This window comes from Stenella coeruleoalba (genome assembly GCF_951394435.1).
Source record: "Stenella coeruleoalba genome assembly, chromosome: 11".
NCBI lineage: Eukaryota > Metazoa > Chordata > Mammalia > Artiodactyla > Delphinidae > Stenella > Stenella coeruleoalba.
Window position 1 is genome coordinate 10944797 of NC_137157.1, and position 133378 is coordinate 11078174.

General features: G+C 56.4%; 5 protein-coding genes across 9 annotated transcripts; 4 read left to right on the forward strand and 1 right to left on the reverse strand.

Moving 5' to 3' along the window:
* Positions 1 to 3472: 3472 nt before the first annotated feature.
* On the forward strand, positions 3473 to 3802 carry LOC307193935 (ras-related protein Rab-6B-like; the record flags this gene model as incomplete). Its single annotated transcript, XM_079936543.1, has 1 exon — positions 3473 to 3802. The coding sequence occupies one exon, from the start codon at positions 3473 to 3475 to the stop codon at positions 3800 to 3802; it is 330 nt and encodes a 109-aa protein (XP_079792669.1).
* A 4756-nt stretch (positions 3803 to 8558) lies between these two features.
* C1QTNF6 (C1q and TNF related 6) lies at positions 8559 to 15205 on the forward strand. The gene is made up of 3 exons (XM_079937026.1): positions 8559 to 8682; positions 11033 to 11291; positions 13760 to 15205. The coding sequence occupies exons 2-3, from the start codon at positions 11039 to 11041 to the stop codon at positions 14305 to 14307; spliced, it is 801 nt and encodes a 266-aa protein (XP_079793152.1). The 5' UTR covers positions 8559 to 8682; positions 11033 to 11038; the 3' UTR covers positions 14308 to 15205.
* A 23185-nt stretch (positions 15206 to 38390) lies between these two features.
* Positions 38391 to 56299, forward strand: IL2RB (interleukin 2 receptor subunit beta). Its single transcript, XM_079937027.1, has 10 exons — positions 38391 to 38643; positions 41775 to 41892; positions 42256 to 42447; positions 43338 to 43416; positions 46080 to 46185; positions 47650 to 47798; positions 49134 to 49299; positions 49872 to 49992; positions 51400 to 51484; positions 54410 to 56299. The coding sequence occupies exons 1-10, from the start codon at positions 38631 to 38633 to the stop codon at positions 55166 to 55168; spliced, it is 1788 nt and encodes a 595-aa protein (XP_079793153.1). The 5' UTR covers positions 38391 to 38630; the 3' UTR covers positions 55169 to 56299.
* Positions 56300 to 75878: 19579 nt separating this feature from the next.
* TMPRSS6 (transmembrane serine protease 6) lies at positions 75879 to 108019 on the forward strand (the record flags this gene model as incomplete). The annotated part of the gene is made up of 17 exons (XM_079937664.1): positions 75879 to 76074; positions 81147 to 81280; positions 82502 to 82569; positions 83132 to 83316; positions 83580 to 83621; positions 86585 to 86789; positions 89620 to 89756; positions 91091 to 91203; positions 91507 to 91616; positions 99888 to 100033; positions 100403 to 100501; positions 101462 to 101575; positions 102861 to 102977; positions 103307 to 103475; positions 104846 to 105117; positions 106796 to 106932; positions 107424 to 108019. The coding sequence occupies 17 exons, from the start codon at positions 75879 to 75881 to the stop codon at positions 107580 to 107582; spliced, it is 2403 nt and encodes an 800-aa protein (XP_079793790.1). The 3' UTR covers positions 107583 to 108019.
* Positions 108020 to 110368: 2349 nt separating this feature from the next.
* On the reverse strand, positions 110369 to 121526 carry KCTD17 (potassium channel tetramerization domain containing 17). 5 transcript variants are annotated; one of them, XM_079938157.1, is made up of 9 exons: positions 121334 to 121526; positions 120038 to 120146; positions 117629 to 117720; positions 116561 to 116656; positions 114694 to 114819; positions 113246 to 113336; positions 112985 to 113059; positions 112552 to 112642; positions 111463 to 111640 (listed from the first exon to the last, which is right to left on the reverse strand). In XM_079938157.1, exons 1-9 carry the CDS (start codon positions 121505 to 121507, stop codon positions 111571 to 111573), a joined length of 924 nt encoding a protein of 307 aa, XP_079794283.1. In that variant the 5' UTR covers positions 121508 to 121526; the 3' UTR covers positions 111463 to 111570. The 5 variants fall into 5 exon arrangements, with proteins under 5 accessions (XP_079794281.1, XP_079794283.1, XP_079794284.1 ...); XM_079938155.1 differs by lacking the exons at positions 112552 to 112642; positions 112985 to 113059 and having other exon boundaries at positions 110369 to 111640; XM_079938156.1 differs by lacking the exon at positions 111463 to 111640 and having other exon boundaries at positions 112628 to 113059.
* Positions 121527 to 133378: the final 11852 nt, after the last annotated feature.

Here is a 133378-nt window from a genome sequence, read left to right on the forward strand (position 1 = left end):
GTTCTACAAGGGTGGCTGGGAGGCCCCTTAGGGAAATTCTGACTCTAACTCTTGTCAATAAAGTCAGTGACACATGACAACTGGCCTGGGCCAATTCCTCTGGCGGGCGCTGTGTTTTTAGACGGGTGTGCCTGGGTGGGGGTGGGTACGGGCATCCGTCTCTATCGGGGTGCTCCTTCTCTCCTGTCTCTCAGCTCTGCGTGCCCAGGCCTCTTTGTGTATAGCCTCCCAGAATCCTGGTCCTCCAGGAGGGACGGAAGACGTCCCTGACAAGCCTCGGCCTGCACGCTTACAGATCTTGATCCAAAGGCAGTAGATATACTCTCTTCCTGTGTCCAAATATCAGATCTCATGCAAGAGAGCTGACTGGCTCTAACTGAGTCACAGGATGGCCCCTTGGGCCAATCACCAAAGACAAGGTGATAGAATGCCATGATTGGCCAGATGTGGGTCACGTGCCCGCCTTTCCCGCTAGAGAGAAGGTGGGACACTGTGATGGACAGTTTGGCCTGACCAGTGGGGTAGGAGTTGGGTCAGGGACTGACTATCCATGGCAGGGAGGGAAGAGCCAGGCAGCAACAATAATGGGATGGGGGAGGGGTGTGTAAACGGAGTGCAGGGCACGTAGTAGGTGCTCAGGGCGTCTCACCATATCCACGAGTGAATGTGTATTGGGGTGTAACACTGAGGGCCTGCTGTGTGTGTGGCAGGTGTGCACGGGGTGGGAGCAGAGGACCTGCTTGCAGCCCAGGTTGTGTAGGGAGTGGGCCTGGGCCAGGGTCCCCTCTCTGGATCCCACAGCCCTCCAGCTTCCCCATCTCACCATATGTCACTACCTGTGCAAGCTCTTGTGCGTGTGTGTGTGTGTGTGTGTGTGTGTGTGTGTGTGTGGTGTCCCAATAGCTTTGTCCCTCCAGGCAGGGACAATGCCTGATGCGTCTGTGTTCCCAGGGCCTGGCAGTGCTGTGGGCCCCTCATATGACTATTTGGAATAAATGACTGAATGGGGGAAATTCCATTTCTCAAGTCCAGGGGGGAATTTTCACACTGTGACTCTAGCCTCCTTTGTATCTGTGCAATGTGGTGACCCTTAATAAATGGGGGGGGGGGCATCAGGGGAATGGAAGGAGTTATATGGGGGTTTGGGGCTGGGATCTGTGGGTTATGGGAACTGCAGGGGCTGTGGGCTGAGGGCAGGCTCTGGGGCTGTGAGCTCGAGCCGGCAGGAAGGGGTGGCGATGACCCTCTCTGCCTGATTCCGTCTCTCCAGACATCCAAGTTGCTCAGACCCAAGACCTTACCTTGAACTTGTCTCTCGGAGGCTGTTGCCTGGCAACAGCCCATGGCCACCAGGCTCTGGACCAGGACTTCATATGTCAGCCTGAGCACCAGCAGAAAGGAGTCAGGAGCCTGTAGGCCCTGGGATAGGGGAGGCCAAGGCCCCAGGGCTTCAAGCCCTCCTCACCTCCAAGGGGTGGGGGAGACGGAGGCCACAGTCCCATGGAGAGGTGACAGTCCCATGGGGAGGTGACAGCCTGGGTGCCACAGGACTCCAGACACAGAAGAAAGCACTCTAAAGGCAGCAAGAACCCCAGGCTGTAATGTGAGGAGCTTTCCCTGCAGTTGTGCAAGGCCACGGTCCTGCCAAAACCTCAGGGTGCTCCCCTGTCACTGGCAGGCCCTGGTGAGACTCTTGGTGACTCTACTGGAAGGCCATGGGGCAAACACATCCCCCAAATGTCATGAGACCCAAAGTCAGGAGGCCTGGGACCTAGGCCCACTCTGCCACGAACCTACCACACAGCCTTGGCCTTTCACTGACCTCTCTGGGCAAAGTTCATTAAGTTAATAAAGACTTTTCTGAGCGCTCACTGTGTGCAAGGCCCTGACACCGGGCTGGGGAGACAGACACGGTTCCCGGGCCTTGTGGCGCTCACAAGCAGCTGCACAAGTAAATGGACCACCATCCAGTAGGGACGGCAGTGCCCTGTGCTCTGGGGGATCACAGCTGGGGGGAGGGGTCCGTGTTGGGGGCAGCACTGAGAGCAGAGGGTGAACCTGAGTGGGCCCGGCAGGGAGGCTGTATGTGCTAAGGCCCTGGGGTTGAAGGAAGGCAGTGAATGAAAGGAAGAAAAGCAGAGGTAAGGCCCAATTCAGGGACAGAAGCTGTGTGAGACAGGACCGCCTAGGAGGTTTAATTCCAGTTGTGCATTGAATTGGGTACCTCTCCTCCCTCAAATTCATATGAAGTTCTAACCTCTAGTACCTCCGGAGGTGACCTTATTTGGAAATAGGGTCCTCGCAGTTATAAGCAGCTAAGATGATGTCACCCTGGAGTCAGGTGGGGTCCTATTCCAATATGACTGGTGTTTTTAAGAAAAGGGAAGATTAGGACACAGACACGAGCATGGGGAAAATGCTGGAGTGATGTTTCCACAAGTTAATGCCAAAGGTTGCCTGCAAACCACCAGAAGCCGGGAGAGAGGCCTGGAAGAGGTCCTTCCTCACAGTCCTCAGAAGGAAGCAACCCTGTCGGACACCTTGATCTTGGACTTCTAGCCTGCAGAACTCTGAGAAAATACATTCCTGCTGTTTAAACCACTTAGTTTGGGGTACGTTGTTCTGGCAGCAAACTAATACAATTCCCACCCGCAAAACGGAGCCAACAGTCCCTCCTCCCCTGGGTCTCTGGAGGACCTTGGACTAATTCATTCATTCTTTCCTTCAACAAGTGTTTACGGAACAGCCGCCAGCGCAAAAAGCTGAAGGCAGAGAATTACAAGGCCTGGCTTCAGGGGTGAAGGAAGTGGTACTGAACATAAGAGATAAAGAGGGGGTTCTTAAGCCCCCAGAACCTGGAACTGTCTGGTTTTGAATCCCGGCTCACCCATTCACTAGCTGTTTGACCTAGAGCCAGTTAATTAACCTTCCTGTGCCTCCGTTTCCTCCTCTTTGAGAGGAAGATGAGAGTAGATGTCTCCTGTTAGGAAGATTAAATGAACAGAGATTTATAAACAGCTTAGAACAGTGCATCGTAGGTGCTATGTGTTAAATAAACACGAGAAGTGCTTTAGCAGAAGCAAGAATCCAGCCATGGGTTGGGGAGGACGTCTCCCCGGAAGGGTTATTGCCCAGCCAAGCATCAAGAGGGAACTGGAGTTTGTGCACCAGGAGGCGGCATGCGAGATGTTCAGGGTACTAAGAACAGCTCTGCTACCCATTTTACAGCTGAAGATAGTGAGGCCTGGGATGGTCATGTGATTTGCCCAGGGTCACAGCACCGGAGGCAGGACCGAGAACCACGTTTTCCTAGTCCCCAGTCCAGTGTCTGTAGCTTTTAGAAACTATGAAATTGAGGGCCAGGGAGTGATGCTGGGGGTGGAAAGAGCTCTGAGGCCAATGGTGCCAGCTCCTTGGCGGCCACCGGTGGTAACAGATGATGTCCTTGGGCAAGACTCAACATGGTCTGGGCATGAAGGGCAGCCCAGACCAGCAGATCGATGATGTCAGGACAGACGGGGGCAGTGACGTCATCATCCTGCTGGTGGGCAACAAGACCGACTTGGACGACAAGAGGCAGGCGACCCTCCGGGAGGGCGAGCGGCGTGCCAAAGAACTGAGCGCCACGTTCATCGAGACCGGTGCCAAGACCGGCTACAACGTGAAGCAGCTCTTCCGACGTGTGGCCTCGGCTCTGCCTGGAATGGAGAACGTCCAGGAGAAAAGCAGAGAAGGGATGATCGACACCGAGCTGGACCAACCCCAGGAGTCCCTGGCCAGCAGGGGCGGCTGCTCCCGCTAGTGCAGTCTGACCGCGGGCTTCCCCTGACACTACTCACTTGTTGCGAGCACCCTCTAGCGAGCCCTGCAGCCTCGGCATAGGCCTGCCTGGCAGGCTAAGGTGGTGTGTACCCAGGAGTGAATGTCAGTGACACACTCATGCACATACGTGTGCACGGAGAGCAAAGCCAGTCTTCGCTTTTTCACAGGCTCAAAGAAAGTGCCCGGGGCCACACTTGGCCTCCTCCAGGGTCCCAGACACCCCAGGTCCTGGCTCACACAGCCTAGGGACACAGCCTGTACACAGCCAGGATCTCCTGGCCTCTGGCCATCTTGTTAACAGGAAGGGAAAGTGAGGCCTGCGGGAGTACGGGGCCTCCCGGTCCCGCTCTCTGCGTTAATGACAGGAAATATTTGCACACAGGAACTGCCGGCCTTGCTGCACTTGGTCAGTGTGCCCGGAGCCTGCTTGGTTTCACCATCTGTAAGAGGAGGGGTTGTCTCTGTGCTTGGCGCGGGCCTTCAGCCCGCTCATCGGACAGGGTGGGTCCTTCCTCCTTGCTGACCATGATAAATGGCAGCGATTATGGGGAGAACAAAGCAAACACACAACGCCCATTGACATGGGTGGCGTGGCAGGTGAGCTCACGGCCGCACAATCCATTTCGAGCCTCACAGCCACCACTTCTTAGCTCTGCGTGCCTTTGGGCCAGCCTCAAAACCTCTTGGAGCCTCAGTTTTCTCATCCGTAAAATGGGCTCCGTAGCCCCATCTCACAGGACTGTCGCAGGACCGGGAGGCGGCGGGTTGGCTCCGGCCGACGCCAGCACTGTGCTCTGTGTCCGGCAGGGGGCGCCGCGTAACCTTCCCCTCTCCGCTTGGCGCCCTCAGCCGCTCCGGTCAGCCGGACTCGGCTCTATTCGGCACCAGTCGGATCCACTCGGTCAGACCCGGCGATAATCGGACGGACACGCTGGGCTCGGCCGGACTCGGCTCTGCTCGGCCAAGTTCGGCTTTGCTCGGTTCTGTTCGACTCCGCCGGGAGCTGGACACGCAAAGGCCCCTCCCCGGCGCCGCAGCGGCTCTTTCCTCTCGTCTCGCTGTCTGCTTCCCGGATAGAGGCGCGGTGGCCGGAGCAGAGCCGCTCCCTCCGTCCACAAGCCGGCGGGTTTCCCCGTGGCGGGGGTCTGGTCTGGCTGAGCCCTAGGTGGTGCCAAGAGTGGCTGCAGCTGGCGGCAGTCTTTTGCCAGGGTTTGAGCCCGAAGCGGGTGGGCATGGAGGGGCTTCCCCGGCTTGGGGGTGGGAGTCACTCCCCTTAATTCTGCGGGGAGGATGGCGCTGGCCTCCCGCGTGCCTTGGCGACCCCATCATCCGGCTCTGCCACTAGTCAGCCGTGGGGAGGGAGCCAGTTGCTTCACCTGTCTCCCTGAGCCTCAGTTTCCCACTCTGTAGCAACAGGGTCCTCGTCAGGGTCCAGGAGGACTGGGATGGGGCTGGCTCGTTCCTTCTCTGGGCCCCTTGGGGATTCTCTTTCCCCTTCTGTAAAATGGGATTAAACTCGCCCATCTCGGATTAACACCCGTAGGAACAGACATGGGTTGCTGAAAAGCCCAGGACGCAGAAACTGAGTCCGGAGAGCGAAGTTCACCCGGGATGACCCAGCTAGTCGAAGGAGGGATATGCAGAGCCAGGAAGCCGAGTGAGCGAGCTGCTTTGGAGAGCGAGGGTCCCATTGGACCCTCTGCCCACTTTGCAGGAAGTGGGGTTTGGAGGAAGAGGTGAGGGAGCGGGCGCCCCAGCCAGCCCCTAGCACGTCTTAGTGGGCCCTTCATCTTTCCCCTTCTCCCCTCCTTAGCTCTCTAAGAAGGGGACGGGTGGGGAGCATCGCAAACCCGTGGTGGAATGGGGTGGGTGCCAGGCGCATAGCCTCTCCCCACTAGGTGGCGCCCACGGTTTCCTTTGTTTAGTTTCTTTATTACCGTCCTAGATTAGATCATTAATCATTAGATTTGGCTAATGATTTAGATCATTAGCCAAACCCGACTTGCACAGCTGACTCCGGGAATCATGTTTTGGGTTCTGTCTCACTTTATGACAGGCACACATTTTATTTTTTAAAAATGCGTGAAGGGTTCTTGGTGCTTTGTAAGCACTGACTAAATGTCACTGTTTTTATATCTTCTCCCCAACCTTGGGCTGGAAGGTGGATGTGGCTAGGAGCTTGGTTCTGAGAGTTGGGGAGTGTGTGCCTCATCTGTGTGCATGAGGAGAATGGGCTCATGCCCTCACCGTGTTCAGGGTTTAACCCGGGAGAAGCAGTGCCTGGTGGCCGGTGTAGAGTACCCCACTGGTTATCCCACCAGGTTGCTCAGATGGTCTTGGCCTCCTCATGTTCCTCTGGCCTCGGGTCACCAAGGCTCAGAGGTAGGGAGACATGCCCAAGGACACGAAGCTAGAAGGAGGTGGAGCTGAGACGGAACCCAGTTTTGTCTGCCCCAGGGCTGGGGCTCTGTCTCCACACTGCCTGGCTGGCCGGCTGGGGAGATCCTCAGAGTGGCTGGGAGACCAAGGGCTGATGCACAAATGGGGTAATTTGCGACATGGTGAAAGAGAGAGGGAGGAACAATGTTAGAGTAGTGTATAATATTCCTGAGTCCTACTCTCTTGTCTGCCCTGCTCCCAGCCAGCTGCCTTGGACCAAGGGGGATTAGGGACCCTTCTCTGGGGCATTGACATTGGCTGGGAGTCAAAGGAGCTGGTCCTAGAACCTGATGAGAATCATGTGCTTTTCCAGACCTCACCTGTCGAGTGAGATGAGGCTCCTTCTCTGCAGAGGGGCTGTTGAGCGTGGCAGGGAGCACACAATGGGCCCTGGACCAAACAACTTCTGTGTCCCCACCCTGCTTCTCCACATCCCCCATCCGTCTTCCCTTCTCTTCGCTTTTTCCTCCGATGCTAGGCTTCCTAAGTCACATCTCTATGAGGCAGCCAGGAGCTGTGTCCTACCCCCGTGCTGCTGAGTCAGCCCTTTTCCCGCTGGAGGCAGCAGTGAGGCGAGGGTGGGGAGGGGGCTCCCTCGCCTCCCTCCCTCTGCAGCCCTGGCTCTGTGCCCTGGGAATGCTGCCTGGGGCAGGGCCACGTAGCGGGCACAGCCAGTGTGGACCTGACAGTTTTCCCAGTGTTCTTAGGCCTTCCATCTGCTTTCCTTTGGGGCCCCTTGAACCCCTAAGTAGGCCTGGGGTGAGGGTGGGGTACTCCAAGTGGGTTGGGAGTGGGAAGCAGCACAAAACTAGAAGCTGGGGGAGTCTGGCCCTCATCCCAACTTGGACTCCAGTCTGCTGTCCGACCTTGAGCCAAAGATTCCCTGCCCTCCCTGGTCACAGTGTCCCTGCTGGACAGATTCAGGAATTGGATTAGATCATCTCTAAGGGTCCTTCTAGGCCTGGATATTCTGCTGTGTGTTTATCCCCCAAAGTAATAAAAAAACAGAAGCTCAGAGATGGGAGATGGTCAGGGACACACAGCCAGGGCTGTTCTATCCTCCACACTTTGCCCAGCTGTGAGTGGGGCCTGGGGCTTAGTGCCCCAAGCCCCAGACTTCAGTAAGTCCCCCTAGGTCGCTGCGTTCCTGTGCCTCCTGAGAGCGACAATGTCACCACCTCTGTCTGCCCAGGGGGCAGGCCCTGAATTGCAACCTTTGCCCGCAGCCGTGCCCAGCTGTGCCATCGTGGGAGCTCCGGTAGGACGGGGAGCACTTCCATCCTGTAGGGTTGTGGTTCCTCTTCACTAAGTGTGTGACCCTGTGAAAGTCACATCAGCTCCCACCACTAGCTCCCTTTCCCAAGAAGAGTAAGAAAATGGATGTAAATACCCTTGGCTCCCAAAAACCCCTGCAAAGGTGAAGCCTGGCCCAGGCAGTAAGTACTCAACAAATGTAGCATGAGAGGGGGCTAGAGGGCGAGGGATGTTTGAGAGAATCTTTGCACAGGGGTCTCTGAGCCCAGGGAACCAGGACTGCAGCCTTTGCAAAGCCTCCTGCAGCCTAACCAGAAGGAAGCAGAGGCCCAGGGGCATTCTGTACAGGCTGCCCTCCTGTGACCTTCTTGGGGGTCATTTCCACGGGCGGATTGGCTGTAGAAGACCAGGAAGATGGATAATCATGGCAGCATTTCCAGGCAGAGGAGGAGGACTTTGGTGTCCATTGGAGGTGGGGCTGTTGACCCGGCTGCCACCCTTACCTGATACTCTTACCTGATCTCGGAGCTGGCACGGATGGGGCTGGGGACTGGAGTTCTACAGACAGCTAGGGTCTGAGAGGGGAAGGGATTGGCCAGTGGGTGCCAGTGCCAGGATTTGAACCTGAGGCTACTGGGCTGGTGCCCGTGCCCCCTCCGTGCCGCCTGCCTCAGTGACTCAGAGCTAACGAGCCCTTCAGCCTAGGCTGGAGCCCCGGCATGGCGCTTCCAGCACTGCCTTCCCTTCCTCAGCAACTTCTGGGGCTCCCTGCCCTTCCCCCTTCCCAGCCTCGAGTTCCCATCAGGGGCCTCAGACCCCTTCCTGCTGGAGCTTTACGGGGTCTCTGAATGAAACAAGACCCTCGAGGACCACCAGAGAGTTAAGACAAGGAAATCCTCAGCTCCCTTTATCTCCGGAGAACCCAGAGGCTGGAGGGGAGGGAGCAGGGAGCAGGGGAAGCGGGAAGCCAGCTCAGCCCGCCCCCTCCGCCCTCCCTCCCTCCCTCTGCTCTGCCTCCATCCCTTTCTCCCTCCCTCCTTGGCCAGCCCGCAGGGCCTGGGGTTCTGGGCCAGCAACAAGTTATAATTGCAAACATGGACCAAGGAACCAGAGGCGGCCCAGAGGCCCGGGGTCTGTGAGCTGCTGTTTGAGGCTGCAGGACACTGGGTGAGTGATGGGAGGTCCTGCAACTTCCTCCAGCAGGGCAGAGGGGGTTGGGGTCAGAGCCTGGAATTCCTCTCCTTTCTCCTCTCTTCCCGGACACATCTCACATCTCGGGGCCCTGCTCTCTCCTTCTGACCCCGGCCAGCCCCTCTAGGGTCTCCCTTCCCCACTCCCTCCTTTGACTGAGACTTTAGTCCCGGTGAAGGGCTGCCCTCCGATGCTCCTGTCTTGTGCCCACCCCTGCCTGGACAGGCACCAACTCAGCTCAGCAGGGCCTGGCCCTTCCCCCACTCCAAAGAGGCCCCAGCGCCCTCATGGAGGCAGCAGGGACCCCCAAATCACCCCCAATGGCGTGGTCCCTCACTCATTTGATCCCTGTGTGACACCTTCCTCCAGGGACAGTCAGTGACCATGGCTGTGGGTATTATTACTTTTGTTAAAGGCTGCTTTGCTTCCTGCTCCCTGCTTCCTGCATCCCCCCTCCCCACCCCCCAACCCCACCAGGTCACAGTTCTGTGTCACAGATTTTTTGACTCTCAGCTGGCTAGGCCAACAGAAATGTCCCCAAACAGTTTTAATCCTCTGGGAACAGTCCTGCTCTTGCTATCCCACGCAGGCCCCGGGGAGAGGTCGTGCTGGGCAGCAGAGAAAGGGACAATCATTTGATTACGAGTCTTTTACAAGTCAGGCAATTTCCCTACATTTAAATCCTCCCAAATAACCTGGGGAGGAAGGTGGTGTTGTCTCCTCCTTGTAAATGTCAAGGAGCAAGAAGCCCAGAGACGTTAAGCCACTAGCCCTAGGTCACACAGCTTGTAAACTATTCTGGGATCTCAAGTCTGACTCCAAAGCCTCATCTTTTCCCATGAGGTCACATCTATGGGAAGAAAAAGAGGGGATTTTGCTCTTCTCAAAACCACTGGGTTGTGTAATTTACAAATAAAAGGTAAGGGTCATAATCTCGGACAGAAGGGATGTTGATCTCTGAAGATTTGATGTGCCTTATTGAGCAGAACCAGGAAAGCAGAACGGGGGCCGGAGAGGTGGGGGAGGCTTGGGAATGGTCACCTTCAGGAGAGGGGTGATGGCCCTGGAGACTGCCTGCCCACCCCTCTCTTCTCCTGCTGCTACCCAGCCCCCAGGGAGCGGGGAGGGGGTTGTTGCGGGGGAGGGCTCCTGCCCCTTTAAAACCCAACTCCTACCTCAGTGTTCAGGTTAGGTTAGAATGGCATTTAAAAAAAATAATAATTTTAGTTTCTCTACACATATTAACCACAGAAAAATATTTTTAAATTGTACTAAATGTTAAAGGAGAACACAAAGGAAATAAACAAAGAACACCAGAAGTGTAAAAACCAGTCTGGTTTCAAAAGTGTTTCTGATCCTGTGATAACTCAGTGCCAGCCCCCAAAGACTGCCACCACCTCAAAGGCTCTTTGCTTGGCTTCCTGCCCACCCAGCCCCAGCTCGTCTCCAGTCACTGCTGTCCAGGCTGCTTTCTGCCCCTCTCCGTGAACTCTGGATCCCTTCTTGGCCAAGGCCAAAGACAGACTCTCACAAACCGTTGGGCTTCCCGGTTCCTTTTGAATTTTCCAGACCTCCTGGGTCCCGCCCCTTAGTTCCAATTTACCACCTTGGCAGCTGATTGGCAGGTCTACGATGATTGACACAACCACCTTCCAATGAATTTACTCTCTCCTTCTCCTTTCCCTGCAGGGCTTCTTCTGTGAGGTTGAGTTGGTAGGTTGTTGACTGCGCAAACATGCTGAGAGAGGAGGTGGGCTGAGACCAGCTACACACCCTCCGCGTGCATTTCTGCAGGGACTTCTTTTGTTTGTTTGTTTGTAATTTGTCCGTCCTGAGGGGCACCTTCTTCTACCTTTGCCCTCCAGTGACGGTGGAGTCTGGGGCAAGAAAACAAGCCAGAGGGAGGTTGGGAAAAGCATTTTATAGTCTCATTGGCTATGACACATGGGCAGCAGGGCATCTTCCTCACCCACCCCAGCAAAGGCCTCCCAGGACCCTCGTCTTCAGAGCGGGTCGTCCTTCGTGGGCCCATGTGTGCCAGAGATGCCCAGGGACTGGGTGCCAGGAGACTCAACCTCCAGGCCCCGCACTACCACAAGTGTCTTTGTGACCTTGAGAACCTGCTTTTGTGAACCTCTTTGTGACCTTGAGAACCTGTTTTCCCTGTGTAGGCCACTGTCTTCTCATCTGTTAAATGGGGGCACTAATGCCCCCTCCCCGAGTTATGTCAGGAGCGCACGTGCTGTGGGTGGTGGCGTCCACGCTGGGCATCAACAGAGTGTAGATGTCAAGGTAATATGTTTCTGTCCCTCCTTCCCTGCTCCAGGTCACCATGGGGATAGCTGCCCTGGGCCTCCTCTGGGCAGTGCTCGTGCCCCCTCTCTCTGTGTTTGGAATCCCCACCGAGGAGCCCACCTCTGGGGAAGCCGTGGCCTCTAGTTCCCCTGGGCTCTGTCGACGGTGCTGTGACTCTGAGGACCCCCTGGTCCTTGCTGATGCTGCACATACGTCCTTGGCCTCTCCGTCTGCCCTCCCGTACATGCTGCCTGAGGTCAGGCCCTACATTAACATCACCATCCTGAAGGGTGAGGACCCACACGTGGCTTGGGCTGGACTGGCCTGGTCGGGGACAGGGAGGGCATGGGGATCTCTTCCTGGGCTCAGGGAGGTGAGGTGGAAGGAGCAGAAGAAACCAGGACAGAAAACTGTCCCAGACCTTTTCTTTCATTCACACATTTATTAAGTACCTACTGCATACCAGGACCATTCTGAATTCTGGGATGGAGCGTGTACACATCAGACAGAGATGCCACCGCTGTGGAGCTTCTGTTCTAGTGGGGGAGGCAGACAGTGAGCAGTAAACATATCACCCAAGTCAATGAAATGGATGGTGATAAATGCTATGGAAGTGACGAGGTGGAGCAGGGTAAGGGGTGTCTGGAGTGCAGCTGTGGGGGGCAGTGTGCATATTAAATGGGGCTGGTCAGTGTAGGTCTCACTGAGAAGGTGGGGAGAAGCCACGTGGATTTCTGGGGAAGAGCATTCCAGGCAGCGTGCACAGCAGGTGCAAAGGCCCTGGGGCCAGAGCGGACCTCATGTGTTGAAGGAACAGGGGGCAAGGGGAGGAGCTAGGTTGGAGACAAAACAGATCAGACGTGGGCTCCTCCTCTGAGTGAGATGGGGAGTGGGGGAGGGTTTGAGCAGAGGAGGGACCTGGCCCAGCTTAGGTTTCAAATGGATCACTCTAATTTCTGTGGAGAATAGACAAGGGTAGAATCAGGGAGAGCCGTGGGGGCCACTAGGGCCGCCCAGGCGAGAGCTGGCTGCCTGTCCCCTAAAACCAAATCTCAAGGAAGCTACTTCTGCTGTTGGGGGCTGTGAATGGCTGGTCCTGGGGCCAGACCTTGACATCCTTAACCTCTGTCTTTGCTCACGACAACCCTGCAAGTTCGGTATGTTGTCATTCCTCCCACTTTGCAGATGGGGAAACAGAGCCTCCGAGAGGGGAGAAGCTTTCCTGGGGTCACACAGCTGTTAGGGGCAGAGCTAAGATTTGTCGCTGAGGACTCCAGAGGGTCAGCTGGCACCTGAGACCCTCGGGCCTTCAGATTTTGTGGTTGAGGACCCCTCTTGTCCTCTCCCTACTTGGCCCACCACTCACACATCACCGCTTCCCCAAGGCCAGCAGAGCCCTCTGTGTGAGGTTGACGAGGTGCTTGGATACTGACTGAACTCCCCCCTCACTATCCTCCTTAAAACCCCATGTCACCTCTCCTGGGACAGGCTAGCTGCCTGCTGGGCAGAAGGCATCTGGCTGGTGTCAGGAGTCCTGGGTCCCAGCCCCCGCTCTTCAGCTCCCTTGCTGTGTGGGGCAGGCTTGTCTCTCCCTCCCTGGGCTTACTGCCTCATTTGTAAAAAGGAGAAGGTAACCCCCTCTTATAATTACCCTTCACACCCTCCCTTGGGCCTGGGGCGAAGCAAGTGCTCTGCAAACTGCAAAGTGCAGGGCACGTGATGAGGTAGGCAGTTCACCAACGAGGCCAGTGAGGAAGACCTCCACAGAGCCATGGACTCCCTCCTCCCTGCTTCTCTCCAGGCTTCTCCTCCAAGGACCTGTGTCCTCTTTTCTGCCCCTTCTTCCCCTCTTCCCAGCAGCATTGCCATGGTCATAGGGGACCCCAGGACAACACAGGGCTGTCTAGTTCATTCAGAGGGATGTGGCTAAGGGTGTGATTGCAGGCTCTGTGACAAGCAGCAGAGAAATATTTGGAATCTGGTCCCTCAAGAAGTAGGTGGTAAAAATATAAAAAGTAGGCGGTCACCTGCTTTTCTTGCGTTCGAAGTCAGCCTGGAACAAGGGCTGGCCAGAGGCGTGCCTGCCTGGGAACCAGGGGAGATGCTGCCGGAGCCCAGGGCAGGGGGAGGTGGGCTGGGCAGTGCTGGGTGAATCGTCCTGCCTCGTATCTGCAGAGTTCACCCAGTGCTTTCCCAGAGGGCTCAGGAACATCCCAGTGAGGCAAGCATGATCCTCTTCAAGATACAGACAGAAAAATCCCAAGACACCAACATGAAGGCCCCAGGTCGTGCAGAGGGGCGGTAACGCCCACCAAGGGCCTCCTGGCTCTGACTCTGGACACTTCCTTCCGGGTGATCCCTTCTCTGGGGCAGAAATGCCACGCCCACATCCCCCTGAAGCCCCGCTGGGTGCAGTGACACCTGGGGTCCAGGCCCGGTCTGGCAGGGACCACAGTCAGACCCTCACTGCTGAGGAGGGAGCAGGCTGGCGTGGAGACAGACCACAGCTGGGGTCCTGCTCCCAAGCTGTACCACTGGGAGAGTCCCGTCACCTCTCTAAGAGTGGAGGTGGGCGTGGTGTCTCCTTTAGAGGGACCTCGGGGTGGCGATGCCTGGCATGCAGTAGGTGCTCTGTAGGTGCTGGCTCTCCTCCGACCTGCCGTCTCTGGGCAGGGGCGAGCCTTCTGCAAACGCTTAGGAGCCCCCTGGGTGCAGGCGTGGGTGCCTGCCCTGACTTTTCTCCTCTTTGTCTCCTCAGGTGACAAAGGGGACCGAGGCCTGCTGGGCTCGCCCGGGAAGCTGGGCAGGGAGGGCCCCCGGGGGGAGCGCGGCCCCCAGGGCATCAAGGGCGCCAAGGGGCAAGCAGGCAGCCCTGGCAGCCCGTGCCAGATGCGCTTCTCAGCCTTCTCGGTGGGCCGCAAGACGGCCCTGCACAGCAGCGAGGGTTTCCAGCCGCTGCTCTTCGACACGGTCTTCGTGAACCCGGACGGGCACTTCAACCTGGCTGCCGGCCACTTCGTCGCCCCCCTGCGCGGCCTCTACTTCTTCAGCCTCAACGTGCACAGCTGGAACTTCAAGGAGACCTACGTGCACGTCGTGCACAACGACGAGGCAGCCGTCATCCTGTACGCGCAGCCCAGCGACCGCAGCATCATGCAGAGCCAGAGTGTGATGCTGGCCCTGGCACCCGGCGACCGTGTTTGGGCGCGGCTCTTCAAGCGTGAGCGTGAGAACGCCGTCTACAGCGACGACATCGACACCTACATCACCTTCAGCGGCCACCTCATCAAGCCTGAGGACGATTAGTGCCTCCCATGGGGCAGCTCTGGCCTGGGGTGGCCACGGGCAGGTCTGTGCCCTGCGGGGCCTCAGTTTGCCTCTCTGTAAAGTTGGCCCTGGGACCTGGCATTCTGGGCAGCCTTCCTCCTCTTTCCTTCCCTCCATCACCCCTCCCAGTCTGTTCCTGCCTCTCTCCTCTCTTGGACATTTTCAGAAACCTCCTAACCTCAATCTTCTAGAACTTTCCCAACCTTTTAGACCAGCACTTTTCAAACTTGAATGTGCATCTGTATCACCCAGGGATTGTGTGAAAATGCTGGTTCTGATCCAGCAGGTGTGGTGTGGGCCCAGGATTTTGCATTTCTAGGACGTTCCTGGGTGATGCTGGTCTATGGACCCCACTTGAGTAACCAGGTCCTATAATTTTCACAACATTCTGGAATCTTCCAAACATTCTAGAATCTTCCCAACATCCTTAAATTCTCTCACCCTTCTAGGACACCCCCTCCTCTTGTCTCTTGCGCCTTCTTCCTTCTCTCTGAGCTCCTGTCTGTGCCCCTTGTGCAGCCGCAGTTCATTTATTCAGTCATCAAACACTCACTGAGCGCCTGCTCTGTGCCAGGCTCTGGGAAGGCTGAGGTGAACCAGGCACAGGCCCTGCTCTCGGTGAGCACCCAGTCCAGCCAGGGTGGGGAGACACAGATTCTGAAACTAGACCCAGAGAAACACATGGGTCTCTGATCACACAAGTCTGTGTTCTGGGCATTCAGGCACTGTGGCCCCCCATTACCCACCACTCCCCAAGGCTGGCAGGATAGGGTACCCCAGGTGGGGGGTATCCTCTGCCTGTTCCTTTCTTTTTTTCCCAATGCCCATCATTAAAGCAAACCCAGGGGGGCCTTGGTCAGGCGAAAGGTGCTGTGAGGAGAGGACCCAGGGGTTAGGGGGCATTTTGGGGTAAGGGGACCCAGACCCATAGCTCCCCACACGGCTGGGATGGAAGCCTGTGAGGACTCCTACCCCCCTCAGCACACTCCCTCCCTGCCCCGCTGCTGGGTGGCTGTCAGGGCCGTGCTCAGCCCACTTTGCCAAAGGTGCCCGGGCCTCAGTTCTCCCAGGCTCCCAGCCACTGTCAGACACTGTCGTCTGTCCCCAGGTGCTCTGACCTCCTTGGTGTCTCTCGCCAGCCCAGTGCCTCCGGCTCTCCAGGTGTTGAGGCCCCGGGTGGGCAGCTCCTGCCCAGCAGAGCCGCCTCTGGCCCACTGCTGCCTTTACAAATGCTGCCGGGCAACGAGCCAGGACAGAGGGCACCGGGCTTTGAACCCCTCAGCAGGTCTGGGGAACCAAAGTGAGCAACGTTCCAGGTCAATTGGGGGGACCCTCCTCTGAGCCATGATGCCAAGGGAGGCGCTGGGCGAGGCTGAGGCCAAGTGAGGGACATCAGGACTTCTGTCCCTTCCCCCTCTCCCAGGGTGGGACAGCCTGGGGGCCCCCAGCCTTCCCCTCCCGCAACCCCAGGTGGCCCGAATCTCTCCCGAGGGAGACGGCCTCCGCCCGTTGGTGCTTCTGTGGACTCCGGGGCAGAGGTGGCCCCGGTGGTGGTCTCTGGTGCTTACTCATAGCCAGGGGAGCCATGGCTGCATGGCTGGGGGATGGCAGCAGGGCCTGACCCGGTGCCGTGAAGGCTGGTCCTGTACAACCACCCCCAGCCCGACTTCACCCCTGCCCTGCTTGTCCAGCATGATTAAAAGTTGTGCGTCTTCTTGGCAATCCAGCCTGGCTCTTTCTGCTCGGTTTCCTTTGCCCACCTTGGGAGGGCAGCCCGTCCTGTTCTGCTGGGCCCAGGGTCAGGGTCCCAGAGGGACCAAGGCAGCCCAGGGCTCCATTCCACGTGCTCGCCACCCACAAAAGAACCAGCCGGCCTCGGTCACTCACTCAGCTGCTGTGCCTTGGAGGCAGTGGAACCAGCTCAGGGTCTACTGTGCCGTGCCCTGGCTGTGGCCCTGGGAAAGTCCTCACACCTCGGAGCCTCAGTCTCCTTGTCTGTAAAATGGGAATGGGGATCACCTACCTCATGGTGTGGCCATAAGGATTAGAAGAGAGGTTGCCTGGTGAGCACTGCATTCCTCCTTTTTTAAAAAAAAAATTAATTAATTTTTGGCTGCGTTGGGTCTTCGTTGCTGTGTGCCAGCTTTCTCTAGTTGTGGTGAGCGGGGGCTACTCTTCGTTGCGGTGCATGGGCTTCTCTTGTTGCGGAGCATGGGGTCTAGGCGCGTGGGCTTCAGTAGATGTGACACGCGGGCTCAGTAGTTGTGGCTCACGGGCTCTAGGGCGCAGGCTTAGTAGCTGTGGCGCACGGGCTTAGTCGCTCCGTGGCATGTGGGATCTTCCTGGATCAGGGCTCGAACCTGTGTCCCCTGCCTTGGCAGACAGGTTCTTAACCACGGCACCACCAGGGAGGTCCCTGCGTTCATCCTTTGAACCACAGCTACTGAGCACCTACTGTGTGCTGGGTATGCTGCTAGGCTTGGAGGCTGCAACTGCAGGCACAAGCCATCACCTCCCCATGGAGAGCACCCACGGAGTTTATGTTCTAGTGAGGCACCTGGACGTGTTGAACGAACCACAGATCCTACCTGGGGCTCCTGTCTCACGTTTGTGTGTAATATTTGCCAGCGAACAGCTGTATATGCTCTGGTGGGAAAATGCTCCACGTCCTACAACGGGCAGCCTTGGTGGGTTCTGACTTCCGAGCTAGCGCAGTAGCTACGCACACACCGAACGCAATCGGTGGCGACGCCTCTTACTGGCTTGATGGGGCATCTGCCCTGCCTGCGTGCCTGTGTTTGACGGCTCTCTGGGTACCACGTGGAAGAGGATGCTATAAAGACAAATCCACCACCACTGCCCCAGGACCCGCCCGAGCCTGCGGCCACCCTGGCGGGGGAGACGCAAGTCTTAGTTTCCTTGGAGCCCATCTGGCCCCCGAAGGAGGTTTCCCACCACACCTGAAGCCCTCGCAGCTCTCACGCAAGAGGCCCTGACAGGTCAGAGGCTACTCAGGGGAGCCATCCCGCCGCCCACTTTGGGCCCAGGATCTGCTGAAGTGTCATCGGCCTCCCCAGCACCCCTGCTCCGACACTGGTGGTAAAGGTCACCTCCAGCGCCAGGCAGGAGCCTTTGGTCATGGACAGCATGAGGACTTGATGTGCTGATTACTGAGGCAGAAGAGCTTTTGACGCTCCTTGCCAAGCACTTGCAGGAGGACTGAAGCTTGCCCTTTGCAAGCTGAGGCCAAAGGCCCCAGATATTTCCAGGCCACATTAGTTCAGGTCTCCAAAACTGGCAGCCCTCCGTTGTCTAGTTGGACCTGCTACAAACACTTCTCCATCCGTGCTTCAGAGGCGGCCCCTGGTCTGTCTGGGCCAGTCGTTCCCATGGGATCCCAGTTCCTGACTTGGAGGCGTATCGTCAGTGGGGGGGTCAGAGCCACTAGATCTTTGTTATGGAGACTCTCCCAACAGGTAAGTTCTTGGTGGAGGTCCTTCGGCAAGGGCCCTGGGAAACTGGAGGCCCCCCTCAGCCCGCTGCCAGGTCTGTGGGGACAACATCCCCCGGGGATCTGCAACGTGTGGTCCTGGTGACCCCAGCGAGCTAGCGAAATGCCCGTGTGGCCGCCTGCCCACCCCGGGGACCATCCCTTTCTTGTCCTGAGTGAGGACCGGCTGTAATGGTGTTGGTGTATTAGCAGTAGCTGGCATGTGGGTCCCTGAAGAGCGGAGAGCATTTGTGGGATGAATGACTTTTACTGAGCATAGGGAGAGAGAAGCAGCGGGAAGCAAGAACCAGGAATCCTGGGCCAGGGGATAAAATCCTGCGACTCTCCTGTTCCCTCCCCTCCGGCCAGCTCTGCAGGCCTGTCCCAGTAGCTACATGCTGCCACGTGTACATCTGGAGGAAGGGAAAAACACGGGCAGAAACTCCACGAATCAGAAACAGACGTCAAGAACATCATGGGTGGGGCCGAGCTGGGGAGAGCTGGGGCCAGCGGGTGGCCGCAGGAGCCAGAAAGGAAGGAGGGATTTCCACGACATGAGTCAGGAGGGCACAGAGCTAAGCCAGCGTGGCTGGGAGCAGCTGGTCTGCAAACCCAGGAAGACGGGAGGCTGGGTGGCCAGCAGCAAGCCTTGGGGCTGCAGCTCAGGGTCCGGATGAGGTGTGAGGTTGCCTGCAGGTGGTGGCGTGGACAGGAGGAAGTCGTAATTGGGGTGCAGGAACATGGAGGAAACCGGGGACCCTCTGCAGGGAAGCAGCAGTGTTGGTGGTGGTGGGGTCGCTGGTGGCTGACCTACATCTTGCTGACTGCTCTTCACCACTGCGGGGAATGAGTTGATGCCGCAAACTCAGATGTACGCAGAATAGAACTTGCTTTATTTCTCCATGACTAAGCTTAATTTCCATGCTGCTGAAGTTGAAGAAATGTGATTTTGGCCACCTGGGGTTCTTCTCGTACCACATTTCCTGGGGGGCTGCATCTGAGCGCCACATCCCGGCAGCGGGAGGGGTCACCTGGCAGTGCATGTCCAAAGGACATCTGCTGAGTGTGTCAATGTCCCCTCTGCTCCAGGCTCCCGGTTCCGCCTACATACCTGCTGAACTACGCCCATTCCTGCAGAGCCTCCTGGGTCCTCATTCCTCTTGGGACATCCGGATCCTCTCTGCACGCACGCTTATCTCACAAATTCTGTATCCCTCAGAGGGCCGTCTGAGCCCAGCCCTATCTGCCGGAATGCACTATCTGGCCATTTCTTCCCTGGGGTCTCAGCCACCTCCCCGGGGTTCTGCCTGGGAAGAGAGGAACGGCCCCTCTGAGTCTCAGATGCCCCAGACCTGCTGGGGGTCTTCCCTGGAGCCCTTGCCAGGCTCAGCTGGGAAGGAAGGGCCCGGATCCATGTTCACCAGGAACCCCAACACTGACACTCCTTTCCTCCCCTCTGCCTGCCTCCCCCCGGGGCATCTTGGGTGTTTGGGTAGAGGGGACCTTGTGTCTACTCAGAGCATCCTCTCCCAAAGCTCTTGGCTGGCAATGCAGCTCTTTCCTTCTTATTTTGAAACGCAAGTACCTGGACAAGACTCCTTTCCTCTCTCTGCTTTTTGTTACATATCCTTGCTGTGTTTTTTAGGATGATCTTGGGTGCAAGGAACACATATTGAACAAAGAGCTTCAAAAAAGGAAAACGAACCCTAAATGCCAGGGTGGGGCAGCTCCGGGGCTGGATAATTCAGCAGCTCAGCAAAAGCACTGAGGACCCTGATCTGTCCCACATTTCCCCTCGGCCCACTTAGCAACAACTTTGTTCTCAAGCCACTTCCCTCAGGGCCACAGGATGGCAGCCACAAGGTGGTGGCCACAAGATGGCTGTCCAGGCGTCACATCAGGCATCACGAGGGGGAGTGAAAGAAGAGCCAGAGATTCTTTCACCCAGCAGCCCCTGCTCGCTTTTCATTGGCCAGAACTGATCATACGACCACAACTAACCCAACCCCTGGGAAGGAGAACAGGACGATGGGAAGCAAGGTTTGCCTGTGAGCCCCAAGGGTCTAGGCTGAGCTCCCGAGTGAGGTCAGAAGTGTTGTGGCCGCGGGGAGAAGTGGTCACGAGCACCGCTGGTTCACTTCTCTTCAAACCTCTCCGGCCACGTCATCAGGTGCGGCTGTCTTCCTCAGCCGGGGTATCTCGGTTCTAGGAAGACTTCTCAGACTTGGGGGACAGCCTCGGTCCTGAGCGATCCCTGATCACAGTGCTTATCAGTTATTAGCCTTGCCCACTGGGCTCCGAGGTCTCGGGGCACGGGAGCTGTAGCAGCACCACATGTCATCACCTCCGCAAGCCCTCCCCAACCCTCCCCCAAAAGAGTTGATTTTAACTCCCTGAGTTTAACCGAGGCTGCGGGAGACAGATGCTGCCTGGGTTCAGATCTAACCGGATAAAGGAGAGCAGGTCACCTCCTGACCTCTCTGTGCCTCAGTTTCCTCACCTAGAAAATGGGGATGATAATAACAGCATCTACCCCAGGGAGCTGTCGTGAGGATTAAAGGGGTAAGTATATGAAAATCCTGGCGCAGAGTAGGCTCTTTACAGGTTTAAATATTATCTGAAGGTAGACATTTTATTCTACTCATTTTACAGAAGAAGAAACTGTATTTGGATACTTTCCTTCCTGTGTCGTATGTTCATTCATTCAACAGTTTGGGGTTCACTACCCATGATGGGCCCTGCTCTGTGCTGGGCAGAGGGGGCAAAGCAGTGAACAGAAGTCCACACGGTCCCTGCCCTCGTGGGGCTTACTGTCTAGTAGGGGAGATGAGTGTTATACAGATCGTCACACGAGGGCCTCACATTAGGGTAAGTGCTCTCAAGGTAATAATGGAAGAAGCTAATCTGGAAGTTTGGGGGGTTGGTCAGAGACGGCCTCTCTGAGGAAGAGGTGGTTCAGCTGAGCCCCAGAGGGTGAGACAGAACCGCAGGTGGAGGAACCCGCGTGGGCAAAGGCCTGGAGATAGGAAACTGCTCAGCACTTCCCAGGAACTGAAAGAAAGGCCGGGAGGCAGGAAGGAGCAGGTGTGCAGGACCTGGGATTTGGGATCTATCCGGTGGGCCGCATCTGAAGGAGATTCAGGTCATTGGGTCAGAGGTGGAAGCCGGATTCAAACCCATATCCTGAGCTATTATTTCTCGGAGGCTGCAACACCTCCCCAAGCTCTTTGGTCAGTCTCATGACAGGGCAGGACTCCCTGACAGGAGTCTGTGAGGAGCTCGTGCCCTGGCACCTCGCTACCCACAGCCAACGGCGTGCCGGAGCCCGACTGCACATCACAGCGTTAGCTTGAGATCGGCCGTGGTGGCAGTACCTACACCATAGAAATTGGCAAACGTTACAATTTTAATTTTTTCAAAAGAAGCCCTTCTTTAAAAATGCAGCCCCCCGGCTTCCCTGGTGGCGTAGTGGTTGAGAGTCCGCCTGCCGATGCAGGGGACGCGGGTTCTTCCCCCGGTCTGGGAAGATCCCACATGCCGCGGAGCGGCTGGGCCCGTGAGCCATGGCCGCTGAGCCTGCACGTCCGGAGCCTGTGCTCTGCAACGGGAGAGGCCACAACAGTGAGAGGCTCGCGTACTGCAAAAAATAAATAAAAATGCAGCCCCTGGTGGTTTGCCAGGCATGTACCTCCATCGCACTGACCATTCAAACTGGGCTGGGGTCCCTGGGCCTCTCACACAAGGTGAAGGGGTGGCCAGGCTTGGGTGGAGCAGGGCCCTGTGAGGGAGGTACTTTGGGTGTGGTCCCAGGCTCAGTTTCCTCTTTCCCTGGGACCCCTCACCACCCCTTTACCCCACCCAGGGCCATTCTGTCTACTCTACCCTGCCCCCTGGTGGCCAGGGTACTTGATAGCTGTAAGGGAGTCCCCAACCCCAGCAGAGCCACTGCTGGAGCTGACCACGGCACCCAGGCATGGTGGTACCAAGGTCCTGGGGCTGCCCTGATTTCTCCCTTCCCGAGATTTGGTTGGGGCTCAAGCTCCTTGCCTTCATTTCCAGTGTCACCTGTTTTCAATGTTAACTAACAGGGGTTGAATTCTAAAAGGACCTCAACTAATGTACCCCAGGTCCGCAGAAATGCAAACCACTTACCTGAGAGAGAGCGCTGAAGGACCATAGGTCATTTCAAGTCTGTCACCACTAATCAAGCGTCTCCAGGAGGCTCTAGGCGTCTAAAAACACCTGGGACAAGTCAGACCCTCTCGAGGGCTCCTAGTACGTGGGAAAGCCTAGACCTGCGGGCAAACTAGGGAAGTACAGTACACTGGGGACTATAAAAGAAGCTTGTATATGGTGCAAAGTTTGTATAAAGGTGGGTAGCTCAGAAGAGAGAGCAACCAACTCTGTCCATATATGTTTGGGTCTTGAAGGATGAGTAGGAGTTTGCTAGGAGGAAGGTGAAGAAGAAGGTTGCAGGTAGCGTTCCGTTTTGTTCAATCCAATCCACAAATCCCGCAAATAGTTTTTGAGGGCAAGTCCACCTCATCCCATGTGGAACTCCTAGGCTGGCACGGGTAAAGGTGTGGACTGGGGATCTATCAGTTGCTGTGCAAATTTAGGAGACACTCTCTATTTTTTATCCCTTCTCCAGTTCTGCCTGGCTCCGCCCTTCTTTCAGATTTTCACATCACCTTCTCGTGAGGTCTCCTCTACCCCCTCATTTAAACCTGTGCTCCCAATCTCATGTATCCTGCTCTTTCCTTTCCCCGGCGTTTGTCTTCTCCTAACTTCCTACGGAAGTTGCCTGTCTGTTGCATGTATGGTCCCTGGTCGCCCACCGCCGCTGCCTCTCCACCTCCCCACCCCCACCAGACTGTAAGCTCTACACTGTTATAGTCCATGAGCCTAGAAGAGAGCTTGCCACATAGTAGGTACTCAGTAAAAATTCGTTGACTGGATAAATACAAGTCCTAGGATTTGGGGAGGTTAAGGGTGTATGCGGGGAGGCCTTCCCTGCTTACCTCAGTCAAGCAAGGATCTGTTTTATTTTTCCACGGCATGTGTTTTATTTAAACTAGGCCTACTCTATGTCTTTTTACACTCATTATGACCACATTTTCTTTTTTTTGCATGTAATTTGTTTATTTCCTTAATAATATGTAGTGGACACTTTTCCATGTTAATAGTACAGATGCACATCCTCATTCAATGTATTATATTGTATATTCGTACCATATTTATAAAACCAATCTCTTAGTGATAGACATTTGAGACTCCTTACAAATTTTTGCCATCATAATTAAATGCTTCCATAGACATCTTTTTTTTTAAACATCTTTATTAGGGTATCATTGCTTTACAATGGTGTGTTAGTTTCTGCTTTATAACAAAGTGAATCAGTTATACATATGCGTATGTTCCCATATCTCTTCCCTTTTGCGTCTCCCTCCCTCCCACCCTCCCTATCCCACCCCTCCAGGCGGTCACAAAGCACCGAGATGACCACATTTTCTAAAGACAAAATTGCCTGTATAGTCTTAAAAATGGTTTATCCTGCCTTGTTACTTTATTTAGATCAAACCTTGAAAGGTTTAGAATCAAATCACATGAACTTACTCTTATCATTTGATACTAGGACTGTCCTGAAAATTCGACCTGACAGTCATTGTACTGACACGCTCCCTTAGTTGTAATTATGTGCATTTTGTCCTACTCCCTTACTAAGAGACACTTCCTTGAGTTAGACAGACTTCAGGTCCCGCACGTCCTGTAACTCCCCCAGTGCCCAGCACCGTGCTGCCAGTAGGTGCTCAGTAAATCCCCGTTAGGTTAATGAAGGGATGAATAGACACCTTCTCAACCCAATGCCAAGACCTTCCTTCTTCCATCCTTCCAACCTTCCCTCTATTCATCCCTCAGTCCCTCCCTCCACCCCTCCCTCCACCCCTCCCTCCACCCATCTATCCCTCCATCCATCCCTCCATCCACCCATCCTTTCAACAAATACAATTTGAGCACCTACCCTGAGCCACACATGGCTTTAGGTGCCAGAGAAGCCATGGGTCTCCATGGACTTGACCTGTGACCTTGAGGAGCCATAATCCAGCCAGGAGGACAGACCCCAAACAAATCCTTCACCGGTGCCCAACCGATTACAAATGAGAGCAAATGCCTGGCGGAGAAGGGCAGGTGCTGGGACTGAACAGGCCCGTGTCTGCTTTAGGCAGGGTGGGGCTGGCCCAGGAAGGCCGCAGCAGGAGCTCGGGGGAGTGTGGGCGAGGCAGGGGAGAGCGCTGAGCCCTCCAGGAGTTGACAGGCAGCCAGCGGCAGGGGCAGCGTGGCTGGGTCTTTCAGGGCAAGGAGGTGAGGTTGCGTCACAAGTGCAGTGGGAAGCCTTTGGGGGCTTTTAAGCAGGGACAGGACATTATCTGATTTTCATTCTAAGAGGACAGCAGCTGAGGCCAAAAGCATGGCAGTGGTACTTGGGAGGCAGAGGGATGGCCGGATGATCAGGACAAGGGAGACGGAGGGCCGAGGATGTGGGTAGGGCCGGGAAGTGCAGGACTGGGAGTCCTCGGCACTCAGGGGTGGTTAGGGTTGGAGGTGGAGGTGTTCGCCTTCCCCAGGGCTAAGGGAAGGAGATACAGGAGGAGCAGAGGGCCGGGGCCTGGGGCTGTCTCAGGAATCCATTTCTCGTATGTTCTGACTAGAGGAAGGTGAGGAACCACCTGGGTTAAGTTCCCTGCTCTGAATCTGAGGGTTAAGTGGGATGAAGGAATCTGGGAGGCTGGAGGCCAGGGTTTAAACCTGTGCCATGCTGTGTGACCTAAGGCTGATAGCTGTCTCTCTCTGGGCTCAGACTCATCATCTCTACAGGGAGAGGATAGACCTGAGAGTCTCCAAGACCCTTTGCAGGTCACTGCTCTTGGCTTTCCTTGGGCTTCCCTCATGCTGCCTTCCTGGAATCGAGGGGCCCTGCTTGCTTCCCCCTCTTATCCTGTGGGCACCTGGAGCCCCCAGGGAGGAAGCAGTCACTGTCTACTTTGGGCCATTCTCCTTGCCTTCACCCCACCTCCCTCCTGCAGAACAAGCCCGGTGTGGAGGCTGGGGAGAGGCACGCATCGCCCTCTGGTGGCAACTTCTGGGCCCACATGTTGCAGTGCCCTGCAGTGTTTTTAACTCAAGCGTTTTTTTGTTTTTGTTTTTTAAAAAATATTTATTTATTTGGTTGCATCCGGTCTTTGTTGTGGCAGTCCGGCTCCTTAGTTGTGGCTTTCTGGCTCCTTAGTTGCGGCCTGCGAACGCTTAGTTGCGGTATGCATGTGGGATCTAGTTCCCTGACTGGGGAAGGAACCTGGGCCCCCTGCATTGGGAGCACGGAGTCCTAACCATTGCGCCACCAGGGAAGTCCCAACTGAAGTGTCCTTAAGGCATTTATTAAGCGCCCTTTGTGTGCAGAGTACTGAGGCAGGCGTGGAGGAGGTGGGCAGTGAGGGGGAGGGGGACGGAATCCTGCGTGGGTGCTCAGAGCTCAACTCTAGAGTTGCCGACCTGCCCTCAGATCCTGATTACGAGGAAGTCCTGCGTGTCCTCATCTCTACGTGGGAGCCGTGGTAGAGGGGGCTCCTGTGGTTGCAATGGGTATTAAATGGCATCGTACGTGGAGCGCGTAACAGCCTCACTCCCGGCCCAGGACACGCAGGCTGTGTTCATGACACACGCATGCTCGGGGCCTTCAAGAGAGCCTGCCGTCAAGAGGGGTGCACTGCTGTGTGCGTGGACACGCTGGCCTCGGGGTTCCTCCGGTCAGGGTGGAGCTCAGCTGCCGAGGGGCCCCTTTCCAGTGCCGGCCAGTGCTCTGGTGGAGGGTCCCCCAAGCAGCTGCTGTAGGAACAGATCCCCCAGCTGTGCAGGTCCCCTGCAGATACACTCCTGATTAATGGCTGCATCTCCAAGGAGCCCGGACTTCAAGGGCCTAAAGGTGCGGGGGCCCGTCTGGTACAGCTGACGCCTTGGGTGTATGAGGCATCTCTCACTCCCCAGGTTGCGGCAGGGCCTGCTGGATCTGCATGGCTCAGGTGTGCTTCAAGGAGACCCACCTGTACACAGGTGTACTGGCTTGAAAAACTACATCTGTGTGCACACCAGAGATGGCCTGGCTTTTCCCCTGTGGGAAGGAATGATCTCCTCAACACAGGGGGAATTCAGGGGAGTCTGGGCAGTCTGGGTGAGATGCTGTGGAGGCGAGCTCGGCCTCAGATGACAGTTGGACTGGGGGATGCTTAAAACTCCGGGCAGGGAATTCTTGGTGGTCCAGTGGTTAGGATTCCAAGCTTCCAGTCCATGGGGTGCAGGTTCGATCCCTAGTTGTGGAACTAAGATCCCACATGCTGTGCGGTGCGGCCCAGCCCAAACAAACAAACAAAAACAAAAACAAGAAAAAGAAATATTTATTAAAAAAAAAATCTCCAGGCATCTGCTTCAGCCACAAGGGCCGCTTTACACCTGTGTCTACTGCCCCCTCTGCCCCTTTGCTCAGGCTGGTCTCTGACCCTTGTCCTGTGTTAGACACTTCAGCCTTCAAGGTCTGGCTCAAAGCTGCCTTCACCACGAGGCCTGCCCTGAAGAGGCAGCTGCACGGGGAGTGTCTGAACACCTCCAGTTAAAGTTATACTCACTGCATTTCTCACAAGCACCTGGGGATGCCGGTGCTGTCGGACCTCAAACAGCACTTGGCATATTCGGGAATTAATACCTTTAAACTAAGAACAGGGCCTGGAGCATAGCAAGGACTGGGGAAGTGTTGTCAGCACTGTTACCTGGTACCTCTCAGGGAAGGCTTCTAGAACTTTCTGCCCTTTTCCAGCTCACCTTCTTGGTGCTCTGCTCTCTGGAGTCTTGGTGATGCTGGAGCCCCTGCTGTCTGAGGTGGGTTGTTCTGAAACTTCTTGGTGGTCTCTGCTCTGGGCACTGAGAAGGGACAGGTGTTGGAGGGCAGGCAAAGGGTGGTTTCAGGACAGAGCTGAGAAGGAGACAGGAAGAGGGCCTGGCGGCAGGGCGGCTCAGCAGGCCCACTCACTCGAGTGTCCGGACTCGCCCCGGTGTGAACCTCACAGCCTAAACCGCATACCTTGCAGCTTCCCCTGCCCCCTCTGCTCCTGCCGCCCCCTGCTTCCTGCGAGAAGGGCACAGGTGGCTTCAGCCAGGGGCCAGCAGGACTTCTGGGCTGGAACCACAGACCTGAAGCCCTCAGCCACTTCCTCCTGAAGGAAGTGTCCCTTGGCCTCTTCCTAGCCCTGCTCCCCTGCTCCGGGCCCTGGTGCACTGGCCAGGCCTGGCTGGTCCTCGAGCCCTGGCTCAGGCAGGGGTAACGCTGGGGTTCCTAGGTGCTTCTGAAGAGGTGGAGATTGGGAGATGGGGGAGTGAAGAGGCCAGGGGCAGGTGGTGTAGAGAGAGAATCCTGTGTTGGGGGCCTGGACGGCCGAGCGTCTGACTCGTCTCTGCCTTTAAGAGCTGCCCCTCCCTGAGCACCCTCATCCCACAGTCTTTGTTTTCTACCTCCCAGGGGTGTTTCCAGGGGTCCCATGTGGCAACCTATGAAAAGTGGGTACACGAATCCCCTTCGTCAGTCAGGAGTGGGCGAGGGCTTACTGGCGGGTACAGTTGGCTGCTGCCCGAGTTCCAGTTTAGGTCATTTCCCGGACAGCAGCTCCAGGCCCCGAGGAATGAGCTAGTCACAGCGTTCCTCCGGCCTCGCCCCGAGAGGGGCTGACGCAGCCTGGGGCCCTTCATCCTCTGCTGCTTTCAGGTTGGCTCATGACTCCCTGGGGCCCATGAGATCAAGGTCACTGGTTTAAGCCACATGTAGGGGAGGAGGTAAACTTCCCTCCTTTCCACTCAGGAGGCAGCTCTGACCCTGCCTGGTTCTCTCCTAAATGGGGAGCTTCAGGGTGGGTGTGCAAGGCATCCTCATGCCAGGAGCCCCTCCTGAGGGCTGAGAAGCGTCTCTCCCACGCCCAGCCTCCCCCCACCCTGCCCACCCCTGCCAGGGAAGGAAGATGCCCAGTTCCGATTCCTCCAATCAGAGGATGCCTTTCCTGGAAGAACTTTCAGGATCATCTGATCTGATCCCATTCTTGTAGGGCTGGGAGGCTAGGAAGCTGGGTCCAGAGAGGGGAAGCCTGGAGCCTCTGGTTCTTGCTTGTTCAGCACCGTCTGGCCCCCTGTTTCTGGCAGCAGCACCCGTTTCTCTTAGGAGATTACCCTCCTGCATCAGGGAAGGCCTTGGTCAAGCTGTGAATCAAAGTACCCCATCCAGCCTCTCCAGACAAGGGGTGGGCAGTTGACCTCATCACAGCCAATGATGCTGTTGGAATTCTCGTGGAACGAGGCCAGGAAACAGCTGGATGTTGGTGCCTTGGAGACAGATTTGCTGCCAGGCCTCCGCAGCTGACCTGGAGTCTGCTCCCCGAGGGCTGGGTCTTCAGCTGCCTCCAGAGCCTGTGAACCACTCCTTCCAGATCCTTCTATTTCTGCTTCACCCAAGTTAGCCCCAGCCCGTTCCTGTGGTCTGTAGCCCCAGAATAGCGATTACTGCAGGGAAGGACATGCGACTCGGGAGCTGGGGGCGCTGCTGGGACGCAGGTCTCTAGACTCCCAGCCAGTGTTCGTGTCCCCTGGGAGGAGCCCCTGGCCTGGGAGAAGCGGCAGGACTGAAATGAAGTGGAATCGAAGAGAAGATAAGTGTGTTCTCAGCTCTGGCCCGGTGGTGTTGGGCGTGGGAGTTTGTGGTTTGACTGCCGGGCAGGATGGGAGGAGGCGCGTGGAGGTGGGAAGGGGTCAGCTGGTGCTCGAGGCTCCCTGCCGCCCTCACACGTGCCCAGCACCCCTGGCACGTGGTAGAAACTCTGTTCCGGGTGGGGATGAGGGGCGCAGGCCCCCCAGGGAAGGAGGATCTGGTAAACAGAGCGTGCACTGACCTGCTTCGGGTAAGCCAGGGTGGGTTTGTGCCTCCGGGCAGTGGGAGGACTCACAACGGGCCACGTCTAACTCACCCCGAAAGCGAAACCAGACACCCACCAAACACAGGCGCCTCTGCTAGTTCTGAAACCTCCGGCAGGCTGTCTCTTTATTAACCAGCACCCAAAGTGGAAACCAGTCAGCGAGAGAGATTCAAGGTTAGCCAGCCAGCTGGGGTTGCATGGGCCTTCCAGGCCTTGGAAGTCAGGCGTTCAGTCACCGAGCCAGCGAGGAAGACATCCAGCTGTGACCCCCTCTTTAGAATCACCTACCACTTGAGAACACGAGGCAGGCTTTTGTTTTAGACCCTCCTGTGTTGCTCCCGAGACCCAGTGCGCACGCCTGGCCATCGCGCCTGTGTTACAATGAAGACTCTATTCCAAGGGCCCCAGCAGAGAGAAACCCCGGACAGACACACTCTCTTGTACCCGCTTACTCTGTTCCCACCTCGCCGTCATCCAGGCTGGTCAGCCCTAGCTGAAGGCTGAGGTGGGGAGGGCTGGGGGGCTGGTAATTAAAGACGATGTCGAGTCTTAATCTGCTTGCTAAGTGACTGTTCCTCCCTGCCTGGCTAAAACATCTGTGTCAGTTGGGAATCTCAGGCGCAAACCGTAGAGCCCAAGCTGGCCACTTTCCCTAGAAAAGCATCCGATTCCGGACCTTCTGCAGCTCAGGGAGCTCTACAAACCAGGCTTGGAGGGGTGCAGCATCTGAGATGCGATGCTCTGATGTCACCCTCCCCAGCGTCCTGGAGTTCTCTGCCTCCTCACAGGTATCCCTGGCTCCCATCCCGAGGTCTGTAGTGGAGACTCCTGATTGGACGAGCCCAGTGACGTGCTCACCCTCCCGCTGCAAGAGAGGCTGGGAAAGTAAAGCTTGGGCTTGTTGCTTGGGACCCAGGGCTCCTAAACATGTAAACACCACAAATACAGGAAAGGTGTGCAAAGCTGCTGTGTGACCACGATGAAAAATAAATATCCGGCCGGCACCTGAGAAGAAACCTCCCCGACAGAGGGTCCTTGTCAGCCCCCAGCCTCAGCCCTCCCTCTGGAAGTCCCCTTCCTCACACGTCGTGGTCAGCAGTGTGTTCTCTGCGGCAGGCCTGGTGGTGGTGTTTTGCTGTGGGTTGAAGTTAGCATTAAATGACCACTATTTTAAGTGAGAGAATTTCATATTTAAAAAAAAAAATCACAATTTTCTGCTTTTTTTGAAAAATTGAGGATTTTCTGGCAGTATTGAGCCAACGTTCCCACCTGCCGTCTCCCCTATAGATGGAGCTCCCAGTTTGTCATGGTCTCCATCTAACGGCCTCGGGCTTCCGTTCCTGTCCGGCCCCCATGGCATCTGAGTTGCGGTCCCCCACCGAAACCCACGGTGAGGGAGGGACGAGGCTGCCTCCCTCACCCGAAAGTCCTTGAGGTTGGGCGGCCAGGAGAGTCAGATGTATGTTACTTGATTCTCCAAAAGCTCCACTTGGTCCCTGATGTCTATACAGTCCGGTAGGGGTGACCCTCGAGCGGGCCTGCGAACCTGGATGAGTAGAAACGATGTCAAAGGAAGCCTGTGTTAAGCTTGGTGGAGCCTCCGTGGGAGCACACAACAGGGGGGGCTTTGAGCTGCAGATGCAGGGGAATAAGGACAGGGCCTCCCCCTACCACCATGCTTCCCCACGTGCCACCCAAAGGGGCCCCTCTTCCACGAATCCTTGTTGCTGGCCCAGCACCTTCCGAGCCTTTGCACTTGCCTGGAACTCCCCTTCCTCGGGCTCAGTTTGACCCCTTTGTTCTGAAGGAGACCTGTGGTCTTTTCTGCATCCTCATGTTGGCCGTTTCAGGATACGCCAAAATATAGCTGCCTGTCTTCTCTCAGCCCCACCTCATTTAGATTCTTGAGGTGGCAATGAGACCGACGTGCCAGGATGCCGAGAGTCAGGTACCAGGGGAAGATTTCACAGTCTCTCTCTATGGTGCTGGGCCAGGCAGTACCCAGATCTAGCCCACCTTGCACCTGCCCACAGCCTGAAGCAGCATCTTCACTGCTCAGGGGAGTTCAAGGTCCCCATTCTCTGAGGGGGTGGGGGGGTCTAGGGTCCCTGGCCCTGGATCCAGGCTTGACCGGGGGCATCATTCCAGAGCTCGGGTGAATTTCTGACCCCATTTACTGCTCTCCTCCAAGCAGACACTGTGGGCAGTGCTGACAGCCGGGCACAATCTCTGTAACGGGACATTTAAATTTTTTCCGATTCCTTAATAAAAACATCAAGAAGAAAAAGCAAGCAAGCACAACCTCTAGGTAGAGAGGAACTTCTCACGGCACTTTGCAAACATCACACGTCCTCTTTCCTCGCTGCAACACCTAGATCGTCTTCTGAGAAAGATCACAGATCTTGGTGAAACCTGCTTAAGAATAAGAACAAGTGAAAAGATCTTTTTCTACCTGTTTCTCACGGGAAAGGGGGAAACCATTGCAGGTGCTGTCAGAGGGTCTTCGGCGCTTTCCTGACTGTCCCCGTAACAAGACTCTGGCCCGGCAGTCAGGAGATGGGGGCTGGGAGTCAGGGTGACTGTGGACAAAACGCTTCCCTCCCTGGGTGCTATCGGCACGGGGGCGTGGCTCCCGGGCCTGGTGACTCCAGATCTTTTCAGGTTCCTCAGGAGAGCTTGGAAGTAATCAGCGGTAGTAGGAAGCCTGGTGTTTGGGGAGCCCTGAGGGGAGCTCCAGCGCCCACCAAGGGCCCCACATACTTACATTTTAGTTTTGGTTCTGATTTTATTTATTTTCTGAAATAGGTATTATGTTCCTGTGAAACGAAGTTCAAAAGGGACAAAACGTTATTCAGGAAATTTCCTCCCCCTCCTCTGCTTCCTGGGTCTCCCAGCTTCCCTCCCGGAAGGAAAATGCTGCTACCGGACCCTAGGAACTCGTTCCAGAGCAACTCGGTGCACGTGCACGCCACAGACACGCTCACATACACAACACACGCTCACTTGCACACACATTCTCACAAACGCACAATAGGTGCACACCCACACTCCCCCTCACACCCGCAGACGCTCTCACGCACAGACAGGCTCACTTCTACACCCGTCAGGCACTCACACCTACTCACCCCCCCACTCACACGCACCCGTACGAATGCACACACACATGCCCATAGGCTTCCCTCACAAACATGCACCCACACCCTGGCACACGCCCTCTCACACTCACACACTCACTCACGGTTACCCCTGTCCTACACGAGCGCTGGCCCACTACACACTTTGAACTGAACTTGGCTTCTTCTCACCCGGCTGCACATCCTGGGGATGGTTCCACGTCAGGAACGGAGAGCTGTCCCTTCCTTTTTGTCACGGTGACCCTGTATTCCACCAGGAGGATGTCTCTAATTTCCTCACCAACAGTCCTCTGGGGCTGCAGGCTTGGGCCACCCCCAGGCTCGTTAGCGCGTGAATTCCTTCGCCCACTTTTCCCACGCGGCACCATCTCTCTGTAGGATGAGTCTGAGACGCAGCACTGCTGGGTCATGTGCTGGAGACGTCGGGAGATGTTGTCAGGCTGCCTCCCAGAGAGGAATGCCAGCAAGGCAAAGCACCCTTGTGACTGTTTTTTCCCGGCAAACCTTTTGAAACTTCAAATATTATTCCCCGGGTTGTTTCTAACTTGCTGTTTCTGGATCCTTTAGGCCCCTAGAGATTTAGAAACCTTGGTTCTTTTCCTTTTATACTTCCTCCTTTGCATCTTGACACCTCTGTATGTCAGGTCATTTTCTAGGCTCTGGGGCAATCTGGATGCATCAGACATGGTTCCTGTTCTCAGGGAGCTTCCAGTGTAGACACGTGAACAGAAGGTCGTGACATGAGTTGAGGTAACTGTCGTGTGCATCGAATCCGACCTGGCTGGGGTGGGGGATCCGGGAAGGGCTGGTTTTGAATCGGGGAGTTGAGATAGTCCAGAAGCGTGGGGTGGGAATGGGGTGACCCACTTTGTCCCAATTTTAGCACTGAGAGTCCCGTGTCCTGGAAACCGCTGCGGCAAAGCAGGACAGCTGGTTCCCTGGAGCCGTGTTGGTGAGGAACCAGAACGGGGAATGGCTTTCTATGTGAACGTCGTGGTTTGCATGAGACATGAGTTACTTGAGGCACTGGTGTTGGAGTGGCCAGTGAACCAGGCCACTCATGGAGGAACACGGATGAACACGGGTATTCAGGTCTGGAGTCTGGGAGGCCGGCAAGCAGGTGACGCTGGCAAAGCAGAGACAGCAAGGGCGATAGCTTGGCAGCGGGGGGTGAGAGACAGGAAGGAGCCGTGGAGGAGGGTCACATTCTGCCTCCGGGGACTGGTGGGTGGCGTGTCCCGGGGAAAAGAGATGGTCTGCGGGGGGGTGGCTGGGAGGAGAGCCCTGGGCGCAGTCAGCCAGCAACCTGCTCTTCCTCCTCCCGTCCTGCTCTGATCACTGCAGTTCTGACCTACCTTGTGCTTCCCATCTGATGTGAGGGGCACCCCACAGTGTGTGGGGTGGGAGGGACCAGGCTGAGGGCTGGATGCAAAATCATCCACGGCGTTGCCTCTTGACCAGGGACTAGGACCCGTATCTGGTTACCAGTGAAGCCTGGCTCTGTGGTGGTAGGAATTTCTCCAGCTGAGGACTCAGCCATCTGCTGACTTTTGGTCCCGCGAGGGCTGGGGCTCAGGGACTTGAGAGTGGAAGTGGGAGGGTCCACCAGATGCACAACTGTGCTGTCAGGGCTGAACGAGGCAGGGAGGGGGGCCGGCGCCGGGGTGGGTGACCCGGAGATACTGGAGGTCTTCACGATGGCAGAGGACAGTCACAGAAGAGAGAGCTAATGGTCCCTCCAAACCTGTTCTCCCCAGCCTGTGTACCCCCCAGGCACATTTCAAAGCCTCCTTTGCAGCTGGGTTTGTCATGTGACTCAGTTATAGCCAATGGGATGTAAGTTAGAAGTGTCCAGGGCAACTCTGGGGAAGGGTCCTAACAGGTAGAGGATGCCCTTCTTTGCTCCTTCCTCCATCTTCCAGCTGCAGGAATGCACATGTGATGGATGGAGCTTGAACCGCTCCCTTGGTCCACGAGGTAGGAGAAAGGTATTGAGGATGCCCCAGTAGCCAGACAATGAGCTCAGGATCCTGATGACAGCATAGAGCCCTTCCAGCAGCTGTGGATGGCCTGCCTCTGGACGGCTTTTATGTGAGAGAGAAACTCCTCTCTTACTTTAGGGCACTGTTATCCTCTTCAGTTCGCAGCTGGGCTCAATTCTAACTGGGACGCTGTTGGAGAGTGGGAGGGGTGACGGCAGCAAGGGAGATGAGGTGGTAGTTCGGGGGTCTGGGTTGGCACAAGTCAGAGTGATGACAGGGTCCCAGGGTGGGCCTGGGCCTGGGCTGAGATACGGAGTCGGACAGAGGGTCCCTGGGGAGAAGATTTTGCAGGAGTCCTGAAGTCTCCCAGGAGTTGGAGTGCAGAGGAGGGGGAGGGGGCTCTTGGTAGATGTCAGGGCTGAGGAGGGCGTGGGGTCTCGCAGCCTGGCTTGATCCCCCAAAAAATGGCAGCCCCGCGATGGGCAGGAGGAGATGTCATGGTCAGGAGGGGACACAGGAGCCAAAAGAGCCCGCATGCACTTGCCCCGTGGCTCCTGTGAAAGTGGGGTCTCTGGGCAGGGGTCGGGGCTAGTCCACAAAAGCTGAGCGTGCAGGAAGTTGGTTCACAATGGGACACAGAGGACACAGTGTGGAGGGTGCTGGACAGGCAGTTACAGGAACGAGGGGTTCATGTGCTCGGTGGTTTGGGTGCTGGGAGGGGAGGGGGCCTGCTGGAGGAGGCTGGGTCCAACCCCCGGAACTCTGGAGACAAAGGTCTGGGCAGGCCTGAGTGGGCTCTGTCGGTCCCCTGCCATCGGAGAAGTTTCTGGATTCCTCTTCAGGTCACCTCAGAAAGAATCTGATGTCCTCCATTCTAATCCTGGCTGGTCCTAATCCTGGCTCTGCCGCATTCTGGTTGGGTGACCCAGGAGCCTCAGTATCCTTGCCTGTAAAATGGGGAGGGAGACGCCAGCTCTGTAGAGAGCGGGGGAGGAGCTAGGTGGGTATCAGGGTGTACACAGCGGGTAGATCTGGGGAGCGGCAGTCATGCCAGAGCTGGAGGGAAGTTCAGAGATGAGCGCAGGGCCAGCTCGTTTGGGATTTCGAGGCCAAGATTAAGAGTCTGGATTTTATTCTAAACGCACTGGAAGCTACTGGAAGGTTGTAAAGGGAGCGGTGCGGTGAAATGAGCTGATTTGAGCTTGGGAAAGATTGGTCTCGCTGCTGAGCGGGGAACAGACTGGAGGGGTCAGCAGGGGAACCGGGAGGCCAGTAAGGGGGTCACCGTGGACCTGGCTGGGGGGACAGTGGAGGCTGGGACTGGGGTGGGGACTGAATAACGCCTTTGGTTGTCTCTTTCAGCTCGTTCCCCACCCAAGCCCTGGGGCCTCTCCCTGGCCTGCCCTTCCCAACCCCCTCACCTGGCTTTAACGTCCAGCTCAGGGACCTGTGGGCACTTTTCCTATTAGTCAGGGTAGAGCCCGCTACCTGCTGAAACAACAGCGTCCAGATCGCAGAGGTCCGATACAGTAAAAGTGTTTTTCTTGCTCATGTGACTGTCCGATGTGGGTTGCCTGGGGAGCAGGGGGTGAAGGTCTGTCCTTCAGGTGGCTCCGCCTGCCCCGTCCCGCAGGGCTTCACTCTCTCCAGTGGGTTCTTGCAGGATAGGGGGAAGGGAGGAGAGGGGGAGGGATGGAGGGATGGAGGGAGGAACACCGGAGAGGACCAAAATGAGGTTTTTTAGGCCTGAAAGTAAGCTAAATCACTTGCACCCACATCTCACTGGCCAGACTCTTGTCACACGGCCGCATCTAACTGCAGGGAGGCTGGCATATAGAGTCTAGCTGATGCCCAGGCTGGAGGGGCACAGCGGGGTCAGGGGATACATTCCCACACTGTCTGCATGCTGCAACCCACAACCCCATGCTCCACAGCTGTGAGGTTTCGGCGGGGGATGCAAAGCGCGTGCAATGTTGAACTTTTCCCGGCTCTCCGTAGCCCACCACCTGCCTCTCCACCTGAGGCATCCCAGCCTGGGTCCTTGGGCAAAAGCAGAGCCCCCGGGGCCTGAGTTAGAAGATTCTGAGTCTGGGGGCTGCCCCATTCATAGCTACACTTGCTGCACCCTGACACCCAGGGCACGGGGCTGCTTAAAGCCGCCTCCCCTGTTCCTACCCCAGCCTTCCTGCGTGCTGCTCATAGAAGCAGGGCTGGCGCCAGTCACCTCAGGCTCCTCCGTGCCTGGCTTGGCCACTGGGCATCCTGGGTGCTCAGTAAATGTTTACAGGATGAAGGAGAGAAGGACAGAGGGGCAGAGGGCTGGAGGATGAGGAGCCTTGGGCAGTACATGCAGGGCAGACCAAGGCCATCCCCATGGACAAAACTGTTACAAGCTGGGTGCATTTCTGCCTTCACCTGGGGGTGGGTTTTTCTTTTTATTTATTTACTTTTTTAATTTTTAAAATTAAAATTTTTTTTTTTTTTTTTTTGCGGTACGCGGGCCTCTCACTGTTGTGGCCTCTCCTGTTGCGGAGCACAGGCTCCGGACGCGCAGGCTCAGCGGCCATGGCTCACGGGCCCAGCCGCTCCGCGGCATGTGGGATCCTCCCCGACCGGGGCACGAACCCGTGTCCCCTGCATCGGCAGGCGGACTCTCAACCACTGCGCCACCAGGGAAGCCCTTTTTTTATTTTTTATTGAAGTATAGTTGATTGATCGCTTCTCGGCCTTTTGGCTAGGATCAAGGGAAGTCTAGCTGATTTACAATGCTGTGTTAATTTCTGCTGCGCAGCAGAGTGACTCAGTTATACACACATATACATTCTTTTCTATATTGTTTTCCATTACGGTTTATCCTGGGGTATTGGATATAGTTTCCTGTGCTCTACAGTAGGACTTTGTTGTTTATCCGTTCTGTATGTAATAGCTTTTGCAACTACTGACCCCAGACTCCCAGTCCAACCCCTCCCCCTCCCCTCCCCTTCCCCCTCCCCCTTCCCCCTCCCCCTCCCCTCCCCCTCCCCTCCCCCCTCCCCCTTGGCAACCACAAGTCTGTTCTCTACGTCTGTGGGTCTGTTTCTGTTTTGCAGATAGGTTCATCTGTACCATATTTTAGATTCCACATATAAGTGATATCACATGATATTTGTCTATTTGTCTTTCTTGGATTTTTTCTTTATATGCATTTTTTAAAGTTTTAACTGAAATCATGAATTTGGGGGTGGGAAATACATGCACGTGGTATAAAAGTGTCTATGGTGAAAAATGGCCTTCCTGCCCCCTCCTTACCTGGCTTTCCTCCCTGGGAGAACCAGCATTCCCCATTTCTTCAGGAGCTTCCAGAACTATTCTAGGCTTAATAAATCTCGGCTATTATTCTCATCTCTGTGGTGCTTCTGTTCATTACCCTCTCCTGCAGCCAGAAAGCCTTGCTCTAGGGGAGAGGAGAAGTGGACTTATTGCGAGCCTACTACGCGTGGTCACCAGGTGAGGTGCTTTACGCTCTCCTGCCGTTTGGTTCTCCTGACACGCCTGCAGGAACTGTTACCCCTCATTCTACAGGTGTGGACGTTGAAACACAGGGAAGCAGGTCACTCAGCTTCCAAGCAGCCTCGAATCGGGTCCTGCTTCCTGCTTGGAAGGGAGTCAGCCTGATTCTCTCCCCAAGGTCTTCAATGCTGTTTTCTCACTTCTCTGCAGACAGAAACTTCTGCAGAGCTGTTCTTTCTACTCTCCCTCCTGCTCTCCCCATTCCCTTTTCTGAGAGAGACAGCAGCTCACAGGAAAACCCCCAGAGGCAGAGTTTAAAATCAGGAGACAGCAGAGCTGCTTCTTCTGACACTGGGTGGAACTTCACGGGATCCCTGGGCCTGTGACACTGCACATAGATAGACATGCACCTTTCCAAAGAGGGGTCTGTCACTTTTCATCATTAAAAAAAAAAAAAAAAGCCCTGAACTGATCCCTCCTCCCCAAAAAGGAGGAAAAAGGGATTATAAACCATGACTTGAGAAGAAGAGGAAGGTTCTAGAAGGTTCAATAAGTAGCCATCAAATTGTTTGCAAAGCCTCCCAAAATAGTGGCCTCTGAATGCTAAACTGAGTAAGGGGCTTCCTGGAAGGCTGGGTGAAAAGGGAAGTCTCAGCAAGTTGGGGTGTCTTATCCCATGGCTGGGGTACACCTAAAGGGACATGTTTGTGTGAGGTCTGGGTGTTACTGTGTGTGACTGGATGAAGGTGTCAGAGGCTTGAGGTGGCCTGTGAGATGGGGTGGGAGGGAAAAGAAGGGGCCTTGCCCCAAGGGCTCCCGTATGCAGCAAGGCATCTATCTGAGAGTGAGAGACAGCCTGTGTGTGAGGCTGTACACTCACGCCTCCTGCTGCAATACGCACGGTGCCCCCCCGGACCCCCCCATTCCCTCACCGCCCCCAGCGGAGGAGGGAGATCTTTATCTGGCCCCTGGTGCTACAGGAGTTTCAGGCTTTCTAACCAGCCAGATCTCCCCCGCCTCCCCACCCCAGGCCTTGCCCCCTCCATCCTCTGCACAGGAAGTGGGCTGGCCTTGGGGTTTTAGTCTTTGGTGGCTGGCCCCATCAGCCGTCTACTACCTGGGCCGAGGGAGCCGGAGCTGGGCCCTGGGGAGATGGCTGCAGTCCCAGCAGTGGAGAGAAGCAGAGAGAGCACGCCGCAGCCCCATGTCCCAGCTAGGTAAAGTTCCACCTTGCCCTTACCCTGCCCCTGCCCAGTCCCCAGGTACCCGGGGCTCCCTCCTGGCCCCTGCCACCAGCCAGGGGGCTGGAGGTGAAGCTCACGGGGATGACTTTCAGCTCTGACTCAGATTCTCCAGAAGTTTCTGCCTGAACTCCCATCTGCCAGCCCTCACCCCCAACCTTATCTTAGAATCCCCCAGTGACGAGGCAGGCCCTGCTCTCATGGCTCAGGCTTGAGGAGAAGCTGGTCCCTGGTCCTAGGCTTTCCGTCCCTCCCAGCTCTCCCCATGGGAGGCCGGGGGCTACTTTGGGATGAGGGGCTTCCCCAGGCCCTGTGCTGGGCCCCCCAGCCCAGATGGGTGGGGAAAGAGGTGGGAGTCCTGGGAGGGGCAAGGCCAGCTGAGACTCAGATGTGCTGGGTGCCCAGAGGAGGTGTGGGATGTGGGTGGGAGAGGTGCGGCCTACACCGGGGAGGTGCCCCTGTGTAAAGGATACCTTAGGAGGCTGTGGGGCGAGGGGAAAAGAGAGGGACGCCTCTGAGACCTGGTTATGAAGTGAGTGTGCTGCGAGGTTTCTGGGAGCCCTGGGCTGGAGGCCGGACCCCTGGGTTCAAGTTCAGCTTTGTCCCTTACTTGGCGGTGTGACCGGTCAGGTCAGTAGGCTCTGCAGGTGCTTCTGGAGGGGATGGGACTCCACCTCTGGGGCTCCCTGCGGGTCAGGCTCTCCCTCCACTCCTGGGGCCGAGACCTCCCACCCTTAACTGTGTTTGGAGCACCTGAGAGGCAGAGCCATCCCCAAGGGTCCCCCTGCTTCCCCCACAGCCAGCATCCCACGCCCAGCTGGGGAGGCGCCCCCAGACTTAAACAGCAAGAGGGAGCCCTGTGGTGGGGGGTTTGGCCAGAGAGGATGAGGGGAGACGGGGTCCGTCAAGGTCAGAGGTCAGGTAGGACGTGTCTCCGGCTACCGAGCTTGTGCTTCGTGTCCTCGCCCAGCCACCCGGTACCCTACATCCCATGACGTCAGCCCTGGCAGAACCTCAGACGGCAACTGACTGAGTTCAAATCCCAGCTTTACCCCAAGAGGCTTAACGAGTACCTCAGTCTTCTCATCTGATAAAAGGAGTCATAATGGTACCTCCTCATGGGGTTGCTGTGAACTTTAAATGAGGTAATATCTGCGAAGTGCTAATGGCAGTGCCGGGCAGCGTGAGGGCTGAGCGCTAGTCATTATTACCACTATCATCATTATCACTGTCACCACCATATCATTACCATCACCATTACCACCATCATCACCATTGTTAATCTCTTCCTCGAACTTGACGTCAGATGACCTGGGTTTGAGTCCCATCTCTTGGGCAGCTCTGAGCATTAGTCTTGGTGTCTATCAAATAAGGATGACAACACACACTCTCAGGGCTGCGCTGGGGACCTAATGAGTCAGTAAGTCACGAAGGGCAGGGCACACGGGCGTGGGTGTGCGTGAGAATCCAGGACGGAAGGCACTGGGGACTCAGAGGTCCCACTTGCCCTCCCTGAGGCTGGGCCTCTTCCCTGCTCTGTGACCTTGAGCAGGTTCCTTAACCTACCTGAGACTCGGTTTCCTCCTCTGCAGGAGGGTCAGCCTTGGGGACTGCTAGAAGCCCTCCTCACCCTGCCCCCTGCATCCTCCTCGCGCTTTGCCCTCTTGGGGTTCACTGCTGCACCCTTTCGGCTACAGGTGGAGGGGAGCTCATTCTAGATGATGCTACTTCTGCCCAACTCGCTTCGGCTGGGGCTGTGGATTGGCCCTGGCCTTCCTGGGATCCTGCACACCTTTGCCTCCACCCTTCTCCTCTCACCCTGAGGCTCTGCGCCAGACCCTGTCCTGGTCCTGGCTGGCCCTGCTGGCGGGGGTCCGGCCCCAGGTGACACCCTCCAGGGGATCCCCAGGGCCCCTCCCCAGGGCCATGATCGATGAGTAAGGGGCACAGGGGTCTTGCTGGAGCCCCTTGCCTGGGCTCTGTGCCCTATGGGGTCCCAACCCTGCGCCCTTTGCTATAGGGGGTTGGAGGGTCCAAAGAAAGAGGCAACCAGGTCCGCTCCAGGAGTGTTGCCCTGTGGGGACAGTGGGACGGGCAAGGAGGTGCCCCCGGGTACTTCTCTGGGCTCCTTTCCACACACAGGCCAGATGCCCACTGGTCGGCCATGCCCCTGCCGGTCCCTGCCTCCCCAGGGTGTGGATGGATACTGTGGGCCTTACCTCTGGGGCCAGCGCCTGGGACACGGTCTGGGCAGGGCAGAACCATGTGAGGGAATGGACTTTGGGGCGGAGCGCGGGGATGGAGTCCCAGCTCTGCCTCTTCTGCGATGTGACCTTGGGCTGGTTAATGGCTTGGGGCCTTGGTCTCCTCATCTGTGTAAGGGGACAATGCATGCACCCAACCCCTGTTGCTGGGCAGATTAGATAAGCTGGTGTACGGGAAGCGCCTGGCACAGGGTGGGTGTCCAGTCCCTACCCGCCACCCCACTCCCTCCACGAGTATTGCTGTGAGGGATTGTTGTGAGGTAGTCAGCACACGTCTATTGGGCTCCAGGCAGTCTACCCTGGCTCAGATTCCACAGCTGCCTCTTATCTGCTGTGTGACCTTGGGTAATCTGCTTCACCTCTCTGTGCCTCAGGTTCTCATCTGAAAATGGGGATAATGAGTGTATCTCCAGTAGATGCTCTTATTGCCGCAGTTAAAGAGTTTAAAATAGAGCCCAGCATAGAGGAACCTGTTGACAAATAGTTTTGGTGTGGTTAAGGGAGCAGCCGGGTAGAGAGGAGGTGGGTTCTAATTCCAGCTCTGAGCTGGCCTCCCTATGTGGACTTAAGCAATCTTTCCTCTTTCTGGGCCTCAGTGTCCCCAACTTTTGAACAAGGGCTTGGGCCTGCTCTGAGAGTCCTTTCAGTGATGACAACATGGGTCCCAGAATCTCAAAAGGGAAGGAAAGAACGTGTGTGGGATAGAGGGACCCACAGAGACGAAGGCCCTGAGGCTGGCATGGTGGGGAGCAGAGGGGTGCGCCTTGAGAGGACAGGGCCCAGCCGGTCTCTTGGGCAGGGGAGGACGTGGCTCATGCTCTCTCCCCTGCTTCCTCCATCCAGGGCTCCCTTCCCCAGCTCCCACCCGTGGCTGTGATGGCGGCTCCTGCCCTGTCCTGGTGTCTGTGCCTCCTTGTCCTCTGGCCCCTGGCCATCCCTCGGGCATCTACATCGGTGAACGGTGAGGACCCTGGCATCTGGACCACTGTGCTTTCCCTCAGGGAGGAGGCCAAGGCCCTTCTAGAACTTCTTCCAGGACCCTTGCTTCTTGGCAGAAGCTCCATCCGCTGGGGCAGGAGGCGGGGGGGGAGGGGGGCAGTGGGACCAGAGACCAGGTGTCCGCCTTCTCCCTCAGCCCTCCACCTGCCCGCACCGCACCCATGTGCCCCTCCAAGCCGCAGGAAGACACCGTCTTCTTGTCCCTGCCCTGCCTCGACCTGTCTGGGGGTCACTGCAGGCTATGGGGCTCAGTTTTGTCCTCTCTCAGATGGATTCACGAACCCCTTCTCTGCCTGCCAGGATTGACTACTTCCTCACCTGGTAGGTACAGGAGTGGCGGGCGAACCCCAGAGGGCCATGGGCATCCTGCAGCCAGCCACGCACGCCTCATCTCACCAGCAGTTGCTTCCAAGCTCACGTGCTTCTACAACTCGAGAGCCAACATCTCCTGTGCCTGGAGCCGGGATGGGGGACTGCAGGTCACGACGTGCCGCATCCATGCCCAGCCGGATAAAAGGTGTGTGTGGGGTCGACAGACAAATGTGCGGAATGTCAGGGAGGTTGCCCAGGTCCACCAGGACCAGGACAGTGACTATCAGAATCTCTGCTAGTCACTGACGTCTAGACTGTTGAAATCCTAGCTCTCAGACCCCAAGAACTCTGCACTTTGAGAATCTTGGAATAATAGGACCCACAGACTCTTGGGGTCACAGGGGTCTGGAAGAACTTGGGGGTCGGATACTTAGACTCCTGGACCCTGAGTGGCAGTGGGGCGTGCAGTCCAGGCTGCAGTGGAGGGGCTGGGCGTGAGCCAGACAAGGTAGTCTGGGGACATTGGGCTGCTCACCTGCTACGCCGAGGCTGGACTCAGTGTTAGAGGCAAAGCGGGCAGAAGGGGGATCCCCGAACTTTTTGAGTAACCTGGGCTTTTGACAGATGCCTAGGGCAGCTGTGGGGACGGGGAACTGGGGAGTGGCTGGGGAAACTGGAGACTGGGAAGGAGGTGGTGAAGTGTCACCGTGATCCAAACACCCTGGTGGCAGCCAGCAGAGGTGGCTTTGGGGTTTGACCTTGGCTCCCAGGTGGACGGTGATTCCAAGGGGCTCTGAAGGCCCCATCAAGGGTCATCTTCACCCTGAACCCTATGGGGAGACTTTGGAGAGCTTTAGGCAGGGAAGGCCGTGTGTCCTGAACTGGTTTGTTTCTAGATCACTTTAGCCGCATTGAGGCCTGGCTGTGATGAAGAGGCAGGAAAAGATGCTCAAGAAGGGAGGTGGGCACGTGGGGGTTGGCATAGGGCCCGGGCACAGACCAGCAATGCTGCATGGGGACTCTCCCAAGGGCCAGCTCTGGTCGGGGTGGGGGGGTCCGTCTTTTTCTTCTAAGAGGGTTCTTTTGTCTTGAAAGGCAGTGGAACGAATCCTGTGAGCTGCTCCCAGTGAAGCCGGGATCCTGGGCATGTAACCTCATCCTGGGACCCCCAGATGTGAGTAGCCGTAGCTGAGGGGAGAGGCCGGGGGGCCGGTGGGTGCAGAGGGGCGTCCTTCCGGGGAAGAAGCCGGGGCCCAGCAAGCCCGGTGGCCAGGGGCTGCGGCAGAGCAGGCTTCTGGGGCTGAGGAGGCAGAAGGAGGGAGGTGCCATCCAAGGAGAACAGAGGCCTGACCTGGGGGTCGAGGGATCTGAGGTGCGTGAGGCATCGGCCGCTCTGCTTCTGCTCCTGCCGTGTCCCCCACGCTTTGTGGAGCCTGCGACACTCCTGTGTTCTTTACCAAGTGGGGAGAGCACCTACTAGTCATAATAACCTCCGTATCCGACGCCTCCCGAGGTCTGGGCAAGTACAGGGTGGGGTGGGGTTAGCAGTGTGGATCGCACAGCTGGACGGTCCGGGTTCCAGCCCTGGCTCCATCGCATACCAGCTGGGTGACGTTGAGCATCTTCTGAGTCCCCGTTACCCCTTCTGTAAAAGGGAATAATAACGATCCTTACCCGGTAGGGTTGTTCTGAGAATCAAGCGAAAGCCACCCAGGACAGAACGTGCCCTTGACCCGATTGCCAGGGGATCCTTACGACTGTGCGTGGGTGCCAGCACTGTCCCCTTCTTACCAATGAGGAAACTGAGGCTCAGGGAGGTGAGGTCCCTGCCCAAGTCCCATAGCCAGGGAGAGGCAGAGCTGGGATTGAACCCAGGTCTGTGAGACCCCCAGCCCGGGCCTTTCAACCTTGCACTAGGCTGCCTCTCAAAGAGCAGGAGGCTGTGTGCATCAAATTATTGTCTGGCAAACCCTTCTTGGCAGCGGTGGGCACCAGAGATGCCCAGACCACATTTTCCAACCCTCATCAGGTTCTACACATTCTCCAGGAGCAGGAGACTGTGGAGATGAGCTCACACGACACAGTGTAGCTGATAATGACAGAGCCCCTCGAACCAGATCGCTGTGCCCGTCCCCCGCAGCGCTGCAGGTGGTCTGGCTTCAGATCCCGGCCCCATCTAGCTGTGTGGCCTTAGGCAAGTCCCTCGGCCTCTCTGTGCTTCAGTCTCCTCACCTGTAGGATGAGAATAGTAATTGTGCCCGTCTCATTGGGTGCTGAGAGAATTAAATGAGATACTATACGTGAGGTGCTTGGTAGAGGGCCTGGCACAGGGTCAGTACTCAGCAGAATGCATTATTGGCATCTTTGCAACAACGACAATTACATTAATAATAATACAGTAAGTCCCCTACATACGAACCTTCAAGCTGCAAACTTTCAAAGGTGCGTGTGTGCGTTTGCATGTCCAATCGCGTAAGTTAGTTCACGCGTCTGGCGTACATTGTCACGTGAGTGCATCCTCTACAAGTGGTTGTGTTTTATGCACTTTACTGGACAGTACTGTATAGAGTACAGTCGTACAGTATCTTTCTTTCAAGCCCGAGATGCCTGGTGGAAGCAAGTGTGAAAGCAGTGGTATGCAGCCGATTGTGTTAGTTGGGTACCTAGGCTAACTTCGTGGACTTAACGAACAAATCGGACTTACGAACGTACTCTCGGAACGGAACGCGTTCATATGTAGGGGACTTACTGTAATAATGTGATGATACTATTATTATCTTGGAAAATCTGGCCCCCACAGCAGCTGGTAGACGGCTGGGGCGGGGTCCTCGGGGTGGAGACGAAGCGATTGTTCTCCGCTCCAGGAACTCTGATGATCAAGTTCAAGGTTTGCTCACAGTGGGCCCTGCGGCAGGTCAGAGGGGCTGTGCCCGGGGTCCTGGGCCTGAAAACACCACCCCGGACCCCGGAATGCAGATGCTAACAGAGCCTGCACCAGACCCTCCTCCTGCAGGGCTGCAGAGCTGCCCTCCGCACAGGGAGGAGGCCGCCGTAAGCTGTTCACTTGGCCAGGGCTACAGTCTCTGTGGGGCTCTGGACGCAGAGGCCTGAGTTTGCATCCAGGCTCCCCTGCTGACCGGTTGCGTGATTTGGGGCAAGGTCCTTAACCAGTCCCAGCCTCAGGTTTCTTACCTGCAATGTGTGGATGGACAGCTGTGAGCTTCAGCCAGAGAAGTGCCTAAGGTACCTGAACAGGGCCTGCCCACAGGAGATGCTCGGTTCCTGGCCATTTCCTTCCAGAAATGTGAAGGTGTGGGGCTGGAGAGAGATGGGGAGAGGAAGCTTTCACACTCAGAGCTATAATGCAAGGATAGGTCCGGGCCTGCACCTTCTTGGGGGCTCATCCTGCTTGCACACCTCTTGTGACGGAGAACTCCCTCCCTCCCAAGGCAGCTCACTTCACTTGTCAGGGATTGACAAATTACTATGGCCCATGGGCCAAAACCAGCCTGCTGCCTGTTTTTATAAATAAAATTTTATTGACACACAGCCAAGCACATTTGCTCTCATGTTTTTTCACGGCTGTTTTCACACGACAGCGGCAAAGTTGAATAGTTGTGACAGAGACCACATGACCTGCAAAGTCAAGAATATTAACTAACTGACCCTTTTCAGAAAGCTTGCTGAGCCCTGCCTTAGGCGGAGGGGCTCAGGGAGGGGGTCTTGTTTGTCGCAGTCGCGGTCTCCCCTCCTGTCTTCCCCCGTCCTCATCCCAGCAGCCTCCCCCTCCCCGCACCAGCTGCCGGCAGCTACATCCCTGGCCTCCTTCCCTTGCAGTCTCAGAAACTGACCATAGTTGACGTCATCAACTTGACCGTGATGTGCCGCGAAGGGGAGAGGTGGAGGAGGATGATGACCCAGAATTTCAAGCCCTTTGACAACAGTGAGAGAGGACTCCAGGGTGGGGCTGGGAGGGGGTTGGAGGGGTGGGCACCTCCCTCCTTGTCTCCCCCTCTGGGGTCACCCTGCTCCAGTCTCTCCCCATCAACTTCCATGCCCACATCTGACCAACCCACTGCTCGCTGAACTTGGCATGAAGTCCCGGGTTGCTACCCTGGTGTTCAAGGCCACTTGGCCTGGCTTCCCTCTCCAGCACGCCTCCTCTCGTGGCCTATATTCCTGCCACACCAAAGCCCAGCTCTCCAGATTCAACTTGCCCATCCATGCCTCTGAGTCCTTGCACGCGCCGGCCCCACTGCTTGGAAGGCTCTTCCCACCCGGAAAATTCCCACTCACCCTTCAAGGCTCAGTGAAGAGTCACCTCCTCCAGGAGTCCTTCCCAGACTCCCCCACCTCCTTCAGGGTGTTTATGTCCTGGGTCTTTGCTGCCTGATCATGGGTCTGTCTCCCTCACTGGGCTGTGAACTTCCCTGAGGGCAGAGCCTCTGCCATCCCTGTGTCTCCATTCTGAATAGTCAACATCAGGCTCGATCTGGGCAGTGCTCTGGGAAGGTTTGTTGAACGACTGAGTGCTCTGCCCCACCCCCAGCTTTCACCCCCCTCCCTTCCTGGACTTGGAGGTCATCTCTAGGGAAGAGACGGGGGCAGAGGGTGAGATCCAGGGTTCTACATGCAGCCCTGCCTTAATTGAGTGTAATCTGACTGGCAGATCATTTAACATGTCTGAGCCTCAGTTTCCTCATCTGTAAAGTGGGGATAACCAATTACCTGCTGCCAGTGGTTGCTGTAAGGAGTCTATAAGCCAAGACACAGAAACTACTTAGCACGTGCTCAGTAAACATTTGCTTATTATTATTTGTGTGGTTCTACAGAGCCTCAGAAGCATAAAAATTTAGAACAATTGAACTTCAGAATCATACAATCTTACAGTCATATAAGGTTGATGAGATAGAATTAAATAAAATAAATGAGATGATCCAGGTAAAACTCTCTGATCAATTCTGAGTGCAGAGAAAGGCTGCCTTGATTCATTCATTCAGCAGATATTTAATCAAGAGCCTACCATGTGCCAGGTAACGTTCCAGGAACCAAGGATACCCGAAAGAATCAAGTCGTTGCCATCAATGAGCTCAGAGTCTGGTGGGGGAGACAGAAAATGAATAAAGGACCAGGAGTAGATATTTAATACGTTGGGTGTTGATAAGTGCTAGGAAGAGAAATGAAACAGGTGAGGGGCACAGAGAGTGGTGGGTGGTTGGGGAAGGCTTCTCTGAATATGTGCTCTTTGAGCAGGGACCTGCCAGTCTCTGGGGAAAGGGAACGCAGGGAGGGAGAAGCAGCTTGTGCAAAGGTGGAGGTGGGAGCCCGGCACGGTTTCTCATCTCAGCATCAGCCTCCGGTGTCCCCCAAGCTTCTTCTCTCTCCTTTTTCCTCTTCCCGTCTCCAGTTCGTCTGATGTCCCCCCACTCCCTCCAAGTCGTCCACATAGAGACCCGCAGATGCAACATAACCTGGAATGTCTCCCAGTTCTCCCACTACATTCAAAGCAATGTGGAGTTTGAGGCCCGGACAAGGTCCCCGGGCCACAGCTGGGAGGTGAGTACCTAGCTCCATCCCGACCTGCCCTGATTCCTTCCTGTCCTCGTCACCCTGTCCATCCTTCATCTCAGCAAAGCCACAGGAGCCCCTAAGCAACCCCTGCCGCTCCTCTGTACTGCCTGCCCTGCTTCCCCCTCCCTCCGTGTGTCCCCTGACACCCCAGGGGTCCAGCTGGTGGTGGATTCCAGGCAAGACTTACAAAGCCAAGAGGCAGGCGACTGCCCTCTCTGGAGAGTTCAGAGGCCCTGAGCAGCCACCCTTCCCTCTTCAAATCCAGTGTGCTCCAAGTCCACGGGAGTTGGGACTTCCTGACGGTCCAGTGGTTAAGACTACGCCCTTCCCTTGTAGGGGGCGTGGGTTCGATCCCTGGTCAGGGAAATAAGGTCCCACATGCCAAGGGGTGCTGTCAAAAACAAACAAACAAACAAACAAAACAAGTCCACAGGGGCTGGTCGCTTACTCATTCATTTATCCATTCCTTTATTCGCTCACTCACTCACTCAACAAACATTCACTGAGTACCTACTACGTGCTAGATGCGGGGAGAGAGTGGAGGGCGGGCCTGATGAGCTGCCTGCTCTCAGGGAACTCACGTGGGGGATGGGGGCAGACAGCTGGTGCCCAGAAACAGGAGACTATGGGATGTCGATACGTACTATCATGAAAGTTAAACGTGATAACACAGTTGAGAAGGGCTGGGCCAGGCTACTTCAGACTCAGGTGACCAGGGAAGGTCTTTCTGAGATCTGGGGCTCAAGCAGGAGCTGACCTTTTGAGGATCTGGGGAGGGTCTTCCAAGCAGAAGAAAGAGCCACTGCAAAGGCAAGACATGGCCTGTGTGTCTAGGGCACCGGAAGAAAAGCAAAAAGGGTGATGCAGAGGTGGGAGAAGTGTTTGGGAAATCCCTCTTTCTGGTTGAGTGGAGAATAGACTATAGCAGAGCACGGGGTGGGGGGGGGGGAGGGGAAGCAGGGCGACCTTGTATGGTGCCCAGAGGTGGTGGGAGCTCAGACCTGGAGGAGAAAGGAGTGGAGAGAAGGCGGAAGGGTGCAGAAATAGTTTCCAGAGGTGGAACCAGGCTCTGGACGTGGAACCAGCTGATTGGCAGATGGCTTTGGGTGTGGGAGGTGTTTAGGATGACCCTGGAGTTTTGGGGCCCAGCAACTGCGTAGTCAGGCAGCCTTTCTGTAGGATGAGGGGACAGTGGAGGGCAGGTGGCTGGAGGGAAGAAAGGAAGGTGCTGCTCTGCTCGGCGTCTCGGCCAGCCCTGCCACAGGAGGTGAGGTGGGCGGTGGGGACCCCTCTGGTCTGACAGCCCTGTTTCTGCCCCAGGACACCCCGCTGCTGACCCTCAGGCAGAACCAGCAATGGATCTCCCTGGAGACGCTGGCTCCAGACACGCCGTATGAGCTCCAGGTGCGGGCCAGGCCCCAGCTAGGCAACCATGAGGCCTGGAGCCCCTGGAGCCAGCCTCTGGTCTTCAGGACGAGGCCTGCAGGTACTGAAGGGGAGCTGGGGTGGGCAAGCAGCTCCGGCGGGAGGCAGTGGCTGGTGCGGGAGGCTTGGGGTGTAGGTATACAGCCCTTTGGCCATCATTAGCTCACTTGATGTGACCCACAGGCTGGGCAACATGGGCGTGTTTTACAGATGGGCACAGGGGATCAGTGAGGGGGTGGGAATTGCCATTGGCCTCGTGAGTTAGTGGGGAGGCCGGTGAGGCTCCTTCCACTCTCTCCACCCTGAAACTTCAAACTCTTGGTTTCTGCCGAGGTCAGGGGTGGGCTGTTTTCACCTGTTAGCCTGTTTCCTCATCTGTAAAGTGGGTACCATGGTACCGAGGCAGGGATGCTGTGACGAATCCTGTCGGCCGTGATGCCCCGTGGTGGCTGGGCACACGGCAGCTCTGCTGGACCAGCTGGGACCCTGTAAAGGCCTTGGGTCAGAGGTCGGCCTGTCCCTCAGCACCAGGTCATGGGTGGGGGATGCTGGATTGAACCAGGGTGGGTGGGAGCATTTCTCTAACCCCTCCCCTTCTCCTCCTCCCGCCCCCCCCCCCCCCCCCCCCGGCAGCAACCAGGAAGAAGACCCTGCCCCTCCCTTCGATGGGCCACATCGTGTTGGGCCTCTGCTGCACTTTTGGTTTCGTCGTCTTGGTTTACTTGCTGACCAGCTTTCGGTACAACGGGCTGTGGTAAGAGTGCTCCCTTCCCTGTCTTTCATCCTCCTGTCTGACACGACCCCCTCCCCGCCAGGTCAGGCTCTGGGCTGAAAGCCCTGTTCTCACTCTCCAGTGCCCCCTCTGCCCTCCCAAGAGCCCCCCCCCCTGCCTAACACCTGGCCTTTCCACCAAAGATGGAAGCCCATGGAACCAGCCCGAGGGGAGTGGGGCAGGGAGAGCCCCATGGGAGCCCTGCCCAGAGCATCATGCCCAGGGCTTGAGTATGTGTGTGCGCACGTTCCAGCTGCCTGTGTGTTGGGGGCGGTCCTCATGCGTCTGGGCACTCATTGTTTATTCCTTTATTTACTGAGTCCTACCTCTGGACTGGGTACGGTGCTGAGTGCTGGGAACGCAAGGGCAACCACAGGCATGTCGTCCCATCTTCATGGACCCACAGTCCCATGGGGGAAGGCAGATACATCTTAATCATGCACGTTTATAACGACACACGTGATTAGGCTGGTGAAGGAAGGAAGGTACCATATGTACTGCAAGCAGACAACAGGGAAAGGAACCTCAGCTAAGGGGTGGCCGGGGGTTGGGGGGGTGCTTCCCTGAGGAAGTAATGATTCCACTGAAATCTGAAGGAGAAGTGAACCAGGCAGGGAAGGGTCGGGGAACACATCTCAGGAGGAGGAAATAACTTGTGCAAAGATCCTGGGTGGGAACAAGGCAGGAGCATTCCAGGAACTGAAAATGCAGGGAGGTGGGTGTGGCCAGAGACCAGAAAGGAGTTTGGGACCCGAGCCTGGACCTCTGGGTGGCAGCCAGGTTTTCTGGGGTCTTGAGGCTGTGGCATACAACTTGAGGCAGATGCACACAGATACTGGGGCACTCAGCTTGGCAAGCAGAGCATGGGCTGGAATTCAGCCTCCTTTCACCACTGCCCCCCCACCCCCCAAAAATCCCCAGGTGCCCTTGGGCAGTGCACAGCTTGAACCACCGTCCATGGCAGCCTTGACTAGGTGGCCCACCATCTAGCCTCTCTCCTACCTCCCTCCTCTTGGTTCCCTCTGCTCCAGTCTTCTTTGTCCCCTACCGCTCTGGCTTGCGTGGTCCCCCACCCTCACATCCTTCTCTTGCATGGCAACCTGCCCTCTGTCTCCACATTACAATGAATGGTAAACTTGTACACTTGCTTCACTGTCTGACTCCCCATTAGAATGTCAGTCCCTTAAGAGCAGGGACCTTCTCTGTTGGCTATTCTTGTGTCCCCAGTGCCCAGCACAATACCCTCCCTTACTGGGTACACGATCAATACTGACAAAATAAATGAACAGCTCTGCGCCCTGCCCTCAGAGCTGCGGGGGGCTGATGGCAGGACACTGCGATCCCCTTCCCTTCTCACCCTCCTTCCCTCCCTTCCTCTCCCCTGTCCAGGCTGAAGAAGGTTCTGAAGTGTCACATCCCAGACCCCTCGGAGTTCTTTTCCCAGCTGAGCTCCGAGCATGGCGGAGATTTCCAGGTAGGCGTCTGGAGGGGGAGGGCAGAGTAGGCAGGTGGCACGGGCTGGCCAGAGGGTGGGCGGGGGTGTGGAATGGGTGGGGACGAGGTGCAGGAACAGCGGGTTTTTGCCCTTTTTGGAAGAAGAAATGTAAAGTGAGCTGCCTCGCGTGTGGGCACGGGCCCCTCTCCCCAGTGTTCTCAGGCTGAATGGCAGCTCCCGTCTGAGCCAGACTGCCTGGGCTCTAACCCTGGCTCCACCACTTCCTGGCTGTGTGGCCTTGGGCCAGCTCTAGAACCTCTCGGTGTCTCAGTTTCCTCACCTGTAAACTGATGGGTGGTGGGGGGATAATGTTACTCTGTGTATGGTCCCAAGGACATTGCCTGGCACACAGCAAGTGCTCACGAAGCTCTAGCCAGAATGACTGGCACCAGGTTGTTGGTGGAGCAGGATTTGCCAGGTGCACGTTCTCTCCACCCCGCTCCCTGTGGGGCTAGTGCTTTCCCTGCTCTTGCAGAAACTCCCTGGCCAGGCTCCCTGACTTATCACAGACGTTAGCAAGGCCTCTAGGCATTTCTAGTTACAAAACACAGATTCATTTTAAAAGTGCACGCCCACATGTTAGAACACTCAGCGCCATTTAAAGTTTAGTCGTCTCCCCTCCCTCAGCCCACACATGCTTCAGGAAGGAAGTTTCAAGGGGGGAGGGGGATGTGGTGGGCTGCTTCTACTACGTCACCCCCACTCTAGGCTCCCTGGATTGGTGTTGGTGGAGGAGGGGTGAGGTGGGGGCGGAGAGAAGCCAGGAGGAAAGTTGAGGGGCTGGAAAGCCATGCTGGACCAGAGCTGTCAGGAGCCGGCTTTGGTGTTCTCCATCAGGGCTGATCATAGCCCCTTCTGGAATTCTTCGGAAAATTCCCATGACTGGGGGTAGCTTACCTACAGCACTCTTGATGTCGGGGAATGTATCTCCTTAAAATTCCTCCTAAATGTAGTGAGCTCCCCATCAACAGAGGTATTCAAGTCATCCGTCTGGAGGCAGGACTAGATGCATCCTCAGACCTCTTCTGCCTTGAAGTCCTTCTCATTCTATGGGCTTAGGACATTTTGTGGTGGGACTGGGGTCCTTTCTAGAGAGTTGCGAGCCACTCCATCTTCCCACGAGGCCATCCCCAGGTCTAGATGCCTGGCCCAGGCCTGCTGTGTGGAGGGGGTATCCCGAGGAGGCCCTGGGGATGCATGATGTGACTGGGGGCTGGCCAAGAGGGACCTCACCCCCTCCTTTGCATGTGGGTGACAGGCCAGCTGCTGTCTCTCTCTCTGCCCCAGAACCCCTGCCTCCACGACCGCAAGGCCCACTGCCCTGCCTGTGGGAGCCGGGAGTGCGTGTGCCAGCGTATGTGAAGGGGGATGAGTTTCTTCCTGTGCCCCCCGCCCACCTGCGCTTCAGGGCATTGTGGGTGGAGGCCTAGGCCCAGGAAGTGCCTGACCACACACACCTCTGAGGGCGGCCCAGCGAGGCCCAGCACACCAGTGCCGGCCCCAGGCCTGCCCGCTTCTTCTGGCCACTGCTCAGCGCTGCTGCCTGGCCCTGCCTCCGCGGCTTCTCCTAGCGTTGGAGCCACACCTGACCTGGCTCTTGCCCTTCCTCCCTAGCCTGCTATTCCTCTTTGCCATCCTTAGTTTGTCCTCGCTGTCCCTCTCTCTCGGCCTTTTCTCTGTAACGTGAACTCCTGGTTTGGGGGAGGGGGTAGATTTTGTTGAGTGGCTCAGCCCCGGGAACTCACTCCGGGGATGGAGAAGCAGGATGTTTCTCTTCTGGTCCATTAATTCATCTGCAGAACATCAACTGGGCCCCTAGGCCCTGTGCTGGGCACACGAGTGCAGGGGGCCTGGTCCCATCAGGCCTGGTCCCTGTGCTGGGGGGACCACAGTCCAGCTGCAGAGGGCTCCCAGGACAGAAGGCTGTTGGAGGTTCTCAAGTGCACCCTCTTGAGGCCCCATCACCCTGCCCTGAGGGGTGACCACTCCCCTACGCTTCTGCTGGGTAGTCTGCGTTTTATTCGTGCCAGGTGTTTCCACCTTCATTGTCTTCTTTGACATCTCTCTGCTGGCCCATAGTGAGGAAGTCAGGAAAGGGGCAGCTAAATGTTGTGGAATTGAGGCTCAGAGAGGTGCAGTGACCTGCCCAGGGTCACACAGCTAGAGAGTGCCAGCGCCAGGAAGCCGGGTCTCCCTGTTCCTTGCCAGGCCTCTGTGGACTCCAGAGCAACTGAGAAGTGCTCTGATGGGTGCTTTCCTCTCTCTGTGGATGGAGGGTGTGGGGGGTGGAGGGCTGCAGGGCACCAGGAGGGAGTGGTCAACTGGGGGACAATTAGCTCCCCACTGGAGATGGTTCCATGGCAGTGTGAGTGGGGAACCTGGGACCCAGCTCTTCCACCTGCTGGCTGTGTGATCAGGGCCAGGGCCAGGGCACAGGTCCTCTCTGGGCATCTGTATGGTGACCGTGATGTGCTTTCGGGACCCTTTCTGCCTCAGCAGTGCTTGGTTGGTTTACACACTCACACTGGTCCCCACCAGACACTCTGAGGATTCTACCCATTGCTGTGTTCCCGGGACCAAGAGCGGCACCAGGCTCACAGGAGCTGCTCGATAAACAGTTACACGTTGAACCAAGACATCCCCTGGGCATCTACAGAGAGCCAGGAAGGCCTGTGCTGGGGCTGGGAAACAGCCACACCCCCTGGGCTGATGCAGAGGGTTCCCCAAACCAGTGGGCAGGGTTTGTGTGTGTGTGTTTGTGTCTGGGAGGTGGGGGCTACAGTCAAGGAGGGCTTCCCGGAGGGGGCAGCCCTGAGCGGACTGCTGAAGGAGGATGAGATAGGGGATGTTGCCGAGTCTGGAAGAGGTGGCCACTCACCCTCCCTCTGCTCTTTCTCCTTGCAGAAGTGGCTCTCCTCGCCCTTCCCCTCATCCTCCTTCAGCCCCAGCGGCCCAGTGCCCGAGATCTCCCCACTGGAGGTGCTGGACAGGGACGCCAAGGCCACGCAGCTGCTCCTTCTGCAGCAGCAGGACAAGGGCTCGTCATCCTCAACCGAGACCAGCGGCCACTCGGTGACCAGCTGCTTCACCAACCAGGGCTACTTCTTCTTCCACCTCCCAGACGCGCTGGAGATCGAGGCCTGCCAGGTGTACTTCGCCTACGACCCCTTCATGGAGGAGCCCGATGAGGGTGGGCCCAGGGCGCCAGAGGGGGCTCTCCTCCCACCCCTGCCACCTCCGCCAGGGGAGGAAGACGCCTACTGCACCTTCCCCTCTGGGGACGACCTGCTGCTCTTCTCCCCCAGTCTCCTCGGTGGCCCAGGCCCCCCGAACACTGCCCTGGGGGGCACTGGGGCTGGTGAAGAGAGGCTGCCCCCCACCCCGCAGGAGGGAGTCCCTGGAGACTGGGCCCCCCAGCCCCTGGCGCCTCGCACCCAGGAAGCCCCTGACCTGGTGGATTTGCAGTCACCCCCGGAGCATGCGCTGGGAGAAGCAGGAGAGGAGGTGCCTGTCCCCAGCCCGAGGGAGGGGGCCGGCTTCCCCTGGGCCAGCTCTCCTGGGCAAGGCCAAGTCCGGGCCCCCACCTCCTGCCTGACCCTGAACACCGATGCCTACCTGTCCCTCCAAGAGCTCCAGGATCAGGACCCGGCTCACACAGTGTAGACAGACGGCCAGGGCTGGGAGGCAGGTGGCCTTCCGCTGTTGCACCAGGCCCAGCTGAGGACTCTCTGTCTGTGAGGCTTGTCTACTGCTGACACTCGGTGTCCGGCTGCCCCCGGTCATCTCTGGCCAGAGGGCCCTCACCCAGCCCTGCACACTCGGCTGTTCACTTCCACACCTCATTTGCTGCTCCCCGGTCCTACGGCCCAAGCCAAGAACTTCGGGGGGAGAGGCACTTTGACTCCACACTCCCGCATCAGTCGTGGAGTCCTGCGGGTTTTGCCTCTGAAGCGTCCCTCCTCTGCAGCCCGGCAGCTCCTCTTCAGGGAGAATTTGGGGTTCTCCACGGGCCTTCACCCTGCGCTCCTCACAGGGCTTCCTGCCCCAGTCACACCCCCCCGCACCCACCCACCGCAGGACAACCAGAATGCTCTTTCCAGAACACAAAGAGGGCTGTGCTGCTCCGGGTTTAAAACCCTGCCGTGGCCCCCACTGCCCTCAGCCCCACTTCTCGGCCCTCCCCTTGCCTCTCCAGCATCGTGTTGGGACATTCCCTTCTGGTAGCGTCCCAAGGGTCCTACTGAGCCACTTGGAGCTCCCCCATTCCCCCACACCTTTACACATGCGCTTCCCTGTGCCTGGGGTGCCCTCGCCTCCCTCATCTAGGTGACAAGCTCCCTTTATCCTTCAAGTGTCAGTTCTGCTTCCCTGGGAGGGAAACACCACCTCCTTCAATGTGCGCAAACTTTGAGATTCGGTGCCAGAGCGACAGGCTCTCAGGGTCACAGGGTGGCTGAAGAAAGTGGCCCTGTCACTTCCCATTTGGGATCTCTTGTGACCTTTGAATGCTTGGCTACAGCATCCTTAACGCTGTGGCCCAAGTATGGACACAAATGCCCCGGCAAAGTGGACAGCGGCTGGATCTTTCCACAATGGCTTCGCAGTAGCCTGCTGCTGGAAAGTAAACCCCTCCTAGTGGCAGGTCCTGATGCTGTCACAGGGAGCCCTCCCTTGGGCCCCTCCCGCTCCAGCCTCCACTGGTCTTTTCTGCAGCTCAGGGGCTGGCACACCGCCTCCAGATGGCAGCTCCCCTCACTACACTTGGCACAGCGCACTTGGCACTCCATCATATTCCCTGGGTGAACTGATGAACTATCTGGCAGCATCTTGCCTGGGCTCCCTGCGCCCAGCTGCCTTCGTGCAGGGGGTACCATCCACCTCACAGGAGCACCCCTGGCGCCTTGACATTTCTGAGGTCAAGACTTGGAGAGGCGGCAATCCAGGCCCATTAGATTCCAGCATGCCCGCTTCAGTGAGAGGCTCATCCCCTCACGTGGCAGTCGCCCCAGCCACACACAGCTAACCCCTTCCTTCTCGGTGCTCCCCACCACCCGTCCACTTCTCTCCCCTCTGTCCCTGGCACTGATCACACCTGTGATGCCTATCACAACCTCCCTTCTTGACTAGAGTTCTTCGGAAGGCAGGGTCCCCACCAGGTCCCAGCTAACCCCAAGGTGTGAAAACACAGTGCCCGCATTTATAGGCCATGCTTGCAGCTGATTGGGCACCTGACACAAGCCCACCCATAGGTTCATCAGCAGCCTATGAGATGACTTAGAACAGAAGCTGTGTCCAATCCGGGAGGCCGGGCCTGAACTGGCCAATCAGGTTTCTCTCAGTCTTGGGCATTTGAATACAGGGCAGGAGGGTGGCCCCAAGGAGCAGGTGCATGTGGAGAAGAGCCCCAAAAGGCTAGAGAGGAGTTAGCAGAGGGGCCTGGGCTCCTATTACTAATACTGCTGCTCCCCAGGGGGTTACTGCATTTCACTCAGGATTCCTGTTTCTTCTATGCCCAAAATAAACTCCCTTTTCCTGAGGTTGTCTGAGTCTTGGATCCTTACCATGGAATAGCTTAATTACCGGGCCATCGCACTTCCCACCTCCTGCCATATGGTGCTGTGTGTTCTGGGCCGTAAGTCTCCTCAGTCCTGAGGAGAGCATCAGACCCAAGCTCAGTGCCCACAGCTTTGCTGTGTGTCCTCAGGCAAACCAGGAAATCTCTCTGCAAATGAATTTCCACTTTGCAGAATTCTTTGGAGGGTTACATTTCTCAAGCTTTGGTCCTGTGTGTGTGTGTGTGTATATATATATATATATATATATATATATATATGATCTATGTGTACCATCTTTGTTATTGTTTACTTAATATTTTTCTTTCAATCAATTCACTTTTTGTTTAATTCTTTTATTTAAAGAAAAAATTTTATATTGGTTCTGTAAATGGGAAAACTGATATTCACTATAAATAAAAGGTAATGGTACAAAGTAAGTACAATAAAACAAAATGTTTCAATTTATTGCCTGCTGGGAATCTGCTTTATCTCTTAGTTTAAAGGGGAGATAAGCAAATGTTGGGAAGCTGATGAAGACATGCCAGAACCAGAGACTTCTTCCTTGAGAAAATGCAGAACGATTGTAAGGGAAATATCTTTTTCACTAAAAGGAGTCAGATTGATCTTATTCGGTGTCCAGGCACCATCTGATATGGTCTCATGGGAAAATATTGCTCTTGATTTTACATCTATTTAACTCAAGTATCCTTGACTCTGAAAACTTGGACCAGATCATGAACAGCAGTATCTGGCACTCATAAAGCTGCACTCATGGCAGACATTGCTAATCAATTGCAATGGTGCCTGGCAGACATTGCTAATCAATTGCAGTGGTGCCTGGCAGACATTGCTAACTGACCATACTCCTCCTTTCTCTGGAGCTTGGATGCAGCCTTAGATTCTGTAGGCAGGCTGGATTGATCACAGCTGGTACCTGGTGACATGTCTAGGCCAGATAATCCTTCAGGTTCCTTCCACAACAGAAACTATTGTTCCTGGGCTTCCCTGGTGGTGCAGTGGTTGAGAGTCCGCCTGCCAATGCAGGGGACACGGGTTCGAGCCCTGGTCTGGGAAGATTCCCACATGCCGCGGAGCAACTAGGCCTGTGAGCCACAACTACTGAGCCTGCGCGTCTGGAGCCTGTGCTCTGCAACAAGAGAGGCCGCGACAGTGAGAGGCCCGTGTACAGCGATGAAGAGTGGCCCCTGCTCGCCACAACTAGAGAAAGACCTCGCACAGAAACGAAGACCCAACACAGCCAAAATAAATAAATAAATAAGATAAGAAACTATTGTTCCTGACTCCGATTTTCTAGGCAGGGAAAATTGAGGCTGTTATGGTGGAGACTGGAAAGTTGAGAGGGCCCTATGAGCAAGTACACCCAGGGAACCCAGCTGTCCTTACTGTGTCTGATGGGAGACCTGAGCTGGTAGTGTGTGGCATAAGGGACCGCCTTACACCAAGTGCAGATGGACTGATGGGCTAGAAGCCACAGTGTGAATGTCCAGTGTGGATTAGAGTATAGGCCTTGGGAGATGGAGCAAGGAGGGAGCAGCTGGCAGGGGTGGAAGGAATGAAGGAGAGACAGGCTTGCCTGGGTCAGATTCCAGGAGAGAGGAGTGGCACCAGCTGGGGACCAGGCAGCCTAGGGCCTTGGAGAGCTGTCAGATGCAGAGCAGGAAGCAGGAGGCAGCCAGGGCAGATTGGGGTATAAAAGAAAAGGGAGGAGAAGTGGGAGGGCCTTCCAGCCCCTCAGGTCTCCAATTTCTTGAGCTGTATTTGTTCCTTCACTTCCTCAATCCCCCACTATCTCTGCTCTCCTCCTACCTCTCAATTCCCACTCTAAGCAACTTTCAATGTCTGCAGTTACCAGGCAAATTACGGTGAACCAGTTCATAGCTAGGATGAATAACTTACCACTGTCCTCCTAATTATTGGGGACAACGAGGACAATTTCAAAAATCATCAAGAAGCACATTTTAAAAGTGGGAAGAAGGCTAATATTTATGTTCCAGACACGGGGCCAGACACTTTTCAAGCAGCATTTCATCACCTGACAGGGACCTTGTGAGGCAGGTGTTATACTCCCCATTTTGCAGATTAGGAAACTGAGGCTCAGGGAAGTTAAGAAATGCAGCTGATTGTTGGCAGATCCAGGATTCAAGATATGGTCACATCTGGCCATGCCACACCCTTGCCTAAATCCCCAGGGAAACCCCCAGTGACTCCCTAAACCCTCAGGACCCTGGCCGAACTCCTTAATGTCATAGTCAATGCCGCGGGGACCTCGGGCAGGTCTCATCTGCTTTCATGCCTCAGTCGCTCCATCAGTGAATGGGGTAGTCAGACTGGGTGATTTCTAAGTGCTCTCCTAGCCCTGATAGTCTGTGGTTTCAGGTGCCACACGGAATGTGGCTTGTGGCTGGGTCTACATATATTTCACTTCAAGAGCGGGAGGCTGGGCCTGCGGGGGGTGGGCATGAGAGCAGGGACCGCAACTGACTCATTTGCTTTGGCACACGCTGGTCCCTGGGTTTGAAACAGTCCCGCCATCCAAACAATCCACTCCCGGACTCCTACACATCCCTCAAGACCTTCAAGCATCCCCACTTGTCGGAGGCCCTCTAATTCATTCCAATTAGGGTTAATTACTTCCTTCTACTGTCTCCTCCTGAGACCGCTCTTTTCGAACCATCTTTTGTGCTATGGGCCCGATCCTGTGCTAGATTCTGGGGATACAGGGGTGATGATAATGGTTCTGGAAGAAAATCAGCCAGAGTCCCATTAGCACAAGCTTTATTTGGGAATACCAGGCGTGAGGAGACTCTGAAGGAGCTTCTAACTTGGGGAAGGAAGACAAAATTTTGTGCAGGGCTGTAGTAAGGGGCAGCCAGAGTTCAGCTTGTATTGGAAATAACTGTTTGAGGATGGTTCTTGGAAGAGAGAGAAATTGTTCTTACAGATCAGCAGCCACCGTTTGGCAGTTTGGATTTTATCAACAGGCAGTGGGGGAGGGACAGCTATGGGGATGAGGACCTGTGAGGGCCACAGTAGAATGTTCTCCATCCTTCAGTGTCTCTTCAAGAGGGGCGTTTGAGCACTTAGCAGGCATCAGGCTCTGCTCTAAATGCATTGTATTATCAACTCACTTGATCCTTACAACAATGCCACAAGGGAGGGACTCTTCTTACCCATTTTACAGATGAGAAGACCAAGGCACAGAGTGGTTAATGACTTGCCCGAGGCCACACAGATGGAACACAGTGGAGCAAGGATTTGAACCCTGGCAGTCTTTAGCACTCACACGGGCAAGCTCTTCACTGCTGTAAAGTGTGGTCGTTCAAGGATCTCATACAATCTCTCAGAGACCTGGCAAGGCAGGAATGACCAAAATTCTGGGTTCTGCGTCACAGATCCGGACAGGCAGCCCTGAGAGGATGGCGCCCTCTACCAGGCCACACAGTAAGTGTGGGTGGAGGGATGACTAGAAACTTGGGGTCTCACCCCTACATCTTGCTGTCTCATGGCCACTGTCTTTGGGGGCAGGGAAGGGGGGGTTGGGTTGTTGATTAAACTTGAGCTCAGCACTAGCAGCCTGGAGTTGGCCCCTGAGACAGCCCCGGGACATCCCCTTGGCTGGCTCTGAGACATTTTCCACCACCGCAGGTATGACACACATCCCATCGCAGCGCCCGGGAGGGAGGGTGTCGGACAAAGCTGTGAGAAAGCAAGGCCGGAAGTGCTGAGTGGGGGGACTGTTGCTTGTGGGGATAAAAGGTACCCAGTCTACAATTCCAGGAAGTCAGGATGCAGAGGGGAGGGAGGAGCTGGCGGGAGATGCATCATCTTCCATTGCTCTGTGCACCTGGCTACACGCCAAGCCCTGGCCACAGAGAGGAGGCTGGGTGCTATCTGGTCTGCAAAGAGTCCCCAGCCCTGTGGGGGAGGGCATGACCACGGAGGACACAGATAAGTCAACTGACAGTCACAGCCTCCTGCTGTGGAAGGCGGTCAGTCAGAGCCTCTATTGAAAATGCCCGACCTGGGAAGGCTCTGGAGGCTCCTAACGCAGGCATGGAGGGTGGAACGTCGTATGGGGCTTTAGCAAGAGGGGCTCCACCGCATTCGGCTAGTTTCAGATACACACACAGTAGTAGTCTCTGCTTATCCGAGAGGAGCACAGTCCAGACCCCTAATGGATGCCTGCAACCGAGGGTAGTACTGAATCCCATACGTACTATGTTTTTCTCCTATACCTACATATCTAGGGTAGATTTTAATTTATAAATGAGGCACAGTAAGAGAATATCTGAACTGCCAGTGTCACTAGTCTTGAGTTTTGGGGCCATGACTAAGTAATATAAGGGCTACTTGACCACAGCTCTGAGATACCACGACAGGCCATCTGATAACCAAGGTGGCTATGAAGTGACTAACAGGCAGGATATGCTGGACAAAGGAATAATTCACAGCCTGGGTGGGGCAGAGCACAATTTGAAATTTAGGAATTGTTTATTTCTGGTATTTCATGTTTTCGGACTGAGGTTGACCGCAGGTAACTGAAACCTCAGATAAGGGGGGATTTCTGAAGTTGGCCGAGGTTGGCTCTTGGAAGAGGGAGGAATTGTTCTGAGATTCATTCATTCACTCACTGTGCGTTTACTGAGAGCTTATTATGTGCAGAGCATGGTGCCAGTTGCCAGGGATGCAGCAGTGGAAGAAACACCGTCCAGCCTGCCCTGAGGCCCCTGCAGCCCCTTTGGGACAACTGGGGTGGTGGTTAAAGCACTAACTCTAGACCTAGTGGCCTGGATTAAATCCTGTTTCTGCCACCTACCAGCTGTGACCTTGGACAAGTGCCTAAACTTCTCTGTGCCTCAGTTTTCTCATCTGTAAAAAGGGAGGAGTACCAGGACTGTTGTGAGGATTAAAGAAGTGAGTGGCTATAAAGTGCTTAGAAGAGACGAGCTGGCTTCAGGGCAGATGGGACACGGACAGGGCTGTGACCAGGGGAAACCCAAGGGCCGCAGGTGTGGAGGCAGCTGGCTTGCTGGGCGGCCTCTCAGATGTTCTCTGCTGCCTTGGTGATGCTGTTTGGGGCGGGGCTGAGCTGGATGCCACTGCAGTGTCTATCTCCCCCCAAGCACCTGCGTAGGTCTCAGGGGATAATGGTTTAAAGTGTGACCCTCCCTATGGGTACTCAAATGCCCAAGGGGATGAATCTCTGACAGGGGGATTCCAGGAAGTGTGAGAAAGGCGGAAAGAAAGCTACTGCGTCTTCCGCCTGCCTCTCAAATCCATTCGCGTGAGCTGCCACCAGTCTAGACCAGGGCCAAGGGCACTCAGGCTGTCCCACTTGTTCCAACTCTGAGCCACTTGTCCCCTTTGAGGCTCAGTCTCTTCGTCTGTAAATTGGGGTGAAAGGTGTGGGCGAGGGGAAGCTGTCTTACCTTGAAGCTTCCTTCTGGCTGAACCAGTCTGTTCTGTGGCCTCCGGAAGGATTGGGATGGGGTCCCCACTCACTCGGCTAAGATGACCCAGAAAATCTGCCATTGCAATTTTCCGCCCTGATCCCCACGTACATTTTAAATGCCTGGGGGAGTTACTAATTAGATAAACCTCATGTGACATGATTGGTAGCCCCCTCTGCAGCAGGCAACCCATGCCTCATTCATTCTGATAAACTCATTGAGCTCCTCCTGTGTGCACGGCATTGTTCAAAGTAGACATTTGGATTGGAGGGAGTTGGGATTGCTCGGGTCAGGGCTTGGTGTTGGTCAACCCCAGTGTTTGAGAGGGTGCCCCTGGCAAAGGGTCCAGTGACTCTTGTAAAAGTAGGTGCAGGAGAGCGCCCGATGCAGCAGTCAGAGCAACCAGCCAGGAGCTAAGTCAGCGAGTGAAGTCTGTTGCTTGTGATTTATGCAAATATGAAACTAACAATGAAACCCATTACCGCTAGGATCCCAACTCAGATGCTGACGCTGATGTGAGAAGGAGAGGGGGGCAGACAATAGCGACAGTATAGAAGATGATGCCAGCAAAGTGCAGCGAACACTTAGTAGGTACAGGCACTGTTCTAAGATTCCCACGTAAGTTATCTCTTTCAATTTTCACGCCACTTATGGTTATTGTCTCATTTTATGTATGAGGAAGCAGAGGCACAAGAAGGTCCAATAACTTGTAACTCAAGGTCATGTGTCTTATAGTAAGAGTCAGAGTCAGGACTTGAACCCAGGCTGCTGACCTCAGTACCTGTGTTTTTAACCCATACGGTGGAGACAGTTGAGAGTGGTGGGGTCTGTGTCATACTGAAATCGCTCAGGGCAGCCATCGCTGATGGCTGCCATGTTGGGAGGTCGACCAGATCTTCGAAACATTTAAGGGAAGCTGGAAATTCAGCTTTTTGTGTGTAGTGTCCTGATTTTTAAATATCGGTAACTAACTTTAAAAAAAAATTTGCAACACAAGCAGGCTAAGCAAAATGTGTCTGCGTAGGAGGAAGAAAGGAAAGCCATCCTCTGGGAGTCATTGCAAAAGGTCTCTTCCCCCTGACCTCGACTGGGCTGGGTGCCCCATCCTCCCGCCCCTGTGCTCTGAGCCGCTCTGTGAGCCTTTGCCGGCCCTGACCCTCAAAGTCCCATCCATCACGCATCCCAGCGCCTGCCACAGGATGTTCATTGAGTGAACGTGTGGACTGTGAAGGGGTGAGGGGAGGGAGGCAAGAAGAAAGGTAGGGAGGGAGGGGCAGTTACATAGAGGTTCCAAGAACTTGGACTTGCATAGAAATCAGAAACCAACGTGGATGGCTAAAGGGACAGAGCCCACAGGCATTAGGCCCTCACACAGCCCCACCAGCACGAACGGCTGCCCTGATGACACGGAGTGTCAGGAGAAGAGAGGCACCACCCAAGGCCGGAGCCAGTGCTGGGGCTGCCTCTGAAGGGCAGCAGGAAAGGGGCTCCTTGGAGAGCAAGGTCCGGACCCTCAAACTCAACTGCTTGTAGGGAGGAGCTCCGGCTGCAACAAAATTTGAGGCAAAAAAAAAAAAAAAATATATATATATATATATATATATATACACACACACACAGAAAAATATATACATAGAAATATATAGAGAATATATATATATAATATATATATATAATTGGAATTCTGTGTGCCTTGGAACTTTGTGTTAATTCTCCACCTAAGGACATGCATGTTCAGTAATGATACAGCCCTTCGACTTTATTTTTAAACATTTAGTTTTGGACAGAATGCAGGAAGGAGCACACGACTGGGAACCTGGTGATTTGGGCTCCAGCCCCACCCCTGCCGCAGCCTTGCCACATGACCTTGGGTAATTCCCCACAACCCCCTGCCTGGAACCCCTCCCGCAGGGACCCCACGGTGGAGGAGGCCAGGCTGAACGACACATGAAGAGTTTCCATTCTGGGTCCCCAGCGGCCTGGCTTGAGGCAGCGCCTCTCAAACCTCAAACCCCTGGTCAGAAGCCACCTCCCTGACTGCCCGCTGGGAAAGCAGCGAGAGGGCAGGCCAGGGGCCTGTGAGTTCTCCCCCAGCAGACAGAGGCCAGAGGCCAGGGCCCAGGAGGGCTGGGAGGGCCAGGAGGGGAGGGGTGGCAAGGAGGGAGGGACACACACCCAGAGGGGATGACGTCAGAGGGTTCTGAAGGCGGGGGGTCCTGGCTGTGTGACCAAGAGCAAATGACAATCGCTTTCTGAGCCCCACTTTCTCACCCGTAAAATGGGGTAAATGGGACCATTTTTCTTATTAGGGGACGAGGCCAGCCCTGTGTCTGGTTAGCAGTAGCATAAAGGCACAGAGTCTTAGCCTCTGTAAGGGTCCCGGAGGCCCTTAGGACCTTGACTCCTTCTGCAGGTGAGGGAACTCAGGCCACCGAGGCGGGGACTCCTGAGAGGTCTCCCATTTGGATCGATGGTAGCCCATCCTGATGGATTTTCCCTTCTCGAAGCACTAAGGAGCTGCCTCTGAAGGGCAGCTAAGTCTACCGAGGACCCTGTCCTCCGTCTGCTGCTGTGATGACAGAGTGTCTGCCGTGTGTCCCACTGTCTGCGTCCCCCGGGCTGGGCTGCATCCCTCAAGGGCAGACACTGAGACTTGCTTGGTTCCATGGCCTTGGGGTCCACACAGGCCGGCACCGCGTAGGTGGAAGGAGGAAGCGAGTGGACAGAAGTGACAGAGTGTCCCTGGAGGGACCTGCCAGGACGGCCTCTGAAGGCTTGGTGAAGGCAATGGGAAAGGTGGGTGCAGCTCATGGGGTTTCCTTTCCTCCCAGCCACACGGAGTCTCCAGAGGTCGCCCCTGTGTCTGTGTAGGAGAAGGGCGAGGAGGGTAGGAGCTCAGGTGTAGAGAGAGAATAGGCTTCGGAAGTGACTTGAGGACTCAGGTGACTCGGACCTTTGGAAGAGCAGCCCACAGCATTGTCACTAAGCAGCTGACTCCCACCCTCTCATCCTGTCTGTAACAGGCTGAACTGTGTCCCCCAAAAGATATGTGGGAACCCCAAGCCCCAGTAGCTCTGGATGTGACCTTATTTGGATATAAGCATCTTTGTGACTAGATGAGGTCACTAGCGTGTGCCCTGATCCCATATGACCGGTGTCCTTGCAGGAAGAGAAGAGACACTGAGAAAGACACACAGGGAGAAACCCATGCAGTAAAGGAGGCAGAGGTTGAAGTTACGTGGCCACAACCCAAAGCAACAGCAAGGAGGCCAGCAGCCACCACAGCTGGAAGAGGCAGGAAGGGTCCTCCCTTAGAGCCTCGGGAGAGAGCGTGCTCCTGCCAGCACCTCGATGGACTTGTAGCCTCCAGCACCGTGAGAGAATGAATTTCTGTTGTTTTCAGTTGGTGGTACCGTGTTAGGACAGTCCTAGGAAACAACTACTCCGCCTCGGGGCCTAGAAGAGCTTCGTTTTCCCAGACGCTGTCTAGACGGCGTCTGGCAGGGGCACCCCGAGCCCGCCCCTCACCCCTCACCGCAGCCCCAGGGCTGTGAGCCCTGTGCTTCCTCAGAGGGTGTCAGAGGAGTCTCAGCTGGCTGAGAACCTTCTCCAGGGCTGGACCAGAAGGGGAGCTCTCCCGCTGTCCCCCAGCCTGATCCCCCTGGAACAGTACCCTCACCCCTGTGCTGGATTGAACAGTGTCCCCAGAACCCACGTCCACTGGGAACCCGTGAACATGACCTTGTTTGGACACACGGTCTTTGCAGATGTAAGCCAGTGAAGATGCGGTCATCCTGCATTAGAGGGGGCCCTAAATCCTCTATGACTGGCGTCCATATCTGAAGAGGGAAATTTGGACCCAGAGACACAGACACACAGGAAAGCGGCCACATGACAATAAAGGCAGAGATTGGAAGGATGCTTTTCCAAACCAGGAAACGCCAAGGGTTGCTGGCAACAACCAGAAGCTAGGAAGAGGCAAGGGAGGATTCTTTCTTCCTTCGGAGAGAGAATGGACAGACATTTGATTTTGGCCTCCCCTCCTGAATGGTGAGAGAAGAGATTCCTTTTGTTTTAGACCACCCAGTTTATGGTCATTTGTTACGGCAGCCTAGGAAACCGATACACTTCCCATCAAAAAGACCAGCTCCACCCGCCCTGGGCGGTGCATCCTGGGGCAAGCCAACCTCTCCTCTCAGAACTTTGGTCTCTTCTTCTGCTGAGTGGAGACGCATAGTCCCACTCCCAAGCCTGCACCTGAGGCATCACTGTGAAGGGTCCAACTGGGGGCCCAGAGCTCAAAATACTGTGTTATCAATGCAGTAGACAGGAACTGTTATTTGTTCACTCAACAAATGTTTGTTTGTCCTGTGTGCTAGGCAGTGTTCTAGGCTGGGATCCAGCAGGGGACCAGACAGACAAACTCTTTGTCTTCACGGGCCTCACAGTCTAGGGGTGGAGAGAGCAGGGGGAGATCATTTCAGAGACACGCTGTGACACGAGCTGCATCTGGGCTGTTGGAGTTCTCTCTGCGGGGCTTTCCTGAGTTCAGACGAGGTCAGCTTCCCCAGCATCCTCCACCATGACTGAGCTCAAGACAGCGCTAAAAATTCAGATATTTGTCTCCTCAGCCTCTTTGGTGGCCAGCTGTGAGCACTTGGTGTGTTCACGCAGCACAGAGTTGCCGTGGTGTTTGCCCAGCTCCTTGTGTTAGTTTGCCTGGGCTGTGTAACAAAATACCCAAACCAGGCAGCTTTTTTGGCCTCGTGGCCTGCGGGATCTTAGTTCCCCAACCAGGTATCGAACCCATGCCCCCTGCAATGGAAGCACGGAATCCTAACCACTGGACCGCCAGGAAGTTCCCCAAACTGAGCAGCTTAAACACTGGCAATGTAAAGTCTCACGGTTCTGGAGATGAGAAGTCCAAGTTCAGGGCAGTTCGCAGGGTTGGTTCTTTCTGGGGGCTGTGAGGAAGAATCCACTCCACGGCTCTTCCCTACTTTCTGCTAGTTTGCTAGCGATCTTTGGCTCGCCTTGGCCAGTAGAAACATCATCCTGATCTCTGCCCTCATGTTCACGTGGAATTCTCTGTGTGTGTGTGTCTGTCTCCAAATTTCCCCTTTTCATAAGGGCATGAATCATATTGCATTAGGGACCCACCCTTCTCCAGTGTGACCTCATCTTAACTAATTACATCTGTGACAACCCTATTTGTAAATAAGGTCATATCCAGAGGTACTGGGGCTTCCATATATGAATTGGGGGGGGGGAGGTCAACACATCACAAGCATCTTCTCTGGACTACCAGGAAGGCAGGCAACGCCCATCCCTCTGGGAGGCACCCAGGGCTGAGGTCAGGGTAGTGGCTTGCCACCCCCTGGCCTCCCTCTTGGAGTGTCAACTCATCTTCAGAATGTCTTATGAAGGGGGATGCTAATGTCCAGCTGTCTTCTTTTCCAGCCGAGGACTTTTGCATAACGTCCAGCTCTGTTGAGCAGATGTCAGGCGTGTCTCATTCATGTCCCTGTCCCCAGTACCCAGCACAGCCTGACACTTTGTAAGTGCTTAATACATTTGCGTGATTAATAAACCAGGAGTCGTGAGTTCACATTTCACCAGGGCCTCCTCAGTTTCTGCAAATTGGGGCTAAAAATGGTATCGACAGAAGGATGGTTGTGAGAAGTAAATGATATAATGCAAGAAGTGCTGGGCACAGTGCCTGGCCCACAGTGAGCCCTCGTCACAGCATCAGCCAGGACCTGGAGGGTGAGGGAGGGTGTAGCTGCCCCTGACTCTACCCTAAACCTGGACTGAAAGAAAGGCAGCCAAGGTTTTTTAAGGGCCTCCCGCATGCCACGCACAGCGTCGGCCGTTCACACCCAGTTCCATCTTGATGCCTTCCACAGCCCAGCTTTATCATCCCCGTTCCACAGGTGACAAGACGGCAGCTTGGGGAGGTGATGTGTCTTGCCAGGTCACAGCAGGTAGAAGAACTGAGATTCGGGCCAGGTCCTCTGCTCTCCAGCCCCCAGCTGGACCCTTGTCGCCCGAGTGTGGTGCACATGCTTAAGCCTGTCTCTCTCCCTGTCCTGCTGGGTCAGCCTGCTGTGCCCCGTGGCCTCCAAGCCTCACCGGCCAGGCCTCCAGGTGGTTCCTCTGTCCCTGCAGACCAAGAGGACCCAGTGTTAGTGTGAAATGCAGATTCCCAGGGAGAAGAAAGGCCTTCATCCCCTGTTTGTGACCGTGTCCCGCTGCCTCAGGGACAAGAGTCTCCAGGCCATGTGGTTGCCCCATTGACAGAGGGCAGCCTGTCTCATTGGCAGTCTCCACCCACGGCTCTCTGAGCAACTGGGGAGTTGGCACCCTTGCCCCTGCTTTCAGACGCCTCCCTTAACCCTTTGCTGCCCCCCCACGGCAGCCCTCCCCCCCAGGCTGTGGCCAATCGATGGCTTGGCGGCAGGTAAGTACAGAGGACGTGATTGCACAAGACCTTCTGCTTTTCAAAGACTGTCCAGCTACCAGCCTGCCTGGGCCGGGGGCCTGGGTCGCTTTGGAGGGGGACAGAGGCAAGACTTGTGGGTGTCTCTACCTGCTCCCATCCTAAGCACCCGTCCCTTAGAACGTTTGCAGGGGGGCGGGGCCAGGGCCTGAGAGGAGGGGAGACTGGAGGGAGTAGGGAAAATTGTCCAGGGCGGGGGCAAGGCTGGGGTCCGTGATCTCAGGTCAGGGTTAGGCCCTGGGCAGGGCTGAGGGGTAGGAGAAGAGAGGGAAGGTGTTCCCCCCCAGAGTCTCTAAGGTGTTCCCCACCCAGCCCCTCAGTGTGCCCCCTGCCTGAGCCTGAGCCCAGCCATTCCCCTGCCTGGAGGTGGCCATCAGTCTGTACACACCCAGAAAACCCTGGTTCTCAACACGTGCTTTGGAGCACGGTCATGTCTAAACCCACCATCTCTGCTGCAGCTCCGTTCAATACCACACTTGTGATCCCAGTGTTCTGTTTTGGTCAAATGTGATATTTTTAAAAACTTTATTGAAGTATCCAATGTTCTTGTAGTCACATTAAAAAACGTAAAAATAAGCCGATGAAATGAATTTCAATAATATATTTTATTAACCCTATACAGCTAACGTGTTATCATTTCAACACGTGATCAACATAAAAAATGCTCCTTGAGCTTATATTACATGCTTTGCACTCAGTCTTCGAAACCTGGTATATATCTTGCCCGTGTGGCACGTCTCAGTTCAGACTGGCCGCATCCCAGGGGCTCAAGAGCTGCATGTGGCCAGAGGCCACCAAAATGGACAGCACAGCTCTCCAGAATCAGGTAGAAATTCAACTAATTTCCAGCTAAACAGAAAATAGCACGAACGCCACCCCAACTCCATTTTTCTCCCCTCCCGTCCCCAGAGCACAGGAGCCCAGCCTGCTTGTCTCTCTCAGAGCCACCGGCTCCTCTGGTCTCACCTGTCCAGGTAAGGAGACCCGCGTGAGCCCCTGCCCACCCTGCACGGGCCCCCGCACAGCCCCCAGTCTTTGGTCACCCCACCTCATGCTCTAGGGGACCAGGAGCTGTAACCAGGCAGGAATGTCACCAGGCAACAGGCCTCGGGGGAGAGCTCAGATCTCCTGCACCTGCCCGCCAGCCTCCAGGGTGCCCACGGGGCGGGGCGAGGCGGGGCGGGGCACTGCTTGCCTCCTGCCTCCGGCCTGTTGGCCTGTTTACGTGCTCAGTCACAGTGCTGTCCCCAGCCCAACAGGAGGCCCGTGGAGCCTGGGGCCACAGGCCACAGGGGACAAGGGCCAGACACCCCGGCCATGGCTGTGGGCCATTGATCCAGCCCAGGCTGGCTGGGTAGGGGGTGGGGAGACCTTGGTCTGGACAAACAGAGGCTCTGAGGTCTGCGTGCAGCAGGCCCGGCACCCACCTGCCACTCCCAAAGGTAAGCGGGGACCTCCAGGCCAGGGGACCAGGATCTATGAATGACCCGGTGACAGCGTCTACCCGGAGAGCCAGGCCTGGCTCCCTGGGGCTTAAGCCAACTGCCCTGCTCCGAGGCCTGGTCTGCTGGGCCTCACGGGCCAGAGAGTGACCCAGCGAGCAGAAGGCGAGGGGTCCACAGAGCTGGGGTCGGAGGCCAGGTGTATGGACAGGCTCGGGGCAGTGGAGGGGCTGCAGGTTCCGGGGGCTGGGACGCCTGGGGCTCAGCTGGAGCTGGTGGACTCTGGGGCAGGGACGGGGCAGGGGAGAGGCCTGGTCTGCCAGTCTGAGCACCCCACCCTGATTCTGGACTGGACAAGCTGCCCCCTTCGTACGCAGGTACCCCACCTGGGCTTTCCGGTATGGGAGACAGGCCCAGAGCCCCCCGACACTGCACTATACAGGGGGCAGGCTCAGAGTTGAATGTGGCCGTGTGTGCGTGTGTGTGTGTGTGTGCGTGTGCGTGTGTGTGTGTGTGCAAGCATGCATCTAGCAGTTTGTATGTCACAGATAGCTGCGCGTGTACTTCAGCGTGTTTTCATCTGTGTACATCTGTGTGTGAGTTTATGAGTTTGTGTATGGAAGGGACTTTCACCCATTCCCCCCACGCCTGGGGACTCAGAGTCAAAGCAGCTCATGGTAGGGCTTGACTCTAGGCCCGAATGGCCTCCCTGGTAGGTCCTAGATAAGAATCCCAGCCCTACCTCACTCTGCTCTGCCTTACCCTGGCTGAGTGACCTCGAGTACGTCCTTTTCTCTCTCTGTACCTCAGTTTCCCCAGCCATTAAGTAGAGACAGCAAGGCTGCTGGAGGTTGAAATGGAATTCAGCTGTGGCGACAGCCAGCACAGGCTGGCACGCGGGAGGAGGAACGGCTCTGCCCCCGTGAGCTCAGCCTCCTGTAGGCAGACCGAGGACCCGCCAATGGTCAGAAGGGCAGGAGGGGCTGAGGAGCGCGTGCCAGGCTGGGGTCCAGGTTCTTGGATCAGGCGAGAAGCCTCAGGCCCCTGTGGAAATTGGGGGTACACCCAGTCCCTCCCTCCAGGCACTCACCTTCAGGGGGACACGGGGGACAGAAAGAATACCCCCAAGATGAGCTGTGCATTGATGGGGGTGGCCCAGGATGCTTCAGAGGAGCAGCCAGAGGCACTCTGGGAGGGCTGCCAGGAGGAGGTGAGAGCTGAGCTGAGGTGTGAAGGGGCCAGGTCAGGAGGTGGGCAGCCCAGGCAGAAGGAAGAAAGCAGGTGGTAAGCAAGAACTTTCAGGGTTCAAGAAACAATCGTGTGATGCTCTTCACCCAGCGCAGGTTAAGAACCCTAGATCTGTTAAAGGTTTCTACCATCTTCATTTTTAGAATCGATTGCCGAGAAGTCCAATGTCGCTGGGGCGCAGCAAGGGAAGAGCGGGAAAGGGGAGAAGGAGGCAGAAGAAGTTGGCCAGGCCACACGTGCACCCAGCACCCTGGCCCAGCAGGAAGGAAGCGCTCTCTGCTCTCAGTGCAGGGCACGCAGGGCACACAGAGTAAAGCCCCTGCTCTGGTGCAGCTTCCAGCCTGGGAGGACACAGACCAAGGACCCGGAAGCATATCCTGCCACGTTAGTCTTGAAAAGAGCGATAAAGAAAAATGTAGCAGAGAGAGGGCAGTGGTCAGGGCAGGTCTCACTGAAGAGGTAACATTTGAGCAAAGACTTGAAGGAGGTAAAGGAGCAGGTCATGAGGCAAGACTGAAGGAAAAGCATTTCTGGCAGAGGGAACAGCAAGTGCCAAGGCCCTGAGGTGACCTGTACTCCATCTGTTGAAGGTCAGGAGCTGGGTGTGGCTACCGCAGAAGGAGGGAGAGGACAGAAAGGCGCACAAGCGCCATATCACGGAGTCCCTGGTGGGCTGTGACGAGGGCTTTGGGCTCTGTTCTGGGCGGGGCTTGTGAGCAGGGCGCGTGGTGAAGACCCCTCTGGTGGTCATGTGGGAATTGGCTAGTGAGGGTGGCCGGACCACTGGCTAGTGTAGGAGTCACGGCGACCTGGAGCCACTGAGGTGTCAAGAAGAGGTTGGGTTCTGGGGTTAGTTGGAAGGTAGAGGCACAGACTTTTCTGGTGACTAGATGCTCAAAACAATGGGGGAACCATTATATAATAAGAATAAAAGACAGGAGCTTGGGGTCATCTTCACAACTGTCAGTTGTCACAACTGTCCACTTCCTGCTGGGCTGTCAGCCCCAAGAGGATGGGAATGAGGTCTCTTATATTCACCAGTGTGACGCCCGTGCCCAGCACAGAGCCTGGCCCCAAGCAGATGCTCAATAAATATGGAGGGGTCTGGTGACGGAATCTAGGGCCCCAGAGACCAGCGCCGTCTTCCATGCCTTGCCCCTAAGGCAGTCAGATGTAGGAGAGAACACTGCACCGGGAGTCTGGAGCCCTGGGGGCTCTACTCACCCATTCTTTCTTTTTTATTTTTTCTAATTGTATTTTTTTCAATTTTAATTCAGCTTTTAAAGGTTGCTTTCTACTCATCCACCCTTTCCCGGAGGATTTGTTCAGGTGGCAGGCCCTGTGCTGGGTTCCATGGGGATCCAGAGGTGAATGAGACACAGGCCCGCCTTTTTTGTGGGGGAGAGAAACGAAGCCAAAAGCCAGTCAGATTGTTGATCTGACCAAGGGCTGCCTAGGGGAGGAGGTGGCTTACTCTCCAGGGCCCAGAGCCCATCGCTGGGCAGGTGGCCTTGGAGCTGGCCTTTAAGGGTCCCACCATCCTTTAGGCAGAGGGCGTGTCTGTACAAAGGAGCATCTTGTGGACCTGCAGGGTGACGTGCGTGACGGAAGGTAGGGCTCCAGGGACGAGGGCAGCAGCCTGGCCACGGAGGGTCTTGGGTGCCACGGTGAGGGGTTTGGAGGTGGCTGGGAACCTTGAGGGGATTCTGAGCAGGTGAATGGCTGGAGGTGGGCAGGGAGAGCTCTCTCCTGACAATGTGGAGGAGGGGCTGGAGGAGGAGCTGGGAGGCAGGAAAGCAGTTGGGAGGCTGCCCCAGGAGTCCAGGTGGGAGGCAATGGGAACCCCAGGTATATGGCCCCCCACACCAATTTGGGCTGTGTCTAATTTTGGGTTTTCTCAAAATGGGATCTTCTGTGATACTCAAAGTTCTCCCAGATGGATGTGAGAGCCATTTATGAGGGAGGCAAAATCCATGGGGTGAAAGCCTGGCTTGGGGAATGGGGAGAGGAAGGGTGAGGCGTACTGAGCATCCTACCTGGGGCTGCTCCCCTAAGGGCCTCCTCTAATGGACCTATGACCTTCTCTGAGCCTCAGTTTCCCCTCGTACCCTGTGAGGCAGTAGAGCAGAGTGGTCAAGGTGTTATTCTGGAGACAAACCGCTTGCGTTTGCAGCCTGGCTCTGCCGCTAACCAACTGTGGGATCTCGGCCAAGTTGCTCAATCTCTCTGTGCCTCAACTTTCTCATCTGTAAAATGGGGATAATGAGAGAACCTATCACCGCCCCCCCCCCCCAGGTCTGTGGAAGGCTTACGTGAGACAGTGCGTATAAAGCACGGGAAACAATTCAAATAAATGTCAGCTGTGATCACCTCTGTGCTCCCCGGGTCCCCAGTATCTCCTTGGTGATCCAGACTCGGAGTAAAATGGGGATGTGCCTCTCTGGCAGCGGGAGTGGACCTGGGGCTGAGAGAGGGCAGAAGCCGGCCCGTCACTGGGCTCTCCCGGCTCTAGCCACCCACTCAGCTCACGGGAGACAGCCAGTTTCACCAGGGGTGCCCTGGACACTCCGGGCAGTGGGCGGGGCTGGAGGGGCTGCCCCACCCAACGCAGGACCTTTCCCATCCGTGGCCCTGGCCCCGTGAAAGCCAGCAGGGCCTGATACAGATGTCCAGATGTCCTCTGGTTGGGGTGGGGGGGGAGTCCTATGCCCAGGTGAGAACCACCTGCGGTCACCTCCCTTCCTTGCATCCATGGGGACCACTCAGGAGACTCCTGTGGCTGGAGCCAGAGATCCTTGACTGAGAACCTTTGAGCATCACAAAAGATCCCTGTTTTCAGAATCCCTCTGTGTGAAAATCCAAGACCCAAAGCAAAGGACACCCTGCCCACCCACCCACGCATACCTGGGGACGTATTTTAAAGCCGCAGTGGCCTTTTGGGATGTGGTAAGAGGAGGCTCATTTCCTACTTGCTCTGCTGGTGGGTGGGCAAGTGAAGGACCTTCTCTGGACTGTGGGAAAACCTGCCAGAGAAGGCAAATAGCACTCAGAAGTTTGCCTGGGGGTCTAGAGACACAGCCACAGGTCTGGGGCACTGACCAGGGTGGCATTCAGGTATTATTTCATCTTGATTTGTTAATTAACAGCTCATTTACAGGAAGTAGCCCAGAGTAGTGGAAAGAGCAGAGAGTCAGACACCTGGGCTCGACCCCCACTTACCTGCTGTGTGATCTTTGGCGAGTGGCTTAGCCTCTCTGGGCTTCAGTTTTTCCATCTGCAAAATGGGCTGGTTGTCAATGCCAGACATTCAAATCACATTGGGAAAATGAGGCTAGGAAACCCCTGGACTGAGTTATTGCTAAAACATTCTGGGTCTTAGTTTCCTCATCTGTCCTATGGGTGCAGAACCTTGAAAGGCTTTTGGAGGTTAAGCAAGATAATATATGTAAAGTGTCTACACAGAGTGGGCTGAGGAAGAGCATGGGGACCATGGTCCCCACATCCTGGTGACCAGAGGATTAAATGGGGTGATCTCCGTAAAATGTCTTGCACAAACACTAAATGAATATTAGTTTTTGTCTCCTTCTCCTTCCTCTGCCCCTAAGAGACTTTGGGGCAGTGGGGAGAAAAGAGGGGTGGCGCTCCTTGGAAGGCAGTCCCTGGCTCGGCACAGAGCCGGCTCAGGGCTTCTGGGGGAGGGTGAAGTGAATGGATTGAATCAATGTTGTGGAAGCTTTGCTATTGAGAAACAGGAGGAAGGAAAAAACATCCCCCGAATGGGAGGGAAGCTGAGGGCCAGAGGAGCTGGTTTACAGAAACTTGTACTCCGTGTATGCGCCCCAGTTCCATCTGCGGGTACCTTGGGGGGTGGGGTTCAGGCAGTGAAACCTCCAACTCTCCTCTGACCGCAGATGCAAAGGTAGGGATTCTGGAGCCAGACCAGGTCCAGCTGGTCACCCGGGTGAGTTGCTCTGAGACGTGCTTCGCCCCTCTGTGAGCTGGCTCAGTGCTCACTTTCAATTACTGCTAGCTGGCGTTATTCTCCTCCTCCCCCAAAAGGCAGGGGTGCCGTCTTACTTCTGCGCAAGGTTGGTGTTCAGTAAAGACTCCCTTGCAAATGCCAGGCTTTTTCCAACCCTGGTCTGTTTCCTTGCCAGGATGTCCATGGCCGAGGCCCCCCAAGCGGCTGGCGGGCAGGGCGATGGAGGTGATGGAGAAGAGGCAGAGCCGGAGGGGATGTTTAAGGCCCCCGAGGACTCCAAGAGAAAAGTCCGCGACTACCTCCGCCTGGCTCCCCTCTGGCTGGCCCTGGTTGTGTTGGCTTCAGTGGGGGTCCTGCTCTGGTATCTCCTAGGTAACTGCGGGGCCCTTGGGAGAGGTACCTGGGGAGGACTTGGGGTGGTCGAGGGGGCACAGCAGGACAGATCAGGATTCCAGGCTCAGCAATGCCTAGAAACCACTGTGCAACCTTGGACATGCACTTCTCTCTGAGTCTCCGTTCCTGTCCCATGAGATGGGAGTGCAAGTTCCTTGCTGGGGCCTAGTGGCCACAGTTCCCAGCAGCTGCGGAAGGAGTGCTCTCCCAGTGCCCAGTTCTTGTAAAGTGACAAGCTGAAGGGGTGTAAACATTGCCTCCCCTTGCCTGCAGCCCTCCTGGGTTGCCCCTGGGGCTTGGAGCCACCAGGCTCAGCTGGAGGAGGCCCAGTGGTGCTGGTGGTGCCTGGCACCAATGAGTGCGTCTGCTCACTGGAGGCCGATCTGGGAGCTCTTCTAGGGTGGGGACCATAGCTCTATCATCTCGGGGTCTCCAGGGCCCAGCATGAGTGGGAACGAAGGGGAGGGGGGCACAGAACTCAGGTGTCCAGGGGGGTGTCCATGCACGTAGATGGCCTTATACCCCAGCATGGGCACATGTGGAATTCAACCCAGAGGGAATGTGGGTGCAGGTGGGGGGAGGGCAAGAATGCCCAGAGCAGGTAGCTCAGGCATCTCCCATGTCCTGAATTTTGGCCCCTCCCTCTCTGGTATCACAGCCCTCAGTCAGTCCCCTGGAACCCCAGGAGCAACTGGCCCATGCTCTGGGTCCATTCGTCCATCCTATTCATTCATTCAGTACTGAGGACCTCCTATATGCCAGCTCTGTGCCAGGCTGTAGAGATAGTTCTGTTCTCACCATAATGCTTGGCATGTGCTAGGACAGAGACAGCAGAGGGTGCCCCGGTGGAACCCTAGCAGGGACAGCCCACCTTGCCCAAGTGATCAGAGACCTCCCATTAAGCACTCTGCAAAAGTTAGATCATTTTCTTACTGACTGCATCTCCTGGTGGAATTTCGGGTCCACTGAAAGGAATGGGGACCCACTTTGGAGCAGCCACTGGGGAGCTCAGCCTCCGCCCAGCTCTAGAGGGGGGCGAGGTGGGGGGTATTCTGGAACCCCCGGGTTGAAGCTGTTAGGAAGCCTGTGTCTGATGAGGACCCACCTGCCGTGATGTCGGATGGATGTGATTCTGTTCAGAGCCGAGCAACGCAGGCTGGGAGTGGAAGCCGTGTGCATTTCACCGCCGGCAGGAAGCCGGCGCCCCAGATAACACGGGGCTGCCGAGGCCTCCTTAGGCTGCGGGATAATTAGTCTTAAGGGGAAACCATAGAGAGTCAGGCTGGAGGGCCAGGAACTCACCTGCCAATTGTCTTTCTTCTCAGAGTCTGATTTCTCCTGATTACACTCCTAGAGTGAATCACCCCGCTGGGGGTGGGTGCTCCGTGGGGCTGAGGACCCAGGGGGTGAGTGCCCCAAAGCCTCCACTGGGGGAAGCCAACCCCTTCCCCAGAGGGATGAGGACAGAGGAGGCACTTTCGGAGATATGTGAACGATTCCTCCCGCGCGGGGCCAGGCTGTGCTCTGGGTACCGGGCGCTGGACGAGGAGATGAGTCAGAGACACGCGGTGTCTGGTCTGGAAGGGGAGCTGTACGAGAGGCCTGTTGCACTGGAACAGGATAAGCCTGAAGGAGCGCACGACTGGTTAAGTGGCAGCCTGACCCAGAAAGTGGCCCAGGAGAGGAGAGGGTGGGGGCCGGCTTCCCAAGGCCGGTGGGCCCTGGGCTGGTCCGCTTGGAGCCCAGTAGCGGGGCCCTGCATGCCGCCCAGCTGTATTTCCCTGGTCTTCTCCTTCTCCTGCTCTCCTGGGCCACAGTTTTATGCTTTATTCTCAAACCTTCCTCACCCCCCACCCACTTTGCCCCCTGCTTCAATGAGAAAACGGAACCACTCCGAAGGGAAGCCCCATAGATGCCCTCCCAGGTGTACCCACGTGCTCCGTGCTCTGCCCATCCCCACGTGCGAACCAGCCCTGCCCCATCTAGTCAGCTGTCCTCCCGGCCCAGATCCCACTCCCTTTGTCCTCGTGGTGGCCAGGCTCCAGCCATGTCCCCTCTCTCCTGCGGTGGCATCGTCCATCACTGTACAGGGCTTCTCGTTGCTCCTGTACCGAATCCCTCTCGTGCCTGCACACGCACACACACACACACACACACACACTCACACACACAGCCATTTCTCTGCTCCCCTTTGCAGCAAATCCCTGTCGTTTGAAACCGCTTCGGCCTCCCGTTCCACGCCTCTTTCGGGCGCCCTTTCTGATCTGACTCCCTGCCCCTCACCCCCGAAACTCCACCAGTGCTTGTCAGGGTCGCCAGTCCTCACGCTGCAGAATCCGGCGGTCAGTCCTCGTTGCATTTGTTCCATTGGCAGCACGTGACCGGGCGCCTCCCTGCCTCCTCCTTGACACGTTATCCTTACTTGATTCCAGGGCGCCCACACTTTCTTTTCCCTCAGCTCATGGTGACTTCTCCTCCTCCTCCTCTCTGCTCCCCCGCCACCCCGACATTCCCTTATGCCCTGAAGATTCCCAAATTTTCATTTCCAGTCTGGGCCTCTCCCTTGAGCGCCACTGTATCACCGGGGCCTGCCCCTCCTCCAGGATGTCTAAGTGCATCTCAGACCCCACTGACAGTTAACTCCCTTGTGAATTGTCAGTCTACCTTCTGAGTATATTTTAAAGGGGCTTTCATATATATATATTTTTTTTTTGCGGTACGCGGGCCTCTCACTGTTGTGGCCTCTCCCGTCGCGGAGCACAGGCTCCGGACGCACAGGCTCAGCGGCCATGGCTCACGGGCCCAGCCACTCCGCGGCACGTGGGATCTTCCCGGACCAGGGCCCGAACCCGCATCCCCTGCATCGGCAGGCGGACTCCCAACCACTGCGCCACCAGGGAAGCCCCGGGGCTTTCATTTTTAATTGATGTTTACCAGTTGTTAATATAAAATGATATTGAACTATTGATATTCCATGTTTCAGAGGCAATGTGTGTTTATATATGAGATTTTTGGAAGTTCGAGATGTTGAGAAAATGGTATATAACTTTAGGGTATCATCAATAGTGACCTAAGAGGGCTTCCCTGGTGGCGCAGTGGTTGAGAGTCCGCCCGCCGATGCAGGGGACGCAGGTTCGTGCCCCGGTCCAGGAAGATCCCACGTGCTGCGGAGCGGCTGGGCCCGTGAGCCATGGCTGCTGAGCCTGTGCGTCCGGAGCCTGTTCTCCGCAACGGGAGAGGCCACAACAGTGAGAGGCCCGCGTACTGCAAAAAAAAAATAAATAAATAAAAATAAATAAATAAAAATAGTGACCTAAGAAAATCCTTTAAAATTGAAAAAAAAATGGAGAGAACATCCCAGGTGGTGGCCATTCCAACCTTCCCGTTGCTCCCCTAACTGCTCTCTTTCTTTTACTCCCCAGCCCCAATTTGCCACCAGCAAACCCGGTCCTCTCTAACCCCAAAGCATACCCTGACTCCAATCACTTCTCTCCCTCTTCGCTGCGCAGCCTGGTCCAGTCTCCCCTGGACCACTCTCATTTGACGGCTGCAGGAGCCTCCTGCAGTTCTTTCCGCTTCTGCCTTTGCCTCCTTAGAGCCTGTTCTCAACACAAAGGCAGAGGGATATTTTTACAAAGCAAATCAGATCATCTAACTTCTCTGCTTAGAGCCTCCCAGGGCTCCTGTCTCACTCAGAGCAAAAATCAAAGTCCTTCCAGGGTTGCAAGGCCCTACATGACCTCCCCCTCCCCCATGTCATCTCCTCCTGCTCTCCCCTAGCTCACTCCTTGCTGTTCCTCAAACATCCAGACAAGCTCCTGCCTCAGGGCCTTTGCACTTGCCAGTCTGCTGCCTGAAATGCTCGTCCCATAGATTAACATCCACATGGCTGATACCATCACCCTCTTCTCTGGCCTCCAAGTTGCAGCCCACACCAGCCCTTGATTTCCACGCCACTTACACCTCTAACGTGTTATGTCCTATGTTTGTTGTTTATTGTCTGTCTTTCTTGTTAGACTACAAGCTCTGAAGGACAGGTTTGTTTTTTCTTGATTATTTTGTTCATTGTTATACTGGTATATTCCCAAGTGCTCTAGGCCAGTCCCTAAACATAGCAGGTTCTCAATAAATATTTATTGAATGAATGAATAAATGACTGAATAGGGGTATAAACCCTGGGCTGTGAATCTATTGTCTTCACATCAGCCAAAACAATCTTTGCAAAACGGAAATCTGATGACGTCATCCCTGATTTTAAACCTTGCGTGGTTTCCCTTGCTCATTAGGGAAGACCAAAATCTTGCCCTGCTGATGTCTCAATCTCTTATTCTACCTCCCCCCATCTGACTGCTCCAGCCAAACAGGCTTTTGGCCCTGCTCCTCGCCATGATCCCTCTGTCGCAGGGCCTTTGCACGTGCTCTTCCTGCTGCCCTGAAGGTACTTCCCTCTTTCCCCTCTTCCCAGTTTACTCTCCACTCCTCCCATCTCAGATGGAGGGTCACCCTGGCCCAGGTTTTCTTTGTCATGTCCCCCCCTCAATAGCAACTTGTGCTTCTTCAAGACGCTGCTGGCATATGAATCCCACAGGTTGTACGGTTACTGGGGGAACATCTGCCTTACCCACCACTGTCAGCTCCACACAGGGAGACCCATCTGTCTTGGTTTATCAGTGTACCCCACATGGTAGGTGCCACCTGGACAACCCGCTGGACAACACAGAGGTGCTTAACCAAGAACTTGACCTGCTGGGCCCATGTGGGTTTCTCGGCATCTATGTCCTGGACCGATCACTGTGTCGGCTTCTGCCTGGGAGCCTCTGGGACACCATTCATCAGTTGGCCTCTCTCCTCCCTGGCGTTGTGGGACCAGTTTGTCACTACACACACTCTGAATGACAGTGACAAAGAGGATGATGATGGTGGTGGTGCCTTGGAGGCCCAAGATGCTGGAGGCTGAGTGGGGGTTCAGGGTGGCAGAAGAAGGTGTGGGGGACACAGGAGCCGTCCCCATCTGTTCCCTTGGTTAACTTTGCTGGTTTCTTCCTGGGTAGGGCACAAGGCAGAGATGACGGTCAGCCAGGTATACTCAGGCAGCCTCCGCGTGCTCAATCGCCACTTCTCCCAGGACCTTGCCCGCCGGGAGTCCAGTGCCTTCCGCAGTGAAACCACCAAAGCTCAGATGATGGTAGGAAGGATTGCGGGGATGGGAGGGAAGGACGGTGGGACAAGAAGGGAGAGGGGAGGGGCCTGATCACGTCAAGCCAGTGGGTTAGTCCATCCAGCACACTCACTGGGATCAGAGCCCTGTTCCAGGCACAATGGAAACGAGGTGGTGTAGGGTGGTGGGAAAGGTAGTGGGCTCTGGGGTCAAATGCACTTGGACTAAATCCTGATTGTGCCATTTAGTAGAAGCATGACCTTAGGAAATTAGGGCAGTGCAGGGATGCTGCCCGGACCCAGCCACACACCCTCTCTTGCCGGGCAATGGCTTACTTCACTGGGGATGGTCTCCCATGGCCAGCACCTGCCACTCTTAGGTCGCAGGACAGCACCCTGAAGGGCAGGCCGGAAGTGCTGAGGAGTTACGCCCAGCAGCAACCCTCAGACGTGAGGGATGGAGAAGGTGGATAAATACCCCGGCTCCCTTGGCCCTTGGTGGGAGCGGTTCTGAAGATGCCCCCGCAGCCTCTCAGAGGTCCCTGTCGGCTTGCACCTCAGTTGCCACAGCTCTGGCCGGCACCTTCACAGCCGTGAATGGCTGCCTCCCTGCCCATCTGTTTTCCCCACTGGTGTTCCTTGGAATCACCTCCAAATAAACCGCCTGCCTCAGGACCCGCTTCTGGGAGACCCGAACAAGGCTCTCTTTCCTTCCGTGTAAAGTGGAGTGATAACAACAGTGCCTGTCTGTAGGGTTGTCGTGGGGTTGAAATGAGAGAGGAGAGTGTGGACATTACCTCTACGCCGTTCAGGTGCTTTAAGAACCCACAGTCCTGCATTCCACCCTGCCGGTGGCACTGCCACTGAACACGTGCAGAGACCAGGCAGCTCAGCTCCCGTGGCTGGTGGCGGGGCTGAGGAGGGGACTTGGGAACCTAGTGGGGCTTCTCAGAGTCGAGGAGTGACTTCTGATGAGGGGGAGAGGCCACTGGCGGTCTGACTGAGGTCAGAGCTGGTAGACGTGGAGGTGTCAGGGGCAGTGCCCGGGTGTAGGGGGAGGGGTAAAAAGATGGAATGAGGTTTGTTTCCCGGCGTGGCCACCGCCCACCGTGTGACCACGGGCAAGCCTCTCTACCCCGTAGGCTCCTCGTCAAGCAGGGCTGCTGGGAGGGGCAAAGGGCATCCCAGGGCAGGAGGGGGTTTCCACAGAGGGTCACCAGGGGGCTCTGCTTTTTTCCCCTCCTTTTAGCTCAAGGAGCTCATTGCCAGCACCTGCCTGGGTACTTACTACAACTCTAGCTCCGTCTACTCCTTTGGGTGAGTCGCCCGGGCCCCACGACCGGCCCCTGCTAGAACTTTAGACTCAAAGAATGAAAGACACTGTAGGCTTCTGAGGCAATGGCTTCATGTTTTAAAATGGGGAAACTGAGGCACGGAGAGGAAACTTGGCTTCCTGCATGTGACCTCCCTTCACCCAGCTTGGCTTTCTCATCTGGAGAATGGGCACAATGGTGTGGTAGGGATTACCCTAGACAGTGGCCGTGGCGCCCTTAGCAACGGCCTGATGGGTATCAGGTGAGGACATGGAGGAGCGGTAGGCAGCTGTCCCATTCACTTATGACAGGGTCCGTGGCACACAACCTAACCTCTCGTGCCTCAGTTTTCTCATCTGTGAAATGGGGCTGTTGAGAGCCCCTTCCTCAGAGGTTGTTAGGAGACTTCCAAGTGATAGTGGAGAGCAGACCCTGACAAGTAGTAAGCGCTCAACGCGCATGAGCCGCAGTTGGTGTCCTCCCCCAGCTCCTATCAGGAGCAGGGTGCTGGGCGGGGCCCAAAGTCCAGGCTCCGCCCCCAGCCCCTCTCACTGCTGCCACATCAGGGAGGGACCGCTCACCTGCTTTTTCTGGTTCATCCTCCAAATCCCCGAGCACCGCCGGCCGATGCTGAGCCCCGAGGTGGTGCGGGCCCTGCTGGTGGAGGAGCTGCTGTCCACGGCCAACAGCTCGGCCCCTGCTCCCTACAGGGCCGAGTATGAGGTGGACCCCGAGGGCCTGGTGATCCTGGGTCAGTACTGGGGACCGGGAACGTGGGACGGTCTGGCAAGGCCTGGGAAGGCTGCTGCCAGGGCTGGGATGCTCTCGGGGATGGGCCCCCCACTGAGTGGCCAGGAGCCAGGACTGAGGGGCGGGGGCATGGGGGAGGGTGGGCAGTCAGGGTCAATGTCAGACAGGCTGGCTCTGATAGTCTCTTCTATTTTTATTTTGTATTTCATTTTATTTATTTATTTTTGTTCTCTGTTTATTTGTTTGTTCGTTTCCTTTTAACAGAAGCCAGTGTGAAAGACATAGTTGCACTGAATTCCACGCTGGGTACGCGACTTTGGTTTTTCCTCCCCACTTTCCTTTTGAGTTGGTGTTTTCCTTGGTTTGGTTGAGTGTCAGGGGTCCACATGGCTTATATGGGTGCAGGAGGCATGGTCTGGGGTTACCCAGGGGGCACCACGGTGGCCTCAGTGATGGGTCCTGAGCGAGACTGGGGGCTTGTGGGGGGAGGGGAGGAGGTGTTGTGCACATGTGAACACACGTGTGTGTGTGTGTGTGTGTGTCTTGTACAAAAGTATGTGTGTGTTGCGTGTGTGGGGGTGAGCGAGTAGCCGATTTATTTGCGCATCAATGTGACCCTACTTTTCGATCATGGAATTCCATTTGCCCACAGTCTACCATTTCCACTGATGGTAGAAAATAATCTTGCCAATTCGAGGTATATCAACACTTTGGCTTTAAAACTTGGTCTCTGGGAGATATTTCTGTCACATTCAAGGATACTCCCTCCAATTTTTCCTTCTCTTTCTCAGCCAGCCAGGCTAATCTGCCCTTTCCTCCCACCCCACCCCCATGCCCTATTGCTAGAGTCACCTTGCTTTTCTCCAAGGGGCTCCAGTCTTCCCACTGAACCCTGGGAAGCCAAGCACCAGCAGGGCCACCATGCTGCACAACGCCAGGGAACACTGCCCACGTTATGGTCTGTGTGACTGGAGACTCCTGCACTTGTGCAGTGTGTCACCTAGGCTACTGTACCCTGTGGCTCCGAGCATGAGTTCCAAAATTCCCAGATTCTTCCTAGACTACCTGGGGAGGCAGAGTTGACATCCTGGTTATACCTTTTCTGACCTTCCTCTGCTCCCATGTGGCTGGTCACATGCTTATTTCCTTGGTGAATGGAGGTGATGGAGTCAAAGGACAATTTTCAAATACTGAAAATCATGATTCTCATACAAAGATATGAGCACATATCAAAGATTTATTTAACTCACTGATGAAGGGACCAGTAGGATATTCCCTCCTTGTGTCCAAAGGAGAACACAAGAAACACATCTTGTGCTTATCTGTCATCTGTCTATCATCTAACACTGCATTGGTGCACATGTTGCTCTGACCCTTGGTCTGGAATGGGCCTTTCCATTGCCCTTGGCTGTGCCGGGTGTCCACGTGTCCCCAAGTTTCTGGCAGTTACTTTATCATGATCCTTATTTAGTTCAGTGCATGTCCAGAGCCCCTGCCCTCCTGGAGTGCAATGCCTAATGGAGCGAGGATGACAATTCAAGTCCTCTAAACGGGCTTTTGGGGCGGTTTGTCCATGCCAGGCCCCATGCCTGCTCTGAAGACACCAGCTGACCGTGTCCTCACCCCTGCCCTCGGAAGAGCTCTGAGCCCCATGAGGGAGACACACACATAAACGGAATCTCACATCACCTAGTGCCAGGGCTAGGACAGAGGTCCTGGAGGCAGTGCAGAAAGGGAATCGTTCTGCCCTGGGGACAGAGGTGGACCCTGGGGGCTGTGAGCCAAAGCAGAGGAAGGGATGTGCTTCTAGAGGGAGGAAGGAGTTGCTCCTGACCGGGGGGTCCTGGAAGGCTTCATGGAGGAGGGGGCAACAGACTCAGGATTGGGGGGTAGGTAGGAATCTGTCAGGTCCAGCGGGGAAGGGGCCAAGTGAGGAGAACACAGAAGGCAGTTTCATTTACTTTCGCCCAGGCTCCCCAGAGATGTTTCTGATTATCAACAGAGACCAGCACATCCCTCTCCACTTAATTTGCTTCACAAAAAAAGTAATTATTAAAATGGCAAAAGCAAAGCATCACCTTGGAGCAAGATTTAAAGAATATAAACGCCTAGGAACAGCCAGGCACCTTTCCCCAGGGGTCCTGACCCTTCCCCTTGCAGATGTCAGAGGTCTCTCCCTGGGGAGGTCGGCTCCCCAGCTGGAGTCAGGATGGCCAGGGGAGAGGGAGTTGAACAAGAGACAGCAGTATCAGAGCAAAGCCTGTCACTCACCTCCATTCCCTTCCTGGTCCTCAGAACCACACAGAGAAGGAGGTGGGACATGGGTTAGTACTTTGTCCATTTGACGGAACTCAGGGTGGCTGAGTGACTGGCCCAGAGTCACGCAGCTGATAAGAGGTGGTGCCGGGACGACCACGCAGCGTCTGGACTCCCCGCATACCAGGCTGCCTCCCACATCCAGGGCTTACTCCCGAATCCTTACTGCTTCCTGGCAGAGCAGCCATCCTCCCTGCTTCACAGGCTCACGATGACGTTTAAACGACATACTCATGGCAGCATACTAGCTTGAGCTCACTTCCTCTACCCGGGCTGCCTCCCAGCCCCACTGGAACACACTCCCTTCTCTCCACCTGAAATGAAGGCCCCAGCCCGCTCCCCTTATTGCTTGGTCATCCCACTGGTCTCCCGGCCTCCTCAGCTTTGCTCCCAGTAGCCACAGGAGTCTGTGATCCAAGCCCGACCGTGTCCCAGCCCTGCCTAACCTTCCACGGCTCCCATGGCCGCAGGAGGAAAAGGCTTCTCTCCTGGGCGTGATCTGGGTCCTGCCTCCCTCCTCCCACTTGCCCTCCTGACTCAAAGTCCCCTGTCCGCCCTGGCCTGCGGCCCTTTCCTCACTGTGACCTCCCAGGACTTCCCTGGGAGCCCTCACTTCTGAGCTGTTCCGCCCAGTGCCTGCTTCTCTCCCTGCTGTTCTCCTCGCTCCCGCCAAGTGACGGGACCTTTCTCTGGCGCTCGCCTGGCATGGAGAGCTCAGTGAGTGCTAAGGGAACGAATGAATGAACCAATGAATGAGTGCATGGTTGAGGAGGCTGGGGATGGAGCAGTAGGGAAACAGAAAGCTGGGATATAGCATATCTGGGCTGACCCCCATCCAGCTACTCTCCCCGCCCCACCCCTGCTTGGGTGAGGACCTGACAGGGCTGGGCCCACCGCGGGTCTCTCCTCCCAGCTAACAGGGCTCAGGGGGCCTGTCCCTCTCCCCACTCCAGGCTGCTACCGCTACAGCTACGTGGGCCAGGGCCAGGTCCTCCGGCTGAAGGGGCCCGACCCCCTGGCCTCCAGCTGCCTGTGGCACCTGCAGGGCCCCGAGGATCTCATGCTCAAACTCCGGCTTGAGTGGATGCTGGCTGACTGCCGGGACCGGCTGGCCATGTATGATGTGGCTGGGCCCCTCGAGAGGAGGCTGATCACCTCGTGAGTCCCTGGGAGGGCAGTGGGGGGAAGGTTGGGAAGCGGGTGACGGTGTGGGGTCAAAGCCACACCCAGTGTTCTGAGACAAGGGGCTGTGTGACCCCAGGCCCTGGTATTTGGTATCCGGGAGACAGTGAGGCCAGCCCAGAGGGAGATGGTGAGAGGAGACTGGAAAAGGCTATGTGCTGTGAGCAATCCCCTTCCCCTCCCCCAGCCTCAGTTTCCCCATTTGTAACTAAACAGGTGTACTAGATGACCCCTGAGGTCAGCTCTGGGAGGCGACGTGATCTTGTTAGAATGCTCCAGAGTCTGGCAGCCCCAGACTTCCAACCATACTCTACCGCTTTCTAGCAGTGTGCTCTAAGCCAAGTTACTTTGCCTCTCTGGGCCTCAGTTTCCTCACCTGTAAAATGGGTGCACAGCCATGCCTACCTTGCAGGGTTATTGCGAGAATTTAAATCAGACCTGCTGGGCCAGGCTCCTTACACACAGTAATGCTGTCCATTATTACTATACATTAAATGTATCCATTAAACATCCAGTAGCTACCCATTACTACTATCATTATATATAGTCGAGTTGGGGCTGAGTCACCAAGGGCATGGAATGCCAGGAGCTATCTGAACCTTAATACTTGCTAAGTGAGGAACTAACAGAAAGTTCTTGAGCAGAGGAGAAGGGCTTTAGGATATGACATGGAATGCAGAAGGCGGGCAGGTGGTGGGCTGTGGGGAGACCATGAAGGGGCTGGAAATGGCCTTGGCCTCCAGGAGCCTGATCACCCCCCCACTGGGTGGGAGAGGGGAGTAGGTCTGTAGGAGGTCAGGGGACACCCTGGGGCACCAGGCTGCTGCTTTCTCTGTCTTTCTCAGGCACCCAGCTTCCAGCTTTCGGGATGGGGGTGGGACCTGCATGTTCAAGATCAAGGGCAGTCCTGAAGGGCGAGCTGGGTGAAGGTTCTCCCCGGCCCCCTCCCCCGGGGCCTCTCTGACTCTCCAGGGTCTGAGGCTGTGCTCTCATCTGCAGCCCTTCCCCCGCCCCCCCACCGCCCTGCCACGTGCTGACCGCCATCTGGCGTGTGCGTGGGCTGGGTTCCTGGAGGGCCCTGGGGAGCCCAGAGAAGCCAGACACAGCTCATTTCCAGGAATGATGAGGGTGGGAACGCTTCAGCGCTTTCCCTGGGGCTTCTCCAAGTGCCCCCCGCAGCCTGCTGCTGCAGAGGGGACCTGACTGCCGGCTCAGCTCTGTCCCTACTCACTGTGGCACCAGGTGGCTCACTCCGTCTCAGACCCTTGGAGAAGGTGTAAAATGATGGGTCAGACAAGACTGGAGAGGTCCTCAGACTTGCACCCCAGACCATGAAGGGGGGACTTTGGTGGTAATGGGAAGACGTGGGGGCGGGGTTGGAGGGCGGGGGGAGCTGGTGGGGCCTCTACCAACTTTCACCTCGTTTTAGTTACAACAAGGGCTCAGCTGCTAAGTAAATAAAAGAAATCCCTAATATTAAAAGCAACTAATAAAGGCGACCTCAGGTCCCTCTTAATCCGTATATCTTACCTCCCACCTCCTGGAGGAGGGGAGCAGTGGAGCTGGGGAGGGCCTGGTACCGCAGGGTGGACCCCTCCCCCCGCCCCCCACAGTGAGATCAAGGCAGCGGTGGTCAAAGCAGGAGGACGAGGAAGTGGGGACCAGTGCCTGGGCAGGCGGAGGCCAGGGGAAATGCCCCTTCCCAGGACCCTGGGGCACCAGGACCCTCCTGGGGAAATTCCTGGGATTGCTCAGTCTTCCCTCCAGTGGCCAGGGTTGCCAGGGCTGCTGTGGGTGGTGTTTTTGAGGCTGTGCTTGGATTTCTCGCGCTTCCCTGGGTGCCTGCAGCCCCCCACGTGGCCACCCACTCCCATCGGTCAAGGCCAGAGCTCCAGGGCCGGCGCCGGCCAGGCAGTACCCCGCAGCTGGATGCTGGCGTGCCCCCTCCGGGGAAAGCAGGGTTATTAGCTTTCTGGGAATTGGTCCACCGATTAGCAAGGGCTCCAGAGAATTCTGTCGGAGGCAAGGGGAAGTTCGGCAGATGTTGGCAAAGAGTGAGGGATAGGGAAGCCGGAAGCACCCCACCTGAGATGGGCCGACCATGGGCATGGACACAGCAGGGGCGCCAGGCGCCGTCACAGGCAGTGCCTAGCGTGGGTCTGTCTCTGCTGTGGACCCAGGGTGGGGCCTTGGCACGTTCGTGAGCCTGGGTTTCCCCACCTGGAAACCAAGCGGTTGACCTTGACAATCTCTGAAAAGCCTTTTCAGGGCTGACATTCCTCTAGGAGTCTAGAATTCTAAGATACTGCTATTTCCTCTGTGCCTCCCCCATGGCAGGCTCTGGGTAGAATCCTGAGGTGCCCAAGGGATCACCAGACCACACACCTGTCTTCTCTCTATTCCAGCCCAGAACAGGGCCAGGGGTCAGGTGTGGCCAGCCAGCGTGTATAGTGCCAGTCTGGTCTGCCTACTGGGCACTCAGGGGTCACAGGGATTCTGAGGGTGTGGAGGGGTGCTATGGGCCTGGAATGAGCCCTCACAGTCGAATTGTAAGCTCCAGAAGTCTGGGTAACCTTTTGGCTTCTCTCCCCTGAGGAGCTGGCCTGACCCTTACAGGGCCTCCAGTCAGCCCCCTGGGCCAGAGACGGTCAGACACCTGCCTGAGGACACACAGCAGACTAGCCGAAGACCCAGATGTATAGGCTGCCAATCCCTCCTCCTCTGCTCCTCCCGGAAACCCGCTGCCCCCCCTGATGCCCGTCTCAGACCCTGCCTCCCCCGTCGCCACCTTTTTCTGTCCCACCAGGGTCTATGGCTGCAGTCGCCAGGAGCCCGTGGTGGAGGTCCTGGCATCGGGTGCCGTCATGGCGGTGGTCTGGAAGAAGGGCCTGCACAGCTACTATGACCCCTTCGTGCTCTCCGTGCAGCCCGTGGCCTTCCAGGGTGAGGGGTCAGGGGTCCCTAGGGGATGGGAGGGGCACAGTGGCAGAAGCCAGGGGTGCTCCTCGGGCTTGCCTTCACCTTCTTTGCTCTGGTTGGGGATGGGATGGGGGAGGGAAGGTTCTGGAAGCGCCTCTGCTCTCCAACCTCACCCCCACCCCTGGACCCCCTTTATCTCTCTCTATTCTCGCTCCATCTCCCCCACCTTCTCCCTCACCCCTTCCCCTGCCCCTCTCTCCCACCCTCCCTCATCTCCCCCTCATTCTCTCTCCTGCCCTCTTTCTGACTCTTTCTTTCCTGAGTTTACTGTCTGTCTGCCCTCCTCTCCCTGTCCTCCCCTTCCCCCTCTTCCCTCTGCACCCACCCTGGCTGAGCCTGGAGCGTGGGGTCCACCAGACAACCCTCTCACACCAAAGGCCAACCACACAGTCGTCCCTGGAGATGGCTCAGGGGAGGGCGATTCCCAGCATTCCTTGGGAAAGGGTCCCCCAGGCTGCCCCACTGAGACTTCCCCACTCTCCTCCTGCTTCCGGATTCCCCCTCCTCCACCCCCTTTCTCAGGAAGAGCACGTCCCACCCTTCACACCCGATGGCTGGCTGTCCTGGGCTGTCCTGGGCTCAGTGGAAGGGAGGGTTGCAAACAGGAACTACACAAAGAGCCTCTCCCCGCCTCTGCCGTCAGTCTGCCTCTTCCCACCGGCTTTCCCCTCCGTCCCCTGGTGTCCACCCCACTGGTCTCCTGCTGGTGGCCCAGGTCCACAGGTGACCCCTGGGAGTCCCTGGAGCTAAAGAGGTACCAGAGCTGCCCGTTCTCATGAGCGTCTCTGACATAGCTCTACGGGGAGGGAATGGGGGCTTTAGGGCCCCTGACTTCCATGGAAGGTGTTGTGCTAGCTGGGAACACACCTGCTGCCCATGCCTCGCCCTCTCACTGTGTGACGTCAGCCAAGTGGCTCCTCTTCCGCAAACCTCATCTTTGAAAAGGGGATCGATTCTCCCTCCCCAACCCCCGTAACTGTGAGGCTGGCGCAGCAGTGAGCACATTCAGTAAACCGTGAAGGGTTGCACAGCTGATGTCAGTAGCGAACATTTATTGAGCACTTACTACATACCACGTCTGTTTAATCCACTCAACTTCCCTATGAGGTATGTACTGTTATTGTCCCTGTTTCACAGATGAGGAAACTGAGGCCCAAGGTCACACATTCACACTCAGTCATCAGGCTGTACTGTTTAGTGGCAGTAGGGGGCATGGGTTTCAGCTGCCCCCCACCTGCTGGCAGGTGCAGCGGGGTGGGTCCAAGGCACCCTGTGTAACTTCTGTTCTCCGGGCCAAGCCTGTGAGGTGAATCTGACCCTGGAAGGCCGGCTGGAGCTGCAGGGTGTCCTCAGCACACCATACTTCCCCAGCTACTACTCACCCAGCACCCACTGCTCCTGGCACCTCACGGTGAGCCCACCTACCCTCTGCCCAGAGCACCCTATAGACCTCCGGGGATCCCAGCTGGGAGGGGAGCACTGTCCTGCCTCTGCTGAAGCACCCACAGGCTGAGCTCTGGGTACCAATCCTTCCAGGGCGGGTGGGATGGTTCTGTTGCCATGGCAACGCCTGTTTGCTGAGTGACTGACAGACCTCAGCCCCAGCTGGCACTCTGTGTTGGCAGGCCCCTTCCCCGCTTTGTTGTCCTGGGAGGTGGGACTACCGCCTGGCCGTAGCCCATGGGCCGCCTGGTGACTGGCTCCTCTGTCCCAGGTGCCCTCCCTGGACTACGGCTTGGCCCTCTGGTTTGATGCTTACACTCTGCGGAGGCAGAAATACGACATGCCATGCACCCAAGGCCAGTGGACCATCCAGAACCGGAGGTACCCGCCCGGAACCCCCTTCCTGTCCCTGCAGGTAACCCCCCTCGGGAGCCCAGGTCTGGGACCTCAGAGGGGCATCAGGCCTGTTGCCTCACCCTTGACCCAGTCCCTGTCCCGGCCCCCAGCCCGGGCCTCAGCCTCCCCTCCTGCCACCCAGAAGTCTCAGACACACATTTGTCATCAGCCGCCTTGGATGTTGGTCCTAGTTAGAGTGAAATGGTTTCATTTCCTTGGGTGCTGTCACCCCAAATCCTTAAGTGAGATGACGCAGAGCCACAGGACTCAGCAGTGCTAGGGTGCCTTTCCCTAAACCCGCCCAAGTGCAAATGCAGACACCTCTTGCTTATCCCGCTCCCTGCTGTTGGCCACATTCAAGCGGCTTCCCGGCTGTGAAGCTGCAGAGCCAGCGCCCATGCCGCTCTTGCTAACCCGACCGCTTCCCAGGGCCACCCTGAGTCACCCATGCCCCCTGTGGGGCGCCAGCCCTTGCTCTCTGTCCTGCCCTTTGCCCCCCGGTGACAAAGTTCCTGAGGAAGAATTGAGTCCCTTGGGGAGGTGGGCAGGACGCAGCGTGGCCAGGCCGTCCTCTGGTCGACGTGATGCAGTTTGATCAGTCGGATGAAGGCTGGGAAATGCCCACTGTGGCTGGCACCCTGTGGGCCACTGTTGGTCCTGACGGCTGCAAGGGAAGCAGGGAACGGAGGCAGTGCAGACGCGCTTTCCCTGGTCTGGGGAGTGAAGGAGAGAACTAGGGCATTCAAGGAGGGGGTATTTACAAGGGGAGGGGCTCTGTGTCTAAATGCTGTGCGGGAGCGTCCCTCAGAGGCAGAGAGGATGGGTCACGCACAGGGGATAATGGGGGCATGGAGGGAAAGCAGAAGGACACCCTCCCATGGTTCCATTTTTGCAGCGGGGGCAGAGGCTTGGGGAGAGAGAAGGGATCTCAAAGTAGCCTTGCAGATCTGGGGAGACCCCTCCCCACCTGCGGTACGGAGATACTGAAGAGAAGATTCTACATCTAGTAGCAGATTGGGCGTCTGCTCGCCTTCCAACCCTGAGGTCCTAGGGGTCTAATGGAGGCTGGGATTCTAATATGCAAGGTTCTTGATTTCAAAGATTTTGAGTATCCAAGATTCCAGCACACTAAAATTGGAAAGTTCTAGGACTCTGGAATTCTTGGATTCTGGGGTTGGTGTCCACGTTCACCAATGCTTGCATATATTTTTTATATATATATAAATTTATTTTTTATTTTTGGCTGCGTTGGGTCTTTGTTGCTGCACGCGGGCTTTTCTGTAGTTGCAGCGAGCGGGGGCTTCTCTTCGTTGTGGTGCGCAGGCGTCTCATTGGGTGGCTTCTCTTGTTGCGGAGCATGGACTCTAGGCGCGTGGACTTCAGTAGTTGTGGCACTCGGGCTCAGTAGTTGTGGCACATGGGCTTAGTTGCTCCGTGGCATGTGGGATCTTCCCGGAGCAGGGCTCGAACCCGTGTCCCCTGCCTTGGCAGGCGGATTCTTAACACTGCGCCACCAGGGAAGTCCAACGCTTGTATTTTGCTTATCGGTTGATCCTTTTGAAAAGCGTCAGCCAGACGAGAGGGGATGGGGATTGGTGATGCTCGTTCACTCGTCATCATCCTTTCCAGGGAGTTTGCAGTTTATCAGGGACCATGATTAAAAGGAAAAAGAAGACGTGCCGAGGGTGTGAGTTCAGGCCTGTGCTGTTTGGGGGTGATGTCAGGTGGTGTGACTCTGGCCCGGTGCTTTTTGGAGAGCAGAAGGCATCTTGTCCCACGGGTCCCAGCATGTGGGTGGCATTTCTGTGCCACCTCTGTGGTGCTCCCTCAGGGCCCCTCCCCACCTGCCTGGGGGCTTCCCAGACTGAGGATGGCTGGGCTCACCCCCCAGTGTCAGGAGCCCAGAGTGACCCCGAGAGTGGTCCTCGATTCACGGTTCTCCACATGATGATAACGTTTTTTCCCGCCACCCTCTCAACCCCATAGCTGAATCTGATATCTCGACGAGGGGCTAGGAAGGGGTGAGAAGGGGCCTGGGTCTGATACTCCCGCACTTAGCCCCCAGCGCCACGGCTATTCCATTAGCCGGGAGCCGGGCCCTGGCACCAGGCGCCCCATTCCACCTGCTTGGTGCTCAGCACAGGGCATCAGTTCATGGCCCGACAGCCTGTGATGTCAGAGGCATCATCGTTCCATTTCCCAGAGAAGGGAATCGAGGCTCAGTGGGATTAAGTAGTACCCAGATGGGTCCGCAGTCAGGGCCTCTCTCCCATGCCCACCACTAGCCATGAACAGCAGGTCACACGGTGGTCCACAACGTGCTCCCCCTGCAGGGCCTTCTTCCTGCCTCCCTGACGTAGCCAGGAGGGTCAGGCAAAGGTGTGGGCACTGGGGGCTGGGACTTCATGAGCTACCCTTGGGTTTCAAGTGTGGACCACAGATGGGGAGAGTCTTCATCAGAAGGAATGATAGTGCAATGGTGAAATTTCAGGCACTGTGACAGAGTCTATCGGGGTTGGAGGGGTCTCACCTTCCCCACTGTCTCAAAGCACCGTTGAGCTATAGAAAGTGGGCTGGGCTGACCATCGAGCCCTACCCTCACCCATTGTACAGGTGGGAAAACTGAGGTCTAGGGAGGACTAAAAACTTGGCTTCTTGTCCTTGTCTTTTTGCATTTTTGAAGTGGTGGCAAGGGACCAGGGTGCAGCTGGGTTGTGGGTGGGGTGGGGGGGTGAGGTTTGACGAGGCCCGGCACTCCCACCCCCTCCTCCCTCTTCCCAAGCCTCCCCCCACTGCTGGGGGGTTGAAGATGTGCTTGGGGGCGTCTGGTTACCTGGTTTCTGCATGTAACTCTGGGTACACCCCCTTCCTCATCTGTAAAACAAGGGGGTTAGGCCTGCCCAGGGTCCAGGGCCCCAACTTTTTATTATTTACCCATCAGAAAGATGTCTTCCAATAAGTTGTGTTTATTAGCTCCTAATGAAATGTCATTCCAAGTTGGGCTGGAGAGGTGGAAAGAGCTTAGCTGTTGAAATGAGACACAGCAGTGTTCAAACCCTGGCTCCTCTCCTTCCATTCAGCGAGGACTCACCCCTCCCAGCCTCAGGTAACTCATCTGAAAAGTGGGCATGCAGCAGGTCCCCATCCAGGGAGGAGTAAGTGAGATCGTGGGTGGAGGACACCGGCTCCTGCAGGCCGGGATGGGCAGGAGCTCCAGAAGGCACTGGCCATGAGTTCGTAACTGGCTCTGGGCTCTGCACCAGGCAGGCCCAGAGCTCAGGTGCCGTTTCCATCACCCTCAGCAACCTGGTGAGGAAGCAGGCCCCGCACTGCCTCCTTCATAGACCAATGAGGGACTGAGGCACAGAGAGGCAAAGACATTCACACAAAGTCACCCAGCTCGTAACTAGAGAAACCAGAGTTGAGCTAGGCAGCATGATCCAGAGCGTGTGTGGCAGCGTGCGGGCCTGTGTGCGCACATCCACGCACGTACGCGTGCTCATCTGTGCGCTCACACTCGAGCAGAATCTTCCTGCAGATCCTCCGAGCAGCTGTGCCAGCTGTTCCCTCCCTTGGCCGAGCCGTCCCGACTAACGCACTGGCATCCTGCTGAGGGGACGGACAGCTTCTGGGGCTCTCCTCTCGTCAGCTCCGAGAGCAGCCTGGGAAGTCCCATCCCTGACTTCTCAGACCTTCGTTAAGGGTCCGGGGTCCCGCGGTGGAGACTCGTGGCCCCCTGCCCCCAGGCTCCTGCCCGTGTCTGAGGGTGGAAGGGAAGGCAGAGGTGTACCTCCAGACTGTAAGCACCGGACAAACCATTTCCTCTAGTTCTGATCTTTTTTGATAACCAGCGGCCTATGTAGGTGCTGGGAAATTCTTTGAATAAGCATTTGTTGGAAAATCTGCTTGTGTGGGTGGCAAAGACACAAGAGGTCTGGGGAAGGGTGTCGATTTCCAGGCACAGGATTTGTAGGGAGGGGGAGGCACAGTCCTGGGGCCCAGAATGGCCATTGACGAGGAGCGACAGAGGGTGGGTGTGGGGAGAGGGTGTCTCACCCCTCAGGTGCCAGCCCAGTGATGAGGAGAGGCTGGCGCGGGTTCCCCCACGGGCGGGGCATCCTTGGGCACTGTCACCTCACTCCCCCGAGCCCTTTCTGCCTTCCCCCTACCTCCCTGTTTTCTACCCAGTTTCTCCCCAGCAGAGGCCTCATGCCCTTTGAGTGGCCTGGGGGCGGGGCAGGGAGCTGACCTCGTGAAATCCGGCAACCATTTCCACTTCACCGACGGGGACAGGCAGAGCCCCTGGCTCCTCAGGTCTGCTGGAGCCCCTCAGGCCCGGCCTGGCTATGGGGCGGCCCTTCTGCTCCTTTGATCCCCTGGGCGGCCACAGAGGCTCCTCGGGCACTGCCGGGTGCTGGCGATGAGGAAGAAGGAGCTCCAGCTGCTGCCCTTGGTGAGCGCACAGCCCGACGATAGCAGCTGGTTTTCAAAGAAATCATTTCTCACGCATGCCATCAAACACCCTACAAGGGAGCTATCACCCCATCTTACAGACTTGAAAATGGGAGCTTGCTGAGGTTGAGGCAGATGCCCAAGGTTGCACAGCTGGTTCCCGTGGCAGAGCCCAGCCTCAGCTCTGCAGCTGCAGGTCCACCACTCTGGCCACCAAGTGAGACTGCTGTCCTCCCTTTCTTAGTGCTTGTCTTTGCTGACTGTCTTTCCCGTTTAACGTGTCTTTAGGGAAGGGAATTCATGTATGTGTGTATCCATCCATCTATCCTTCCATCCATCCTTCCATCCTTCCTTCCTTCCATCCATCCATCCATCCATCCATCCACCAATTCTTTCTTCCTTCCATCCATTTACTCATCCATCAATACACCAACCCACCCTTCCTTCCTTCTGTCCATCCATCCATCCATCTACCATCCAATCTTTCTGGAACTCCTCCCTGTGTAGAGTTGCTGACATGCAAGGTTGACCGGATCCCTGCTTACTGTCTAGGTGAGGCAGGAAGGAAAATTCTCCAAATCCAGAAAAGTGAGAAAGCGCAAGGCAGCCCCGGTGCAAAAATGTGCTTTCAGACCCCCAGCACTTTGTAGCTGAGATGAGACGTGGGCTCCACAGCTTTCAGACTTCTGGTGCTCCTTGGACAGGGTTTGGGGGGAGGGGGCAGCCTTTGGTGGATGGGGAGGGATTGGAGAGCCAGAGGACGCAAACCCTCACGCAGAAGGCACTGTGGCAAGAACCAGAAATGATGATGTGCAAAGGGGCCGGGCCAGTGCCTGCGTAGTTCCTTGAGGCAGGCTGCGTGGGGGAGAGGGAGGGAGGGAGGAGCCTGGTTAGCTGGGCCGCACGTGCCCTGCCTAATTCGGGCAGCCTCTGATCACTTCCAGCCAGTGTTTCTAGGGCTTATTTTTCAGAAGCAAGAATCTAAGATGTTATGTGCAATTAGCTGGCAACTACATTTGAAAAGAAGTTTTTAATACTGCACAGGCTAAACAGATCGTCCTTAGGCTGAGTGATTCAGCCTGAGCTGCCGGATTACAGCCTCTTTTCTGGCTCCTGCTAATGAAGAGCCTCGCCTCAGAAATTCTGCCACCTCCTGTCTGCCCCAGGCCTCCAGGGTGAGGACTGAATGCTGCCCAGGTTGAGCAGGTTCCTGAGTACCGGGCTGAGCCGCAGGCTGACCCTGGAATCCTCTCTTGGATGCCGGTAGAGAAATGTCCTATTGACAGATGCTGGTGTCTTAGAGCCTCTGGCCAAGGCTTGAGGTGACCATGCAGCCCTCAAATTCTTATAAACTGAAACATTCCACTGCCCTCCAACCCGGCTCTGGTTCCCTCCAACCCGGCTCTGGTTCCTTCCCTGTCTCTCCACAGTCTCCCGTGACTGTCTGGGGACAGTGCCCCAGGCCCCTGAAATTTAAGCATGTTCAGGAACGCACCTGATTCCTCATTTCCCCCTGCCCGGTATTTCCCAGCCCCCAGATCCCCTGTCCACTCTCCAGGGCAATTCTCTGGGGATAGTAATCCATGATAGCATTTGTTTATCTACTTTAAAAACAAACCACAACACCCCCTTGCTTCCTTAGTTTTAAAAGGATTAGGACGAGGCTTGTGCAGGAGCGCCCCCTGGTGGCACCTCATCCCGCTCTGGTCCCCCTGGGCTGCAGAGCAGTGGTTCTCAAAATTTTCCATCTCAGAACCCCTCTGTACTCTTTAATTATGGAGCACCCCAGAGAGTTTTATGCCTTGTATAAAAACTATATTTTAACCTATATTTACAGTATTAGAAATGAAAACCGAGAACATTTAAAAATATTTATCAGTTCATTTAAAATAATAAGAAACCCATTACATTTTAACATAAAGGACATATTTTATGAAAAATTAATTATACTTCCCAAACTAAAAACATTTGGTGAGGAATAATCTCACCGTTTTACATTTTTGCAACTTTCTTTAATAATTGGATTAGTAGACCACAAATGAATCCCCACACCTGCTTCCTCATTCAATGGGTTACACATCACATAGGCTCTGGAAAATTCCACTCTACCTTGTGTGAGAAGAGAGTGAAAAAGGCAAATGATACCTGAGAATTATTATAAAAATACTTTTTACTCTGGACCCCAAGTGGTCCCCAGACCGTACTTTGAGAACTGTTTATTGGTATGGGGGCAAGAATATCACTGCAGGCAAACAGTATATGGGGAAACTAAACCTTAGGCCAGGTCTGAGGGGAGTCATGGGGAACGTGAGGGCTCAGCCCCTAGAGCTCATGTGGCAGTGACGGTCAGGGTGCACCTCCGCACAGTGCAGGCTGGGTGGGGCCTCCTGGGTCCTGAGGAAGCTGGCTTCTCGTCCACCTCAGCACTTCCCTTCCTGAGCCTTATCTGGAGAGCGGGATGAGAACAATCCCTCCTCACAGGGTGGAGTTGCTGTGAGAACCCCGTTGCAAAATCCCCATGCAACGGGGCCTCCAACTATTACTGAACTATTAAATGCTTGCCGTGTTCTGGAAGTTCTGAGGAAGCCTCTGGCCTCTGGCTCTGTGGGCTGCTGCATCTGCTGTGGGATGTTCCCATCATGCTTTGGGGCACTCCCACTTGCTCTCTTGACTTCCTCCTACCTTCTCTGCTGGGGGCATTTTCACCTCTGTCTGCAGACCTTTCCACCCGTGTTCTGGGTGTTTCCCTCACCTGTAAAGGCATTCCTGTTTGCTCTGTGAGGATACTCCCTTCCCTGTGGGAGGCATTCCTAGGAGCTGATGGGGCCAACCCATCTGTTCTGTTGAGGGTGTCCCGCCTGGGAAGGCAGGGAACCCCAGGCTGCTCTCTGAGGAGGGTCCCGCTGCTTGGGGGGCGTGGCTGCGCCAGCTCCATGAAAGCATGGCCTCTTGCTGTGTAAGGCCAGGTGTGACCAGGCACCGTGTGGGATGAGCACCGTGCCCCTCACCCTGGAGTCGGGAGGATTCTTACCTGCTCTCTGCGGGGAATTCCACCTGCTCTGTGGGAACGAGAGCATGATCGATGGGGACGGGGGTGTCCGACAGGGATGTGAGTGTGCTCCCACGGCTGGGGGGTGGTCCCACCCGAGTGTGGCCACTCACGGGGAAGGTGCCGCCCATCAGCATGGCACTGCTGATCCTGGGAGCGGGACTGGTGCCTCCCTCATGCCCAGAGGATCACAGGGAAGCCACCAGGGCTGTGGAGGCTTCTCAGTGGGAGGGAAAGGCCTGAATGGGGAGCGAGGCTGCCTTCTCACTCCACACCGAGCACAGGAGGAACATCCCTTCCAGTCTATGGAGAGTAGACCAGTCAAGGACTATTGCTTGCACTGACCCATTGGAGACTTTTGTCAGATGTCAGGTCAACAGACATGATAATTTCCCTTGTTTTACAAGGGAGGAAAGTGAGGCTCAGAGAAGGACTCTGACTTGCTAGACTCTTACAGCTCCTAGGTGACTGGAACTAGAGTCCAGACGTTAACTTTTATCCTGCAGGCAATGGGGAGCCATTGAAGGTTTTTGAGCAGGGGAGTGACATAGCCAGGCTGCTTTCTAGATGACTCTGGGGGTGAGTGGCCACCCAAGGGAGAAATCAAGACAGAGGAGGTGGGGGTGGGCTGGGGATGTGGCTCCCCCTTCCTTTCCGACCGCCCTGTCCTTGCCCTGTCTGTACACGGGGACCCAGGCTGTCCCTTACCTAGGACCAGACCGTGTGGCCCTGAGCCTGTCTCTGGTCACCCCCAGGCTGTGTGGCCTGCGAACCCTGCAGCCCTACGCCGAGAGGATCCCTGTGGTGGCCACCGCTGGCATCACCATCAACTTCACGTCCCAGATCTCCCTCACCGGGCCCGGCGTGCAGGTGCACTACGGCTTGTACAACCAGTCAGATCGTGAGTGTGGGCAGGCTGGGGACTGGGGCGGGGACCCCCAAAGCCCCCGCGGCTTCTCTCTGCCTCTGAGCTGTCCCTGGAAGCACCAAGAGGCTGGTCAAAAGGAGTGTGTGTGTGTGTGTGTGTGTGTGTGTGTGTGTAAACATATGCAGCTTTGTGTGTGCTCACGTGTGCAAGGCAGTCATACGTGTTCACGAGGTATATACACTCATACCTACCCGAGTGTGTGCTGTGTGCATGTGCCCGGACATGTATGTCCACATGGACCGTGTACACAGGCCTGTGGGTACACATGTGAGCACGCGGGTGCCTCGTGTCTGCACGTGTTTTCATGCTGACGCGTGTCCTAATGGCTCCTTCCCTGTCCAGCCTGCCCTGGAGAGTTCCTCTGCTCTGTGAATGGACTCTGTGTGCCTGCCTGCGACGGGGTCAAAGACTGCCCCAACGGCCTGGATGAGAGAAACTGTGGTGAGCTGCCTGCCCACCCCGTCGCTCCTCTCTCCTCACCTCTGTGCTGGGCTGAGCCCACCCTTTCAAAACCCGCCCCCCACAGGCAGCTCCCATTAGCAGCATCCAGGAAGTAGGGCTCCCTCGCTGCGCTGACATGGAACGGTGGAAGCACAGAGTGAGGGCCACCCAGTGGGGCAGTGACAGGGACAAGCTGGGACCCAGGTGTCCTGACTCCCAGCTCAGGGCTTCTCCCCACCAGGCCATCACCCCCAGCCTTCTGCCAGGACAGCCGTCCAAGAAGGAACAGAGCAGATGAGGGAGGGTAGGACCAGAAGGGGGAAGGCTATCAAGAAGAGCCCAGCAGACCCAGGTTGGCCAAGGAGAGGATCCTTCATCTGCCTCCTCTGAGTGGGATCATCCACTGCAGGGGTTCAGACTGGAGCTGCCAACTCTTCCCGAGGTTGTGCTCACCACTGCCCAGCCCTGGCAGAAGGGGCTCAGGGTCCTGATGGCCCCCGAGCCAGGGCTCCCTCGGATCAATACCTCTGCCTCTGAATCCTGGCTTCTGGCTCCCAGAGTCACCATCAGTACAGCCTGTTCCAGTCTGATCTCCCCAGACCACCTGCATCCCATCAAAGTTTTACATATGTGGGGAGAGAAGCAGGAGGGAAGGGAGGTGTGCCTTCCTCTGCGCTGATCCTCTGATCCTGCTCGTGAAGGTGCCTCCTATTTGGAACCAGAACATCTGGCATCAAGTTCTGGCTCAGCCAGGTGACCTTGGAAAAGTCACTTCATTTCTGTTTCCACCGATGAAATGGAGCATCTCACAGGGTTGCTGTGACACTCAGGCGTAAAGTAGCTGAGAAAGAAATTTGCGATCATGACACGCGATACGATGCACAGTCACAGGCAGCGCAAAGTCCCAGCCTGGTGCCTCTGGCTTCCTCCCACCTGTCCCCTCCCTGTGTCCTCATACAGTTTGCAGAGCCACGTACCAGTGCCAAGAGGACAGCACATGCATCTCACTGTCCAGGGTCTGTGACCAGCAGCCTGACTGTCTCAATGGGAGTGATGAAGAGCTGTGCCAGGAAGGTAGGGTGGGGTACGACCAGGTATCTAGAGGGAAACCGAAGAATGCGCTCAGCCAGATAGCCCAGCCCTTCTGCATGCTTCTCCTCAAAGCTTTCTGCCCTCTTGTCCAAATGCTTCCCAACCCATTTATAAGTATGCCCATATGTCTGTCCATCCATCCATCCATCCATCCATCCATCCATCTTCTGGTCTCCCCAACCATCTTGTCTGTCCATTGATTCACACATCCACTCACTCACTCATCCATCGGCCTGTCCAACCACCTATCTCCCTATCCACTAAGCCATCAATCTACTCACTTACTGGTTTACCCAACTGCCTCTCTGTATGTCCATTGTTCCATCCTCCAGCCATGCATCCACGGATCTCTCTAACTACATGCTTGTCCATTAGTCCTTACATCCACTCATTTATCCACCCAGAGAGCTGCTTGTCAGCCTTCTTACCAGACCATCAAGTCACCCATTTGTTGGTCTGCCCGATCTCCTGAGTCTCCAGTGTTTTATCCATTCGTCCATCCATCCATCCATCTGCCCAGCCAACCTTCACTCACAGACGACCCAGTGATATGCGAGGCAGAGTTGAGAAATGGGAATAAAAGACACCAAAGTGGTCCCTGCCCTCTGGGGATTATCTGATAGCAGAAAAAAAAAAAAAAAATGATGGGTGACTCTCTTTGGCCCAGACCTTCTGGACATCATGTGCAGTAGCGTATGAAGACTGGAGAATGAGATCAGGCTGAGAAAGCTTCCTGGAAGAGGCAGGCTTTGAACTGGGCCTTGAAGGGAGGTGAAATTTAAGTAGCGAAGGAAAGGAGAGCAGGCGAAAACTGTGGAGGAGGAAGCTGTGCACGGTGAAGGCAGTGAGGTGCAGCTGTGTGGCTGGGGGGGGCAGGGCCCCGAGGGCTGCCAGGCTGGGAGGGGAGCTCAGCCTGATGGGAGAGGCAGAGCCGTGCTCTTGGGAGCCTCCCTGGGCTGCAAGTGGAGGCACGGGTCTGCCTTCAGGTACCATAACTGGAGGGAGGCGTAATCTTACTGTCAGGTGCCCAGGTCTGAGAGGGGAGACACTGCCTTCTCTTAACAGACCAGCGTGTGGGGTGCGGAGGGGACGTGGCCTTTAGGGGACCTTAAAGGAGCCTCAGGGAACCCTTTAGTGGGGTCAAGAGACCCCTCTCCGGTCGCCTCCTGGCCTCCTCCAGGCTCTGTCTTCCCTGGCCTCGTTTTGGAGGCTCCTTTGGGCTCAGGGACCCGCCCTCTAAGCCCTGCCCCCGCCCCCTCTATTCCAGGGGTGCCTTGCGGGACGTTCACTTTCCAGTGTGAGGACCGCAGTTGTGTGAAGAAGCCCAACCCACGGTGCGACGGGCACCCCGACTGCAAGGACGGCTCGGACGAGCAGCACTGTGGTGAGCCCTGGGGGCTCCGACAGGCTGGGCTGGGCGGCGTGCCCCTCCGCCTGCGGGGCCGTCGAGCGTGGGAGCGAGGGAGGTCCCCCCCTGCGAAGCTGGAGGGAGAGCTCATCAGTTTGTCCGTCTGTCTCTTTCTACCCCGCCTCTGCCCCCTGGTGTGGGTCCTGCCCGCCTCTCTCCCTCCCTCGCCCCTTCGCTCTCTTTCCCTGTCCCCTTCGTGTTGCTCCTCTGCTCGCCCTTCCTGCCTCCCCCTTCTCTTTTTCTCTGTGTCTGTTTCTCTGCGGCCGCTCGCCCTCTGTCCATCCCTGCCCCTCTTCCACCCCTAGACTGTGGCCTCCAGGGCCCCTCGGGCCGCATCGTGGGCGGGGTCGAGTCCTCGGAGGGTGAGTGGCCCTGGCAGGCCAGCCTCCAGGTTCGGGGCCGACACATCTGCGGGGGGGCCCTCATCGCTGACCGCTGGGTCATCACCACTGCCCACTGCTTCCAGGAGGACAGGTGAGGGGGACGGCACGGGGACGTGGGCCGCGAGAGGTGGGGTAGGGAAGGCTGTGACGGGGTACGGTGTGTCTGAAACCTAAGCAGACAGAGGGGAGGGCGGTGGGAAGCCCCTCAGACTGGCTGCTCCGCCCCTTGGGTTCAGCCCTGGCTCCACCGCGAGCACGCTCTGTGCCCCTGGGGAGGCTGCCTGACCTCTCTACTTCTGGTATCTTGCTTTCAGCTGGGTCAGTGATTCATTTATTTGCTCATTCATCCCTTCAACGATATTCGTTGTGCTCCTACTGTGTGCCAGGGGCTGTGCTAGACACTGGGGGACAGCAGAAAACAGAACTGCCTGACCTGGTCGTAGGCCATAAACCCCCCCCCCCCCCCCCCCCCCGCTCCAGGCATGCCTGTCTGTGACCTGGGGCGGGAGAGGTGGGGCAGAGAAACCCACAAGAAGGGACATCTCACCCTGCCCTGCAGACATCTTCCTCATCTCCGTGGTGGGCTGACAGCACCCACTCTCCACCCCTAGCCTGATGTCTGGTGTCCCAGACCCGCCCCCCAGCACGGCCAGTTCTGGACTCTGTCCCCACACCTTCTCCTCTGTCCTGGGTTTACACAGTCCTTGCCAAAGGCCTGGAGCCACCAGGGCACCCCCTCCCCTCACACTCAGCGAGGCAGCAAGCCCTCTCAGTGGTCTGGAGAACCTTCAGCCACTGCCTGTCCACGCTGCCACCATCACCCCTGGGTCACCCCGGCAGCCCAGAGCCCAGTTCCCTTTTGCATCCTCTGCCCAGGTGCCCGGGTGCCCTTCTGGGTGCGGTCTGACTACCCAGCTTCTTTCACTTCATCCTTGGCTCCCCACTGCCCACAAGGTAGAGAAAGACCTGAATGCTGACCCGGCCTCCAGGGGTCTGCACAGCCCAGTCTCTGCCAATTCCCCCACACTCAACTCCCTCCCCCTCCTCCTGAGGACCGGCAAGTTTCAGGGCGTTCCCAGCTGCCCCATCTATAAAGTGCACAGAAAAAAGGAAAGAATGATCCGCCAGCGCCTGGCACTGTGCTAATTTTTGTTACATACAAAGTCTTATTGAATCCCCTCAGGCACATATGAGTAGGTGATGCTATTCCCATTTTGCAGATGGGGTGACTGAGGCCTAGAGAGGTGCACACTCACCTCGGGAGGGATGACGCTGGAGCTGGAACCCAGGCAGGAGGGCTCCAGGGCCACCACTGAACACCATACCACCAGCCGCCTGGCCTTCCAGAGCAGGGCGGGGATGGGTTGGAGGCTGGTGTCCCGGGGGAAAGCTGGCTACCCTAGGGATCTGGGATGGGATCGGGGAGGCGGCCGCTGAGCGAGTCCCCGTCTCTGCCCTCAGCATGGCGTCCCCGGCGCTGTGGACCGTGTTCCTGGGCAAAGTGTGGCAGAGCGCTCGCTGGCCGGGTGAGGTGTCCTTCAAGGTGAGCCGTCTGCTCCTGCACCCGTACCATGAGGAGGACAGCCACGACTATGACGTGGCCCTGCTGCAGCTCGACCACCCCGTGGTGCGCTCGGCCTCCGTGCACCCCGTCTGCCTGCCCGCGCGCTCCCACTTCTTCGAGCCGGGCCTGCACTGCTGGATCACGGGCTGGGGTGCCCTGCGTGAGGGTGGTGAGCTGGACTGCGGGCAGGGGAGATGGGATGGGTCCCCCTCATGCAGCTTCTGAGCCTGGAGGTGAACTGGCAGGGGGCCCTGGGGCTCCCCTCCAGAGGCCCACTAGTCCTGGGATTAATTTGGGCTGGATTTCATGGGAAAAAACCTTTAACTATGGCCGTGGGCCTCTCCCCTTCCCTTCCTGCCAGAAGGGCATTTAAGGAGAACCAAGGTCATGGAAGGATATCCTAGGGGATAAGTGCAGAGTGATGGGGCAGGCCAGGGACCCCACAGCCCGTGGGCAAGCTCCAACCCTCTGCTCCTTGGACAGCGGGGGGTGGGGGGGTATGTGTCTGTGCTGGGGGGAGGCTCTTAATTATTAACACTTACCGCATGGAGGTTAGATTTTAGGGGAACATGATTTCATTTAATCCATCCAATAACCCTAGCTACTGGTTATCACGGACCCCATCTTAAGGATGGGGAAACGGAGGCTCAGAGACATTTAGCTGTGACTCAAAGTCACACAGCCAGAGAGGGTTGGAGCAGAGACTAGAACCCAGGACTATCTGACCCCAGAGCCCCTGCTGTTTGGATGCTGCCTCTCAGAAACATGAGTTTCTCCGCTTCCCGCCTACACTGACCGGAGCTGGCCATCCCTAGAGGCCAGCCCTCAGTTCTGTACATAACTACAGCCACGCCCTGCACCCTTCGCGGTGGTGCCTTTAAAACTGTGTACTGTGCTTTACAGTCTGGAGGTGGGCAGGACTGAGCGATAATTTAAAGACGGAGAAACTGAGGCTCAGGTGAAAAGTGACATGTCCAAGAGCATGATAGAGAATAGTGTAAAACAAGGATGGGTCCACTTCCTCATTCATTCATTCAATGACACATTTATGAGCACCTGCTATATGCCAGGCATCGAGTTGGACAAAGGGAATATAAAGATAAACAGGAAACATGCTTTGGGGAGCTGACACGGATGGGGAGGTACGGGGGACAGTGGCAGCCCGGAGGAAGGGCGGGCTGAGCTCAGGCTTGGAGGATAGGTCAGCAGTGTCCCAGCGAAGGGGAAAGGCATTTCTGATAAGAGCACAGGTGGCAACCCAGGGAGCCCTGAGGACACCCAGCACCAGAGGGGAGCCGGTGGATCTGGGTGCGGATCCGGAGCCAGGAGTCCTCCTCCTGACCTGCTCGAAGCATCAGGGCTTTGAGAAAAAGCACAGATGTCTGGGCCCAGCCCAGCCGAACAGACCGGATCTCCGGGTGGAACTAGGCACAGTGTTGATTGAAGCTCCTCGGGAGAAGTGCTGGCTGGACAGTGGGGAGACGCTGAGGAGTTTTAGGGGGGAGTGAAGGGGTGAGATGTGTGTTCTGGAAAAATCTCCCAGGGCTGTCAGAGAGCGGAGGGGAGGCAGCCAAGAAGCCTCAAGCAGGAGGGGTGGCGGGGGAGGAACTAAGGAGGACCCTAGTCCAGATAGGCCCTGGGCAGGGTCGGGGTGGGGTCTGTCACCATGAGCTTCTCGGAGAAGGAGCCAGACAGAGTGATGGAGACGTGGAGGGCGGGGATGGGAGGGGGGGCAGAGCAGGAGCGAGGAAGGGGGCTCCTGAGATGCAAGAGGAGGAGCCACGGGAAGAGTGGGGGCCCCTGGCACCTCAAATCTTCTCACCTCTGCCCCCGACACCGCCGGGCAGGCCCCACCAGCAACGGTCTGCAGAAGGTGGACGTGCAGCTGATCCCACAGGACTTGTGCAGCGAGGCCTACCGCTACCAGGTGACCCCCCGCATGCTGTGTGCCGGCTACCGCAGGGGCAAGAAGGATGCCTGCCAGGTGACTCCTGCGGGATGGGCCAGATCGGGGAGAGAGGGCGCTGCTCACGTCACCCGGGGCCTGCTGCAGCCTCACGGCAAGGTGGGCTTGGCTGTCCCCACTTTATGGATGAGGAAACTGAGGCTCGGGAGGTTGAGAGACTTGCTCCAGGTTGCAGGCCCCAGATCAGAAGAGACCCCGGGGGGCAGGGCTGAGGCCCAAGCCCAGCTCTGCTCCTTGCCCTCCGCGAGGCGCTTTGCCCAAGTGAGGCAGCAGAGAGGACTAGAGCCCACAGAAGGCAGGCGGGGCTGGGCAGGGCGCAGGGACACACATCCACGCTTCCGCGAAAGCCAGGCCCTGCTGGAGGCCAGGCTGGGCTGGTTTGGGCCGCCTCCATCTATCAGAGGCTTCCAAAGGGGACGTGTCACTCAGAACATCCCCAGCAGTCGGGACCCTTGCCTGGAAGGGGATGTCTCTACCCTGACGTGGCCCTGTCTCTTCCCCTCTTGCAGGGCGACTCGGGCGGCCCGCTGGTGTGCAAGGAGCCCAGTGGCCGCTGGTTCCTGGCGGGGCTGGTTAGCTGGGGTCTGGGCTGTGGCCGGCCCAACTACTTCGGCGTCTACACCCGCATCACAGGTGTGATTGGCTGGATCCAGCAGGTGCTGACTTGAGAAGCTGCCCCCGCAGCGCAAGGGCCCCCACCTCTTGGACTCAGAGAGCCCAGGGCGCCCACCAGGCAGGGGAGCAAGTATTCTGCCGGTGGCAGGGCCCCGTGGGGACAGGAGGTGGTGTCTCTCCTCTCCCGCAACCTGTTGCCTGACATCTGCCCCAGTGAGGACACAAGGAGGGAGAGGGGCCATCAGCTGGTGGTCAAGACTTCCCCTGAGGGCCTGGGATGGTCACCAGGCCCGGCTGGGGGGGTTCACATCCAGCCTGTCCCCTCCTGATTCTCTCTCCTCCTTCCCCTTCCTCCGCTGCTGACTTTGGTGGGCAAGGGTCGAGCAGCAGTCATGTGGCTGCCGGGCCCCCCGCCTGCCCCCGCCCCAGCGCAGAGGCTGCTGGGCCAGCATCCTCTCCAGACAGCAGATTCCAGCCTTTGAAGCCCTTGGCCTAACTTGAGGGGTGGGGGAGGAAGGTGCCCCCGCAGGAAGGGCCCTCAGAGCCCTGGAGACAGCCAAGTGGGCCAGCCGCCACTGCAGGCCAAAGGGTGGGGAGCCCCAGGTCCAGGGTCCTCCCATGCCTACCTGTTCCTCGGGCCTTCACTGCCCACTCTCACCTGGAGGTGAGCTCAGCTGCCCTGTGGAATAAAGCTGTCTGACCCGAGGTCCTGTTCTGGGGATTGAATGGGGCCCCGGGCACCAATCTCACGCCTTTGACTGAGCAGCCCCTGTTATCTGCTCAGCCTGTTGGCTAAGCGTCCAGAAGACCAAGGGGTGGGGGCGGTCAGTGGGGGCAGCGGCGGCCTCCAGGGCAGCTGCCTAGGTCCTGGGAGCAACCCCAGGAAGGCAATGGTTTGGTGCCCCTCAGGTCAGAGTGAGGGCTGGGACAAGTGATGCACTCCTTCTGGAAGCCCGGAAGGAAGCTGAGGGGCAGAGAGTGTCATGATCGCACCAGGGAGGGGTCAGGAGTGGAGCCTGGAGCGGAAGCCCCATCTCCTGATTCCCAGGCTGCCGCTTCCCCTCTGGCACGGCACTGCCTCTGCATTCTGAGTCATTTATTCAGCGAGCAGCTCCAGGCTCCTACGACGTGCCGAGGGCCGCACTGGGGTCACAGAGCTGCACGGAACTTGGCTCCTCATCTCGGGAGGGGTGGGGATGCTGACCCAGGGTGAAGGGGCTTTGGGGTAGACTGCAACTCGGGAAGGCTGCCTTGGAGGAGACTTGGGGTTCAAAGGTGGCCAAGGTGGGGAAGAGCATTCCAGGCAGGGGAACAGCATGTGCAAAGGCAACAGTCCCCAAAGGCAGTGGCCTGTTAGGGAACAGTAAGTTGTTTTTAGTTGGAACAGAGGTTGGCAGGGGTGGTGGTGGGGTGGGCGGTAGGGCTAAAAAGGAATGCATGGGGAGGGGCAAACTGAGATTAGATGGCAAAGAGCTTGGAGTGGAGCTATGAATTGACCCTGGGCGCTCTGGGAAGCCGTGGAAGGCTCTAGAGCAGGGAAGTGACCGACACAGGATGGATTCCCATTTTAGAACCACCACCGGCACCAGCCTGGAGGAAGTGGGAGGCAGGGAGGCCGGTAAGGAGGCCACTGTGGAATTCCAGGGAGAAGAGGATGGATCCTGGATGGAGCAGGGCAAGGAGGATGGACATAGGGTTGAAGGACCCTTACTGTCCTCCAGGTGCCTCAGTGGATGGGGTGACATGAGGGAGGAGCCACCCAGGACCACTCCCACCCAGGGCACCCGGGGAGGGAAAAGCTCTGGGAAGGTGTCATGAACTTGGGATGCTTCTGGGAGGGAGATGTCCAGGAGGCAGGCGGAACTTGAGAGAGGTTTGGAGGAGGGATTTTAGAGCTGCCCTGCAAGGACGGTGGTCCAGGGAAGACGGAGGAGGTGGGGGAGACACAGACTGCAGACGTGCGGGTCCGGAGGAGGCTGAGGGGAACTGAGGGGGGTGGGGTCTTAGCAGCCAGGGCTGTGGCCTGAGTGGGCGTGGTCAGGGAGGCCTACAGGGCCGGGCCCTGGTGGAGGGGAGGAAGGGCGGTGTCAAGGGCGGACAAGTCTTTCTTGGAGCCCAGCTGGGAGGAGAAGGAAGCGGGGAGCCTTGGAGGGGGCCTAGTGTCGAGAGGGTTTTCAAAGGTAGACAGGGAACGGCCATCGCATCCATGTGTGGAGAGCCCTCCACCCGCTGGGTCCTGCCTGTGGAGACGCTATGGGGGGACACCTTTGGGGTGGGGGCAGGACTACCCCGGGTGGCCCTCAGGGATCTCAGAGGGGGAGAACACTGCTGGAGGGTGCTTTGCTAAAGTGCAAATTCATGGCCATAGTAGGAATTAGGGGGTAGGGGGTAATCTGTCCTTTTAACAAGGCTCCTGGTAACTCTTTTGCAAGCAAAGCTGGACACAAAAAGCGAGGTCAACTTCAGAGAGCCGCGTGGCCCCAGGGCGAGTGGTGAGGTCCCCCCGGGAGGCTTCGGTCAAGGGGAGCACTGCTTTGCAGAGATGTCCCCTGGCAGCGCTCAACTGCTGGGGGGCGGGGCTGGGGAGCCAGGAAGACACTCAGTAGGACCTGGGAGGTGAAGGAACTGGCCAGGCGGGGTGGGGGTCCCGTCAGACTCTGAGAGAAGATGGAGGGGAGACTGGGGGTTGTATTTCCTAGGACTTGGGGCAGAGGGTGGAGGTGACCAGAAGCTATCACAGCAGGAAGCAGAGGGGACGTCCTGCTAGGTTAGGAGGGAGCTGAGGTGGTAGGGTGAGGCCAGAAAGGAGAGCACCTTACCTGAATGGCGAGGTGTGACTGGGAATTGGGACGTAGGGAGCCAGGCTTGGGAGGACCTGGTATTCTGATTCCCAGAGGCCCAATTCCCTAGCCCTCAGCACCCCAGCTAACCTAGGTCTGCCTGGAGGCTGGAAGAGACCTGCGTGACTCCAGGGGGCGGGGCCTTAGAAGTCACCTGGTCCACCCCGTCACTTTACTGTTGAGGAAACTGAGGCCCAGAGAGGGGAAGGTACTTTCCAAAGTTCACCCAGCCAGGCAGAGCTGGTACCCTCGGTGTCCGGCCACGGGACAGAGGATGCAACCGTGATGTGCACCCCCCCAGCACACACGGGAGAGTGACAACAGGGCGGGGTCCCTGGGCTTTATGAAAAAGCCCCATTACCTCTGGGCTGTCTACACCACCTGTCCCCAAACGTGGCCCAGAGAAAGAGAGGGAGACAGCCGGGCTGGCTGTTTCTTCAGGTTTTATTATACGGTGGTGTTGGACACCGCTGGGAAGCAAGTATCCAGCTGGGGAGGCCGTAAATGCAGGAGGGGCCCCTTGCTCAGCGCCTGCCACCCCAGACTCTCCCTTTCCCTTGTCACCAGCTCCTGAGTGGCCCCGCTGCCCCTGCTGAACCAATGCCTCCCTTCCTCCTGGCCAGGGCACTGTGCGGCCGGCAGTACAGACAGCAGGGGCGCGGGGAGCAGGCAAGGTGAAGGCCGAGTCACCCATCCCCTCCTTCAACAGCGCTAACGCCACGCCCTTCATCGCCCACCAGTCCCTCCATCTCCATCCTGGGCCGGGCAGGTCCGAGTCTGCGCCTTGTGCCCCCCCCTGAGGGCTTTCGGGGACCTTTGCTCCTCTCGTTAAAATCACAGCAAACCTGAGGTAGGTAGGGCAGGACGTGAACCCATGTGACAGACAGGGAGACCAAAGGAGGTGATGGGACTGGGCTGCGGGGGGAGCGCATCTGCCATGCAGCGGGGGGACCTGAGGGAGGGGACGTAGGGGCCTGGGAGACACAGCTGGACAGCGCCACACTTTGACCACCCGCAGGCGGCTCCGCCCAGGGGTCCCAGGGCCCACATCAGGCCTTGCGAGGTCCCAGTGGGCCCCCACCCGGCCCCCGGAGGCAGGGGTGAATCATAGCCCCGCAGGTGTAGACAGAGGTGACAGCGGGGAGAGCTCTTCCTCCGCCTCGGGCTGGGGGCCCACCCCGTGGTACAAAAATAAAGGATTTCAGAACGGAACCCCAAGTCCCTGGAGGCGATCCAGGGCCTCACATCCGGGTGCCTCTGGCTTGTAACAGCTAGAAAATAAGAGGGGGCAGGGAGACGGGGTGGGGAGTGGTCAAAACACCGGGAGGAGGATGAGAGGGTGAGGCCGGTGAGGAAGGGGTAGTGCAGGGCCAGGAGCAGGGTGGAGAGGAGATTGGAATGGAGGGAGGGAGGGGTGGGGAGAGAGGGAGAGAGAAAGAGTCAGGTGAGTCACGAGGTCCTTTCTGGGAGGAAGGAGGGGGGCTGAGGCCCAGAAAAAGTGTATTCAGAGCTGAGCAGGAGGTGAAGCGGGGAGAGGACCCAGCTCGCCCATTCGGGGGCCCCATGCCCCACCTTCGGCCGGGGGTTGGCTGCCTAGGAGGCCACATCCTGCCAAGGCTCTGGCCAGGGGGTCGAGGCCCAGAGGCTGGTCACCACTGTCTCAGGCAGAAGGTCACAGAGAGCAGCTGTCCGTCCCCATGTTTGAGGCAACTGTGGCCCAGAGAGGGACAGTGACTTGCCCAAGGTCAGAGAGCAGGCAGATAAGACTGAGTGGGGGCTTGTGGGCACCTGGCCAGGGCTATTTCTGCCACAGCCCAATCCTCAGCCAGCTCCGGCTGCCTTCTCCTAGGCCGAGGGAATCCAAGTGTGGCCTGTCCTCCCCACCCCCGCAGCAACAGGGAACCCAGTGCCTCGAGGCTGTGATGCAGGGATGAGGTCAGGGCACCTGGCTTCCGTTTCCCTTCCCTCCTTCCCAGTGTGGCTCTGATGCTGCTGGGCAGGTGGGAAAGAATTTCCTCCCCCTTTTGTCTCATCTCAGAGCCTCATCCCCAAGGCCAAGATAGGCTGAGAGACTTGGGGGAGGGGAGAAAATCAGCCGGAAGTTCGGCTCAAGTCCAAAAATACAAGAGATGAGCACCCTCCTGGCTTCCGCCCCTGCCTCCAGCTCTGCCAAGCTACAAACCAGGCGTGGCAGCTCTGGGGGCGGGCGAGGGGCCCAGGAGAAGCCCTCACCGCAAGCGCAGCCTCAGGTCTGAGGGGGCGCAGACGGGAACCTGCAAGGAGGAAACGTGAGGAGGTGAGGCGCTGCAGCAGGGTGGCCCGGCCTCAGATGTGCCCGGCGGGGTCGGCGGGCACCAAGGAGGTGCAGCTGTGCCCCTCTGCCCCGGGCCCGGAGGCGGGAGGTGGCAGAAGGGGTGCGGGAGGCGGCAGGCGGGATGCTCTGGGATGCGGTGCCGGGGCACCTGGGTGGAGGGCACAGGAGGCTGGGACCACAGCAGCCCCGGGATGGAGGTGTGAGCAGGCAGAGAGAAAACCCGGACAGGGGCAGAGAGGGAAGAGGCAGGGTGCAGATGAGATCCAGGAGGAAGAAGAGGTGGATGAAGATGAGGCAGGACCTCCGGCGGGAAGCGGAGGAGGAGGAGGCGGTGGTGAGAGGGAGGAAAGGTTAGCGGGATCCTGAGATGACTGGGCTGCAAAGAGAAAGTGAGAGAAGGGATGGTTATGCAGGTGAGGCGCCAGGCACGCGGCTGAGCTAACCCTGGAGGGCCCGCCCCCCGGCCGTCCCGGGACCCCAGGCTCCGCAGCGGGCTCCGGCGGGGAGCCGGCGGGAGGCACGGCCTTTATTAGCGATCGTTCTCCTCGGGGGTTGGCTGCACCTTTCTGCTGCGTATCTGCCTCCACCTCCACCTGCACCTGTGCCACCTCCACCTCCTGCCGCTGCCGCTCCTCCAGCTGCTCCTCCGCGCGCTGTGGACCAGCCGGCAGACCCAGGGAAGAAAGAGCGCAGAGCTAACGAGGGGGCCGGGCCCGCTGGCGGCTGTCCCCGCGGGCCCCCATCTCAGCGTGAAGGGGACGGGCGGGGGCACCTCCCGGGGAGGGGAGTGCTACAGCCACAGAAGCCGGGGCATCTTGTCGGATCCCCGGGGAAGCCTGCGAGGGGCCTGGGGGAACCAGCAGAGGGTGGGGTCCTGCTGAGGATGCTCACGGTGGGCCTGGCTGCTGGGACGTGGAGCAAGGCTGGGGGAGGGGTGTCAGAGGAAGGGGGTGGGTGTGTGGCCAGGGCAGCCTTGAGGGCTGCCTGGGAAGGCCTCGTTTTAGGAGGACCGACCCAGAGCAGAACTGAGGCCGGGGGAGGCCCAGGCAGATCCGAGATGTCGGCACCAGGCTCTCGCACCCCAGGTCCTGAGGTCTCTCCCAGAGACGCAGGAGCCGCCAGCTCACCTTGCACCCTTGCAAGGCCGCGCCGGCCGCTGGCCCCCATGGGGCTGGGGTGGGCAGGGGAAGTCACAGCCCAGGGAGGCAGACGGCCAGACGGGAAGCGGAGTTCCTAAGTCTCCGGCACATAGGGACAGGCTCCTAGAAGGAACGGTCTCCCTTCTTCCCAGCCTGCCTAGCTGCCTGCCCCACTGGTCCTACCAAAGGCCCCTCAGGCTTCCGACCAGCTCTGCGTCCAGGGTGGCAGGACCTCCGATGAGCCCCCTCCCCCCCAGCCAGCTGATGCTGCCTCACAGGCCAGGGTGGAAACACAGGGCCGGACCCCAAGGGCTCCAGACCCCTCTGACGCTGAGTCCTAGGAGGGAGCCTGCGGGAGGGGCAGGATTAACGGTTCGGCTTCCCTGCCCCAGCCCAGGCCCCTGGGAAATAAATGGGCCCTTTGGATCCCAGAAGTTGCAAGCTGGGGGTCCACCCCTCTCACTCCTCTGAGAACACAACCAAGGTGCCCAGAGGGGGCGGGACTTGTCCAAGGTCACGCAGAGCGCTCACACCACGCCCAGACCCCTAGTCCAGTGCACTCCCCCTTGTGCTACGCTGCCCCGTGGCCGCCATGCGACCACCATCCAAGTGGCACCTAAGTCCACCCTCGCCGTGCCCTGGGGATAATCTCATCTCGTTGTCCCCCAAGTCTGGGCCTGGGTAACTGGCGTGAGCAGGCAGGACGGTGGGTGGCATGGGATGGATGGCATCGGCTGTGAGCAGGGGGTCAGGCGTGTGCAGCGGGAGGGAAAAAGAAGCTCGGATGGCTACGTGGAGGGCGGCGAGGGGAGGGAGGAAAGGCAGGGAGGCCGAGGTTGGGGCAGGGCAGGGGCTGGGCCAGAGGGCTCACCTTGGTTTTGCGGCTGGACTCGGAGCTCAGTCCGTGCGGGGAGCTATAGAGCTCCTTGGACACCACGCACAGGAACTCTGCCTGGTCCTCGCTGCCGTAGTTGTAGGAGGAGCCGATGCTCACCAGCTGGAGGGGCGGAGCATGGGGAGAAAACGATAGGATGGGGTTGAGGGGACGGGGTGGGCGGACACCGGCACTTGTCAACTGTGCCCTGACCTTGCTGTCCCATTCAGGCCCATCCCTGGGTTTCCGGAGGAAACAAAGTCAGAGTCCTCTCCCCCTCCGCCCCCGCCTATGGCTCTGGGCTATTCCAGGGCCAGGCCCCCCGACGTGGCTTGGCTGGACCTGGTCCTTAGAGGAGGAGGGTTAGCACCGCTGTTCCTCTCCCATATCTAGCAGGCAACGTCCTAAAAGCAGGCAGAGGCCTGTAATGGGCAGGCTGTCTCCCTCTGTCAGATGTGGCTGAGGCGGCCCCAGAACCAGGCTGCAGGATGGGGTTGGCATGACCTGGTGGAGCTCCATAGCATATTCTGTTCACTGTTGGAAGCAGAGGTAGAACAGGTCGCCCGTTCCTTACGCCAGCGGTCCCTGACTTGCCCGCTCAGCCTTTGAGAGCCCATGCAGTTGCCAAAGACTCCCTTAGGCTTTCAAGAGTGGCCCCACCTTTGTTCTGGGGTCCCTAAAATAACCACACCTGCAGGGCCCCTCCCGACTGATAAAGGTCCTGCACATGGTGGGTCTCGTTCGGCCCCCAGGAACCCTCATTCTGCAGACAGACAGGAAAACTCAGCCCCTTCGGCAGACGAGGTTTGGAGAGGTGGTCAAGTCCCACAGCCAGGAAGAATCTGAACGTGAATGGATTCAAATTCAGGATTTGAATCTGGGACCCCGAGTCCTCTCAGGGGTCCTATAGACTTAAATGCTTCTATTAATTCACAGGATGCTAGCTGGCTCCAAGGTTTAGAGGCCTACTCTGGGCTAGGGACTTTATCCACGGTCCTTCTAATCTACACAACATTCCTGCAAAGGAAGCACTACTGGTCCATGTCACAGATTAGGAAACTGAGGCCCAGAGAGATACGCCTTGCTCAAGTTCACACAGCATGTCAGTGGCGAGGTCTAGATATGAATCCAGGCTTCCGGCTCCTGGACTGGACTAGTTCCTCCATCCTGCCCGGCCATCCTGGGAAGCCTGGCCTTCTTCAACCTCCAGGTGCAAGGGAGCTTGTAAGGATAAAGGGTAACCCAACGCTTCCCCTTCTCTAAGGGCAAATTTGACCTTGGGTTAACTTGTGGCTCTGATCCTCTGGAAACCTCAGAGAGGTGTGACGTCAGCTGCATTACTAGGGCAACACCGTTTATGATAAAAATCTCTCCTGCTGGTAAACTGCATAGGTACTGGGAGGAAGTACAGGTCACCATAAATACCTCACGGGAAGCCGCTGCTCTGGGCTGCCCTGAATGTGGCAATGCTTGGAACTGGGCATGTCCCTCGCGGGGACCTGGAATCTATGCCTGTGGAATTGTTACACAAGGTGTGGCCCCAAGGGGACCTCCGCTCTCCTGTGTGGATCTTGTCTCCTCGCACCAGAGCTGTCGCTTGGGGGCCAGAGACTCACACACTACGGTGTAGACCACTACCTGGTTGCTGGGAGGACTCCCATTAAAGATGATTCCCAGGAGCTGCCCTGCGGCCACCGGGGCTTCCCTCCTCTCTCCTTCCTGGTCAGTCTGCTGCCAAGTGTGGCCTTTCTGAATCTTGTTTAGTCTGTCTTAAGACCCCGGGTGGGGGCTGCAGTGGGCACCCCAAGGCTGGGGCTGCGGGAAGGGAGGGGCCTGCTTTGCCTGGGGGTGTGGCCCAGCCCACCTGCTCGAAGCGCCAGCCGTCGGACATGGTGGAGACCATCTGCGTGAGCTCCTCCTCCTGGCACTGCAGCACGCGGTACACGTGCTTGGGTGGGACCTGCAGGCAGAGGGGGGACGTGGAGGGCACCTGTGGGAGTGCCAGGCACCCCGGGGGCGGGAAGAGCACCTGTCCTCCCCCCACCATCTACCCCCAAGAAGGACAGAAGTGGGGAAGGGGAGATGGGAGCCATGTTCTGAGTACCTACTATGTGCCAGGCACTCGACGTGCATGTTCTCACTTAATCCCTCCAAAAACCCTAGGAGTTACGGGATGTTCATGGAAGTTCAGAGAGGGTCAGTTACTTGCCCAAGGTCACCCAGCTAAAGAGTAGCAGAGCCAGAATTGGAACACAGGTGATACAAGTGGGAAAGGAGAAGGGGCTTAGGGGACATCCTGGGGCACTAATTGAGGCAGGTCCTCCAGGGGACGCGGGGCACCCTCTCTTCAATCTCCTGGGGCTGGGAGACGGTGCCTCACTACCCATTTCCCACTCTCCACGTCTCCCCCAAGGTGGGCAGAGAATCTCTCCAGCTCCTCCTACAGCCTGGCCACTTAGGCCTAGGGTCCAAGCTCAGAAACTCCAGCTCCAGAAGCTTGTGCCGTGACCTCCAGGGGACCACCTGAGCCCATGAAGTGGACGATGTAATAATCCCACATTGCCTCCCACAGGGCCCCCTGTACCTCCACAGGGACCCCATTTTGCCTGGGAGGAAGGGAAGGGTGGGCAGTTCTCAGCACCTCTATATTCCACAAGAGGAAATCAAGGTCCAGAGAGGGGTGTGATCGGCTCAAGGTCACACAGCAAACAGAGCCGAGGCAGGGAGAGAACCCCGAGTCCGTCTCCCAGTCTGGGGCTTTGCTGAACAGTTTGGGAGCTGGACAACCACTCCTCCCCTTATAGGAGAGCTTGGCCTCGCCAAGGAAAACTGGCTCTGCCTCTCCCAACCTTCCTCCTGACCCCCCTCCCCCGTCCCCGCCACCCCCTCCCCTGGCCAGGGATGCCGCCCCGCCGCCCTGCAGCCCCCCGACCTGTGTGACGGTATAATCCTTCTCCTCCATCCGGTCTTTGATGATCCGGATCAGCGGGCCGATGTTGTAGAACTCCGCTTCCTCCAGGACCCCTGGCACAGACAGAGCAGCACCCCACCCCCGTCACTCCCACTGCCCCCGTGCCCCGTTCTCACCTTGTCCCCTCCCCCTCCACCCCCTGCTCCAGTCACACAAGGGTGATGAGCCTCTGAGTTGGGGTCAGGCAAGAGGGAACACTTCCTTCCTTGGGTCCCACACTCCCTGTAGTAGGGGTGAGAGGCTGCCATTCAGGGGCACTATATCCCTGCTGTGCTGAGCACAGGACCCAGGGGTGGCTGCCAGCCCTCTAGTCTGGGGCTGTCCAGAGGCAGTGGGCCCGTTGGGACTGGACCCTATGTCACAGTGAGAAGGGGCTTGGGTGGCTCCCGATTACATGTTCCCATTTGTGAAGCACATGCTAAGTGCCAGGCACCGTGCCAGGCATGTCACGCTCTTCACTGCAGTTAATTCTCAGCACAAGAAGTAGGTACTTTCATCACCCCCACTGAACAAACAGGGAAACTGAGGACCAGGCAAAGCAGCAGCTGTGCAGGGCCACACGCCTGGCACTCGGCAGAGCTGGGATTCACACTCCAGTTCCTCTGCCTCCTAAACGCATAATCTTCGTGCACGTGCACCTCTCCAATCCCTACACTTCACAGTTTGCAAAGCCCCTCCCGTGCTCACCACAAGCCCCAGGGTCATGGAGGAAGCAGGCGTTATTGTCCCCATACAGTTAAGGAGACCGAGAGTCTTAGAGACTGAGCGAGTGCCCTCTCCAGTGAAGGGGACAACCCTCGGCCTTAGGACTCGCCTAAGCTCCTGCGGGGCAGAGACACTTCCTGTCCTTTCCATGACTGGACTCTGGGCTCCCCGGGGACAGGGCCCATGTCTGATGTCCCCGGCGCCCACACCCACCTAATACAGAGGACACAGTGAGCGAGTGTTACTGCCAGGATGCCCCCCGTGGAGCCCTGCAGATGACAGACAACTAACTCTGCATCACGGGTCCTCAGTGCCAGGCACTGTGCTCAGTGACGCACTTGCATTAGCTCCTTTTATCCTCACAGCAGCTCAGCAAGGTGGGTGCTGTTGTCACCCCATTCCGCAGATGCAGGCATGGAGGCACAGAGGGATAAGTGACTTTCCAGGTGTCACACAACTAGTCAGTTTCCCCCTGGATCCCCTGGCCCCTTGGATCGGGGCTCTAGCCCTGTCTAAAGGTGCTGGGAGTGCCAGGGCTTGACAAACCCAGAACCTGTAAACAGGTGTTGGCCGTGACGCTGGAGTGTTTACCTGCCCTCCCCATGGGACCTACTCGTGGGTCCAGGCCACGCCCATGGTACCTGCTGCCCCAGGGGCTGCCGGGAAAGCTGTGGGGCTCCGCAGAGCCGATGCCCACAGCGGGCTCTGATTTTGAAGCTGTGGCCTTCTGGGGAGCCACCTGGCTTCTCGATCACTGTGTCCCACAGGGGTCAGGAGGGAAGACCGTGGGCCCGAGTGAGGAGGGAGGGGCTGTGCTAGACACCTCCAGGGTACAAGCCCCGGCACTCATGACATCTGGTTTTCCCAGAACATGTCCCTAATGTAGATCACCGCCCCTCCGTCATATACACAAGTGGAGACTCAGAAAGGAGAAGTGACATGTCCAAGCTGGCCTGGCTGGGTCAGGTGACCCAGAGCCACACCCTGTGCCCTACGGAAAAGTGGACTTGGCACCCCTTGCTCCTGGCAGGGGCTCTGCCAACAAGCCTTTCTCCCAGGCAGGCATCCGGTCTTTCTCCCCACTGTCTGTTGGGCCCAGAAGTGGGCATCTACAGGGCCTCAGCCAGCCAGGCCTGGGAGGGACCAAAGCCCTGCTGGAGAGCAGGCTCCGCCCACCCCTGCTTCACCCACAACTGCGCTGCAGGGGCTGCCGGATCTGGGCAAGGAGTCACCCACTCGACACACCTGCGGACCCACGTGAGCCCTCACCACGCATCTGAGATACCCCATCACCCAGACAAAGAGAGCCACACCTCTCCCCATGGCCATCTCCACCCACAACTGGCTTCCCAGAAGGCCAGGGGAAAGGGCATCCCTGCCCAGCCTCACTGGCTCCCTCTATCCTCTGCTTCCGTGTTTCTGTCACCTCCCCAGCAGCACCCAGTGGAAGCTTGGGCCAGTCACCTTGGCACAGTCCCTAGGCTCAGCCTGGACACAGGCTTTGGGAGTCAGTCCTGTCAGGAATGAGAAGAAGCAGGAAACATGGAAGAAAGCAGATGTCCCCTGAGGACAGCCGAAATGGCTCTGCGCCTCCACAGGAGGCCCCGGCAGACTGCAGAGGGCAGGGCTAGGGTACGGGCCCCGGCCTCCCCGGGACCAACTCACCCTCCTCAGCCATGTCCTTGTCCAGCACCAGCTTGCCATGCCGGAGGAAGTTGAGGATGGGCCCGAAGTAGGTGGGGTCACGGTCGATGAGGTAGGCCCCGGTCTCATCCTACAAAGGTGAGGGGCACAGGCAGTGAGAGAAGAGTGAGCCCCGCTCCCCTGCCTGACCTCTCACTTCAGTCTCAGTGAAGGATCAGAGGGAGGGCGGGAGGGGGCGGAGTGTCTGCTCTTCCCCGGAACAGAGTGTCCTGATGGAGTAAAAAGGCTTTGGGGTCAGATGCACCTAGGTTCAAACCCTGCCCCGGCTTTTTCCTGACTGTGTGACCTTGGGCCAGTGGTTTGGCCTCTCGGAGCCACCCTCTTCTTTCCCATAACTGGAGAGCATGTGAGTATCCAGTGAGGTCTGAGTGGCACCTGACCCAGCATAGGGCTCAGGGATTGTCCCTCTTGGAGGTTATCCCCTGAAGCCAGCCCTACACTGTCTCCACCAGATCCCCTGGCATTCTGGGGATGTTTACAAGTTTCCAAAAGAGCCACTATCTCATTGGATACCCTCAGCCTGCAGGGAGGCAGAGCAGGCATCAATACAACTCTACAGAGAGGAAACGGAGACATCACCAGGTGAGGGGACTTGCCCAAGGTCACAGCATCAGAGGGTCAGGCAACAGGAGAGAGGGGGCCTTAGAGGTCATCGCCAGGCCAGCCCTCTGGGGTTACAGACAGAAGGCTGAGCAGGATAGGGTTTGACCCAAGGTCATGCAGGAGGTTTGCAGCAGAGCCGAGATGGGAACCCAGAAATGGTGCCCCAGGCCAGCGCTCCTACCTGATGAAGCCCAGCTGAGAAGGCACCCCGGGATTTCTCCACCCAGCTCCCTGTACTCCAAGGCTACCCATACCCCAAAGGGCGGGGAGGCGGGGAAAAGCAGACTCAGTAACTCCTTCCGTGGTGCAGGAGTCCAGTTTGGGCAGAAGAGAATGCCCGAGGTGTCTGTCTCTTCCCACAGCCCCAAAGGAGGGGGAGAGTCCCCGTCCATCAGCCTCCTGGGTTGGGAGCCCAGATCAGCGCTCAAAAACTCCAAATGGGCGCAGCCCGGCGTTGTCCTGTTGCCACGGCAATGGGCACATCCCTCACTCTCCGATCCATTTCCTTCTCCCCTCCTCCGGCCAGTTCTTCCCGCCTCCAGCTCTTCGGAAATAAACCCAGCCGGGTTTCCAGCCCCGCGGGCGGGCCAGGCTGGACAACCAGATTCCGGCGACCTAAGGATCCCCGACCGCCGCCCACCCCGCGGGCCTCACCCGGTCAGACTGCAGCTCTTCCCCCTGGCACAGGCGGCTGAGGAAGGACTTCTGCTCGCGGCACAGCGTTTGCCGGGTGGTCAGGAACACCGTGCCCCCCACGTTGAGCCTCACCCACTTGCTCCAGCCGCCCGCCCCCGCCGGCGGCGCTGCCTCGCGGGCCTCCATCCTCATCGCTCTTCCCAGCGTCTGCATCCTGCCTGCAAGGCGGCTGGAGGCGGGCATGTACCGCGCGCCGGGCATGCCGGGAGTTGTAGTCCGCGCCGCCCCGCGTGAGTGTGGCCAGGGGTGAGGGTCCGCCGACGCCCTCTATCCCGCCTTCTCCAGCCCCGCCCTACTTTGCCCTTCCCGGGAGGCCTACGAACGGGAGTTCAGTAAAGTTCTTTGGCCAAGTTACTCTGTGTTTGGGAAGGTCAAGTTCGAGGTCACTGGGAAAATAGTGATACCCCAAATCGGCGGTCCTCCCATTTGATCGCCACATTGTTTCCCCTTTGTCCAGTTTGGGTTATCAAACAGCCGACAGGAAAAGGAACTTCTCCCTCCCCAAATTCCTATAGCCTTTACCTGTATCTGTTTTCTAATATTCTTCCATTCTGCCTTTGGGGGTGGGGGTGGGGTGAGGAGAGCTGGGCTCTTTCCCCACATAAATTCTTTGCGGACCCCACAGTCGGGCTTAAAAGTTGTCTCAGCACCTTCTATATTCCAGATGCTTTATGCATCTATTATATTGGGTTGGCCAAACAGTTCGTTCGGGTTTTTCTGTAACATCTTATGGAAAACCCAAACGAACTGTTTGGCCAAGCCAATATTATTCATTGGTGCTTTTAGCAGCGCTGTGAGCTCGCTGTTACTGTATCCACTTTACAGACGAGGACGCAGAAGTGAAGTGACCTGCTGGACTCACACAGCTGGTGAGTGGCAGGCTGGCATGAACCCAGGTGGGTTCCAACTGCATTTCCACCACCAAGGCCCCTTTCCTGCTCCTTGGGAAAGATTTCTCGGGAGGAAGAGTCAGGAGGGTGCTGGATGAATGTTTGGAGAACTGGGTTTTCATCCTGGCTTTTGTAGGGTGAAGTGCTGGGAGAGGTCTCAGTTTACCCATCTGTAATTCAAGGGGGAAGAGGGATTGGTTCTGTGGGTGCCCTTCTGAGCCAGATAACTCAGAGGTGGGACTGCTATCGCGGGCCCTGCAGGATGTGGGAAGGGAGCAGCTCCTCATGTGGTTTGGGACCAGGGAGGGACAAGGGCTGAAGGGAAGCTGTCCTCCTTAACCTCCTTTCCTTCTCACTGTTTCGGTCCTGGTCCTGGATTAAGCGGGGAGGGTCTGAGGCTCCCCTCAGTGGTCTCAGTGTCACACACTGGGCAGCCTGGCCCTGCATGGCAGTGGCGGGGTGGGGAGGGGGCGGGTTCTGTTACCCCTCGGGCTCTGCTTTCTCCGTAAATCTTTACCCTCGGCAGGGAATGGGTCACAGCTGCTAGACTTCTGCTCCTGGGGACTCGTGTTCTCTTAAACACAAATCCAAGTATGATCTTGAGCAATTTCCTCCCTGGACCTCGGCTTTCTCTTTTGCAAAGCGGGAATTAGAATAGCTACTGGAGAACATTGTTGTTAAGATTAAATTATGTCGGTAGAACACCTGGCATAGCCCATGGCTTTTAGTATACTGAGTAAATGAATGCGTGAATGAATGAAATGGGTTATAGGATATGAACTGACCTTGGAAGGTCAGCAGGACTCCTGGCACTTGGTGAGTCCTCAAGCACTGTCGGCTGAAACCAGACCAGAGCAGGGAATATTTCTTTTCCACTTAAGGGGTGTAGGCAGGGAGCGATGTGGTCAGATATGTAACTTGGATCACTGTGGGGGCTGCAGAGGGGATGGTTCGAAGCCCCAAGAGACCAGCCAGGAGGCCACCTGGGCGAGAAGTGGGGAAGCCCCAACCAAGGCGCTGTCAACTGGGCCAGACAGGAGTGGGCGGCTTCCGTGGATACTTGGGAGGCGGAAGTGAAGGTTGAAGGGACTGGGAAGGAGGGAGGAGGAGGAAGGAGGAGGGGCCACACGGCCAGCCCTGGCTTCTGGCTTGAACCAACAGTGTTTCCCTGAAGCAGGGGAGGCAGATACGGGGAGTGATCAGCATTGAGGAGGTTGGTTTGGAGCCTGTATTTGCAGTGCCTGTGGGCCAAGCAAAAATTGTCCTTGCAGGTGTGATACGCAGGAAAGCAGCATGGACTGGAGAGGACAGGTGGGGCTGGCCCCAGCCTAGGGTGGGGAGGAACCTAGGAAGGCCCTCTCGGGGGGTGGCTCCAATGGATGAAGAGGATGGGGCAAAGTCTGGAGAGCAAGGAACAAGAGCCATACCCCAGAGACCGAGAAGGGGCAGTTTGAATGAACAAGTTCATATGAGGAGTGAAAGTTGAGAAGGCGGAAGTGTAGCATCATGGAGCCGCGGGAACCCAGGGCTTGCCTGACCCAGCCTGTTGCTGCAGATGTGACAAAGCCGGGGCCGGGAGGCATGGAAAACTTGCACGGCGTTACTCAGCGGATGTGGAGCAGACCCCAGGTTTCTCGGGCCAGCCCTCGCCCCCCTGGGGCTGCCTCTCCTGGCGAGGAGCATGGACCACGCAGTACACTTGGACAGCATGGAGCTTTTAAGCTAAGGAGTCATGTCATCCGTGTGGCACTTGGGGAAGTTTAATCTGGCGTTGGTGCACAGTCGGGTTGGGGCGAGAACCTGGGTCCAGGAGGGAGAAATGGGTGTGACCTGCCCAGAGCCCCCTCCTCCTCCCTGCTCATATCCTGTTTTCTTGTGTTTCCCCCACTGCACAGTGATCCTTCTGAGGACAGACACCATCCCTGGGCTGCTGTATCCCAGGTGTCACTGGTCCTGGCTTAGGAGGGGCGAATGGAACAAAAACTCCCCAATGCTGGGAGTGCTTTTAGGACAGGGATTGGTCTTCTTCCTTCACACTGGCTTCCGCTGTATTTTATTTCACTGCTTCAGTGCTTCCTATGTGCCAGATGCTATTCTAAGCGCATCACCCCATGTAACAGGTGTGCTCAGGGAGACAGGTGATAGCAGGAGCTACCCTGTACTCATCTAACATGCCAGAGACCGTGTCCCAGACATTCTGTAACAGCGACAGCAGCTGTCACCGATGGAGGGTTTACTCTGGACCAGGCCAAGCCAGTGCATAATTCTCACAACAGCCCCATGCAATTGATCCTGTTCCCACTTCCATCTTATGGAAGATGAGACTGAGGCTCCAACACCATGGGCCTCCCTGAGTGATGCTGGGAACGGCTACCAAGGGCAGAGCCGGCCCGCGAGCCTGTCTCATTGCCTCTGAAGTCCAAGACAGCACGGAGTCTCGATGCACCCTTGCACAGGCGTTCTTAACCTCGCCAGGTACAGATGAGGAAACTGCACTCACATGGGTGGTCCAGCGCCGACCCGCTTAGCCGAGTGCCAGGGCTCATCACCGTCGTGGGCTGAGGTCCTGAAAGTGTCGGGGAGGCTAGGCCAGCACTTTTGGTCCCAGAGTGGAGGGGAAGGCTTTTGATGATCCAGTCTTACCCACTTCCTTCCTCAGAAACCCCCAGCTATCCCTAGACACCAGCATCCCCTCAGTAAGCATCTGAACTGTTCCCACCTGAAGAAACACCCTCCCTCCCACCAATCATCTTTCAGTGCCATGACTGTCTGTTGAGCACCGACTAGATGACAGACATCGAAACACAGAGATGAAGGCGCCAGAGGCGGTCCCTGCCCTAGACGGGGCTTCGGTTTGGGGGAGGTGAGTCTGAGAGGTTTTGACAAAACATGGAATCCCAGACGGTTCTGCTTGTAATCACAGACTGGTACTCTTCATAGTTTTATGCATGTATTCTCCATTTAGAGGATAAAACCAAACATCCACTTTCTCTGGAGATTGGTTACCCTGGAGGACAGCCGAACTTCAAATGCCGGCTGGTTGCACTGCCCCCTGCTGTCCCATTCTGGGAAGAGCAGCTCTCGGGTGTTTTTTTAACATGGCTCTGAAGAGGGCTTCAAAGTGAGACGGGACAGAGAGGTGATTAAGGGGCACAAAGCTCCCAGGTAAGGATGCCAGCCCAGGCTTTGCAGCTTGCTAGCTGGGTGATCTTGGGAAAGTTACTTAACCTCTCTGAACCTCAGTTCCCCATACCTCAATTGGGAATAACAGTACCTGGCTCATGCAGTTGTTGTGAGGATTCAATCAGCTAACACGGGAAGCCACGTGAAGACCACTCAGCACACTGTCCGGGCAAAGCCTCAGTGCATCCTGGCTTTCGTGAAGCCAATCCTGCCACTCCGTCTATGGTCGTTTGGGCCAAAGATCAGAGACTGAGCCAAAGGATGTCCCTTAAGACCCATTTCCCATCGGCCAGGGATGAACCAGCCCAACAAACACTTCCCTGCTGGGGTCTGAGGGAGAGGCAGAGAGAAAGGCCACCCCGAATGACCCAGCTTCCAGAGCAGAGCAGCTGCCATTTCCTCACGCTAAACCCCCAAGACCTAAACGGACCTGGGAAACTCTCTACTGCCAGATAGAGCTGAAGGAACAGAAAATGCATGCTGAAGTTCTCACCTGAGCACATCACTGTGTCCTATTTTGAACCTTCTCATCTTCTAATCAGCGTCCCCCACATCTGAGGGTTTTGTTCACATCTGCTGTCAGTTCCACGACTAAGATGTCATTCGTCCCTGCTGGGTTTTTTGGATTCGGTACTCCTCTTCCCCACGTTCAGAATGTCAGAACATTCTGATTAGTCTCAACTCTTCCTTTTTTGTGTGTGGCTTTTCGTTTACATCAAATCCACTCCTATCACTGCCTTGGCTGACAGTTCTGCCTCTTATCTGGGAGTGGAGGTTGTTGGTTCTGAGTCGGCACCTTTTCAGGTCACCTGAGCAGAAGAACAAGCATATCCAGTGAAAGAGAGTGTGTCCTGACCAGCCAGAAGTACTCAAACATGCTTTCAGAGGCCCGTGGTCCGGAGTTTGCATCTCTGCTCCATGGTTCCCTGGCTGTGAGACCTCGCTAATTAGTTATGTAACCTCTTCAACTCTCACTTTACACCATTTGCAATATTTACATCATAACATTATTCATACTTCTTAGTGTTATTACATGCAGTAAATGTTAGCTATTATGACTGAGCACCTACCATGTGCCACACCTGGGCTAGAAGTATTCCAGCCCAGATGGGTATTATTATACCCATTTTACAGAAGGGGCTCAGAGATAACTGGTCCACAAACTTGAATATCTATAAGATAACAAGTATGCTACAATGCATTTACCTGGAACTTCCTCTAATCTGTCAACAAATATTCACAGAGCCTGCCCCAAGCGCTCGATTTTAGCGTTTCCAAAATGAAGATGCGGACCCTACTCCCCTTGAAGAGCCCCTACTGTGGGCCTGTAATGTCTGCAGACTCCAGGGGCCGCCATTCGCATCGCGGAAGGGCAGCCAAGGGTCTGGAAGGAGGTGTGCCTTTCTCCAGTTTGCACAAAAGTGCAGCTGGGTTTGAACGTGCCGCTTTTCCCAGCCCGGGGCCCGGCTGGATGCCCTCAGCCTGCGCGCTACTCTCTTCCACCAGCAGGCGGGGCCTCAGTGGGCTCCCGGCCGGTCTTGACCCTGCGGGACTGTGGCCGGCGATTCGGCTTCACCGGCGGGGGCGCACCAGTCTGCCCGGGTCCTTGGGGGCCCTAGCACTGTTAGTATTATTCTGTATTTTGATGCTGAAAGTCTAAGAGTTGGTCAATAGGAACTCGTCTAAGCTGGCTCCTGTATCCTTTTTTAAAAACACTTTCTTAAAGTGCTTCACCTTTTTAAAAAATTGTGGTAAATACACTTAACATAAAACTGACCATTGAAGTGGTCCAGATTATGCCACTGTGGCAGAAAAATTATTTTGAGCTGAAGGCATTTGAGAGTAGGCTTTTTTCCTGAACTACTTTATCAGCCTAAAAGCAGAGACTCCCCAAAATCTCAAAAGAACTTGTTGTAAATCCCCTCTCCAGGAGCAAAATTGACTCTTATCCTTGGAGACTGCAAGTCCAAACCACCCCTAAACAGACATTGTCTCAAAACTAAGGACCCATTTATCTTTCCTAAAAGTAATTTGTTTTCCCTTCCCTTTCCCTTACTAAAATAGTATTTAAGCCCCAAATTCCCTCCTTGAGTCATACTTCTTTGTGAACTCCCAGATGTACGTCTGTGATTAAAATCTGTCTTCTTTCAGGAATTCCCTGGTCCAGAGGTTAGGATTTGGCACTATCACTGCCAGGGCCTGGGTTCAATCCCTGGTCTGGGAAGTAAGATCCTGCAAACCACAAAGCAAAAAAAAAAAAAAAAAAAAAAACAAAAAGCAAAAAAACAACTAAAACTCTCTTCTCTTCTCTCTGTCTTGGCCCCTAAAACACAAACCTGAGAGGGTAGAGGACGAGTTTTTCCTTGGTACCATCTTCACCATTTTGAAGGGTATAGTTCAGTGGCATTAAGTATATCCACATTATAGCCATATCATCACCACCATCCCTTTTCATCTTGAAAAACTTAAATCTGTATCCATTAAACTAGTGGTTCCCAACCTTTTTGGCACCAGGGACTGGTTTCCGGAAGACAATTTTGCCACTGACGGGGTGGGGTGGGGTTGGTGGGTTGGTTCAGGCGGTGACTTGAGCGATGGGGAGCGATGGGGAGCGGCAGATGAAGCTTCACTGGCCCATCCACCGCTCACCTCCTGCTGTGCCGCCCAGTTCCTAACTGCGGCCCAGGGGTTGGCGACCCCTGCACTAAACAATAACTTCCCCTCCCCCCTTTTCTGTATCCTTTTGACACCTGCCCTTCACTTTTGCTGTGCCAGAACTTCCTTAGCTTCTGGGCAGCAAAACGATCCAGGCTCACATTGAACTTTCGCCACCCTAGCACCTCCCGTTCCTTTCGATGCTAACCGTATTTAGAGCCAAGGTAAGTTCTAGCTAGGCTCTTTGCTTCCAGGCCCTCTCATGGAATAGTTCCGGTTAGGAAACATGTGCGCATGCGTGCACGCGTGCACACGTGTCTATTCGTATCTCTATCTCAGAAATCCTGAGTTCACACTGATACCTCCAATTCCAATCGGGCACCACGGATTTCATTCTAGCCTTCAGCCTTTCCATACTTGTTTTCCTCTCTCCAATACGGAAAATGTCAGTTCCCCGTATCTGCAATATATTTACTTATTTGCTCAGTTGTAATAGTTTCATAACTGGTAACCCATAACGCTGTGAAAAACAAACTTACTCACAAGAGTTCAATATTTATTTTCAGGTTTTTTTTTCTCCTGTCTTTTGACTGAGAGGATATATATATTCGAAATAGCCAAAATACCACATTCAGGGAATTCCCTGACGGTCCAGTGGTTAGGTTTCAGTGCTTTCACTGCAGCGGCTCGTGTTCAATCCTTGGTTGGGGAACTAAGGTCCCACAAGCCGCCTGGCACGGCCAAAAAAAAAAAAAAGCCATGTTCAAGAGTTACTTGGATGGGTGGGGGGAGTTACTGGGTTAGTTCTCTTCCCCTATTCAGTGTGGTTATATTATCCATGTGAAGTAGAGGTAGGTTTACTTGTTCTATTGGTATTAACATTTTATTCCACCCATCCTTGTTAATCTAATAAATTTTTGAGTGCGCAAAACATAACATAGTTCTTAAGATCAAAACAATGCAAGAGGGCTTCCCTGGTGGCGCAGTGGTTGAGAGTCCGCCTGCCGATGCAGGGGACGCAGGTTCGTGCCCCGGTGTGGGAAGATCCCACATGCCATGGAGCGGCTGGGCCCGTGAGCCATGGCCGCTGAGCCTGCGCGTCCGGAGCCTGTGCTCCACAACGGGAGAGGCCACAACAGTGAGAGGCCCGCGTACCGCAAAAAAACAAACAAACAAAAAAACAATGCAAGAAATCATATACAGAAAAGTAGAAGGTGTCCCCCCCATCTGTGCCACACTGTTCCCACCCATCCCCATAGGTAGTCAGTCTCATTAAATAAAGTTTCCGGTTTATTCTTCCTGTATTCTTCTTGCAGGAATTACAGATACACGCATATTTTCTTATTGCCCCTTCTTTCTTACACAAAAAGTAGCATCTTTTCCACTGCCGTTTTGCACTTAACAATACAGCCTAGAAATCAGGCCACATCATTTTGTAGAGGTCTTCCTCACTCTTCTCACATCTGTAAAGCTCTCCATTGTGTGGATGTACCAGAGTTTATTCAACCATTCTCCTATACACGTATATTTAGGTTGTTTCCAATATTTTACAATGACAAATACTGTACTGCTGTAACAAGTAACCCAATTCTGCATAAGTGTTTTCCTATTGTTGGAGGTGTATCTTCAGGGAAAATTCCTGGAAGTGGGATGGCTGGTTCACCAGGTAAAGGCATATGCAGTTTCATTTAGTACCTATGTGATTTTTCAAGCCTTTCATGGTTCAGAAATGGGGAAAAGCCGCAAGAGGCAGGAGTGAAAGGGAGTGGAGGCTGACAGGGGAAGAAGGTGAGAACAAAGAGTGGACAGGAACCAGCCTCCCTAGGGGGCTGCACCATTGCACTGGCTCCCAGAAGCCTCCCTGGTACCCAGCTCACCTAGGAACTTCTGGAAGCCCCTCCCACCTCATTCTGGGCCACAAAATTCTGCAGTTTATCACATGCTTGCGCCTAATTATTGTGCATGGTTTTTAGCACTCAGTGATTGCCTCCATCCTTGCATTCTTCTCTACCAACTGCTACTATGTTCTTTAAAGAGAGGAAGTACATCTTTAAAAATATATATTTATTTGGCTGTTCCGGGTCTTAGTTACAGCATGCAAGATCCTCTTTGTGGTCTGCGGGATATTTAGTTGCGGCATGAGGGCTCTTAGTTGTGGCATGCAGGATCTAGTCCCCCGACCAGGGATCAAACCTGGCCCCCCTGCATTGGGAGCGCGGAGTCTTAACCACTGGATTTATTTGGCTGTGCCGGGTCTTAGTTACAGCACACAAGATCTTCATTGTGGTCTGTGGGATCTTTAGTTGCAGCATGAGGGCTCTTAGTTGTGGCATGCAGGATCTAGTCCCCTGACCAGGGATCGAACCTGGTCCCCATGCATTGGGAGCACGGAGTCTTAACCACTGGACCGCCAGGGAAGTACATCTTTTATAGAGTCCTGGAGAAACGTATCAGAGTGACATGTAGCCTGGCAAGCCAGTTAGGCTCTGGTTCCATTATTCCTCGCCTGTGAGCAGAGGTGTGAGCATGTGTGCATGTGTGAGTGTGCTTGTACGGGGCTTCTGAAACTCCCCACCCAGACAGAACCCCCACTCCCTCATCTAGGACCCCCTCCCCAGTTCTGTCTCACAATGATGAAATCATTCCATCCAGAATTCCAATCCCAGCCCTACCCTTCCTGGGACCTCAGGCAAGTCACCTGACCTCTCTAAGCCACCATCTTCCTTACCTGTAAAATAGGGGATATAATAACACCCTTTCTCAGGGTTGTTGGATTAAGTGGGTACAGAACACTTAGCATCCTCCCTGGACGTGGAAAGTGCTAGGTAAAGAGGGATTATTAGGGTCTTTCTTAGCCTGGACGGGACATTTATGTATATGTCAAACAGGGACTTCCCTGGAGGTCCAGTGGTTAAGAATCTGTGCTTCCACTGCAGGGGGCACAGGGAACTAAGATCCCACATGCCATGCAGCGAGGCCAAAATATAAATAAATGAATATGTATACGTCAAACATCTGTGAAGCCCTGACCTGTCACTGTGCTGGGCCAGGAAGAGAACCATGAATAAAATATGTTACTCTCAAGGCGTCCAGGCCAGCACAGGGAGGCAGGAGCGACCTGAGTAGGACAGAATCTTAGCAATGAATAATGCATGTATGTAGGGCTTACTGTTCAGGCTCTGTTCTCAGTGCTTGTATGAATCTGATCCTGTAAGGTGGGTACTGGATTATTCCATTACAGATGAGGAAATCAAAGCACACTCACAGCCAGGGAGCTGGAGGTCCAGATCCCTCCAGAGGCTGTGCTTTGAACCCTATCCCCTGCTGCTTCTCTACATGGAGTGAGGCGGAATGGTCCAGGGGATTCAGAAAGGGGCTACTGGCCCGTGCAGAGCTGCTTCTCAGACCCAGAACAACTGGCTCCACCCTCTCCTGTTCCATTTCATCTCTGATACCCCTCGCCACACCTGCCATGGTCTGTCTGTCCGCCCCTCTCCACTAGGACAATTCCCCCCTCAGAGTCTGTCTTTATCCTCCATGCCCCAGATCCTGGTACAGGGCCTGCCCCTGTGGGTGTGTGCTGGAATTAACAATTGGACAGGTTGCATCTATGTGTCTTGGGCACGGGGCCGGGGGGGGGGGGTGGCGGTGACTCGGACCAAGGCAGTGGGAATAGAGGCGGAAATCACGGGCCTGGGTGTTGATTGGCTGTGGGGAAGGGAGACCAAATCTGGAGAACTGGCTGCCGGGTCTGGGCACAGGTGACCCCTGTGTGGTGGCCATGCACACTGAGACAGGGGACATGGATAGAGGACCAGGGTGAGGGGCCCAGCAGGCTGCTGGAAGCCCTGGTTCAACACAGCGGTTTAAGGCCTAGAATAGGGGGCATTATACCGGGGGAGTGGGCCCACCTAGAAGCAGGTGGAGACTCTGCAGAACACAGATAGTAACTGGGAAGGACAGTTGGCAAGGATGATGTGGAGTTGCAAGGATTCGAGGACTGGAAAGTCACAGCAATGGGGGCCATTTAGCTTAGGGGCAAACTGCGGCCACAATAAAGTGATGAAACAGAGCTACAGAGAGTTCGGGTAACCTCAGTACACTGTGTCCCACCCTCTGTTAAATTTGGGGGTGCTTAAAATTATAAAGCTTCAGTTAACCTGAAAATTTCATCTTCTCCCGAATGACTCATTCTCCATGTGTTAAGGATAATAAGCTCCGTGCTGCTTATATAATGACTAGCTGGGGTTATTTCCAGTAGGAATGACCTACAATAGAAAACGCCTTAGAGCTTTCCCTTATCTGACATCACACCCACCCTGGGTGTGACAGGGCAGTTTGCTCCCATTTTCCAGATGAGATGACTGAGGCCCCGACCGGAAGGGGGCCTCGAGCAGTGCCAGGACCAAATAAGCGCATCGCTCTGTTGTTCAGCCCACTGTGTGGGGTGGGGGCTTCTTCGGGCCATGATCCCTGGAGGCAGCGAGCCAGGGAGTGGACACAATCCAGTGCAGCTGGTGAGATAAGGTTGGCAATCTTCTAACTGTTCCTGACACCGAGGGGGTGCTCAGCAAATATTTGCCAAGTAGACAAAAATTTCATCATCCCCGTTGTCCGATGTTGCAAGTTCCTGCCTGGAACACATGGGGCGGGTGGGACAGGTGCTGGCAGAGGCCTGGACTCTGCAGGGAGTGGTTAAATAATTATTTTGGGAGTTCAGACATGCAGGAGGCAGGGCAGGGCTCAGGGTGGCCCTGGGTCTCTCCTAGCCAACTCCTGCAAAGTTAAACCAAGCACAGCTCCGAGAAACCTAGAAAGGCACGTCTCCATCTCCCTTCTCCCGCTTCTGAACCTGTCCAGATCCATGGAGAACCTTCCCAGGAGGAAAAAGCCCCGGCTCAAATCAGCTGGGGTTCCTTGCTAGCGGGGTAGGGATGGGGGGTCTGGGGAGCGGGGTGGGAGCCTAACCAAATCTCCTTGCTTCAATCTCATGACTCAGCTCAAGGTGTCTCCTCGTGGAGGCTGGGAGACACTTGGCCACCTTCCATGAGCTTGCCATGTGTGTTTCCAAACCCTGAGTTCCACTCCCTTCTCCCTTTGATACTGAAATTGGGAAAACCAACTCGGGTTTTCCTAACCCACTGGAGAGGCTCCTACCCTGAGAATTCGAACTCCAGTTAGGCTCCTCTCTCAAAATAGCTGTGTGCCCTTAGGCAATCACTCAACATCTCTGAGTCTGTTGTAAAATAGATCGTTTCATGATTTCTCTCTAAAA

Bases quoted from the DNA above. Each gene is read 5' to 3' on its own strand.
- IL2RB (XM_079937027.1), top strand. The intron at 47,799-49,133 runs GTGAGTACCTAG...TTTCTGCCCCAG, and splicing joins CCCCGGGCCACAGCTGGGAG to GACACCCCGCTGCTGACCCT. The intron at 51,485-54,409 runs GTAGGCGTCTGG...TTCTCCTTGCAG, and splicing joins AGCATGGCGGAGATTTCCAG to AAGTGGCTCTCCTCGCCCTT.
- C1QTNF6 (XM_079937026.1), top strand. From the start codon at position 11,039: ATGGGGATAGCTGCCCTGGGCCTCCTCTGGGCAGTGCTCGTGCCCCCT. The intron at 11,292-13,759 runs GTGAGGACCCAC...TTGTCTCCTCAG, and splicing joins TAACATCACCATCCTGAAGG to GTGACAAAGGGGACCGAGGC.
- KCTD17 (XM_079938154.1), bottom strand. From the start codon at position 121,507: ATGAGGATGGAGGCCCGCGAGGCAGCGCCGCCGGCGGGGGCGGGCGGC. The intron at 117,721-120,037 runs GTGAGTTGGTCC...TGTCTGTGCCAG, and splicing joins CAAGGACATGGCTGAGGAGG to GGGTCCTGGAGGAAGCGGAG. The intron at 113,337-114,693 runs GTGAGCCCTCTG...GCTGGTCCACAG, and splicing joins AGTCCAGCCGCAAAACCAAG to CGCGCGGAGGAGCAGCTGGA.